Genomic DNA, 127,225 nt, shown 5'->3' with positions numbered 1-127,225 from the left:
TGATCCACAGCTGACATTGGAACATCATCTTTCGGCTGTGGCGAGGAGGGCGTTTGCCCAGGTTCGCCTGGTGCACCAGTTGCGGCCCTATTTGGACAGGGAGTCATTGCTCACAGTCGCTCATGCCCTTATCACCTCGAGGTTCGATTACTGCAACGCTCTCTACATGGGGCTACCTTTGAAAAGTGTTCGGAAACTCCAGATCGTGCAGAACGCAGCCGCGAGAGCCATCGTGGGGCTTCCCAGATTCGCCCACGTATCTACAACACTCTGTGGCCTGCATTGGCTGCCGATCAGTTTCCGGTCACAATTCAAAGTGTTGGTCATGACCTTTAAAGCCCTACATGGCATTGGACCAGAATACCTCCGGAACCGCCTGCTACCACACGAATCCCAGCAGCCGATAAGGTCCCACTGGAAGGGCATAAGGGCCCTCTGGAATCAACTCCCCCCGGAGATTAGAATTGCTCCCACCCTCCTTGTCTTCCGTAAACTACTTAAGACCCACCTATCTAATAAATTATTATTAATTGTTATCTCATACCCATCATACATAAAGCGGAAACGACCCAGGGGAATCAATTTCTCCATGCCTGACAGCAGAGGTGGGTTTTAAGGAGTTTGCGAAAGGCAAGGAGGGTGGGGGCAATCCTAATCTCTGGGGGGAGTTGGTTCCAGAGGGCCAGGGCCGCCATAGAGAAGGCTCTTCCCCTGGGGCCCACCAAACGACATTGTTTGGTCGACAGGACCCGGAGAAGGCCAACTCTGTGGGACCTTATCAGCCACTGGGATTCGTGCGGTAGAAGGTGGTTCCGGAGGTATTTTGGTGCAATGCCATGTAGGGCTTTAAAGGTCATAACCAACACTTTGAATTGTGACTGGAAACTGATTGGCAGCCAATGCAGGCCACAGAGTGTTGAAGAAACGTGGGCGAAACGGTTGGCTGACTAAATTCACATATGAACTACACAGAATGACTTAACCAATGATTGATCCTAGCCAGTACTTAAATACAGCCTGCAGATTGTAAGGAACATTCTCTAATGTCCTCCTCCTTTTAAAACAAGTTGCCTGATACAAAGTCCTAGAGTACTCTATTTTATTTATTTAATTTCTATAGCTGCCCATCTTAATCAAGGAATCTGGGCAGCTTGCAGTTCAAATTTCATTTCAGGCTTGCCTGTTACTTCGTCTTCTTGATCTTTCCCAGTATAAACCTATAAGCAGTGATGGGCTACCAAAATTTTCACTACCACACTGTGGGGGTGGCTTATGCATTTTGTTTCAACATCTTTAAGTGCAAATTGGGTGTTCTGGGGTGGAGCTCCATTTTCGCTACCCCACTGCGTTCCCCCCCCATCCAGGCAGTTGCCCACCCCTGATTATCTACTATATAAAGTGTATGTACACACATGCATGCACAGCCCTTCTAAAATTATACACATTCAACCTCATTTACTGTGATAGGAAAAACATACCAGAGCCCAGAAGGGGGGGAAAAGAAAATAAATATCAAAATTTTACTACCAGTATTGCGTACATGACCGTACCCGTAGGAGCCCACCACTGCCTATAAGTCCTCTTTTGAGTCCAGCTCCTGGATATATCTGTGCAGTTTCCCTTCTTGACCTCAACTGGGTACTAAAGTGAAAAGTTATTTCTAAGTTCCAAGAAACAGGCAGGCCCATGACCTAAAGGAACTTCCATCTTTTGATAAATGTTACACCTTTGGCCAAAGCAACTTCATTTGAACTTCTCTTGAAATTAGGATGAGGGCCAGCAACCTACCATCAGGGATAGTTTAATAAACAGATGAGTGGAAATTGAAAAGAAAACAAAGTTATTACTTTTTGGAAATAGGGAAAACAGTGTCCAAAGCTGAGCAGATGCTAAGATCCTATACTGATGGGTGGATTCGGGAATCTGATCAGATCAAAGAGGCCCAGTTTATCACAAGCAAGTGTAGCAAACCACATGTGACTCGACCATCTATTTATTTTATTAATTTTTATTAATTGGACTTATATGCCGCCCCTCTCCGTGGACTCGGGGCGGCTTACAACATTTTGATTAAAAAAGATACCATATATAAAGCATTTATAAGCCAATTAATAGAATAGTTAATTTAAAAATTATCTTAAAACTAATCTCTCCTTATTTCTCCTTAGTTCTAAGTTACTTCTCTCCTTGTTTAGTTTCCACCCATTGCTTCTTCTTCTACTCTCAGGTGCTTTGTAGAATAGGTTGACTCCTTCTTCTTTGTGGCAACCCCTAAGATATATTGGAACACTGCTATCATGTCTCCCTGGTCCTTCTTTTCATTAAACTAGCTATGCCCAGTTCCTGCAGCCGTTCTTTATATGTTTTAGCCTCCAGTCCCCTAAACATATTTGTTGCTCTTTTCTGCACTCTTTCTAGAGTCTCAACATCATTTTTGCATCTTGGCAACCAAAACTGAATGCAGTGTTCCAAGTGTGGCCTTACCAAGGCCTTATAAAGTGGTATTAACACTTCACGTGGTCTTGATTCTATCTCTCTGTTAATGCAGCCTAGAACTGTGTTGGCTCTTTTGGCAGCTGCTGCACACTGCTGGCTCATATTTAATCTCAGAGATCTGTGCTGTTCCAGGCATAAGGCTATCTTTCTCCTCACAGCCACTCCCATGGTGACAAGATACAAACTGCCAACACAATTGTAAAGGGCTTTAAAAAAAAAAAAGACCATCTCCTTGGAGCTGCATTCCTGTGCAACAACAAGCAAGAGGGATTTGAGGCATATATGATCCAGCTCTGTGCCAGCTAACTCAGACAAGCTTGTCAAAACCTTGCAAAAAAAAAAAAATCCAATTCCTAGGAACAACCCAAAGGTAAATTGTGTTTAAGGATGATTGATCGGTGACAAAGTTTGCGAATCAAACCAGGCTGATAATCTGCAAAGAACCTGTGGACAAAGTGAAGAGAATCTTGCAAAAGAGAGGAATTAAAAAATAATAATCTGGAGTTTCGATTTAAAAATAAAAGGTTCTAAACTGTGGAGCTGTGTGAACAGCCAGTAAACAGAACAGAACAGAATATTGTATTGGAAACACAAGGAATTTGTAAATTCTTAGTTTATATACAAACCAAAGGGTAAATATAGTGTAGTGTATGTGCAAACATGCAAGCACCATGTGCATAATGGAGACTTTGTTCTCCTACCATAATGCATTCCTAAGTGTTGGAAACACTTAACACACACTGATGTATGTCTATAACAGCAAGAGGCCAACCTGTGGAGCAGTTTTTCTCAATCTCAGGGACTTTAAGATGTGTGGGCTTCAACACTAGCCTAGAATAGAATAACAGAGTTGGAAGGGACTTTGAAGTTTTTCTAATCCAGTGTTTCCCAACCTTGGCAACTTGAAGATATTTGGACTTCAACTCCCAGACTTCAACTCGCGAATGCTGGCTGGGGAATTCTGGGAGTTGAAGTCCAAATATCTTCACGTTGCCAAGGTTGGGAAACACTGTTCTAATCCAACCCCCTCCTTAGGCATGAAATGTTATCTCTTCTTAAAATCTTCCAATGTTGGAGCATTGACAACTTCTGGAGGCAAGCTGTTCCACTGATTAATTGTTCTCACTATTAGGAATTTCTCCTTAGTTCTAGGTTCTTCTCTCCTTGATTAGCTTCCATCCATTGATTCTTGCTAGTTTGCTCTTTAGGGCAGAACAAAAAGCCATGGATGAAAACTAATCGGAGAGAAACCCAACCTAGAACTAAGGAGAAATTTCCTGACAGAACAATTAAACGGTCGAATGGCTTGCCTCCAGAAGCTGTGAGTGCTCCGACACTGGAGGCTTTTAAGAAGAGACCTGACAACCATTTGTCTGAAATTATATTGGATTTCCTGCTTGATAATATGCAAAACAAAAGATTGGCCGAGAACAGGGTTAGGCAAAGTTGGCTCTTCTATGACATGTGGACTTCAACTCCCAGAATTCCTGGGCTAGCATAATTAGCTCAGGAATTCTGGGAGTTGAGGACCACAAGTCATAGAAGAGCCAACTTTGCCTATCCCTAGCCTAAAAGACTTTATGGCCCCTCCAACTATGTTATTCTGTTCATCTCTCTTTGTGCTGTCTTGGCTAGCTCACATGTATTGCCTTGAACTTGTAAATAAGAAGATAAAAACCAAAGGCACCAATAAATCCCTACATGATTGCTAGTTGTGAAAGAAGCAAACAAACATACTAACATTCGATCAAGCTTTAGAACTCGAGGGTGGCCGTGGGCTTGGTCTCCCCCCCCTCTCTCTACCCTGTGGGGCTGAGAGGGGAGTATTTCAAGCTAAGTATATATTTGACCACAAACAATACAGAATTTGGGAGCAGTTCCTGCAATAGCTGCCAAGAGAGCGATCTACGTGGCTGAGCAGTTCTGGGAATAATAATTTTGTAAGATTTAGGAGAAAAAAGAACCCAGAACCCTTTCTGGGTTCACAGAGGTCAAAATGCCTCCACAAGCCAAAATCTCGGAATTTGCTGCCCGCTGGGTTACTAGTTTCTTCTTTAGAAGTTGCCCTAACCCAATATTTGCGCTGCGTTTCCATGAATCATGACTTAACCACATCTGCTAGGTTCAAATGTGATGAGTTAATGTGAATGTTTGCACAAGGCTTGGAAGCACAAATTAAAGGTAAGTTTGCAGAAATATAGATGGGGAGGCCAGTAATGGACTCCTGCCCCACGGTGAGGGGATGCAGTGGGGGTACTAAGTTTATGCACTATTTATTGAAAACTTAATAGTTTTTTATTGTCCTTCCTTCTCTAGTACCTTAGTATGATCCTTAATCACTTTTAAAATAGGAAATAATTTAATAGTATGTTTTTACCCATAAATGCTTTAATCATTTTAATCATTATCTAGAACTGAACTTTTATAGCAATTAAAGAAAATTGAGCTACTTGCCTAATCTGTTATCATACAGAACCTTGTGGGTACAATACAAAATCTTAAAATGTTACTGTGCTCCGCAACAAATAATGCTGTCTATCATTTGTCCTTTTTGTGGTTATTCAAATAATGTGAATCAACCGAAAAAGAGTCCAAGCGCCTATTTGAAGGCTTATTTTGGTCGGTAAGCCACTCCCACCCAGTCGCATGACATTTAAGCCACTTTCCGGTCACATGATTGTCAAGCCACTCCTACCCGGTCAGATGGCCATCAAGCCACACCCACAAGTTACCTACACAGCGTGGCAGTAAAAAGTTGGGCAGCCCATCACTGAGGGAGGCGATCAAAATTAACCACGTTCTTCATACAGGAATCTGAATTAAAGCATCTCCCACAGGTGACTGTCCAGCCTGTGCTTGGACACATCTTACCTTTAAATATATCTTATTTTAAATATATATATAAAAAAGCTAAAAAAAAAACATTTGACACATACAGAATATAGTTGTCGGCTATAAATAAATTAACTGCCTTGAAATGGTCCTGGGTTGGGCCTAGAGGCAAAAAGGAGCTGTGACGTTCCTTCAAATATACCAGGGTGATCCGACATAAAAAAACATATAGCCCCTCCCTGGTACACAGCTGGAAGGGATCTGATCTGTTAGCTCAACTGCTAATTCTCTGCCTTACAAGGCAGAGTCCACCGGATCAAATCCCAGTAAGGAAGGGTGTGGCTAGCTGATGAGGCCAGAACAAGGCCCAAATGGGACCATCCTAGTCTCCCTTAATTTTAAAATTCCAGCTAAAAAAACATGTGATACATACAGAATATAGTTGTCGGCTATGAATAAATTAACTGCCTTGAAATGGTCCTGGGTTGGGCCTAGAGGCAAAAATGAGCTGTGACGTTCCTTCAATATACCAGGGTGATCCGACATAAAAAAACATGTATGTATGTATGTATGTATGTATGTATGTATGTATGTATGTATGTATGTATGTATGTATATTTCCAGGCATTCAGTTTGAAGGTGTTTCCAGCAAATTTATTCATTGTTCAGACTCTTGAACTCTAGAAAAACAGAGAAGAAGTTTTGTTCTTCTGTGAAACAGTATTTTGAATGTCCACTGCCCTTCGTTTGTTTCAAGGTCCAGCATTTTCCAGATTCTTCCACCTCTGTACCATTTTCTATACCTTCTCTGAACTTGTTCCAGAATGCCTGATGCCTTCCTTAATGCCTAGAACTGGACACACCTATTCAAGGTGATTAATGATCCCCTGGAGAGAAGAATGATCCAAGTTATCTTCTTGTGGCTTGGCTATTAGTGTCCCCTGTACCCAACCAGCGGGTTTAAATCTGCCTTGCTCTGTCTGGATGAAACTGAATTAGATGTGAAACTGGAAGAATTGCCTCTGCCTGTATCAATGGGGTTAAAAAGATTCTCTTTGCTGTGACTGGGGTGCTGATATCCAACCATGTTGCACAAGACTGCCAATGAAGTGTGTTTTCTGATTCCTTAGAATTTATTTATTTATTAGAGTTGAAAGGAACCATGCAGGTCATCAAGTCCAACCCCCTGCTCAAGCAGGAAATCCTACAGCACCCCAGCCAGATGGCAGTCTAATCTCCTCTGAAAATGTCTAAAGTTGGGGAATACACAACCTCCGCTGGCAGGCCGTTCCACTGGTTGATCACTTTGACCATCAGGAAGTTCTTCCTTATTTCCAGGTTGAATCTCTCCTTGATCAGCTTCCAACCGTTGTTCCTCGTCTGGCCCTCTGGTGCCCTGGAAAATAGAGTGACCCCCTCCTCTCTGTGGCAAACCTTCAAGTACCTATAGACTGCTATCATTTCCCCCCTAGCCCTTCTTTTCTCTAGGCTATCCATGCTCAGTTCCAGCAATCTCTCTTCATAAGTCTTGGTTTCTACTCCCTTGATCATTTTGGTTGCTCTTTTCTGCACCTTCTCCAGAGTTTCTATGTTTCTTTTGAAGCGTGGTGACCAGAACTGAATGCAGTACTCCAGATGTGGTCTGACCAGGGCATTATAGAGTGGTATTAATACCTCTCTGGTCTTGGACTGTATCCCTCTGTTGATACAGCTTAGGATTGTGTTGGCCTTTTTAACCGCTGCTGCACATTGCTGGCTCATATTTAGTTGATTATCCACCAAAACTCCAAGATCCCTTTCACAGTCACTACTGCTAAGTAGGGTTCCTCCCAGACTGTATATGTGTCTAGGGTTTTTTTACCTATTGTAGGTGAAGGACTTTACTCTTCTCAAAGTTGAACATCATTTTGTTACTGTAGTTTGGGCCCACAGCATTTTGAGCCTATCCTCTAGAACAGTAGTTCTCAACCTTTCTAATGCCCCAACCCCTTAATACAGTTCCTCATCTTGTGGTGACCCCCAACTATAAGTTTAGTGCCAATTCTTCCAACAGATCTTTAAGCTGATTGGCAAGAGGTCAGAGGGACAACCCCCGTAAACGCCTGATTGGTTGGATTGTAAAAATATGTTCCGAGATGCCAGAATAGAAGCTTTAGTTGCTAACACCATTTGCCTTTTCTCGTGGTCTTAGGCGACCCCTGTGAAATGGTTGTTCGACCCCCAAAGGGGTCCCGACCCCAAGGTTGAGAACCACTGCTCTAGAGTGTTGGCTATCCCCGCCAGCTTGGTGTCGTCTGCAAATTTGATTAGTCTCCCCTCTATTCCCTCATCTAGGTCATTGATGAAATGTTGAAGAGCACAGGGCCCAGGACAGAACCCTGTGGTACCCCACTGCCTACCTTCTTCCATGTGGATTTGGAGCCGTTGAGGACAACTCGTTGGGTGCGGTTGGTCAGCCAACTGTTTATCCATCTGCATGTGTTGTAGTCTACCCTGTTTTTTTTTCTAATTTGTGGATTAGGAGATTGTGATCTACTTTATCAAAAGCTTTGCTGAAGTCCAAGTATATGAGGTCAACTATGTTGCTTTGGTCTACTCATTTGGTTATGGTGTTGAAAGATCTGCATATAGCAAGGCCAGAACGTATCGATCACCTGGATGGCATGAATTGAACATCCAGTTATGAGGCCACTGCTGTATCTCTGTAGCTTTGTACACTGCCCCCCAAAAAGGGGGAACACTCAAATAACACATCCTAGATCTGAATGAATGAAATATTCTCATTGAATACTTTGTTTTGTACAAAATTGAATGTGCTGACATGTGAAATTTAATGTCAATCAGTATTCCTTCCTAAGTGGAAAGTTTAATTTCACATAACTTTGATTTACTTGGAGTTATATTCTGTTGTTTAAGTGTTCCCTTTATTTTTTTGAGCAGTATATATAAGTGGATTGTGTGTGTGTGTTTACTCCTCTTTGTCATGTTCTCATCATGTGCTACATAATAATAAATAATAATAAGCATCACACAACAAAATGGAATTATTGCAAGAATGCCTCGGCTTTAACTGGGACATATTGTGCTAAGAAGTTCTTAGGAATTAGGAGGGTGCCATGACTTATCTTAACAAATCTTAGGCACACCTTCTTCTAGATTGTTATCTGCAAAATTCCCAGGAGAAAGGGAAAAGCTTCCTACATTTGTCTAAATGTATAGCAGGAAGGCCCGTGAATAGCACAAACCTTGTGATTCCATAAACCAGCTTGATTTCCAAACTCGCAAGTGCTCTCATTTTTATTTTTATTGTTTTCAGCAGGCAAGGGGAAAAAAACCTTGAGATCGTATGGCAAATGTTTTTCAGATGCTAGAAAGGAAGTCGGTGACAATTCTTTCCTCTGATACCATAAACCCTGTTGTCTGTATTTTCCATTTTAGTTTTTTTTTTTAACTTCTCCTTTCAGCTGTAGCACAAACATCCTGTTTTCCAAACTTTGTCCATTTCCTTCACTTCGGGGCACTGCAGAGAAATCCAGCTTTTCCAGCTGGTGAAGTGAGGTAGCTGATTTGGGCAGCTGGCTTTGCTGATCCCCAAAGGGCAGCCAGTATTATTCAAGTTATTACAATATACCAGCTTTCTTTTTTTCCACTGCTGGAAAATACATTTTGGGGAGCCTTCTCCTTTCCAATAATCTGGGGACTATTTCATAAGCAGGGAGGGCATTTTAGCGTTATCTGGTTACATAATAACTCATCTTTTTTAAAATTGTTTTTTAATATTGGATTTGTATCTCATGTTGTGAGCCGCTTTGAGTCCTCAGAGAGGGGCGGCATACAAATCTAATAAACTATGATTATTATGATTATTATGATTATTATGATTATTATGGTTATTATGGTTATTATGGTTATTATGGTTATTATGGTTATGGTTATTATGGTTATTATGGTTATTATGGTTATTATGGTTATTATGGTTATTATGGTTATTATGGTGATGATTATTATTACTATTATTATTATCTAGTTCTGAATCAGAAGTATGTCTGAGAATGGCCAGTTGAATGAAGCTGCACCATTAATGTAATGTAATTTAATTTTTTTCTGAGAATTTTGTTTATTATTTTTCTCCATACAAACTTCTTTTTCATATTATAATAAAAACAGTATCAAACTAGTACATTCTTTATAGTTAATCTCCCCCCCCCAAAAAAAGTTATTAGTTCCAAAATAATTATTTTCGGTGTCAATCTATCCCCCCCAACCTTGACCTCTAATTTTGTCATCTACATATCTAATTTTCGTCTACTTGAATTCAAGCTTAATTTCTTTTAAATCTACTCCTCCTTCTTATGTATTCTCCAAAACCCTTACAGAGAAAAAGACTTTATCAACTACAAATAATAAAAAAGAGAAATTATAGTTTTAAAAAGGGAAAGAAAAGAACAAAGGAAAAAAAAAGAAAAAAAAGAAAAAAAGAAAACGCTAAATAAACAAAAAGAAAATCAAACTCTATTATTATACCAGTATTATAACAATATAAAGATTAACCAAACCATTATTTAAATCTTCAGTTAATAACCATCTTAATATAATCATATTTCATTTCAAATCCTATTGAAACGAATTATTGTTAATCCAATAATCAAAATATAGGAGAAGCCGTCTCGCCGCGGTGCTGACCATGCCCCTCTCCCCTAATTTAATTTAATTTAATCGACTTCTATGCCGCCCAATCCCGTAGGACTCAGGGCAGATTACAACAATAAAAAACAATACAATACAATAACACAATGATAAAAAAAGTACTTGATGTTTTCTTCTGCCTGATCTTCGTTGCACTTTTCTGGAAAGAGTGCAGAAAAGAGCAATGAAGGAGACTGGATGTCAAACATGAAGAACGGTTGCAGGAATTGGGTTAGTCCAGTGTAGAGAAAAGAACGATATGATCGTAATGTTCCAATATCTGATGAGCTGCCACAGAGAAGAGGGGAACAATCTATTTTCCAAAGCACCTGAACACAGAACAAGAAGCAATGGGTGGAAATTTACCAAGGAGACAACCAAGGAGAATTAAGGAGAAACAGTAAGAATAATTGATCAGTGGAACAACTTGCCTCCAGAACTTGTGGGCACTGTTCCCCGCCCCTCTCGCAACCCCTTCGCTGGGAGCGCTTTCGTCCCAGACTTCCAGCAAGGGGGCTGCAGTAGAGGTAGGGCAGGCGTTCCCGAAGCGCTCGGAGAAAGCGCTCTCACAGCCCCCTTGCCATCAGTGCCTCCGTTCCGGAGCTCCGCCTCACAGCTGATCACCCTGCCGCCGCCCCACGGCTACTGCCCAATGCCGCTGAAAAAAGAGAAAGGGGGGGAGAGAGAGATAGCAAGAGAGAGAAGAGAAAGAAAGCAATAGAGAGAGAGAAAGAAAACAAGAGAGAAAGAGAGAAAGAGATGAAAGGGGGGAGAGAGATAGCAAGAGAGAGAAGAGAAAGCAAGCAAGAGAGATAGAAAGAAAAAGTGAGAGAGAAAGAAAGCAATTGAGAGAGAGATAGAGAAAGAAAACGAGAGAGAGAGAGAGAGAAAGAGAGAGAGAGAGAGAGAAAGAGGGGGAGAGAGAAAGAGAGAGAAATGACTCTTGATTTAAAGCATATGGTAAAAAGCACCCAAATAATAACAGAGAAAAAAAACCCCAGCCGTTTGTGTGTGTGTGTGTGCGCGCGAACTCTTGAACCATTTCCAATAGCTCACCTGTTATTGGAAATGGTTCAAGAGTTCACACACACACACACACACACACACACAAGGGGGGAGGAGACAGGGATGGAAAAAGAGAAGATAGTAATAAAATAGATTTTGGTTTTGTTTTATTATTAATTTCCTTTAATAAAAAAAAGAAGGGATTTTTTTTCTTATTTATTTATTTATTTATTCTTCTATGCCGCCCAGTCCCAAAGGGACTGTCACTAAGACACTCTACCTTTCCGCCCACACCAAAAAAAAATTAGAGGGAACATTGCTTGTGGGTGCTGGGGGCGTTTAAGAAGAGACTGGACATCCGGTTGTCTGGAATAATGTAGGGTAGTGATTGCAAAACGTTTTCTGGTTGTGTACCAAATGTTTGTGGGTGGGTGTGGCGGCCACGATATGGCACGTGTGTGGCGGCACCCACAATGCAATGCCTGCCTCATCTGCACATGCACCCATCACTACCCTGCATATCAGGCAGGCAGCAGAGAGGCAGAGCTGCTCCTTTTTAAGTAGAAAAGACATCTCCAAAGTACCTAAAACAATGAAAAAAATACTAAAACAACTAATGAAGAGGTGCGCACGGACTCCTACCTTCTAGCGGAAAGCCTCCACAGAGCTCAGCTGGAAGAGAGCGAAAGGATTTCTAGTGGAAAGCATCCACAGGGCTCAGCTAAGAGGAAAGCCTTCTGATCCTTCAGCTATCCTGATCAAAGGGTAATCGGGGACTATTGAGACATTGTGCGGGATGGCTAGAGACCATTTGGATACAGCTTTGCCATCAGCCTCAAGGGGACTGTTCAAAACTGCTTAAAATTTCAAAGTGCTGGCTGTGAAGGAAGAGGAGGGGGGTACTGTACATTTGAAAGCCATTGTTCTTGTCTGTTTCAGCTATTTACCTCTTTCTTAAATTTACAAACTGCTTAAGTGAAGTTGTTAAGTATCACCATGACAACCAGGTCATAAAGAGACCTAGAGAGCAGGAAGCCATAAACCCAGGCAGGGTATTGTTTAAAAGCCAAGATTTTTCCTTTGCTAAGTACAAACTATGTTGGGATTCCCACAGTAATCCCCAAAGCCTGCAAGCCCATTCTCAACTGAACCCAGAAATAAGGAAATAGCCTTAATTAACCTGGATTCAACTGGTAACTCAAAGACTTTTCTGAAGCACTAACCCACTCCCCCAACATCCTGGAGACGGCCGCTGTTACAGAACAACACAAAACATCCCAACACCATATCTTCAGATCTGCAAAGCATTTCCCAAACCACACCTCCCCCTTCTGATTACATCAAAGAAGCCTAACTTCTCAAACATCCTCAAGCATCTGGAAAACATCACACTTCCTACTCCATCCCATCGCCTCTCCCTTCATACAGTGAATCTCAAAGCAGATATGCCAATCAAAAAGAATATACAACAACAAGCAACAATTGATAATCACAACTATCAATGCTTTAAATGCAATGACATTATCAATGATCATGATGGTTTCATAAAATGCAAAACTTGCAATCAGTCTGCACGCTACAACTGCCTCAATATTTCTAAACATATTGCCACCATTCTAAAAGCAAACACTTCATTTCTTTATATGTGCTCATCCTGCACCCCCAAGTTAAATATACTCAGCAGTTTGTCTGATGAGATTAACACCTTAAAAGAAGCCATCAAAACCCAACAAGCATTCACAGAAAGTATTGAATGAAGACTTTCATCCATGGAGAAAAATATCCAAACACTGATTAATCCAAATCCCCCCCAAAAGTACCACTCACCACTTCACCACCCCAACCTCAACCGCTTCCAATACTCCAAAAACCCACTAAATCTACCACTGATATCTCTACCCTAGTCAAGGATGCCATGGAACGTGACCAAAAACACCAGAATGCTATCCTCTTTGGTCTTGAAGAAAGCCATGAATCAGATATAACAAAAATAAGAAACATCATCCACCTCCATCTCTCACATGCATAAACAATTGCCCAAGAAGACATTTTGGAAGTTACCAGAATTGGACCTGAGCACAAGTATAATGATGGCTCAATAGCCCCCCGCTTCTGCAAAGTGGTATGCAAAAATGAACAAATAAAACAGCAATTCATCAAGACCATTAATCACACTGCAAGAAATAACAAGTCTTTCAACAAATTCAGATCCAGACCAGATCTTTCTCTCCTCCAATGTATTAGCTCTTGCAAACTACGGACAGAACTCAAGAGACGCTATGAACTTGGTGAAACAAACCTTTACATAGATTACCACACGGAATGCATCAAACACAAAACCCATAATCCTCCCTACATATTCTGGTCTAACTTCTTCCAACCTACCATCTCACAACATCAAACTGACACCTGCCAGACCACCTTCCCACAACAACAAATGGACATCCCTACCACCTCAAACAAAGAATAGGAAAGCGTGCCCCTTACTTCCTCTAACCACCCCAAAACCAATCCCCAACACAAGACCAATCTCAAATGTAAACTATTAAATGCTAGAAATTTAGTCAACAAGGTGTCTGAATTCCTCCTTCTACTTGACACCTCCAATGTTGATATAATTTTTATATGCGAAACATGGCTAAATGCTTCCTACCCAGACTCCATTATCACATCAAAAACTACCATGTTTTCCGCTCAGACCGTGAATCCCGCAGGAGGTGGAGTAGCTATATTCTACAAAAAATCTCTGAACCTAAAAATCCTCAAAGTTGCACAGGATTTATCGGTACCTGAAACTATTGTCTGTGATTTATACCTAAATACCACAGTTCGCTTCTTACTCTGCTACAGAGCCCTGGACTATGACATTGAACATGCTAACAAATTATCCACATTACTAACGTGGGCAACCAACTGCCATACCCTGTTATCTTCCTCAGAGACCTCAACCTACCACACATTAACTGGTCCTTAAATGAATGCAGCACAGAACCCATCCATTCTACTATATATAATACCGTCACCTATCTGGGACTCGACCAACTAGTAACTAACAATACCAGACTTGATAACTGTCTCGATCTCATCTTCTGCAACAGCAAAGGTGCAATATATGGCTTATGAATAACAGAACCATTTTCCAACAGCGACCACAGCATGATAAACTCCAGTCTCAACCTAAGCCACAGTATGATCCACCAAAATAATACAAAACCAAAATTCAATTTTAAAAAAGTGAACTACGAACTCATTGAAGCCCACCTCTCAACATTAAACTAGAAAACTCCATTCTCTGAATGCTACACTACTGATGACCTCTACAACAAATTCCTACTCAAAATGAAAATTATCATCAGACTTCACGTACCTCTAACATGTACCATAAACAAAAAATACCCCTCCCCATCTCAATAAGAAAATTACAAACAAGAAAAAAATCTCTCTGCAGGAAAAACAAAAAAGGACAAGTTTCCAACTTCAAAAGCCGATATGAAATTATTTACAATCAAATAAAAGCAGAATGCCTTAACTACTACAGCAAACAAGAGGAAAACCTCCTACTCACCAAATATAATAGAGCTTTCTACAACTTTGTCAACAATAAACTCAAAGACTCTAGACCTATCCCACCTCTCAAAGAACCCAAAAACAAAGAATACCATGATGATTCAGCCAAAGCCAACCTCCTCAACTCTTTCTTTGGCTCTGTCTTTGTTAACAGCAATGACTCATCCCCCAGTTTCATCAACCGCACCTCAAACTCCCTCAATGACCTAACCCAAGTAGAATTCACTGAAGACCGAGTTGAAAAAGCATTATGTGACCTTAAACCTTCTCTATCAGTCGGACCAGATGGTCTATGTGCTTACTTCCTAAAAAAGCTCTCTTCTGCCATAGCTGAACCACTAAGCATAATTTTCGAAAAATCCTTCAGAACCAGCACACTTTCTAAGCTATGGTTGAAAGCAATGGTCATCCCCATCTTCAAAAAAGGAGACCCCTCTCTTGTCGATAACTACAGACCAATTTCACTACGCTGCGTCCCATGCAAAGTCATGGAATCAATTATAAACAAATCAATTACTCTCCATCTAGAAACTAGTAATTTGCTCTCTAACAAACAATTTGGTTTAAAAAAAAAACTATCCTGCAGCCTGCAGCTCCTCCACTGCAAAAATATATGGACAACTCATCTAGATCAAGGGAAATCCATAGATGCAATTTATATCGACTTCTGCAAAGCCTATGATTCAGTGGTCCACGACAAACTACTCTTAAAACTCAAATCCTATGGCATCTCAGGATCCCTCCATAGCTGGATTACAGCATTCCTGTCAAACAGACAACAAGTGGTCAAAATAGGAAGCACCATATCCACCCCCGTCCCAGTTCCCCAAGGTAGTGTACTGGGACCAATGCTCTTCATTCTCTACATCAATGACCTTTGCGATTACTTCACAAGCAACTGTGTCCTCTTCGCCGACGATGTAAAACTCTTCAACACCACCGATAACACAACTACTCTCCAAAAACACCTGAACTCTGTTTCTGAGTGGTCTAACACATGACAACTCCAAATCTTAACTAGCAAATGCTCTGTCCTACACATTGGGAAGAAGAATCTGAACTCCAAATACGAACTGAATAATCAAATTATTACAGATAATCCCCACTCGGTTAAAGACCTCGGTATACCAATAACAAAAGATTTAAGTGCCAAAGCCCACTGCAACAACATAGCCAAGAAGGCTTCAAGAGTTGTAAACCTAATCCTACGTAGCTTCTGCTTTGGCAATCTTATACTACATATAGAGCTTACAAAACTTTTGCCAGACCCATCCTCAAATACAGCTCATCCGTTTGGAACCCGTATCACATCTCAGACATTAACACCCTTGAAAATGTCCAAAGATACTTCACCAGAAGAGCCCTTCACTCCTCCACTCGAAATAGAATACCCTATGAGACTAAACTTTCAATCCTGGGCCTAAAAAGACTAGAACTAAGACGCCTTAAACAAGATCTAAGTATTGCCCACAAGATCATATGCTGCAACGTCCTGCCTGTCGGCGACTACTTCACCTTCAACCACAACAACACAAGAGCACACAACAGATTTAAACTTAATAGTAAGTGCTCCAAACTTGACTGTAAAAAATATGACTTCAGTAACCGAGTTGTCGAAGTGTGGAAGTCATTACTGGATTCCATAGTGTCATCCCCAAACCCCCAACACTTTATCCTTAGATTATCTTGACTGTAAAAAATATGACTTCAGTAACCGAGTTGTCGAAGTGTGGAAGTCATTACTGGATTCCATAGTGTCATCCCCAAACCCCCAACACTTTACCCTTAGATTATCTACGGTTGGCCTATCCATATTCCTAAAACGTCATTCCTAAGAGGTTAGTAAGGGGCGAGTACAAGTGCACTAGAGTGCCTTCCATCCCCTGTCCGATTACTCTCCTATATTTCTTCTATTCCTATATCTCTTCTTCTATTCTTTCATTGATATGTTCTATTACTATTTCTTCTTTTCTATTCTTTCTTAGATATATTTTGTTTTGAGTATCTCCTCTATAACCTTCATCCTGTATTTTTCTATGTGTGTGTGTGTATGTATGTGTATGTGTGTGTTTGTATATGTGTATGTGTGTGTGTGTGTGTGTGTGTGTGTGTGTATATATATATATATATATATATATATATATATATGACGGATTTGGTATATTCGGGTTTCTTCCCGTGTAGGATTTGGAAATTTCTGGCGACGTTTCGACGAGGTCTCACTCGTCATCTTCAGGCTGGTGTTTCTGTCCTTCTTCTCAGGCGAACACAGTGAGACGAGTGAGACCTCGTCAAAACGTCGCCAGAAATTTCCAAATCCTACACGGGAAGAAACCCGAATGGGTTTTGCCCCGTGTAATATTTTGAGTGTCTATGCGACGTTTCCGTGAAATCACATTCACCATAATCAGGCTGAAGTTTTAAGCTTCGTGCTGCTGTAAATATGGAATATATATCCACTAAAACCCTTATTGTGTATTGGACTGACTAACTAACTAACTAACTAACTAACTAACTAACTAACTAACTAACTAACTAACTAACTAACTAACTAACTAACTAAATAAATAAATAAATAAATAAATAAATAAATAAATATGCACACAGGATGCCCCCTGAGCATACATGCATAAGTTGACCAGATATTAATATTCTTAAAGCGGGAAACCATTGATGGAGGGTGTGTGTGTGTGTGCTCTTGATTCTTGAGCCATCCAGAGCGAATAAAGCGCTTCCTTTATCTCGGTGGTGGGAACAGTCCATTCCCTCTCCCAGCGTCCAGAGAAAGGAAGTGCTTTATTTGCTCTGGATGGCTCAGAGTGAACCCTTTCTCTTGGCGGTGGGAGAAACATCCTCCTCCATGAAAAAGAAGCGCTTTATTCACTCTGAGCCATCCAGAGTGAATAAAGTGCTTCCTTTCTCTTGGTGATGGGGGACGTTCCCTGGTTTGTCATGCGTTCTTTCTAAAAATCAGGACTTTTTAAAACGCCATGGGACAAATTGTTAAAAAACCAGGACTGCCCTGCCAAAAGCGGGACACCTGGTCACTTTATATGCATGACTGTCTTCTATGCATGTGCACATGACTGCCTTGAGTGGGTAAACACTGGGGTTGTTCAGTAGGTCAGCTACGTACAGAGACCTGTTCAGGGAAACCTAGATGGGGCAAGTCCTGCCTAATTCGGCTGTGTTTTTTGCTTTTGCAGATCAACTCCCTGCAAGCGGTACAGGCAGCAGCTCAAGAGCTGCTGACATTTGTGCACAGCTTACTTGGAGCTTCCCCCAGCCCTCCCCAGTCCAGCCAGGTGGGGGCAGACTTGCCAAGACTTTCCTGGAAATGGGAACGCCCGCGGCAATAGGAAACAATCAAAGGGGCACCAGGGCCCTAATTTGGCAGGTGGGGAAAAAGCAGCTGGGAGTACCGCAGGAGTACGGCAGGGGCCAAACTGCAGGCAGAGCAGTCGAGAATGCAGTGCAGGGGGGCCATCCTCCAACATAACCCAACCTGGCTCTTCAGGTGAGGCTCCCAACACCCTCCCTGCCTCCACCAGCCTCTATTTTTAGCAATCCAATTCGGCTGTGGCGAGGGGGGGGGTGTTTGCCCAGGTTCGCCTGGTGCACCAGTTGCGGCCCTCTTTGGACCGGGTGTCATTGCTCACAGTCACTCATGCCCTCATCACCTCTAAGCTCGACTACTGTAATGCTCTTTACATGGGGCTACCTTTGAAGAGTGTTCGGAAACTTCAGATCGTGCAGAATGCAGCTGCGAGAGCAATCATGGGCTTTCCCAGATATGCCCATGCCACACCAACACTCCGCAGTCTGCATTGGTTGCCGATCAGTTTCCGGTCACAATTCAAAGTGTTGGTTATGACCTATAAAGCCCTCCATGGCACCGGACCAAATTATCTCCGGGACCGCCTTCTGCCGCACGAATCCCAGCGACCAGTTAGGTCCCACAGAGTTGGCCTTCTCCGGGTCCCGTCAACTAAACAATGGCATTTGGCGGGGGCCAGGGGAAGAGCCTTCTCTGTGGCGGCCCCGACCCTCTGGAACCAATCCCCCCCGGAGATTAGAATTGCCCCCACCCTCCTCGCCTTTCGTAAGCTCCTTAAAAACCACCTCTGCCATCAGGCATGGGGGAACTGAGATACTCTTTCCCTCTAGGCCTTTACAATTTATGCATGGTATGTTTGTTTGTATGTATGATTGGTTTTAAAATAAGGGTTTTTTAGTTGTTCTAGTATTGGATTTACATGCTGTTTTTTATTATTGTTGTTAGCCGCCCTGAGTCTATGGAGAGGGGCGGCATACAAATCCAATAAATAAATCCAATAAATAAATAAATCCTGGAGGCAGCCAGCGATGAGACTGGAGGCTCCACCCCAACTGGCGGCTTCTCTGGCCCTGTGGATGCTAGGGAAAATTTCTCCTAGAACTTAGGAGACGTTTCCTGGCAATGAGTGCCATTATCAAACAGATTGCCTTCAGAATTTGTGGGTGCTCCATTTCAGGAGACTTTCAAGAAGAGACTGCACAGCCATTTTCTGTTGTGCCCACTCTTAGGAAGAAGTAAACATTTCATGCCCCCCCTTCCCCAACTCTTCACCAGGACAATTATTTGCAATATTTGGCACATTTTCGCTGGAAAAACTCAAGCGGCTTATCAGTGCGATTGGGGTGTAATGTGTTTAAGTGACGCCTTAATTTATTTGGCTTCATGTTGTCCGCTGCCAACATTTTTAGACACAGTAAACATACTGATCTTTCCTTGTTTCGCACCGTAGTCACAGTGAAGCCAAGCGCTTCATAGGGTTCATCCTATTTCCCCGTCTTAGCTTTCAGGAGACCTACATTTGTCACATTATCTCCGTCTCTCTCCTCCTTTCTTTGCATCCTTGTTAAATATTTTTCCACGGTGTCTCTTAAGGGTTGCACTTCTCTTACTCTGTGCTATGTGCTGTTGTTTGGTCTAAAAAACCGTACCCCCCTGTGATAAAAAAGGGGACACGTGCCCCCTCTGGCATCGCTCTGTGCCCCCTTAGGGGGGCCCACCCCACTATTTGAGAAACACTAGTGCAGGATCTCCTCCTTGAGCAGGGAGTTGGATTAGAGAAGTTGCAAGGTCCTTCCAACCCAACACACGATTCTATGTTCTATCTCCTCTTACAATTTGGGAGCCTCTGAAGGACCTGGTCAGAGAATCCATTTTTATGGAGCTTTGGGGAAAGAACTCTCAGGACACCAAGACCAGGATGGGAAGACCTAGACACACTCTTTCCCTGGCTGTATAGTTTCCCCACTTTGTTTACAACTACTGAGACATTTGATGTGTCTTGGTCCACTCGACCGAAGGGAACATTCATATCCTGACAATTAGTGTTGGCTTGACCACAAAGGTTAACAAATATCAAGCGGGCTGCTAGTAAGACATAATAACCCAATAAATGAGAGTCGCCTTTGACTGGGGATCAAGTAAGATATCTCAATGGTGAAATGTTGCAATAGGTGTGGTCACATGTTTTTTTCTCCTCTCCACTCATGCGGGCACCTTGGAAATCCTTGATATTTTGGCATGACTAGTTTGAATAGCCTATGAGGAACATCTGGGCTTTTTTTTTTGCAAAATTGGGGGGGGAAATGGCCTTCTGACTTACTAGTTTAGATTAAACACAATACTCCAGTTTCTAGACCATATGAATTCAGGCTGTTGGTAACTTACCAACTCTTCCTTGGGTTGAAGCTGTAATGTAAAAGAATGCAGCAGTATTTCCTGCATCTATTTACTTAGAAAGAATTTCACAGAACCTGTTGGCTCTTTCTTTCAGAAAATATACAGAACATGTGTCCATGCCTAAAATGCAGGCTTTAAAAAGATTCCCAACTCAATGCCTACGGAAGATGTCCCAAAGATGCTTTTTCAAGAGGCAACTGGACTTTCTGGTGGGGGGGGAAAAAGTCTAGTTGCTTCTTGAAAAAGTTTCCCAACTCAAGAATAGGTGATCAGCCAAAGAAGATGTCATACCATCCATTGCAGGAAGAGCTTCTCTCCATACAATCTAGTGGGGAAAGTACCCCAACCATTTGTGGGCTCACACAACATTATTTTAAACCCAGTGCAACCAGAACTTCAACTTTACTTTCAAAAGTATGAGAACTAGGAAATTATAAGTAGCCAAATTCCATGTTTCATATACTATTTTGTTTATGCTCAATAAGTTAATGTTGCCCCAGACTTTTCTACAGGTAATCTTCAATTTATGACGATTGAACCCTAAATTTCCATTGCTAAGCAAGACAGTTGTTAAATCGGTTTTGCCCCATTTTACAACCATTGCCAGTTAGTAAGTATGAGATTCACATGTATATATACATGGTATGCTTGTATGTATGATTGGTTCTTTAAATTGGGGTTTTTTAAGATTATTTTTAATATTAGATTTGTTTACAATGTCTTTTTTATGGTTGTTAGCCACCCCGAATCTTCGGAGAGGGGCGGCATACAAATCTAATAAAGAAATAAAGAAACAAACAAACAAACAAATGTAAATAAAGGGGTGAGTCATAGGAACAGTTCAGCATCTTTATTGTCTATTAGTTGGAACTAATACAGGCTGCCAGCAGGCTAAAGGGAAGCCACTTTTAAGGGCTTCCCTGAAGCCGGCTAAGTCATTGACAGCAGCTTATTTCTCCCACCAATAGATTAGCCGAATCAGTGGTGGTTATGCAAATCAACACTATGTATGTCCATACATAGCACCCCTCTCCTCTTAGTTTCTGGAGTATCGGTCTGTTTGTTTTGAAATGTTTTGAATTCTTTCCCTTCTTCCTCCTGTGGCCATCCCCTCAGTACCCAGTTCATGACTTTAGTCTTGTCTCTCACTGTGTGTTCTGCGATGTCCCGAGATGTGACATGGCTGGTCCAGTCAATGTCTACCAGTAATATTTCGGCCATAGGAGCAGGGGTCCTCCACCAATCCAGGGGCTGGGCAGTGACTTAGGACATCTGTATGCCCTATGCTCTTTCCTGGTCTGTGTTTAAGTGTGTAACTATAGCCAGACAAGAATGTAGACCAACAGGTCAACCGAGGTGACATGTATAAGCAGATCTAATAGCGATTTGTAATCTGCAATAAGTTCAAATTTGCGGCCGTATAGGTGTTCATGGAAGCACTTGATGCTGGCCATTGCTGCAACCACTTCCTTGTCCAGTTGGCTGAAATCTTTAAATTTGATGGGGACCTCTGCCCCGTCGAGCAAATAAATAGGATTGCCCTGGAAATCATTTAGTCTTATGTTCTTTAGTTTTAGTTATTGCCTTGTGATGGTGAGGATGAGATGCTTCAGGGTTCCCCAGGCCATGATAGTAAATGTTGAGCTGGTATCCAGTTCCATGTTGCATGGAAGTCCCTGTATTGTTACGGTCATATGCAACTTTTTCCCTTGTTCAGCGTCGAAAGGGCCCACAGTGTGGTATAATCCCCTGGTATTTTGGTAATTAAAATCATCCCTTTACCTGCCCCGTTGTCCCCCAGATGGGTCTGTCTTTGTCTCCTGGGTCCCATGGATGAGGTTGGGTTTATACAAGCCTCAGAAATGTGACCCTGCTTTTGGCAATGGTGGCAAATAGCATCTTTAATTTTTCAGGCTGCCCTAGTGTGGCCTCCTAGGCAGCCAGAACAACAGGGTTGCCCTTGGTCAAAACCTCTGATGCTCACTCTCCTTTCTTGGGAGTTAAAGTCCAGATATCTTCAAGTTGCCAAGGTTGGGAAACACTGCCCTAGAGGCTCTCTGGGAGAAAAAAAAGCCCTCCTAGAGCCTCTGTGCAAACCAAAAATCAGCTGGCCGGCACACACATGCCTCTTGGAGTTGAGCTAGGGCAACAGCTCACGTGCCAGCAGATATGGCTCTACGTGCCACCTGAGGCACCCGTGCCATAGGTTCACCATCACTGCTCTAGAATGCTGCAATTTCTCCTTTTCAAAGCCACCCCAGTAATTTACGTAAGTAAAAGATTAAAAATGCAGGGCTTATTTTGAAAACAGTTCCTTCCACTCACCCATCCCCAGAGAGGCCAATGCACAAAAACATCATTTTTGCATACTGTATTTAATTGACTGCTCCTGACCAGCAGATGGCAGCAAAATAGCACGTAATCACTGCATTGCAAAAAGGGAAAAAAATCCAAACAAAAGACAGCTTTCCAGACCTCGGGCCTAAAAATAAAAAAAGAAGGAAGGGGGAAGGGAGAATATTTTTAAACCAGATTTAAGTGAAAATAGATGAGAACGGACAAAGCACCGCCTGCTTATGATGGGAGAGCTGACAGGTCAGAATGTCCAGGCGGGGTGTGTGTGTGTGTGTGTGTGTGTGTGTGTGAGAGAGAGAGAGAGAGATGTGACTGCCCACAAGGTGGCCTTCCTGGGGAAAATCTTCTCACTGATAAGGTGCCGGCCTCATCTCCATTTTCATTTGGGTTTAGGTGGATCTCAACCCCGAAGAGAAAAGTGAAGAATCAAGGCAAGGTCTTTGGTAGAAAGAAATCACTGCTGATGTTTTTAATCTTCTGAGAAAATGTGCTATTTAAATGAGGTGTTGTTGTTTTTTTAAAGATGTCTATTCAAGATTAGACAACATAGGGGTTAGAAATGCAGAGGATGGCATTAGGGTCCCTAACATTCAATAGGAGTTTGCCAGATTATGATGCTTTAGAAATATACCACTTTGGGGAACTGGAATAATCAAATAATTAGGGTGCAAGACTGAAAGAACATCTCTCTCTCTTTCTCTCTCATTTATCATCCATCTACAGTATTTACCATCTATTGATCTATCTATCTATCTATCTATCTATCTATCTATCTATCTATCTATCTATCTATCTATCTATCTCCCTCCTTCTATTTATCATCTGTCATTTTGGTACCTCTCTCTTTCTCTCTCTCATCTATCTGTCTGTCTGTCTGTCTGCCTGCCTGCCTGCCTGCCTGCCTGCCTGCCTGCCTGCCTGCCTGCCTGCCTGCCTGCCTGCCTATCTTATCTATCTATCTATCTATCTATCTATCTATCTATCTATCTATCTATCTATCTATCTATCTATCTATCTATCTATCTATCTATCTATCTCCCTCCTTCTATTTATCATCTGTCATTTTGGTACCTCTCTCTTTCTCTCTCTCATCTATCTGCCTGCCTGCCTGCCTGCCTGCCTGCCTGCCTGCCTGCCTGCCTATCTATCTATCTATCTATCTATCTATCTATCTATCTATCTATCTATCTATCTATCTATCTATCTATCTCCCTCCTTCTATTTATCATCTGTCATTTTGGTACCTCTCTCTTTCTCTCTCTCATCTATCTATCTCTCTGCCTGCCTGCCTGCCTGCCTGCCTGCCTGCCTGCCTATCTATCTATCTATCTATCTATCTATCTATCTATCTATCTATCTATCTATCTATCTATCTATCTATCTGCCTACCTACCTACCTACCTACCTATCATCTCTGTGTGTCTATCTAATATCTCTGTCTTTCATCTCTGTCTGTCTGTCTTCTTTCTGAAGCATACATTACCAGATTTTTTTCCCTAACATGAAAACTTGTTCCTTGCAGGTTTGGGGTAGGATCCAGGGGAGAGGTGGAAAGCTCGATCAGCCATGGAGATGGAGTGTCTAGATGGGTCTCTCTTGGACTTCATCTCCATCTAGGTTAACCTCATGTTTCCCATGACACAGCTGACCAATGTAGTTAGTTTTAACCCTATGTACAATTCGAGCTTTTTAGGCCTACATTTAATTCCTTATTGATTGTCAATGTAGTTAGTTTTAATCCTGTGTATGATTGTGGCTATTTAGGCCCAAATCTAATTCTTTATGGGTTAGCTGAACCAATTTTGCCACTTGTACATTAAATAACTCAGTGAAACACATCATGGAAACAAGACTCTAAGAATCATCAATGAAGCCATCTGAAAAACATGGAAGTTAAACAGATTCCAAAATCTTTCTGTAACTTTATTGAAGTCTGTAAAGGGGGGGGGGGGCTTTCCACCAATCCTTATATATGTTTAATTTACCAACTTTTTAAATGCTTTCTCTTCCAGATAACTGCAAACAGTTTCCAAGTTGTTTGCTGTTGAAATGCAATTCAGTTCTCCTTTAAAAAAAAAAAAAAACCTTAGGAAGTCAGGAAATACTGTGCAAAAAATACAGCTGTTTGCTGCAAAGAGACTGCCTCCAAAACTAAGTATGCCAGAAAAGCCACCCCGAGTCTACAGAGAGGGGCGGCATACAAATCTAATTAATAATAATAATAATAATAATAATAATAATAATAATAATAATAATCTGCATGGGTGGATGGGGATGGGGAAGGAATGCATGCAAAGTGTGTGAATTTTAGTTCATAAGAGAAGCCACATGAAAATAATTTCTGAATTATATTAAAAAGAAGCCATAGCGAAAAGGTGATTGACAGCTGGAACTGTCTGCACAGTACAAAATTGGAAATGTAAGAAGACGGATCGAGGCAAAGAGATTTGACTTCCTCCTTGCCTTCTCTCTCAGCACGACCCCTCTGCCATGTATGCCAGCTAACAATGTAATTGTGGAAAATTGTGGATTACTGTGCAATTTATTTACAAGGGAAAAGTGTCGCTTTTCAGCTTTCAGTGTGTTATGTGTCTCTTTGAAGCCTAAAGTTCTTGCTTGAGGAATATTAAAGTGAGGAATGAAATTGGCAGCTTTGCAAGTATAAAGGCAAGAGAACAGGTCATCAAGCAACTAAGGAGATAAAGGCCAACGTTCAAATCTCCCGCAGATGGCAAGGCATTGCCTAGGCCTCATCCAGCTGTTACAAACATCTGAAATAAGATCAGAATAACAAGCTTTCCCGTTCACAATCCAGGATTATCTGCCCCACCCGATTAGTGAACAATCCGATTAGATTCCTAATCGCTCTAGCGTCCGTCAACTCTGGCAATTCTGCTACAAGAGGGCTCTAATGGGAATTCACTGAGTTGTGCTATCTGTGACACTCCTTATGTTAGTCAAAAAGTAACTGGGTTTACATCAAGTCATGGTTGCCTTCCAGATGCAGGGTAGATCTCTCGTCATATGGCCTTCCCGCTTGTCTGAAATGAAGGGAAGCTGCATTTTGTGTGGTGTGGATGTGAAGAAAGAGCAGCCTTTGCAATTCAAGGAGGAATGAGGTTCTTGTGCCTGAGGATGCTTGGATCAAGGGAAGAATGTGTGAATGCTAGAATCGGGGAATGGAAGATCACTAAAGCAAGGAAACAATTAAGAAAACCGCCAAGGAACGCAGTTCCATTTCAGAAATGTTTTAGCCCCCTTTAGATTTGCTATTTTTGTTTGTTTTCCTGTGGCAGAAAAGGAAAGTTAACAATCTGTTGTTCTACCCATATCCACCAACACACATAGATGTTTTTAAGTTTTTATTTTATTTTAATTGAAATATGCACATATTCTCCTCCCACATCCCCAACATATTAAGAAACAAAAGCAGAAAATACATCTCATGGTTAATTTAGGACTAAAGCCTGAAATACTTGTGAGGAAGATAATTTGTAGATAGAATGAACTTTTCAAACATCCATAAAGGTTGCCTTCTGTGAACATTTAGATTAAAATTCCTTCCAAAATATACACAACACACTTATAAAATCAGTTTGGACTCTGTGCTTTAACAAATATAAAACACCCAAATGGTTAAGTGGCCAAGATCCTGCAAAGGTTGTCTACATACTTACATCCATTTATTTAGCAGGCATTCAATGAAAAAAAATGACTTACAAGTGGTCCTCCACTTGCGACCATCGTTGCATCTCCACGGTCACGTGATAAGTACAGTACTCAGGAGCTTGGCAGCCAGCATGTAATTATGATGTCTTCAGCCATTTACAAAGTTTCCTAGCCAGCTTCCGAATAGAGGAAGCTGGATTCACTTAACAGCCATGTGATTCACTTAATAACTGCAACAATTCGCTCAACAACCATGGCAAAAAAGATCATAAAATCAGTTGTGATTCACTTAAACAACCATTTTATTTAGCAGTGGAAATTCTGGTCCCAGTTGTGGTTGTGAATCACAAACCATGGTGGTACAGTGGTTCGAATGCAATGCTAAAGGCTAGCTGATTTCCGGCTGCAGTTCAGGTCTTACTGGCTCAAAGTTGACTCAGCCTTCCAACCTTCTGAGGTTGCTAAAATGAGGACCCAGATTGTTGGGGGCAATATGCTCACACTGTCAATGGCTTAGAGAGGGCTGTAAAAGCCTGTGAAGCAGTATATAAATCTAAGCACTATTGTGATTACCAGTATTACAACGTATGTTAACTATCATATAGAAAACATGGAACTATAAAGACTTGGAATGCCTTAGGAAATCAGTACCATGGACAGCAACCACCAGAGACTATTGTATTTATGTAGCAAAATTTAGGGACCAGGAATGGCAGAAAACAGAATTTTAGAGGTATTAGGATGATGTGCATATAAGCCCCCGTCCCACCCCATTGGGGCAATTCATCCTTAGCTATTGTTTATGAATTTGCTAGTTGTGATCCATAACTGATATGTAACAAATATGAGATTTTTTTAAAAAAAAGAGAGTAAACACTTTTGATTAGATTAAAAGTAGACTCTCCTTTGAGTCAATCTCAACACTGACCATGCAATATTACAATACTATTATATTCTAAAAGGCGACAAAGATGACAAATGGTCTGGAGACTTAAAACTAGGTTGGAAGGGAACCAGGTATGTCTAGCCTAACAAAGAGAAGGATTAGGGGGACTTGGGGGGACTTTCAGGACTTGAAGAGCTGTCACAGAGAAGAGGGGGCATAGGATAAGAAGCAATGGATAGATGTTCCTTAAATGGAGATCCAACTCAGAATGAAGGAAACATTTCTGGACAGTTAGAACAATTAATGAAACATCTTGCTTCCCAGACTTATGGTTGCTCCATCACAGATTTTCAAGAAAATATTGGGACAACCATTTGTCTGGGATGGTGTAAGTTCTGTTGTCTTGGGAATTGGAGGGATTGGAGTAGAAGACCTCCAAGATCCCTTCTAGCCCTATGATTATGTTTCTTCTTAGAACATTATAGAGGTAATTCCTGTCTTGGGCTGCTTTGTTAAGCCCAGACTAGTTTACAACTATGGGATCTAGGATTTCCCATCCAAGTGTTAAATAGATTCAACTTAGGTTTATTTTTCAAGATCAAGCAAGGAAGTTTTAAAGCCAGCAATCAGTTCACTTTTTTGTCCCCCTCAAATGCATTGGTTAAAAAGGGGGATATTTTAAGGATTCAGTCATGCTGAATTTCAACATCTGTCATAATCTTAGAAATCCAGTTACCATTCTGCTAAGTAGAAAGCCAGTGAATGAGAAAGAAGAGGCGAAAAGTAGAAGATTGGTAGGGAAAAAGGATGTTATTTAGTTATGGTATCAAACACCAACACACGCACAAACTTGAAATAAGAGATGAAGTGTGAGTTGCAGAGAGTTCTTGATTAATGACCACAATTGAGCCCTGATTAGGGTCATAAATCATGACAGTCATTAAACAGGTCGCCACCTAACTTCATCTAATTTCACAACTTTTTTTGCAGTGGTTGTTAACCAAATGCCATGGTTGTTGAATGAACTCTGGAGTCATTAAATGAGCCCATTTTCACCAATGGACATTTTGCTAGAAACTAGAAATAAACAGCAGAAATGGGTAAAACACTTTGAAAGTCAGTCACATGAATGCAGATTGCTAAACACAGCTATAAATGCAAGCTGATTGCTAAGCACACAAATGTTCATCACTTGACCACAAGGATGTGTATGCAGCCTTAGAAACGTCTAAAAGAGTTCATAGGTAACTCTGGGGAGGTGCATCATAACTTTGAACAGTCATGACTCACCAGTTACCACTCAATAATGAGGATAATGTACTCCAGAAATAACTCTTACTTCTAAGCCAGACATCATAATGAAAATGGCTAGTGTGTCAAGACCTTGTCTGGAGGATATCCTGGTGTTTGATGATGGGACAGGAGAATAATTTTTTTCCCATAAAGAAGACCTCTGAGTTCCTTCTAATAGCTTTTCCCTAAAGGAAGTCTCTATGACAGTGATGGCGAACCTTTTTTCCCTTGGGTGTCGAAAGAGTGTATGTGTGTGCTATTGCACATGCGCGAGTGTCCACACCCATAATTCAATCCCTGGGGAGGGTGAAAACTGCTTCCCCCATCTCCCCAGAGGCCCTCTGAAGGCCAGAAAAGTCCTATTTCCCAACTTCTGGTGGGCCCTGTAGGCTTGTGTTTTGCCTTCCCCAGGCTCCAAAGGCTTCCCTGGCGCCGTAAAAATGCCCTCCCCTCTCCCTTGGAGGCTCTCTGGAAGCCAAAAACGCTCTCCCGGAGCCTCTGTGCGAGCCAAAAATCAGCTGGCCGGGACACATATGCATGTTGGAGCTGAGGTAGGGCAACGGCTCATGTGCCAGCCGATATGGCTCCATGTGCCACCTGTGGTACCCATGCCATAGGTTCACCATCACTGCTCTTTGAGATTCCTCAGTGACTTTTCCTGGGACAAGGGATAATTTTCTTTCTGGCTAAAATCAAATCCTTATGTTGTTCTACTTTTTCATGTCAAAGTTTTCCATAGCATTTGAAAAGGATACCAGGCATCTCACCAACTCTCCAGGCTCCATTTGTACTTCAATCTTTCTTCCTCCATCCTGATGTTCTTTCTTCTCTTCACTGCACATGCTCCTGAGAAACTCCCACTAAGTTGCAGCATCCAAAACAGAGGCCACTTCTTTGCATCACAGAAGTGCCCAGTACAAACATCAACCAATTCTGTCCCATGGTCTGCTTTGGCTCGGGAGTCCTTGCCCTTTATGTTCCTTTTTTTATTGCTGCTGAAACTCCAGTTACATTACAGAATTTGGGTATTTGCCTGACCCCTTCATTCAATTGATTATATCCAAAGTTATCTTTATGAAAAATAGCAAAAAATAAAATATTATCATGCCTGTAAGAGAAAACTGTAAGACACTTGCAAAAACAGCCCAATCTGATAGTTTTCTTCAAATTGGTGCCCTCCAGATGTGTTGAATTTTGTCAAATAAAACCAAAACATCTGGCAGTCATTCACTCGAGAGCTGAAAGGTTGAATTCAAGCTTACTGTGTCTAATTTTCACATATTTAGCTTCCACTACCACCCCTTTTAAAATCAAATTGTTTAAAACCTGGAACACTTTGTTTAAAGTTCCAAACAATTCACTTTTAAAAGGAGATATCTCTGTCATTTAGAGATGGTTACAAAGGAAGGTGAAAAATTCTCCTACACCCAATTTACAAGTGGAGACCGCTCAATCTGCTTGAGCTAAGTTATTCAAGCAGTGCTAGGGAAAGTCCACCAAAGATGGGTACAAATCACTTTTTATATACTCATATAATAAATGCTGGCCAATAATGATGCAAAATCGTAATAGGGATGACCATCATAATAGGATTTAATTTTTTTTGTTTATAGATAAGGAGAATAATAAGGTTGAGGTTGATACAGATCAGTTTTTGCGGTTAATTACATTATGTTTTCCATTTAATAATACTTTGCTGATTTCAAAGGCACGTTGTGAGGCAACATTTGCAAATGCCTAAGCAAGAATCGTAATTGAGCTAAAGGGGTTTGTTAGGTTGACACACTTGCTTCAAGCAGATTGAGCCCAATCTGATAGTTTTCTTCAAATTGGTGCCCTCCAGATGTTGAATTTTGTCAAATAAAACCAAAACATCTGGTGGTTATTCACTTGAGAGCTGAAAGGTTGAATTCAAGCTTACTGTGTCTAATTTTCACATATTTATCTTCCACTACCACCTCTTTTAAAATCAAATTGTTTGAAACCTGGAACACCTTGTTTAGAGTTCCAAACAATTCACTTTTAAAATGAGATATCCCTCACAACCTCAGCAGAACCTCAGCAGATCTCTCAATTTGTGATAGTTTGAAGCTCAGAATACTTTCAAACTGATTGAAACAGCCCAGAGAAGTTCACAAAAAATGGCAGTGAACCCAAACAGGGTGATTTTGAAAGATTTTGCACAAGCCTGCAAGGAGGATTTGGGAACCCATTTAAGGAAGGACTTAGCACTCAGGTTCATTTATCTTGCTGTTTCTGAGGATAAAAGAAGCGGGAGACTAAAGAAAAAGAAAAGAAAAGCTGAAATTTCCTTTAGGGGTTGAGAATTTCTTGACCCTGCTCTTTAAATGCCCCCATAGGAAAAGGAATTGCTGGTTCCACTCTTTATAAAGATAGCGAAACACGTTAAAGGTGAAAAAGTTGTTAATTTACCCCACTGTAGAGGAGAAGGAGATGAGGGTGAGAAATTCTCCTATCTCTTCCTGTTTTCCCAGATTTCAAGCGAGATGGTCAAACCTCAGCAATAAACATTCAATTATGTTAATTAATTATGTTCTTTCCTTAGAAAGAAGAGAGGGAGGACACGCGCAAGAGAGAGGGAAGAGAGAAAAATACAGAGATGGTTGGTTCAACACACACACACAGAGACAAAAGGTGATACCTTTTTATTAGACCAACTTGTGTTGGCGAGAGAGCGTGCAAGCCATCGAGCATTTGGAAAGATTTAGCATTTAGTCACTGGCTTTAACTAAGCACATTTGGACAGACATTGAAAAAATAAATCCAGAAACGAAGAGTTAACTTTCGGAAAGGAAAAAATGGAACAGACCTTTTCTTAAAAAATAATAATAATAATAATAAATACTTTTTTTAAAAAAAAATGAAGAAATTAATAAATTGCTATACAAACAAATTCAGAAAGAAAAATTTTCCCCAGGCAGGGGAAAAACACTCAGACCTTCCGAAATCAGCCAGTTAAAGCGCATTCAGAACAAAACGAACACAAGTGTTTTTTTTTCCCCACAAAGAACAGGGGGCAGGAGGAGAAAGGAGGAAGAAATCACCCGTTACACACAGCAGCTGGTATTTACACACGGAGGAAGGGAAGGAACTAAAGAATGAAAGGGGGGCGGGAATCTTGAAAAAGAGGAGGGGGTGGGGGAAGGGGAGGAGGAAGAACTAAAGATATGAGGTGGGAAAATGTTTCCTTTACATATTTGGCCCCCGAGTGCTGCTAAGATTCATGTGGCAATCTAACTTGGATTAAATTCAGCATTGATCCTTCTACCACATGCCAACCTCACTTTGACTCAGGCAAAGGTGCGCTGGACAGAGAGAAATTCTGTGCTCACGTGGAATAGTACCACTACCACGTGATTGACATTCACTGGCACCAGCACACATTTACCTGGTTAGATCTCTTTAAAAATCTGCGTTTTGAACATGGATGTTCTTCTGTTTATTGCAAAAACGCTTACCTTTTAAGGCTAGGTCAGTCCTGTTTAAAAACTTGAATTTTCTTTCTTTCTGCCTCAGATGCACATTGCAAATAGAAGGCTTTTCCTTCCAACCACAGAGACGTTTTTCAAATTTAAACCTTGCAAAGGGAAACTGGATTCTCTAATGGGGACCTTTGAGCATGATCCATGCCACTTCAAACTGCATTCCCCAGGATTCTTTGCATAGAAAGCAAGAAGCCAATGTAAAGGATGTAGGAATTTGTGCTTAAGCAAAACATGAAAACAACAACAGCAACAACATTATTCTATCTAGAAAATGGGGCAAACTGAAGATCTAGTGAGCTTGAAATGCCCAGAGGATTCTGTCCTTGAAAGATGCATGGATTACAAGAGACAGTTAATGTTTTAAAAACTACCAGGGAAGTCTTTTAAAACTCATGATGTACAGGAGATTCCCCACTGCAGGTTTTTTGTCATTTAAAAATATGAAGCCGTTTGAGGGAATGTGGCAGATCTCTCTTCTGGTTCAGATTATTTGCCTGTCCAGGATATACTGATACATTCTTCGTATAATAGTGGGATAATTTATGTTCTTATACTATTTGTATACTACAAATATGAGGGGTGCAGGTTTTTTTGAGTATATCCATTGCTAGATGAATTGGCAGGTGCCTTGCCCAAAAACTCTTTATGTTATTATGCTGCCTCCATACATATCAACGAGATCCAAGCTAAACAATACACATTTCTTTCCTTCGCTTTCTCTGGAATCCTTTAGCTAAACTGGTTTCTAAACAAGGCTGACTCTGGCCAAGCGCTTTTGCAAAGGGTCTTGCCAAGAGTGTTAAACCCAGATTCCCCTTTTCAAGTTAAATATCCCCACAAATCTCTGCGCACTCGAGGGCCTCAAGCCCTTCTGTTTCTTAAAAGCATCACGAGAGGAAAAGAGGGAGGAAGGGACAGAAAATATTTTAACTAGGAGATGAATATATATTTCTCTTTTTAAAAAATAAATAAAATCCCCCTTTTCTTTGGATTGAGGGAGGTCTTCTGGATGCAAAAATGAGAAGAAAAAAGAATGCAAGAAGGCATACACTTTTTTTTCCTGGTCTAGAGTGAATCATACTTAGATTACAATAAATGGAACTATTTTAAGATTTTGTTTTTTAACCAATTCCAACTCTGTGTTTTTAAATATATTTTAGAGACAGCTGGAATTTCACTATAATTCCTGATTTTGGAAATATGCTCTTTGACCACAATTGCCTGCTTTAAAGTTTCATGACATTCCTAAAATCAAGGAAGCAACTATCTATTCACATGTTACAAGAGATGTATATTAGGGTTTTCATCTCTGTTAAGTGTATGAGTTTTATACTGCATTGGATTATGTTGTCCATAAATATTTACATTAAATTTTTTTGGGGGGGGGAGTTTTTAAAGCTGTTGTCCCATCACTTGGGGCATTAATTTTAGTTGGCCACAATGGATTAATAAATTACATGTTATATCTTACGTTACATCCATTACCCCATAATGTTTCTCAACCCTGGCCACTTTAAGACATGTGGACTTCAAGCAAAGCTGGCTGGGGAATTCTGAGAATTGATGTCCACATCACTTAAAAGTTACCCAGCTTGAGAACCTTTGCTTTACCCTATCCCTGTCTGGTTTTTCTGGGTTAATTCTTCTGTAGATGAAGCTTTTTCTGTGTGGTGTTATCCACTTTTCTTGGCTGGGAGAAGTGTGTTCCAAAGTTAAAGCTGAATCATAGCTTGTGTCAGAGAGAGTGACAATGTTGCCCTAGTTCCACAAAAGGGCTAAGGGCTGACCTCTTTAAAAAGCGACAATTTGAGATGTCTAGACAGCATTTCCAGTAGGTGCAAGGCAGAATGATCAAGATTAACTCCAGGACCATGTTTGCTAGGGGGAATTCTTGGATGCTGGAGGCAAAATTGGGTGTCTTTACAAAAGGGAGACTTCCAACAAATGCTCCCGGGCAGGACTGGCAAAAAGGAACATTAACGAAAGATTATGTAGGCTGGACAATTGCCAGAGGAACATACTCTCTCACTCCTGAGTTGGAAACATGAAAGTTTATCTTTAGAGTGGATGTAAGAAACTCCTGTGATTATTTTAGGCAGAGGGTAGTAACAGGGTACCCATCACTTTTTTTAAAGCTTCTTTTCAGAGTTTTGTCAGAGAATCTCAAATTGGATAATGCGGGAGAGAAGGACAGCAATTATGTCAGACCAAAATTATTCTGTTACACATCTGCAGTTACGCAAGAGAAACCATGCCTCTAGTAGTTTTATTCCAGCTTAAATATCACAACTGTTTTCTTTTCACTGCCTCCTGGAAAGTCATAGCCTTTGCCACATGCAATAAAGCTTAAAGTTTCCCTTCATATTGATGGGACAAATTCATGAAGGACTGGGGAGCTGTATTATGTATCGGTGCACAGCATCTTCAAGGAAATGCTTAAATAACTGTTTCAGAAAGTCAGCCAGTGCTTACTCCATGTAGAGCCACTCTCTTGACCATTTCATAGAATGTCAGCACAAATATGGACTGTTTCCTGTGGAACACCTTGTTCCCAGTTGGTGAATCAGTTCCTATTGGCAAGATCAATAGATCTCATTAAATCAGAGAGTGGGAATTTTTCTCAGGCCCCGGGGCTACTACATTTAATATTTTTGAGGTGCTTAGGGACGGGAATGTATAGGGCAATTAGCAAGGTTTTTGGTCAGTTTAGGGAATATCTTGGTTTTTTTCCAATTCTGTTAAGTCTAACAGGATTACAGTAGAGTTTCTGTGCATTTTCTGTTAAAGAAGGATGGGAAATTGCACTAAACAATTTTCAGCAATATTTTCAGAAGAACTTCAGAATGCAATTGAAACTACATGTGACTCTAATGCTCCAGATAGTTCATCCTAGTACTAAGCCCGATATTCAACATTTTAAAGGGGGGGGGGAGTTTGTCTCCCGAGAGGAAAATCTCCAGAGAAGAAGGAGATGCAGAGTGGCTTCATCTACAGAAAGTGTCCTGCTAATTTTTGACATGTGCAAAACATATGCTAAGGGTAAAGTCACTTTTAAATTAACAAAGTTCCCTAAGAGTACTTTTGCTTTATTAAACTCCCTTGATCCAAAACTAAAAGCTATCATTATGTGATTTTTAGATAAGGAGGAACAAGAAAGAGAACTCTATTGATAAAATAATTATATATTCTGTCCATTTCTGTTACATGATAAGATGAAAAAAAGAGTTTGTTCCCCCTTTTTGTTTGATTTTTGTCTTCTTAATATTGTAAACCTGAGCCCAAAATGATAATAATAATAATAACTGAACGGGAATGGAAAAGTAAGGGAAAAGAAAGATTTTTTTAAAAAACAATGATATTTTATAAAGAAAATTTTGTGAAAAGTTGTTGTTTTAGCAAATACGCCACAGACTACAATAAACCGCCTACATTGAAACAATACACAGATCAATACCCAAAATGGAGAGTCGAGGGGATTTCAACATGTTTGTAGGATTTGTCGTTCGTCTTTGCGATGCAGTTAACTTTTTTCCCCCCCAGAACAGTTGCTTTTGTTGGCTTGTGTGTGATATTGGATACGTTTTTGTAAAAAAGATCAAAAAATCTAAGTTTTTTTTTGTTCTTTCTTTTCTGGAGTTTGATCTCTTATGCAGAGATGACGGAATGAAGACTATAAAAAAGAAAAATAAGGAAGGTATGTACATATATACACACACAAAATTAAAACAAACCACAAAGCTGAATGGTCCCGAAGTCATTGCTGCAGTTACCCCCCTCCAAGACGTCCCTAAAGTTAATACAAAACAATTAATAAAACAAAAAGACTTCACAGCAAATGGAAAGATGGATCTGAAGCTACGGATATCTCCTGAAAGTGTCTAAGGCATCATTTAAAAATAACGCTTTCCAAAACAATGTGGAAATAGTCAGTTCACATATGGTAACCTTTGAGAAGAAGTCATATCTTGACTATGTCTCTTGCTGTCCAGCTAGACATGGATAAGCCCACCCCATGAACCGTGCATTTCTCTTGGTTGAGGGTAATTACAGGTCATATTTTAAGAAAGTGTGAATGTGTGTGTGTATACATGAGCTAAATTATATCACAGGTGCGTGTGTGCTTCCTTAATTATATCTATGTGTGTGTGTTTGAATGCAAACACACACACACATATGCTCAAATAAAGATGAATGGCATGTTACTCACCTTAATAGAGCACTCTGGTGTGTTCAATCTGTACACTACTACATACATCTTAATATAGCGATATAGTGTAAATTCAGGTCCTGAATTTACAACAGCGTATATGTGTCCCAACAGACTGGTTTATTTCTAAAACAGACCAACTTTAAAATTAAGTTTTTGTAATTTATAACTAAATCACCTTGGAAACCATTGCTGTATTAAGTGTTCGAGTCTCGCCTTCTTCTCATAATTGTGAAAGGCAGAAACAGGGCCCTAAATGCCCATTGCATTTTACTAGTCTGCTGCAGATCAAACTCGTGCGTATGCCAGTATATAAATAAGCATTATCTTGCAGTTCTCCAAAATATAACATAGATAAATATAGGTCTATCAATTGACACCAAAGACCAGTTGTCCAACTGCGGATTCATTAAAACAGAAAAGCAATGGGAATTTTTCCGAAGGAAAAACCAGAAAAGAGGGTGGGTCTTTGGACCTTCCAACCCAGTTGGAAAAAAGAGTGAGAGGCACCCCAGTCCATCTGTCCCAGCAGCTATTCAGTTAGACCTGTCTCACACTCTCAGAACCAACGAGCTAGTTACACATGCATACAAAGACACGGAGTTAGATTGCATAATAGTTAGGCACATTAAAAGCTACACATAGGCATCAACGGGACCACATATGCGAGTAGGCATACTGACTCATGCCAACAACACAGAACAGACATTTGCCATACAGTGTACTCTGATCCTATTTCCCCAGGGTTTATAGGGATTCACATTTTAAACTTGGCTATGAATTTGACAGATAACTTTATTACGTATCCGACTGATTTTGTAAACCAGTGTTTTTGAAACCTGGGCACTTTAAGAAGTGTGGACTTCAACTCCCAGAATTCCCCATTGGCTGGGAGTTGAAATCCGCACTTCTTAAAGTGCCCATGTTTGAAAAAACACTGGACTCATGACGGGTGGCAATGTACCACTTTGGTTGCAAAGGGAGAGCTGACTGAATGCATGCTTGCATTTAGCGTTATCTTCCAGGAGGTGTTCTGTTCACACATACTATTAATGTGAATGAAGTCTGTAAAACAGGATCCCCAGTTCTGAAGTCTGATCCCCTGCTTCTAATCTAAAGCAGCATAATTTAGTGAGAGGTATGGCACATGAGCCCAAAGATTTGGGTAATGGTTCTCTAAGCAGTCATTCAAAGAGGGGGTTGGTTCTGTGGAGGGCCATCTTAATCTGACTTTCCATTAGGTGAAATAATTCAACACACAGACTTGCATTCACACCTGAAAACTCTGAGCACGGTAGTATATGATAGAGGATTTAACTGGCAAGTAGGCAGCCACCTTTCTTCATAATGGTGATTCAATCCAGATTATAAACAGCTTTCCTTCTAAAGTCTGTTTTCAACACAATGGTTAATATTACAGGTGCATGATATCCAGGTGTCTTAGAATACATTTATTACATTGTAGTATTTTCTAATAACCCCGGGGTAATTTAAGACAGAATAGAGGGGGAGTGAAATCCCCCCTTCTTCTTCTTTAAAACATTTTTTTATGTAAAGTCCCCTTACTTTCACACCTATACACTTTATTCTGGCTTGTTTTCAATAGGTTTCATTGCCAATTACACATGATCCTTAAAACGGCGTCCCAAACACTTTTTGGAAGAGATTGCTGATTCTTTTGTGCCAAATTCATTCAGGTCTAGGGATCGGATCCATGTCCAGAGGGAAAGCCTGGCACCCAAAGAGATCTGTGATTTATGAAAGGATTCCTGCAGAGAAACTGTTTCAGTGGCTTTTTAAAAAGCTCTTCCTATACAGGGAAGGATAATTAACAAGGATAAGGTAAATGGTTTGGGGGTCTTCCAAACCAAAATTAGGGAGTAGCTTTTCTGCAATTCCAGCTGCAATGAATTAATTTTGCTCTAGGATGAAGGGGACAAAATGCATTTGCAAACATGCCATGTGCAAAGCCAGCAGCAGAGATAGAAAAGAACTACAAACTTGCCTATCGCTTGAAAGAAACTTTACCTGTGTGTTTATGTATTCATACCTATGTCGCCACCAGTTCATTTATATATATGAGCACTTATACACACCCACACTGAATATATGTAGCCTACATATATTCCTTATCACATATGTAGAACATGCAAGCGGGCACACATACACATGCCTTCACTGATTTTGCAAAGTCAGAATTAAAGATGGAAGCAGAAATAGCAAATGGAGAGTTTTGGAGTAGAGAATGTCAGAAACCACACACGAGAAAAGGGTGAGTTATGTAAACATATGCTTAGGGCAACAACAGTGGAAAACGTTTGGAATAGATTTGGAACTGCCACATTTCAAGGATGGGTTTCAAGATGGGAAGAGCAAAGTTTAACTGCAATAGAATTGGAGAAGGATAATCCATATGGAATAGCTGGCCAGAGGCCTCCAAATTTGGCAATTTTAAGGCTTGTGGATTTCAATTCCTAAACTCCTCAGCCAGCCATGCTTGGAGACCCATTCTCTAAGATTTCATTCTGCTCTCTTAACTACTGTGGAATCACAGCTTGCTAAAGGAAGGTGACTTTCCGTACATAAGAGGGTTTTCTGCAGGTCTTCCTTGCTAGTTCATCACCAGCTTTGATTTTGGATTTGAATGCTTTCATTTTTTCTTTTTTCATACTAATGAATGGAATCCTGCATTATCCATAGCTAAAATTTGGGGGGGCCTGTAGCGTCAGTCTTCTATCTATATAGGAAATGTTTGAGAGGTATCTAGGAAATGAAGTGTCTCAAGTGAAGTGGTCCAAAAAGGATTAGGGAACCAACCTTTCCCTGGGCTCTGTGTGTCAATTTAAGGCTCATTTTGAGAAGAACCAACTGCCTCATGCAGTTGCCTGCTCTCCAAGCAAGCTTCTCCAAGCAAGAGACTATGCAAAAGGAAAGACATCCAGTGAAAATGGAATTGCTTTTGACTTAGCTGGGTTATGTTTGATTACTGTTGAAAAATTCCTCAAACAAACCACATTCTGAGCTAGGAACGTCTTAATGTGTTATTTAAAAATGACTTAATGGGCACTTTGTTACCAAGCTTCAAAGTAGTTGTCCACAGGGTCTCTGTATGTTTTAATTGTCTCAGTTTTTCTCTGCCTAATCAACCTTATACTAAAAATAAGTAATTTCAGCCTCATCTCTGCTATGAGTTTATTTAGACAGCCAACACTGAAGTTCTGTAGAATTACCTACCCATCAAGAAAACTTGTCCAGAACAGTAATTCACGCTAAGTCTTCCTCCTTCTTCGCTACACTCCAAGAAAACTTCACAAAGGTAAGAAAACAACATGCATTGGAATTGCCCTACAAGATCCTAAAGAAACGGTATATTCTGTACAGACACATGTGCAAGCTGCTATGATTGTGCTAGCGTGATTGTTTTGTTGCTACATAGAAATTTCAAAATGATAATTCCGCAACACATCCACTGCTTATATTAAACAATAGCTGGTGGTGACCTGGAGATACTGCATTAAAAATACCGACACTCCTTACATTTCAATCTGGAAATGACCAATATTTAAGTCACCCCTAAAACAGTTTAAGACTGACTGTCCGTGTGTATAAAGAGAGGAATGAGCATGCTCCTTGAAATAACTGCATAGTTATACTGACGTTAAGGTTGCTGGCAGATCTGTATCGCGCCTTGTATGACCAAGATATGACAAATATCTCTTTTCACTAAATGTTATAAAGGGGCATAATAAATTACTGCAAAATACCTTTGAACAGTAGGAAGGGGCTTCATTTCCTACCACTGCAGACTACTCAGCAAGGGTTAGTCATGTTCCCTTTGATTGCTTTCTTCTTTCATAGTACATTCACTCTATACAGCCTAACTCAATAAGCAGCCTTCAAGCCATATTGAACTTCAGCATCTCGTAACCCCATGCAGTGTAGTCCAGACTTGGATATTCTGGGAAATACAGAGTGTTTGGAGAGCACCGGGTTGGGGAAGGTCACCTTAGGATACTCAACTAGAGAGTCTCCATATTGAGCAACTTTAAGACTTGTGGACTTGAACTCCCAGAATTCCCCAGCCAGCCATGCTTAAAGTTGCCAAGTTTGGAGACTCCTTATCTAGTAATAGAGGGAGGTTTCTTGTGGGGCACTCTGTTAAAGTACAGTGGTTCCTTTGGATAAACATACCGAAATCTGTTTTTTGTTTTGGGTGAAGCCCAATGGCATAGCATAATTAGCAATATGTTGGTTAATACGTGGAGTTAATGTATGTGTTTGTTTTGTGCAGTGTGCTTTGAGGTGCATATGGACTTGCAATCAAATGTGGATGGGCTTTGGGATATGTTCCTGCATCAGCTACATTTTGTAGGAGCACAAGAAGGTGGTCCAAGACCTCCTTTTTCTAGCTGGAAGTCAGAACTTATTTTCATGAAGGAAAACCAAGCAAGGGCTCACATTTTTCACAGGCAGCAAAATCCCGTGGCACAATCCACTCCCAAACTGGTGGCCTCAGGTCAGGAGAAGGCTGCCCTAAGGCAGCTTGCATAGAAAGAGCTGCTCTGTAGAGCTCATGATGCTCCGTCCATGAAAAAGGAACATGGAGGGAAGGCTACACAGGTGGAGATGGGTGGAGAGTAGGCACAACAGATTTTAAACCTGTGATGATAAGCACGCATATTTGGAATTAAAAGCCAACTCTGACATTTAGTTGATTCAAGGGGCAAAACACTTTATGGACTGTACCAATTTGGGAAGGGAATGTGAGATAGTGGATTGAAGAAGAAAAATTCCACAGGAAACTAGCATATGAGACGAGAGGAAGACTAACAACCTTGAAGAAAACAGCTTTCTTTCTTTCTTTCTTTCTTTCTTTCCTTCTCTTTCTTTCTCCTTCCTTCTTTCCTTTCCTTTTTTCTTTCTTCTGGGCTTCCTTTCCTTCCTTTCCCTCTTTTTATCCCTTCTTCCTTCCTTCCTTCCTTCCTTCCTTCCTTCTCTCCTTCCTTCCTCTGCCTGCCTGATGCAAACAAGCATTCCTTCTTTTCCATCTTGGAAAGTAGAAGTGTTAACATTTACCTCATTTGGGTGGATATAAAGACTGTCAACGCGCGCGCGCACACACACAAACACACACACACAAATGGGGTCTTACCAGCACTCAGGCTATCAGGAATGGTTCCTAATGGTGCCAACTTAGTTGTCATAATGTATGAAGCAGCACCTTCTAGATGATCTATTGGGACCTATCTACAAGAGGTGGAATCAATGGATCACTCCTCTACATTTGTGGCCATCATATTTTGCTGTGAAAAAAATAGAGGCTGCAGGCCTTCCTCTGTATCTCGGTTTATGAAAGAACAAATAGCCATCAAACTGTCAAGTTTAGTGAATTATCAGAAAACAAAGAGTTTTCCTAAACTATTTGTTGATTTCTGACATTAGAACCCCAAGAGGCCTGACCTACTTCTCAGTTACTCTGGAATTAATGGTAGCCTCGAAAATACCACACAATGTAGGGCCTCTAGAGAATTAATTGCTCCAACTAGGAGCAAATTAGCTGAAGGCAAAACCTATATTTCTTAATGTGCAAATAAGTTTAGAAAATCTTTTTTTTTTTTAGAAAACCCCAAAACATAAAGTTGTAAGTTGTTCCTGCACTTGTCATATTTCTGAAGTTGTATAATAGCCTGGAGCTACTTTTTTTGGTCCTTAAGAAACCAAACTGGATCTGAAGTTAGTCAGGTGGTTGGCCTTGGCATATACATTTTTACAACACTATTAAAGGCAGAGAGTCCAGTTTGAACTCAATTGGGTCTATTCAAGAGGGCAGAAGGCATCCAACCTTCCTGTGAGGTTCATAAGAATCTTCACACTTGGTGTTTGAAATAAGAAATAGTTTCATCCTAAAGTAATAGGAAGCCCAGGTCATAATTTCTTTTGGCAATCTAACAATCTCAATTACCCTAAATGCCAATTCCACCTCCTCCTCCCAGTCCTAATCTAACTTAGTTCACCCCATCCTTCTATTGGTGTTAACAAAAACATGCACACCGGGCCAACCTAAGTGAGTGACATCACATCTGGTTTGGATCTATATTAAAGGCTGGGTTTGGATTTGATTTCTATTTAATTTCTTACATTGTCAGATAGCAGTGAAACAAATTATTTCTTGGCCCCTAGGTGCAAAGGCTGGAACAAGGACTATACGGCCTTGTAGCACTATTCTGAACTAGCAAAAATTCAGAATTTTATACCACTATGTCCATAGTTTGACTGGGTTCGATATGACCACTGTCTCTGAACGCTTAAATATATGAGTCGCTAGCACTCTGGATAAGATTATAAGTCATGCGATCGCTATCCTGGGGACTTGGTCCTGAACTGCTGAAATTTCCATTCCTTCTATCACAATAAACCACATGGATGCAGTATTGCTTAACGGTACCAGGTTAAGATGGACAAGTAGTCATCTACCTTGTTTTCCCCAAAATAAGACATCCCCTGATAATAAGCCCAATCAGGCTTTTAAGTACATAGCAATAAGGCCCAGCACTTATTTCAAGATTCAAAAAAATATAAGTCAGGGTCTTATTTTCAGGGAAATACCGTATCTGCTAAACCTTGCCAATGGTGCTAAAGCTCGTTCTTTGGGGAAAACGGGACTGTGTCAGTGCACCCAAAGTTTCCCATAGTTGCATTCCACCTTGTGTATCATGGGAGCCATTGCTGAGAGTGCCTGGGAAATTGAGTCACAAGAGTTCTCAAGGATGATGGCATCCCTTGATATCCGAGGGACTGAGTTGGTCCCTTCTGTGTGACATCAGGCTTGGTTAGCCCGGGAGCTAATGCAGATTTCTACCAACGGAAGAAGTTGAGGCTGGTTATACTAGGGCAGCAAAATCTGCCCAGGGAGGAGGGTGTAGCAGCTGAATAGATCATGCCCTGAGAACTGACTTAATATTTTTTCCAGGTACCTACGAATGAAAACGTTGACATTTCTGAAAAGTCTGAATTTAAAACCAAAACCAAAACACCTTCTTGGAAACCATGTGCTATGTTGCCCTAAGGAATGCCAGCACACAGCTTTTCCCTTTTCATTTATGGGAAGAGGAAAGATCAGCATTAGTTGATATGGATAAACCTTTCTTTTCTGGGGATCTGAGAAATTTGCTACTGCTACGTGACGTCAAATGATAGGGGTGGGTGGGGGGGAATGTACCAGTTGTGGCCCTAAGCTAGTGCTTGATATACCAGTGTGAGTACGAAATAATTTTGCCTTTTTCTCCTACCTCTCTGTATTGTAAATGATGGCCTGACAAAGATGAATGCTTGATTCATGGCTATGCTCTCTCCCATGCCACGCAGGAAAAACAGACCATGAGCCATTCCTTCCCACAGGGTTAACCGCTGAGATGAAAGGGGGGAAATGTCTGTGGGGCAGGCAGGAATCACACAGTTTGGATCATGGTGCCGTGGGAAGGACAGCGTGACAACAAGGCCCCCGGATGAGGCCCAGAATACCTGAATATTCTGGGTGGTACCCTGGTGCCCAGCAAATGAGTAAAAATGGATGAAAATGGCTGAACAACAAACTTAGATTTGCTGACCCAATAAAGTTGTTTTTATCTATAGGTAGCTGGAACATGTGCTGTTATATCCACTGCATGTACAATTTTTAAATTATTATATTATTATTAATATTTTTTTTTGCTTTAATTTACAACCCAAGAGTTCCCCCAATGGAGGAGGCCAGTACTATACCAAGAACCACACAACAAATTATAATCATTATTTTCTTCTACATTACCCAAGAAAATCCAAGGAGCAAGACAGAGAAAGAGAACAGAAGAGGGGAGGGGGAGAGAAAGAGAGAGAAAGGGTGGGGGGGAGACAAAGAAGTATTAGTAATGCTTGGGATAAAATCTATAAAGATTGACCATCAAAAGGTGTCATGCTAATATGACAGACACCATTTGAAGCCTAGAGGTTGGCACATAAAAGTAACCTGATAAACCATAGGAAGAAAACACTTTCATTTGAGCAGATTCCTGCCTTGTACTTTATCAACTACAATCTGTGATTTTAAAATGGCTCAGTAAGCAAAGAACAGACCAACTCATTTCCCTTCTCTTGCCTTGCCTTGCTTAGTGATCTGGTGGTCTGCAGAACAATTCATTCTCAATATATAAAATGTTAATATTTCTCCCCGCATGTATTCCATACCAAGGTCCACTGGATTACCATCCAAGCCTCCTTGCTTTTCATATTATTCCTTTTCCCTCCCACTTCCTTGTCCTTCTTTGATCTCATGTTCTTTCCTTAACTTTTTAGCCCTCCCATCTGTCTTATCTCCACATCACATCTTCATAAGTAAAGTACTGTCCCCCTTTCCAACTATCCAAATTCCCAAATTCCTTGCTTCTTCCGATAACCAGCACACGTAACTCACCCTTCGAGCCTTGCTCTGGTATTTTACAGCTTTCTTGGTGTCAGAGACGGCTCTTTCCACATAATCCACAGAGTGCTCAACATTGTACTCGATGCGGTCAATCATTTCACCCTGAAACAAGGGGAAAAGGAGTCAAGGAAGGACCAGTATGTGCCCAGTTTTGGGTGAGTTGATATTCTCAACAAGTGTAGGAACAGCCTGCAAAACATTAGCTGAAGGACTCTAAGGCTAAAGACCAGTGTTCAAGCCATCCCTCAGCTTGACAGCCAACTGGGAATCTGAATCTACGGAAGGCCAATCCTTTCTGTAAGGTTTTATTTATTTATTTATTGAATAAATAATGTAATTTGTAGATCACTGTAATTTAGGGATGTCCCAAAGGTGCTCTTTCCAAAAGGAAATTGGGCTTTCTTGTTTTTTTCTTTGAAAATTTATTTATTTATTTGTTTGTTTGTTTATTAGATTTCTATGCCGCCCTTCTCGAGGCACCCTTAAAATGTTTCGTTTCACATTCATGAAGCTTCTTAGTTCTACCACCTTTGGGACTATCATGATCTGGATGATTGAGAATCTCCACAGACATTGTAATTCATGGTGTTCATCAATTTTGCTGGTTTAGTGGGCTTTTTTCATATATGTAATATTATATTATATATATATCTGTCATCTGCACCTCTATAACTGTCTGGTTTGGTGCTGCAACCCAACAGGATCGACACAGACTTCAGAGGATAATCAGAACTGCAGAAAAAACAATTGCTGCAAACCTGCCTTCCATTGAGGACCTGTATACTGCACAAGTCAAAAAGAGGGTGGGGAAAATATTTACTGACCCCTCACATCCTGGACACAAATTGTTTCAACTCCTACCCTCAAAACGTCACTACAGAGCACTGCACACCCAGACAACTAGACACAAGAACAGTTTTTTTCCGAACGCCATCACTCTACTAAACAAATAATTCCCTCAACACTGTCAGACTTTCTACTAAATCTGCACTTCTATTCTACTAGTTTTTCTCATCATTCCTATCACCCATTTCCTCCCATGTTGACTGTATGACTGTAACTTGTTGCTTATATCCTAATATTTTTATTAATATTGCTTCTTCATTGCTTATTTGACCCCTGTGACAATCATTAAGTGTTGTACCACATGATTCTTGACAAATGTATATTTTATTTTATGTACGCTGAGAGCATATGCACCAAGACAAATTCCTTGTGTGTCCAATCACACTTGGCCAATAAAAATTCTATTCTATTCTATTTGCGCCCAACAAGACACGGGGATTTTGTGCTCAAACATTTCTCTCTCCCACTCGCTGCCTCCCTCCTTCCCTCTCTCTTTACTAAGTTTTCTCTCTCTCCCTCCCTCTCTCTCTTTCCCTTTTTTCCTTCTCAGCACTGACTAGTTGCAGACCCCCCTCTCTCATCAAAGAATTGAGGGAAGGGGTTGTGTATATGTTTGAGTGTGCGGGGGAGAAAGAGGAGCATTGCTTCCAGGAAGGCTTGAATTCTGGAAAGCGATGTTGATGATTATGACTCCAAACCACAATCCCACAGTGCAATTTTTCAGCACCGGTTTTGGCTGACAGCAGCGGTGGAGGAGAGATGACTGCAGTCCCCAGTGACTCGGTTTTCATTCTTTCTCTCATCACGTGTGTGAGGAATCTGCAAATGAATGTTGTCCTGCCTATTTCTTAATAATCTTCCAATCTATTCTCTGTCATTCTGCCCACCAGAGGCATCTTATTCCGTCATCTATAATGCTTACTGCTCACTAGCTTACTGTGTGGTGTGTGTGTGTGTAGTTCTACAAACTGACAAATGCTTTGCAAATCTGCTAATAAAATCCCTTGCATACAGATAATAAAATTTTGGTCCTATAAGGATCAGGAATTTTTGCAAGCTTCCCCTGTTTAGAAGTGGCCACAGAAGAATGGTTGGTCAATGTATCAATCCCTCATGTACAGATTTGAAATACAGGCAGTCCTCAACTTACCATTTATTTAGCGACTGTTCAAAGTTATAATAACTGCACTGATTTATGACTGTTTTGCACATTTACAACTCTTGTAGCATCCCCATGGTCACGTGATCAAAACTAGTGTGCTTGGCAATTGGTATTTATTTATGACACTTGTACTGGGTCTTATAATCCACCATTTATAATCTTCTGATCGGCTTCAGACAATCAAAGTCAACAGGGGGAGCCAGATTTGCCTGACGATTGCATAATTTGTTGAAAACAACTGCAGTGATTCACTTGACAAATGTGGCAAAAATGTCATAAAATAAGGCACACCTCACATAACAATTGCCTTATTTAGCAACAAGAATTTTGGGTTCAATTGCAGTCATAAATCAAGGGTCACCTGTATGTATCTACACTCCTGCCACAGCCTAGCAAAAACATACCATTTAAAATATGAGAACGAATTAAATTGCAAAAAGACAAAGTAAAATAAAACAATAGCAAAGGAAAAATCCAAATCAACAAGAACAATATTTTAAAAGGATTAAAATGATTTTCAAAATGTAGTAGTAAATGTAGCCTGTTACTTACCATAAACTAATTTTTAAACTTAGCATTGAGTAACTTTAAAGAACCTTAGCTCTTTAAAACATAAAAATGTAAACATTATCATTTTGGATTTTGGCCTGCTGGAAACAAAAGTCATTGGTAGGTCACACTAATGAAAAAAACCCATCCACCATTTGCCCACACCTGCCTTCCAAGACGAGGCATTAGCCTTGGAAACAGATATCGGTGCAATGCAGGAGATACCTGGCTACAATATCGTGCAGGATTCTAAAGGAATAGTCTGGTATTAGGAGACCTGTATGAGCAAATAATTATTGGAGTGTTATCTGGTATAATCTCTTCTTCTTCCCACTCCCACCCACCCATCCCAATTTTCACCAGTCTTTGAACAAACTGAGAAGTCCAGGTGATCTTGAACGATAACCTGACATTGCCATCCAGATCTTTCTACTTTTGCCTTCCATACCTGACTCTCAACCAACATAGCCATGTCCACAAACATGTCATGGAGCTCCCGAATGCTGGTTTCCAGTTTGATGATCTCGTTATGCCGGGTTTCAATCTCGTTCAGGGCCTGCTTCGTCATTTGTGAGTCCATTTTGATCTGGAAAACAAAATCCACATGTGTCGTGTGTTGATTAGAACAGTGATTTTCAACCTTTTTTGAGCCGCGGCACATTTTTTACATTTACAAAACCATGGGGCACATTGAGGGGGGGGGGGCGGCTAAAAAAAGTTTGGACAAAAAAATTCTGTCTTCCTCCCTTTCGCTCTATTTCTCTGTCCCTCTTTCTCTCCCTTTTTTCTTTCGCTCTCCATCCCTCTTTCTTTCTCTCTTCCTTCTTTCCTCTTTTCTGCTCTTTCTCTCTCCCTCCCTACTTCCCTCTATGTCTTTCTCTCTCTCTCTTGCTCTCTCTTGCTTTCTCTCTCTTGCTCTCTCTTGCTTTCTTTCTCTCTTGTTCTCTCTCTCTCTCTTGCTTTCTTTCTCTCTTGCTTTCTTTCTCTCTCTCTCTTTCTTTCTTTCTCTCTTGTTTTCTTTCTCTCTCTCTCTTGCTCTTTCTTTCTCTTTCTCTTGTTTTCTTTCTCTCTCTGAGCTTCGCGGCACACCTGACCATGTCTCGCGGCACACTAGTGTGCCACGGCACACTGGTTGAAAAACACTGGATTAGAATACAAGAGAGAATCTAGAAATGAGTAACAATCCAACAATTGTTCCTGCCTACTCTCCTCTCTATCTGCCGTTCCTTTGGTTAGTCAATCAGAACAATGAAAGCTGAAATGGACACCAGTATGGATTGGGGGAGGAGGAGGAGGAGGATATTTCTGTTCCGCCCTCTTCCTTCTCCCACCTCACTCCAAATCCCCCTCGCTTCCTTGGATTCTGGCCACTGGATTCCAACTACCAAATTAGTTGGAGAAATGTGGTCAAAGAAAAGGTTTCTTTCCATCCCTCCAACACTAAAACCAGGGCTCATTCAAGGAGAATGAGTGAACAGAGCTGACAAGAAAAAGCACTTCTTGCACAGCATGTCATTTGCCTGTAGGAGTCATTACCACAAGATGTGGTGAAAGTCGCAAATTTAGGAGGCTTTCGAAGAAGACTGGGTAAAAGATCAGTCAATGCTGTTGGTCTTGGAGATTTAACCCTAGCCCTGTCTTAGGGACACAATGGCTCCGGATTGCAGGACGGGAAGAATGGGAGAGAACATGACTCCTTCTTCTGATTGTAAGGATCTTTGGTTGGCTAACAGAAGAAACAAAATACTGGGCTATGATGGGCTTTAACCTGATCCATTCTTACATCTTTCTTTCTTTCTTTCTTTCTTTCTTTCTTTCTTTCTTTCTTTCTTTCTTTCTTGGATTTGTATGCCTACCCCTCTCCATAGACTCGGGGCGGCTAACAACAGTAATAGAGAAAGCATAATCCAATATTAATAGAGTAATAGTAATAGAGAAAGCAACAATCCAATATTAAAACAGTTAAAAACCCTTATTATAAAACCAAACATACATACAGACATAACATGCATAAAATTGTAAAGGCCTAGTGGGAAAGGGTATCTCAGTTCCCCCATGCCTGGTGGCAGAGGTGGGTTTTAAGAAGCTTACGAAAGGTAAGGAGGGTGGGGGCAATTCTAATCTCTGGGGGGAGTTGGTTCCAGAGGGCCGGGGCCGCCACAGAGAAGGCTCTTCCCCTGGATCCCGCCAAGCGATATTGTTTATTTGACGGACCCGGAGAAGACCCACTCTGTGGGACCTAACTGGTCGCTGGGATTCGTGCAGCAGAAGGCGGTCCCTGAGATAATCTGGTCTGGTGCCATGAAGGGCTTTATACGTCATAACCAACACTTTGAATTGTGATCCTTATTCATAGTGTCAACACATTCTTTGAGAGCTTGCTACTGCAGCCACCTTTCAACCATGGGGAAATCCATCTTTAAAATGCTCAACAACTCTCTGCATGCATTTTACTACTAAACCCAAGGAAACCAACTGAGGCCCCAGATACATACATCGTCGGTGAAAATCGCCAACTTTCCACTCTCTAGCATGTCTTCTAACTCTTCATTGGTCGTTGTCCTGCCAGCTGCAAGAAGGAAAAACATCGCCATGAGGAACAACTGCATTGTGTGACATAGCACTGTCTCATATAGCTTCCGGGCTGATTCCCAAACTGCCTTGGCTTCATCTCTGGTTAAGGAAGAAATGCCTGAATTTGTCTTTCATCCTGCTTGTTTCTAAACCTTAAAATCCTCATCCTAAAAGGGAGCTTCCCATCAATAGTACACGGGGAAACTATGCTGCTATGAATTGGCAAGGGGACCAGATCTCATTTGCACCACCTTCTCCTAGTTTGTTCTGCCTCACTCGGAAGATTTTACAGGATGGACTCACTTTGTCCTTTTCAATTTATTCAATTTTTTCCGAACACCATCACTCTACTAAACAAATAATTCCCTCAACACTGTCAGACTTTCTACTAAATCTGCACTTCTATTCTACTAGTTTTTCTCATCATTCCTTTCACCCATTTCCTCCCATGTTGACTGTATGACTGTAACGTGTTGTTTATATCCTAAGATTTTTTATTAATATTGCTTCTTCATTGCTTATTTGACCCCTATGACAATCATTAAGTGTTGTACCATATGATTCTTGACAAATGTATATTTTATTTTATGTACGCTGAGAGCATATGCACCAAGACAAATTCCTTGTGTGTCCAATCACACTTGGCCAATAAAAATTCTATTCTATTCTATTCTATTCTATTCTATTCTATTGTCCTTTCCTTTAGATTCCACCAACTGCAGGGATTGGAAGGAGGCATTTTTGGATGCTGTCCACCTTCTTTGGAGCAGCATTTCTTCTGAGCTCTAGATAGATAGCACCTAATCTGCTGGGTTTCAAAAGACCATCAACATTGCAAACATTTCATTACCTAACAAGTAGGTAACATCTCAGTGCTGCTAGTCTGTGTAGAGTCTGATTCCTGTTTGTTTATTTTTATGTATTTATATTTCATGCTTCTAAAGTGCCCATCTTATTGATTCATTGATTGATTGATTTGATTTGTATGCCGCCCCTCTCCAAAGACTCGGGGCGGCTCATAGGATACAATATAAAAATAGTGAATACAAAACAAATCTAATTAATTATAAAAAAAACCTACATAAGCTAAAAAACCAGTATATTAAAATCAATCAAACAATTCAATCGCAGCCATACCATCACATTTATTGGCCAGGGGGTCTAGATCTAATTGCCCCAAGCCTGGTGGCATAAGTGAGTCTTGAGACTCTTGCGAAAGGCGAGGAGGGTGGGGGCAGTGCAAATCTCTGGAGGGGGCTGATTCCGGAAGGCTGGGGGCCCCACAGAGAAGGCTTTTTTCCTAGGCCCCACCAGGTGACATTGTCTGGTTGACGGGACCTCAAGGAGGCCGACTCTGTGGGATCTAACTGGCCACTGGGATTCATACATCTTCCTCAAAGGGGGCCTCACTCGCATTGATGGTGTCCATAGTTGGGTAGTGAAATGTCTGCAAGGAAAAAACCAAGCTCAGAGAGACCAAGGAAGCTACAGTTCAGCTCTGAGCTACAAATATTCTCTTCTATAAGTTTCAGTCTGCCCTTATATATGTGCTTGTTTGTTTGTTTGTTCACGTCAAAAGCAGAAACATTCGTGTGTTGCTCTCATCCTTCTTACAACTAATGTCACAAAGGTTTCCCCCTTCCCTTCCAATCTTCATTATCCATCTCTTCTGGGGGAATGAATTTGATATTTTACCATCTAAGAAGAAAATGAGGGATGTGCTTGTTGTTGTTTTTTTAAGACATATCATTAGGGCCCTCTCCCACTCCCCCCCTTTTTTAGCCAAACATTTAGAAAGATAAACAGACATACTTATCTCCAGCTGTCTCTGGATACGATCTTTGCATCGATCTCGATATTTAGACTGAGTTGTGTTGTATTCTGTCATCACCTCCACAAACTTGCGAGATAGAGTTGAATGCTAGGGAAGAAAATGAGATGGTTACATAGAGATAGATAGATAGATAGATAGATAGATAGATAGATGGATGGATGGATGGATGGATGGATGGATGGATGGATGGATGGATGGATGGAGATAGATAATAATAATAATAATAATAATAATAATAATAATAATAATAATAATAATGTGCCACCAGGGTCTGTTCTGGGTCCTATTCTTTTTAATATGTTTGTGAGTGAAATAGGGGGAGGTTTGGTAGGGAAGGTTTGCCTATTTGCTGATGACTCTAAAGTGTGCAATAGGGTTGATATTCCTGGAGGGGTCTGTAATATGGTAAATGATTTAGCTTTACTAGATAAATGGTCAAAGCAATGGAAACTGCAGTTTAATGTTTCCAAATGTAAAATAATGCACTTGGGGAAAAGGAATCCTCAATCTGAGTATTGCATTGGCAGTTCTGTGTTAGCAAAAACTTCAGAAGAGAAGGATTTAGGGGTAGTGATTTCTGACAGTCTCAAAATGGGTGAGCAGTATGGTCGGGCAGTAGGAAAAGCAAGTAGGATGCTTGGCTGCATAGCTAGAGGTATAACAAGCAGGAACATGGAGATTGTGATCCCCTTATATAGAGCGCTGGTGAGACCACATTTGGAATACTGTGTTCAGTTCTGGAGACCTCACCTACAAAAAGATATTGACAAAATTGAACGGGTCCAAAGACGGGCTACAAAATTGGTGGAAGGTCTTAAGCATAAAACGTATCAGGAAAGACTTAATGAACTCAATCTGTATAGTCTGGAGGACAGAAGGAAAAGGGGGGACATGATCGAAACATTTAAATGTGTTAAAGGGTTAAATAAGGTTCAGGAGGGAAGTGTTTTTAATAGGAAAGTGAACACAAGAACAAGGGGACACAATCTGAAGTTAGTTGGGGGAAAGATCAAAGGCAACATGAGAAAATATTATTTCACTGAAAGAGTAGTAGATCCTTGGAACAAACTTCCAGCAGACGTGGTTGGTAAATCCACAGTAACTGAATTTAAACATGCCTGGGATAAACATATATCCATCCTAATATAAAATACAGAAAATAGTATAAGGGCAGACTAGATGGACCATGAGGTCTTTTTCTGCTGTCAGTCTTCTATGTTTCTATGTTTATAATAATAATAATAATAATAATAATAATAATAATAATAATAATAATAATTTTATTAGATTTGTATGCCGCCCCTCTCTGAGGACTTGGAGCGGCTCACAACAGCAACAATAATACAATATAATACAAATCCAATATTAAAAAAACTAAATTAAAACCCATTACAGTACTACTAAAAAGCAATCAATTCTACACAATCACACCACTCTCAAATTCTAAAGTCAGAAGAGTTGGGGAGAGAGTTAATCTCCCCGTGCCTGGCGGCATAAATGGGTCTTCAACATCTTGTGGAAGGCAAGGAGGGTGGGGGCAATTCGACTCTATGTGGGGAGTTGATTCCAGAGAGCCAGGGCCACCACAGAGAAGGCTCTTCCCCTAGATTTAGTCAACGGGACCTGGAGAAGGCCAACTCTGTGGGACCTAATTGGCCTTAATGTGTCCAAGCATGACAGCAAGATATGTTTTAGACTCTTTCGGCAAGCAAGGTGGGTGGGGGCAGTGTGAATCTCCAGGGGGAGCTGATTCCAGAGGGCTGGGCCCCCCACAGAGAAGGCTCTTCCCCTAGGTCGATGGGACGCTAACTCTGTGGGACCCCACCGGTCACTGGGATTTGTGTGGCAGAAGGCGGTCTCGGAGATAGTCTGGTCCTAGGGTTTTATAGGTCATAACCAACACTTTGAACTATGTCCGGAAACCGATCGGCAGCCAATGCAGTCCGCGGAGTGATGACGAAATAGGGGCATGCCTTGGAAGGCCCATAACCACTCGTGCGGCTGCATTTTGGACGATTTGAAGTTTCCGAACACTCTTCAAAGGTGTAGAGAGCATTGCAGTAGTCGAACCTCGAGGTGATAAGGGCATGAGTGACCATGAGCAAAGACTCCCTGTCCAAATAGGGCCGCAACTAATGTACCAGGTGAACCTGGGCAAATGCCCCCCTCACCATAGCCGAAAGATGGCGGTCTAAAGTCAGCTGTGGATTGAGGAGGACGCCCAAGTTGCAGACCATCTCTGAGGAGTCAATAATTTCCCCCCCAGGGGTAATGGATGAACAGATGGACGTGTCCTTGGGAGGCAGTACCCACAGCCACTCCATTTTGTCTGGATTGAGCTTGAGCCTGTTGGCACCCATCCAGACCTTGACAGCCTCCAGACACCGGCACATCACTTCCACTGCTTCACTGAGTGGACACAGGATGGAGATGTACAGTTGAGTGTCATCAGTGTACTGGTGGTAACTCATCCCGTGCCCTTGGATGATCTCTTCCAGCGGTTTCATGTAGATATTAAACAGCAGGAGGGAGAGGACTGACCCCTGAGGAACCCCACAAGGTAGGGACCTAGGAGTCGACCTCTGACCCCCTGCTAATACCGACTGCGACCGACCAGAGAGGTAGGAGGAGAACCACCGTAGAACGGTGCCCCCCACTCCCAGCCCCTCCAGTCGGTGCAGAAGGATACCATGATAGATGGTATCGAAAGCCGCTGAGAGATCAAGAAGCACCAGGATAAAGGATAAACCCCTGTCTCGGTCCTGCCAGAGATCATCCATCAATTCGACCAAAGCAGTTTCCGTACTGTAACCGGGCCTGAGTCCTGACTGCCGAGGGCCTAGATATTCGGCTTCTTCCAAGGACTGCTGGAGTTGGAGCGACACCACCTTCTTACCAACCTTCCCCATAAAGGGAAGGTTGGAGACAGGACGATAGTTGTTAAATATGGCCGGGTCCAGAAAAGGCTTCTTGAGGAGGGGGCACACAAGTGCCTCCTTGTACAGAGCCGGAAAGGACCCCTCCCTCAAAGAAGCGTTGGTAATCTCCTGGACCCAGCTCCATGTCACCTCCCTGCTGGCCGAGACCAGCCAGGAGGGACATGGATCCAACAAGCAGGTGGCGGAACTCACAGCTCCAATGGCCTTATCCACTTCATCAGGTGTCACCAGGTCAAACTCACTCCAAACAGATGGACTAAGACAGGCCCCTGTCACCTCGACTGATTCGTTGTCAGTCGACTCTGCATTCCAATTGGAGTCAAGACCAGTCCGGATCTGAGTGCTCCCCAACTGCAAGTGCTCCCCAACTGCCCCCTAGTTAAGGAGGGAGCGAGTCACCCTAAACAGGGCAGCCGGTGGGATTCCGCAGATGCAATCATGCCGATATTGTATGCACGTCTTGTCGACCTGATCGACACTTTGTAAATCTTAATATGAGCTTTTATAAGTGTTTGGTCAGATTCGGATCTAGTTTTCCTCTAACACTTCTCTAGACTTGTGGTAATAGGCCACAACACACAGTTGTAGTTGATTGATGGAGAGTGCAAGCTCCTGCATGAGGCAATCTATGTTATGATTGGTTGCTGAGTGAGAGGGGGAGTTTCCCTTTTTCCCGCCTTTTTTCTTTGGCGTGCTCTGTATGCCGTTCTGTGATTTACTTCATGATCTTAGTCTGTACCTAACTACATTCTCTGCTGTAAATATAAGTGCTAAATATATGTTTTTATATAAAACCAAACATTTGTGTCAGCATCTCCGACTTCATTTGAATGTCAACTGCGCAAATTCTCTGACATAAAGAGATTGGCTAAAACAGCTAATTTGGATCTGTTGTTGCCGAGGATCCTAATAACATGACTACATTTTAATTATTAATAATGCAGCTGATAAACCGCATCGTAACTTGGGATTTGCATGCTGAAAAACCCCCCGTTGTTTCTCAAAGGCAGCTGCTGTTTTAGATAAGACATTCTCTAAAGTGTGGAACAGCACTGTGCACCTTTAAAGAATATGCCCTGGGAGCATTATTCAAAATCAAGGAAATTTAGAATAGTAAAATAATCAGATGGAAAAATATATAAATCTTTATTGACTGAGAAAAGTCATTTGTCAAGGGCAAATAACCAGGAGCATTTATTAAGTTCCATCCACAGAAGGGTTTATGACTGCTACCTCTACACAAGGATCTGGTCAACTAAAGGTCAAAATTAAATTGGCAGTAGAATTCACAGGGACCAGTCTCTTGTGACAACGCAATGACTCCAAACTAAAGACATGTTTAACTCTGTCTTCCAGCTCTGCTTGCTCTTCTCCTACATCATTTACCGCCTCGAGTCTACGGAAAGGGGCGGCATACAAATCTAATAAATAAATAAAATAAATAAATCATCAGCTTCAAGAATTAATTCTGGCTGTTTATTGGGTGGAAGCTCTAATCGGGTCATGAGTTGAATAGGAAAAGATGGCAAAGGAATGTCACACCAGTCCTTTCTAACATAGGATACCCAACTTATGTTGGCTAGAGGATCACATTTGATTCACCCAGCATGGCAAGAGCCATACATAGCAGGCTAGCTATGGATTTAAGGATTGTAAAGGGTCAGGGACACTCTTTTTACAGTATGGGCATCCTTGTGGATTTTAACTGCCAAAATATGTCTGAAGTGGGTAGGGGGAGTCCTGCTTGAGTGGGGGGCTGGACTAGATAACCTATAAGGTCCCTTCTAACTCTAGTAATCTATATCTGTATCTAATTCTTAAGATAGCATAGCTACCTGGGGAATTCTGGGAGTTGAAGTCCACAGTACTTAAAGTTGCCAAGGATGGATATCTCTGCTTTATACTATACAGTGTTCCCTCACTTTTCGCGGGGGATGCGTTCCGAGACCACCCGCGAAAGTCGAATTTCCGCGAAGTAGAGATGTGGAAGTAAATACACTATTTTTGGCTATGAACAGTATCACAAGCCTTCCCTTAACACTTTGAACCCCCAAATTGCAATTTTCCATTCCCTTAGCAACCATTCAGATTATTACTCACCATGTTTATTTATTAAAGTTTATTTTAAAAAATATTTATTAAAGGCAGACAAAAGTTTGGCGATGACATATGACGCCATTGGGTGGGAAAAACCATGGTATAGGGAAAAAAACTGCGAAGTATTTTTTAATTAATATTTTTGAAAAACCGTGGTATAGACTTTTCGCGAAGTTCGAACCCGCGAAAATCGAGGGAACACTGTACTTCTATTTTCTCTATTGTGCAATCACTATCTCATTTCAATCTTTAAAAAAAAATTCGGTCCCATTTGGAAGTTGTTTCAAAAGAAAAATAAAAGCACACATAATTGCTAAATTCCAGTTAAGAAACTAGCACAAGCAAGATTATGGGAAAAGCAAAAAAAACATTGGAAAATGAAGGAAACAACACAAAGGGAAGAAGTAGCTATTGGATGAGATCCAAGGCAGAATACCTGTGTTTTCCGGATTCTCAAGTCAGCAGAGGATCGGTTCTGCACTTCTTCCTGCTCAATTCCCTGCTCAATCGCTGGAGAAAGAAAATAGGTGAAGAATCATAGCTGCAGTATAGAAATGAAAAACCAGTGAATTAGTGCAACGGACATCTGAATTGTTGTCCTTAATGGTGAGCTGGTGAGCTACAAATGAAGTCACTCAAACTAGATATCAGCCCCACTAATACACAGGGACTGCAACACTGGGGGGCGAGGGGGATCTTGTGAAACAGTTAGAAGAGATGCTAGCTAGAGAATAGTCAGATAACATAGATTGTGTTCTGTCTGGGTTTCCCCCAGACGTCAACACCAACTAAAAAGAGTATCCAGACACGCTGGTAAAAAGCAAAGTCATTTTATGTCTTTGAAAACAAACACAGATAACAAAAACTGTTCTTACAAACTGGAATGCTATGAAGCTTCACAGAAGAGTCACGACGGCCAGACAATACAACAGGCTTCTTGCTGGCACACACACCACTGTAGATAATAAAACCCACGCCTCCCCCAAGTTTTCAGCCTTCGAGGCCACAAGCCAGAATCAGAGATGCCAAGGATCGAAGCAAGAACACAGTACTCCCAAAAGATAACTCTCCACAATACAGGAAGGGCGGGCCTGCCTTTTCAACCTTTCTGAGGAGATCCACACCCAAACCCAGCTGTTGCCTATTAGGGATGGAAATACCTGGCTAATTGTCCCCTTCTTTGTGCTGCCCTTCTCTGCCTCATATCTATGATGGCTTGTGCGTTCTCATCTAATGACTCCAGGCTACTCGCTGGGGAGAGCTCCCCCCCGGGGGTCTCAGGCTGTTCTCCCTCCTCCTCGTCCTGACATTCCTCTTCCCCGTCTGCCTGGTCCTCCTCCTCCTCCTGTTCCTCGTCCTCCCCCTCTGAGCATGGAGCCGGCAGAGTTCCAGCCGTTCCCTGAGGAGCCTCAGACTGAATCACAACAGATTGTAACTGAAAAATGGACAGATTTTGTTAATGAAACTTTACAGTATAGTAAAATTAGTTTATCTGGTTGTTTTCTGTCTGGTCTGCCTGGTAAGACTGACATCAATTAGCAAGTCTGAAAGTACGATTCCCCCATGGTTTTCTTTACAACCTGAAAAGCTAGGGAAGGTTTCTTCTTTTGCCCTACCTATTATGCAGCTGAGGGCTATGCTGTCCCTTATCTGACCATTTGTTAGGCAGCATCTTCTTCCCCTGTCTCCCAAGGTCTTTTCCACCTTGCAGTACACCATGTAATCAACTCCATATGATGTCCAAAACTACTTTTATTGAGTTTGTCTAGAATAACAGAACCTTGCAAGTTTGATTGTATTCCTCTTTATAGTTCATTGAATTGGAGAAGTATCTTGCGTGAGTTACTTCTGGATGTTATCTGGATGTTTTAAATCTAAAAAGGCTTTAGCCTGCTTTGCTTAGGTAACAGAGTCTGCATATCTCTGTCAAGGTCATCTTCCTTACTGTGCACACTAGGGCATCTTCCTGCAGTTTACTGTGTTTCCACCTATCTGATCCCTTCATGAACAGAGGCATGAAATTTTCTAGGTCAAGACAGAAACAAACAATTAGAACCATGGTTAACTTCCAACTAAGAATATTTATTGCTCAAGGCTATATACAAGAATCTAGTCAACTAATGGTCAGCACTAAGTTAGCAATAGATAAGAAGCCATTGAATTTGGGTGAAGGGAATGGACTTGAAGAGTTTGTGGGCACATTAGGATTCTGGGCTGCATCCTCTCTTGACTCCACCTCTGCCTCTCCTTCTCCTACATTACCTGAGGGTCAATCATCCTTTGCTGCGATAATATAACTGAAACTTTGCAAACTATCAGTATGTTGCAGCAATTAGAATTAATTAATTAACATTTATTAAATAATTTATTAAACTTGCTCTTAAATTTATTTTAAACTTTGTCATTAAACTTGTCCCAAGGATGCTCTCAACCATCAAAGAAATTGCAAACAAATCTTTAAAACATAAAACATAAAATGTAAAGATAAAGGGTGCAGGATCTTTCTCTTCCTTGCCAAAGGCCTGGATGAAAGATGCTGGACTTTGACCATAAAAAATTCACATTCAAATGCAAATAAGCTTTGGACTGACTTTGGAACAGTCATCACATTTCAGAACAACCTTCCACAATTGTTGTGGGAATAAAAATCAGAGGAAAGAGTTATCCTGAGCTCTTGGAGGAAAAGCAATATAGAAACCTAACAAACTAATTAATTGGACAAGTATGTGTGTGAGAGAAAGTAAAATGTGTACAGGCAGTACTTTTGATTACAATGGCAATACAGACTAGAATTTCCATCATTAAGTGAAGCAATTGTAAAACACATCACATGCCCACTTCAGTTAGCGACAGCAATCCCAACAGTCCAATTGCTGTCACAACCCCGGGACTGCATGGGAGTAGGTAGGTATGGCAAGCAGGCTGGCAGAAAACTATAAATGAGCATGGAGGTGACATAGGCAGGTGTTCTGGGCAGGTGTGTAGGAACTGCAGGCAGGTGCTCGGGGGCACAGACAGGTGAGTGGCTGCTGCAAGTGCCACAGGCAAGTGCTGTGGAGTGCAAATGGGTACATGGTGCTATGGGCAGATGCTATGAAGTGTGGACAGGTATGCAGGTGCCCCAGGGAAGCCCTGTGGAGCACAGGTGGGTGAGTACGAGAAGGTTGAATTCAGCTCCTTTGACTTTACTAACAGATCAGTGTAGGGTTTTTTTCCACAATAATTCAAAATAGGAATAAAAGTGGCTGACTTTAAAAGGTGATTTTAAGACTCACCTTTATGTTGTTCAATCATGCATTTCACTGAAAGCTCAACAAAGATACATTTTACGCTAACAAACAGAAAACAAGAAGCAGCTGCCTCTTCAGCCCTTACCTTTTAATTTGGAGCGCACCTTGTTGGCCGTCTTCTTGATGTCAGCTGTGAGGTCCTCCAACTCCTGCTTAGTTTCTGCAAGATGAATAATAATAATAAGAGGACGCCGAAGCTTAAAAACCAAAGAAAACTATGCTGGGTCAGGTCAAGAATAACTCTAATCCAGCAATCTGCACTCCACAGGGATCAATCAGGTGCAATCAACTCACAAACCTAATACAGAGAGGCACCCTTGACCCTCCCCAAAAGTTGGTATTTAAGGTATGCTGCCTATGGTGCTGGAGGTAATAAGCAGGCATCAAGACAAGTGCCTTCTAAAATAACCTCCTTTTAAAAGCAACTGCATTGGTGACCATTGTTATATTTCATGGCAGACCCAATAGGTAGTCTTTGGCTAATGATGGTCATTGGGATCAGAATTTCCACTGCTAACACACTATAAACTCCAAATTCATGTAATGGCATCATTATGTGAGAGCAATCCTACCAGTCCCAACTGCCTGTTAAGTAAGGTTTGCAGGTTGTTAAATGAGGGCCTCCTAGCAGCTTCTAGATTCCAATAATCAAAGTCAATGAGAAAGTTGGCAGAAACACGCAAGTTTCAGGCCACTCACAACGAGACCCATGGGCAGATAAGTGGTAGGGGAGCACAGGGATATGCAAGGGGCTGTTGCAACAAAGCACAAGGACAAGGCTTGGGGTGGGTGGGGAGACTTACCAGAGTGATTTGTAATCTTCCTGCTAGCTCCCCCATTGCTTTGCTTGTGGTACGGTCACTAATATTGTTTGCGTGACCCTGGTATTCTGTAATTGTCAGTAGTGTAACTGGGTGCTAAGCATCTGGTTCATGATTGTATGACTGCTGGGTTGCTAGCACAGCTAGAACTTTGAGAAGAATGTGTGACGGTTCAGAGAGGGCCAATAAATAATTGTAGGTCAGGGTTGAAATGAGAGATCCTTGAGGCTCTCCGAGTTTGCTTGTTTTCTTGAAGATGTTTCATCACCCCAACTAGCCCTGATGATGCTACCTAATTAGGGTAATGAAATGTCTGCAAGAAAATAAGCAAACTCAGAGAGCATCAAGGATCTCTCATTTTAATCCCGAACTAGAACTATTCTCCTTTGTTAGTTCTTAGGTCTGCCTTTTTTACAAATTCTAAATTTGCAGCCTGAAATCACTGTGAGTGACACCATTGCTAGCCTTGTGAAAAGAGGAGAAAAAGCTTTCTACACCACCACCACCCAGTAAAACCGCTCCGGGTCTTCGGAGAGGGGCGGCATACAAGTCTAATAAATAACAACAACAATAATAAGAATGCAGCTGCGAGAGCAATCATGGGCTTCCCTAGGTATGCCCATGTTACACCAACACTCCGCAGTCTGCATCGGTTGCCGATCAGTTTCTGGTCACAATTCAAAGTGTTGGTTATGACCTATAAAGCCCTTCATGGCATCGGGCCAGAATATCTCCGGGACTGCCTTCTGCCGCACGAATCCCAGCGACCGATTAGGTCCCACAGAGTTGGCCTTCTCCGGGTCCCGTCAACTAAACAATGCTGTTTGGTAGGACCCAGGGGAAGAGCCTTCTCTGTGGTGGCCCCGACCCTCTGGAACCAGCTCCCCCCAGAGATTAGAACTGTCCCCACCCTCCTCGCCTTTCGTAAACTCCTTAAAACCCACCTCTGCCGTCAGGCATGGGGGAACTGAAACATCTCCCCCGGGCCTATACAGTTATGTATGGTATGCTTGTATGTATGTTTGCTTTTAATAATGGGGTTTTTAGTGTTTCTTTTAAATTATTAGATTTGTTATATATTGTTTATTATTGCTGTGAGCCGCCCTGAGTCTACGGAGAGGGGCGGCATACAAATCTAATAAATAAGTAAGTAAGTAAGTAAGTAAATAAATAAAATAAAATAAAATAAAATAAAATGAAATGAAATGAAATGAAATGAAATGAAATGAAATGAAATGAAATGAAATGAAATGAAATAAAATAAAATAATAAAGGACAGCCATTTGCAGCCCTACTGGAATGCTTGCGAGAGGAGGGCGCATTTGTGCGCCCACTCTTCAATTTTCTGCACATGCGCAGAGTCATGGGCCGAAGCCATCCCATTCGGGAGCCACCAGCTGAGCTGTGAGGAGCAGCAGCTGAGTTTCCAGCTGCTGTATGAGGAGGGAGAAGAGGAGCAGGAGGAGCAGCCACCTCCGGAAGTCAAGGAGGGCAACTCTAGGACCAGTCCCACTCCATGGAAAGGGCGGAGAGAGATCGTACCGGCCTGGAGGAGAAGAAACTTCCTGCTTCCCCAGGCACCCCCTGGCACCCGAGCCCCCCCTTCATTCCTCTTGCTGCCACTACTACAACGCCAGCAAATGTGAAAACGCAGGGCTGGGGAACTCTGCCAAAGTGGAGAAGTTGGCGCTGCTGTCCTCAGGCAACTCGGATGCGGAGGCAACAGATGGAGAAGCAGGCCCCCTCGGCTGCCAGCTCAGCCCAACCTGGTGGCCACCTCACCACAGCCCAGTCTGCTGCTCTGGCCGAATTCACAGTGAGTGATAACGAGGATGAGCCTGCTAGCCATAACGTGGGCTGCTAGCCGGATCACTAAATTGGGCTTGCGGGTGGTAGTGGGGCCAGCGCAATTTTGGTTCTGCAGCTGTGGAGGTAGCAAAATTGTGGAAGGAGCTGCAGGTGTGCCCATGTTTGGCCTTATAGAAGCAAAAAAACCCTCACTGAAATTCTGGTGCACCTGCGGTTCTGTGCGCAATTTTGCTACCTCCACAGCTGCAAAAGCAAAATCGCACGGGCCCCACTAGCACTCGCGAGCCGCCATGGCAAACCCAATTCAGTGTTCCGGCTAGCAGCCCACCCCTGGCTCCCAGCTGGGATGAACCACCACCACCACCGCGCGGGACCCAGCTCCGTGCCTGCCGGCTGGCTGTAACAACAGCAGCAGCAGAAGCACGCCGGTTAGTCCTACCCAGGAGCCACCAGTGGTAAGAAATCACCAGTAAAAAGAGCAGCTCATCAGGGAGATGATGTCGCTCCCACTTCGCCCATTTGCCAGGAAGGAGAGCAGCTCATCGAGGAGACTCTGGCAAGCAGGTGAAATGGGAGTGACGTCGTCTCCCCGATGAGCTTCTCTCCTTCCTAGGTAGGGCAGTGAGATTCAGCTGCTGCACATGCGCAGAAGCCAAATCTTGCATGCACACACGTGCACCACCAGCGGTGACAAAGCTGCATGCGCAGCTTCATTTCTGCCGGTGGAACGGCATTCCATGCCGTCCCCCTTGCTGCCCAACCCTGCCCCCCCTCATATTCTGCATGATGTGATACTCCTCCATCATGTCTCACCTTACCCTCTGCTTACGTTCTGAACACTGCAGACTTTCCTTGAACAGAAGCTGTTCTAACTCTCTAACCCCACTGACTGTCTTTTGCGGCAACATTTCCAGCAACTTGGACAGATGGTTGAAATGATGACCTTACACATGCAGGTCCCTTCCTCCAACCTCCCACGGGACCTGGCGAGAGAGCACTGGGCATCTCCAGTGTGTATTTATTTATTCATTTATTTATTCAATTTTTATGTCGCCCTTCTCCTTAGACTCAGGGCGGCTTACAACATGTTAGCAATAGCACTTCTTAACAGAGCTAGGCTATTGCCCCCACAGTCTGGGTCCTCATTTTACCCACCTCGGAAGGATGGAAGGCTGAGTCAACCTTGAGCCGGTGATGAGATTTGAACCGCTGACCTTCAGATCTATAGTCAGCTTCAGCGGCCTGCAGTACAGCACTCTACCTGCTGCGCCACCCCGGCTCTTGCTATGTATGAACGGCTGAGGACATATATGCAAGGGCCGCTAAAGAGGCTTTCACTCACTTTCATCTGGGTTAGGGGCAGCCAGGATGGCACTGTGCTGTTTCTTCACCAGCTCCACATCGTCTGAGAGCTTTTCAATGCAGCCACGGATTTCCTCCACCTGGATAACAAACAGAGAAGCATGCATCAATTCTCACTCCTATGGCTTGCTTTAAACCTCAGGAATTAGGGTAGGCGGAGATTTTCAGAGTTGCCACCAGAGTGACCAGTTCTCCTGGGGGGTTTTAAGAATCAGTTCCTGGGTTCATACTATTTAGCAGTGGCTGGTTCAATAAACATTTGCTTGGGTTCACAAAGGAGTCAAAAACAGAAATAATGAGATTTATGATAGCTGCAGCTGCAAAAATCCGTAAGATAAGCGCAAGTAGATTACAGAAAGTCCTTGGCTTATGGCCACAATTGTGGGACCAGAAGAAATTCCATTGGGAAACAAAGCAGTGGTTAAGTGAGTCCTGCCCAATTTTAGAAACTTTTTTGCCACAATTATTAAGTGAATCACATGGTTGTTAAGCAAATTCTGCTTTCACCGCTGACTTTGCCTTTCAGAAGCCAACTGGGAAGGTCACAAATGGCCCTTATATGATCCTGGGATGCTGAAAGACTTGTAAATACATATTGGTTGCCAAATACCCGACTTTTGATCATATGACCATGGGGATGCTGTAAAGGTCATATTTATTTATTATTAATTAAACTTCTATGCCACCCTTCTCAACCAACTGAAGGGGGCGTGTACCCTGAGTATTTATGTATGTATGTATGTATGTATGTATGTATGTATGTATGTATGTATGTATTTATTTATTTATTTATTTATTTATTTATTTATTAGATTTGTATGCTGCCCCTCTCCATAGACTCGGGGCGGCTAACAACAATAATGAAACAACATATAACAAATATAATATTTAAAATAATTAAAAGACCCTTATTTAAAAACCGGAATGTATACACAAACATACCATGCATAAATTGTATAGGCCTAGGGGAAAGGGAATATCTCAATTCCCCCATGCCTGAGGGTGGGGGCAATTTTGATCTCTGGGGGGAGTTGGTTCCAGAGAGTCGGGGCCGCTACAGAGAAGGCTCTTCCCCTGGGTCCCGCCAAACAACATTGTTTAGTTGACGGGACCTGGAGAAGGCCAACTCTGTGGGACCTAAGGGGCCGCTGGGATTCGTGCGTCAGAAGGCGGTCCCGGAGATATTCTGGTCCGATGCCATAAAGGGCTTTATAGGTCATAACCAACACTTTTAATTGTGACCGGAAACTGATCGGCAACCAATGCAGACTGCGAAGTGTTGGTGTAACATGGGCATATTTAGGGAAGCCCATGATTGTTCTCGCAGCTGCATTCTGCATGATCTGGAGTTTCCGAACACTTTTCAGAGGTAGCCCCATGTAGACAACATTACAGTAGTCATGCCTTGAGGTGATGAGGGCATGGCCCCCTGTGAGCAGTGACCTCCGGTCCAAATAGGGCCGCAACTGGTGCACCAGGCGAACCTGGGCAAACGCCCCTCTCACCACAGCTGAAAGATTTTTCTCTAATGTGAGCTGTGGATCGAGGAGGATGCCCAAGTTGTGGACCCTCTCTGAGGGGGTCAGTGATCCCCCCCCCAGGGTAATGGATGGACAGATGGAATTGTCCTTGGGAGGCAAAACCCACAGCCACTCCGTATTATCAGGGTTGAGTATGTACAAAGACCGGTCATGAGTCACTTTTTCAGCGCCCTTGTAACGTTGAACAATCACTAAATGAATTATTGTTAACTCAAGGATTATCTCTACATTATGGCATAAGGGAGAGTATGAATTTAGCCAGAGAGCCATCTAATGCTTGAAGCTGACTATACTGTCAGGAGAATGAAAAGACTAAGACAGGCCCAGAACATCCAACTGCAGCTATATACAGTTGGTTTTCTTTATTGCAAGCTACTCAATCCAGAGCTAGCCATGTTGGCTGGGAGTTTGAAAAACTGCAGTCCCAGTACCTCTAAAAAAGCAGCCCCAAGCCTTTTGGGCACCAGGGACCAGTTCTGTGGAGAGGTTTTTCCATAAAACGAAAGGGGCAGGGTTGCATGTGCTACCTCCATCCCATAAATGGGGCTTTGTTTGTTTATCCAGCCCAGTTTCTGGCATGTGGCAAACCAGTGCCATTCCATGGCCCAGAGAGGGTTGGGGACCCTTGCTTTAAAAGGTGTTAGGTTGGGGTGATATATTGTCCACCTTTCTCTGCAGAAGGTCCCATTATTGCAAGTTATCTCCCTGCTTCCTTCAGATGGTGGCCCACCAAGAACAAGATTTCATAATCTCCTCCGATAGGTAAGGAAGAAATGGCAGAAAAGTGCTGCTTCACTGCTCATAAGGAGCCACGCAGGAAACACAACTGGGAGATATTTCTTTTATAGGCAATTATTTAAAATTACTTGGTCAGAGATCATTTTTGTCCACAGAGGACATTCCAATGTATAGACAAAGAAACTATGGTTAGTCCTTGATTTACAACAGTTCATTTAATGACCATTTAAAGTTACACTGGCACTGGAAAATGACTGTCCTAAAGGTGCTTTTTCAAGAGACAATGGAACTTTCTGGTTTTTCTTTGAAGTTGTTTCGTTCTCATCGAAGAAACATCTTCAGGTCTCTCAGAGAAAAGTCTTCAAGGAAAAACAAAGAAATCTCAGTTGCCATTTGAAAAAGTACCTTTGGGACAACCATGACCTGGATGACTGAGATTCTTCATAGACCTTTAGCAATGACTTATGACCTCTTTTCACACCTATGACTATTGCAACATCCCATGTTTACCTGATCAAAATTTGGACACTTGGCAAGTGTCATGTATTTATGAGCATCCCAGGCTCATGTGATCCCCTATTGCGACCTTCTAACAAGCAAAGACAATGGGGAAGCCAAATTCACTTTATAACTGTGTTATTAATTTAACAACTGCAGTGATTCACTTAGCCACAGTGGCAAGAAAGGTCATGAAATAGGGCAAAAATCACTTAATAACTTTTTCTCTTAGCAATAGAAATTTTGAGCTCAGTTGGGATTACGAAGTCAAGGACTGTCTATGGTTGTGGAAGCTGTTTGGATCATTTGTAAAAACATACACACACTGTTAGTACAGGGTACATGTGTGTTAGGGTTTGCCATTGTAAACTGCATATTATAAACTGTACCAAACTTGTACTGTCACTTTAAATGCTACAGTTGCTACTGTAAAACTGTACTGTCACTTAAAGGGTTAATGTGCACTCAAAGAGTTAACATTTAATTGCAGAGTAAATGTTCAAGGCTATGTGGTCATTGAAGCTATAAAAGCTCATGATCGTGCCTGGACACTTCCTTGTTACTTTATATCTGCCTGAGATGGGGGAGTCATGTCCAAGCTCTGTGCTTGTAGAAGCTGCGTGCTTTATCTGTATTGTATAAGCTCTGTGCTTTATCTATATATTTTAGCTTTGTGCTTGTTATCTATATTCTGTATTGTTCTGTATTTGCTAAGTGCATATTTTGGATTGTTTATATTTTGTTTATATGTAAATAATACTTATTTAATTAAGTCTGTGTCTTGGCTTTATCACACATCCACGCTCTATTAAAATTCTCTGCTCGGTATTGTCGAAGATTTCATAGCATAGCTAACCGAAACAAGCCAACACACACAATCTCTTCTTTGGCTTAGTGCAGTGTTTCTCAAATAGTGGGGTGTGCCCCCTGGTGGGGCGCAGAACGATGCCAGGGTGGCGCGTGTGACCCTGGGGAACATGTATGATCCCTCTCAATCAATCCCCCCAGACAGGGAGTGTTTTCCCAGTTGCATGCTGCTCCGAGTCCGGAAGAGAAGGCGGCCAGGTGAGGCGGCTATGTAGGTTCTTGTTGTTCTTGGTGGGCACCAAGGTAGCCATGAACAGCACTGCTGGACAAAAAGGAGCATCCTCTGCAGCTGGGCAAAAGCTTCGAACAGCATCCTAAAGCCTCATTCATACTATTCGCTGTGAGTGCCCGGCAGAGGCAGCGCTTATGGGCCAGGCCAGTGACCCCAAAACATTGGCTTGATTAAGCTGGCCTGGACTCATGTCAAAAGAGGACCCTAACCATGGTAGCCTATACCTGTCTAACTGAAAACATGCTCCGCTGAGTTCAGTGTGATGTACTCTCAGATTAATTGAGTAGAGCAGCTTTTCCCAGCCAATAGTTTGCTTGCAATTTATAATAAATAATAAATATTAACACTAAAGTTTGGATTGGGTCCCAGATCTGAGAATTTAGAGGAGCGTGAAATGCTTGCTCTTTCCAGGGGTGTGTATGTAACAGAAAATAATTGAGAAGCACTGGGTTAGTGGAAGAGATGAGAAGGAGTGTATACATTCCCCCAGCGCATGCTGGGAATGCAAGGGCCCTTTTACTACCTAAGGAGCTCTCCTTAAGCTGAGTGAGCCATTTGCCTTGGCACAAGAAAACCCCTATGCCTCCTTCAAAAGAACAGCAAGCAGCAGGACCCTGGGGAAACCAAAACCAGGAAGGCTTAAGCAAGCTGGCTGCTGATGTCATCAAAAAGCGACATCCAGTGGAGGGAGGCAGATATACATTTAGAATTGGGATTATTAAAAATAGATTCTAGGGCATGGTTCTTATTCTCAGTGCGGTCATAAATACATACTGAGAGGAAGGTTTATTGGTGAAAGATGCTTACTCTTGCTACTGGTGCGGTAGCAGACTGCACACTGGTAGTGGCCACCAGATTGCGCAATTTGTGCACAACCACTCCAATGGCAGTCCTGCGGGTGCCACCATCTTTGTGCGCATGTGCAGAAGCAAAATCTTGCCAGAGGACGCACACACGAAAGAGATTTTGCCAATTTTTTGCTTCTGGGCATACACAGAAGCAAAAAATCACTGAAACTTCTCATGCGCATGTCCCCTTGCAAGATTTCAGTGCGTTTTTGCTTCCTGTGCATGTGCAGACGCAAAAGCACACTGGGGACGCATGCGCATAGTGTGGGCATACACACAACACAACCAAGGCTGTGCGTGCAGCCCACCGGTAGCAGCGATAGCAGCAATCAGCCCCTGCTGTGGGTGCCGCAAAGATTTGAGCTCCAGTTCAATAGTGGGCTTTTCTCAGGAGCTCCGTCAGGTTTAAAACCAGTAAAATGGGGGGAAAGTAGTGTTTTCTATTATTCCACATCAAGATTAGACTAAAAAGAGAACTTTTCCAAGAGAGGGTTGTGTTCCTGAGTATCTCTGTAGAAACATCTGAACAAAATATTGGGTTTTGTTTAAGCACCGGTAGTATAGTGTTCCCTCGATTTTCGCGGGTTCAAACTCCGCGAAAAGTCTATACCACGGTTTTTCAAAAATGTTAATTAAAAAATACTTCATGGGTTTTTCCCCTATAACATGGTTTTCCCCACCTGATGACGTCATATGTCATTTCCAAACTTTTGTTTGCCTTTAATAAATATTTTTTTAAATAAACTTTAATAAATAAACATGGTGAGTAATAATCTAAATGGTTGCTAAGGGAATGGGAAATTGCAATTTAGGGGTTTAAAGTGTTAAGGGAAGGCTTGTGATACTATTCATAGCCAAAAATAGTGTATTTACTTCCGCATCTCTACTTTGCGGAAATTCGACTTTCGTGGGCGGTCTCGGAACGCATCCCCCGCGAAAATCGAGGGAACACTGTACTTTACTTACAACTGTTCATTTAGTGACTGTTCAAAGTTACAAACAAAGTTCAAAGTTACAACAGCACTGAAAAAAGTGATTTAGGGATGTTTTTCATCCATACGACCCTTGCGGCATCCCAATGGCCATGCAATCCAAGTTCAGATGATTGACAACTGACTCATATTTAGGATGGCTGCAGTGTCCCTGGTCATGTGCCCATCTTTTACGACTCTCAGAGAAGCAAAATCAATGGGGAAGCCAGATTCACTTACTAACTGCATTGTTACTAATCTAACAACTGCAATGATGCACTCACCCACTGTGGCAAGAAAAGTTGTAAAAGGTTGCAAAATTCTCGCTAACAAATGTCTCACTTAGTAATTGGAATTTGGGGCTCAATTGTGATTGTAACTTGAGGATTAACTGTATTTCTCTTTCTATTCCATTTGGAAAGAAGGGGGACTATTGAACTGGGAAAGGGGTTATTGTGAAGGTTGCATTCCCTTACAACTAATATTCTGGTGAGATGGATCCATATCAGAGATGGGTTGCTCCTGATTTGGACCAGTTCCCCTTTGCCAAACCGGGAGCAATCATTAGCTACACCCCTGAACCAGCTCTAATGGCAGCGCCTAGGCCACCGCCATCTTGTTTTTGTTTCTTTGCGTGCGTAGTAGCTGTTTTTTGCTTCTGTGTGGTGCAGGAGGAAGCAAACCAGCGGTGAGGTAAATTAGATCCATATCCATTATTAACTTCTCCTTTCCTATGTATTCCAGTACGTCATTTCATCCATACAATTCTCTTCATATTTGAAGAAACTCAGACACAAAACCAGAGGCTGTAAACTCAAAGGTCCTTTTTTTCCAAAAGGCTAATGGACTTTGGGTTTTTTTCCCCTCTTTCACTTCTCATTCAAGACGTTTCTTCAGTTCAGAAGCTTCTTGAATGAGAAGTAGAATGGTTTCAAAGGAAAATTTAAAAAAAACAAGAAAGTCCAGCTTCGTTTTGGAAAAAGCGCAACGTTGGATAATTGACAATCTCCATAGACACATAAATGTATAAATGCAAAAGAGAGAGAAGGGGAGTAGTGGTGGTGGTGGTGAAGGGGAGGGATGTGATGGTTGGGGGGGTAGATACCTGTCCATATTTTTCACCTGTCAGTGAAATTCAAATTCTTGTCTTAGGAGATTCTCAGTCATCCAGGTCATGATTGTACAAAAAGTGTTTTTTTCAAAAGTCACCTGGACTTTTTTTTTTCTTGACATTTCACTTCTCATCCAAGAAGTTTCTTCAGTTCTGACAAGGAATATAAATCCTTCCATCCTCCACCATTCTGTCAGAACTGAAGAAGCTTCTTGGATGAGATGAGAAGGGAAACATCTCCAAAGAAAAACAAAATTCAGTTGCCTTTTGCAAAAGCATCTTTGGGACCTTGAAAGTATTGAAAAGCTCAACATGGATTATTCTATTAGAGAGCGGCAGTAACCTTAACGCATCACTAGAGGGTAGTGTGCAAAGGGACTTGAACCATGTTTGTGAGTTGATTTTAAGAAGCCCTGTCCAAGGTCCTGAAATATTCTGCTTTGGCTCATAAACCGCTTAGCATTCTTTCAACTGAATCATTACATCAACACTGATGGGGTTTCCTTCCATGGTGCATTTGACACGTTAGTGGATCCAATCAGCATTTGATACGTCAGCCTAACATGAGGAACGTATGAGACTGAGAGGCATGTTTGCCTAAATCCAGGTCAACAAGCCGCTGTTCCTATGATGTAATTTCAAAGAGCAAAATTTATCCAGACTATAAGACTCCAGAATGTAATCATAGATGTCCTTTGGGAACAGAGCCAGACATGCATACACCAATTTCACAATTCCTATCCCTGCATTTCTCCATCTCTAGCACCTGTACATTATGGAGGCTGCACAGTAGCATTAAAAGATGCTTTTGCATATTAAATACCTGCCATTTGAGGACAGGCTGGCTTAATGTGTGTGAGGGAAAGGTGTCTTGAGAAATGAAAGAAATGCAGGGAGGACTGAGATACTCTCACCTATAATTTCCCCATTTATTTCCCCATCTTTAATTGAGTCTCCATCAGTATGGGAGGTTGTTTTTTTTTTTAATTTAAAAGAATGCAAAAGTTTATCTGGATTTAAAGACACAGCTTGCTTCCATCCAATAAACATGCTGGAAAATGTATTTCCTAGCTTTCCAGTCTGAAAATTGAACCATTCCTGAGATAATGAAAGAAAACTCTTCCACCTGCATCCTAATTAACTTGTGAACCCAAGAAGAAAAGTCCTCTGCTGCTAGAATCAGGGAGACTTCATGCTTTGGAGTGTTCTTTAGAAACTGAACCAAATATGGACCTGCCAGGTCTCTGCAATGCATTGCACTGCCAGAACCCAGTTAGCAGAATAAAATTCATTTCACTTATTCGCTGTCGCAAGCTACAAATACCAAATTTGATTTTTAGAGTCAAACGTTATTGATTCAGACAGCTGTAGCTTCCACTTTCCACGAGGCTAGTTTCTTTACTTTGTGAGTTTGGAATTATGGCAGAAAGTTATTCTGGTCGTAAGTTGAGGCATGACCTTTTTTTAACCTTTTTTTTTTTTTGGTGATAGTTAAGCAAATGTCACGGTGCCTAAGCAAATAGATTTTCCAGAGACTGGAAACTGTCCAAACACCCACCCACCCCATTACAAATCATGGCTATATGACCATGAGGTGCTAAAATCTCTTTGAAGGTGGGCCAGTGGTCAAATGCCTCAAATAGAATCATGTAATTGGGAAAGGGGTACAACAATTGTAACTTCAAAACAAAGTCATAAGTAGTTCTGGAGTTGTGTGTTGTAACTGTGACTGGCTATTAAGTGACTGGTCATAAGCTGAAGACTGCCTTTACGCAGATAGGTTGAAAAATATATGACTAAAGCCAGGTTTCATTTTAGAAGCCATAAGTGTGTGTGTGAACATGTATGAGGCAGGCCTCCATATTCACCAGTCTGTGATGAAAACCAAATAAATAATAAATTAGCAGCCTGTAAAGATCAAATGAGATCTGCAACAATCAACTAAAATTCTGTAACAGTGGCCACTAGTAGCCCTTGTTTGAAAGGCTTCCAGAACATCTATATTCAAAAGTTACCTGCATCTGAACAGGAAAGTTCATTCTACTAAAACTTAAAATTCCAATCTGATCAAATGTTTTCTTTTGTCTATTGCTTTCTTGAGATATAAATTTAATATACATTTGTGACTCTAAATTGAATTATCTTCTTTCTTTGATAACTAGTAATTATAAAAGAGAGAGCAGAAAGGCAGGCAAATAGATATTCTCACTGAAATATTAATTATTGTTAGAAAAAGGCATTTCTGACAAATTTGTTAAATATAAACAATATGCCCATTGTGAATATATTGACTCAGTTCTTACAATCAGAATATCTTTTTTTGCAAAAAAAAACCCACTTCAATGCTAACTTTCATCTTACCTGCTCAAAGAATTCATCCATGAAGTGGTCTCGATCCACATGTACCACTTCTTCCTCATCATCACTGTCTTTGGCCTATTCAAAAAACAGAATTGATACAGATTAGATTATAATTGAGCTCTGCTTATAAGAAACAGGGATCCTTGCTCTGTTGCTTGCTTCAAACATTAGTACAGTGGTACCTCATCTTACGAACGCCTCTTCTAACGAACTTTTCAAGATACGAACCCGGTGTTTAAGATTTTTTTGCCTCTTCTTCCGAACTATTTTCACCTTACGAACCCAAGCAGCTGCTGCTGGGATGAAGGGGTTTCTTTTTTTCCCCTTTCTTGAAGAAAGAAAAGGGAGGGGCAGCTTGGAGGAGTAAAGATTTTGCATGCTTGCAAGGGCACTGAAACGGTGTCTTTTGAAGAAAGAAAAGGGAGGGGCAGCTTGGAGGAGTAAAGATTTTGCATGCTTGCAAGGGCACTGAAACGGTGTCTTTTTAAGAAAGAAAAGGGAGGGGCAGCTTGGAGGAGTAAAGATTTTGCATGCTTGCAAAGGTACTGAAATGGTGTCTTTTTAAGAAAGAAAAGGGAGGGGCGCCCCACTTGCCTTTCTTCCTTCCCACTCACCCTTTAGCCTAGCCTTGCTTCTTCCACCCGCCCCTTTTAGCTGCTCCTCTCCGCCCTCTGTTCGCCTCCCTTCTAAAGTTTGGGATTTTCCTGAAGGATTTGCAGGCATTATTTGCTTTTACATTGATTCCTATGGGAAACATTGTTTCATCTTACGAACTTTTCACCTTACGAACCTCCTCCTGGAACCAATTAAGTTCATATGATGAGGTACCACTGTACAGTGATCCCCCGTTTATTGCGTCCCCGACCATTGCGAACAGGGTACTTCGCGATTTTTCAACCCGGAAGTCAAAATACCATCTACGCATGCGTGCCCTTTTTTTTTTCTATGGGCACGCATGCGTAGATGGCAACTGGGAGATCAGCTGCTGGACGGCTTCCCTGTGTCTTCCCCCTCTTGCTGGCATCAGCGAGGAGTTTCCCCACCGCCCACGCAAACTCCTCGCTGCCGCTCGCCCGCCCTTCGCCTGCCCACGCCGTTCGCTCCCCCTCATGCTGGCGGGAGGGCGAGAAGCCCTCCCCAGCACCCGCTCGCCCGCCCTTCGCCGCTCGCCCGCCCTTCGCCCTGGCGGAGAAATTCCAGCCCCCATCTGGTCCCGCCCGATCCTCCTCCCTGAGGCAGCTCGCCCTCCCATGGCCGCTTCCTCCACCCTCCATCGCAAGCCCTCGCCACCGCAGCCAACACGCGCTGCGATCTTCAAGCCCGGCTCCTTTCGGCCCAGCATCCCGGGCCAAGCAGCTGCCTTCCGTGACTGAGCCTGGCTGGCCCGGAAGATCGTAGCGCGCGTTGGCTGCAGCGGCGAGCGAAGCCAAGCCGGCAGCAATGTCGCCGCCGCTGCAGCCAATGCGCGCTACGATCTTCCGGGCCAGCCAGGCTCAGTCACGGAAGGCAGTCGCTTGGCCCGGGATGCTGGGCCGAGAGGAGCCGGGCTTGATCCGCTGAGCCTGGCTGGCCCGGAAGATCGTAGCGCGCGTTGGCTGCAGCGGTGGCGACATTGCTGCCGGCTTGGCTTCGCTCGCTCGCCGCTGAGGAGCCGAAGATTGGGGGGCGGCGCGGTGAGCGAAGCCAAGCCGGCAGCAATGTCGCCACCGCTGCAGCCAACGCGCGCTACGATCTTCCGGGCCAGCCAGGCTCAGTCACGGAAGGCAGTCGCTTGGCCCGGGATGCTGGGCCGAGAGGAGCCGGGCTTGATCCGCTGAGCCTGGCTGGCCCGGAAGATCGTAGCGCGCGTTGGCTGCAGCGGTGGCGACATTGCTGCCGGCTTGGCTTCGCTCGCTCGCCGCTGAGGAGCCGAAGATTGGGGGGCGGCGCGGCGAGCGAAGCCAAGCCAGCAGCAATGTCGCCACCGCTGCAGCCAACGCGCGCTACGATCTTCCGGGCCAGCCAGGCTCAGTCACGGAAGGCAGTCGCTTGGCCTGGGATGCTGGGCCGAGAGGAGCCGGGCTTGATCCGCTGAGCCTGGCTGGCCCGGAAGATCGTAGCGCGCGTCGGCTGCAGCGGTGGCGACATTGCCGCCGGCTTGGCTTCGCTCGCTCGCCGCTGAGGAGCCGAAGATTGGGGGGCGGCGCGGCGAGCGAAGCCAAGCCGGCAGCAATGTCGCTGCCGCTGCAGCCAACGCGCGCTATGATCTTCCGGGCCAGCCAGGCTCAGTCACGGAAGGCAGCCGCTTGGCCCGGTATGCTGGGCCGAGAGGAGCCGGGCTTGATCCGCTGAGCCTGGCTGGCCCGGAAGATCGTAGCGCGCGTTGGCTGCAGCGGCGGCGACATTGCTGCCGGCTTGGCTTCGCTCGCTCGCTCACCGCTGAGGAGCCGAAGATTGGGGGCGGCGCGGCTCTTTTAAAACATCGTCGCCGACATGGGGGCTTGCTAGCACCCCCCCAAACCCGGGTTGGGGGTTCGGGGGGGTGCTAGCGAGCCCCCCATGTCTGCGGCGATGTTTTAAAATAGCCGCGCCGCCCCCCAATCTTCGGCTCCTCGCTAGCGCTGCGGAAGTTTAAAACACCATCTGCACATGCGCAGATGGTGTTTTTACTTCCGCAGCGCTACTTCGCGAAAACCCGCTCGTTGCGGGGGGTCCTGGAACGGAACCCTCGCAACGAGCGGGGGATCACTGTATATATATAGTGGTAGTGTAAATGTTAGGAAATGAAATGCCATTTCTTGGGAGTAACAAGTAAAATCCCAATTTTTCAAGACAGAAATACAGAGGAAGAATATTTAAAACTTTGGATCAAATTAGAATATTGTCCTCCCTGGTGGCTTAACAGTGTTTGCAAAAGTTGGCAGATTTCAGTTGTTTTCTCCATGTTCCCTGAAAGGAATTAAATCTTAGTGCCATGTGTGAAGAATTTCTGGCTATTATTTCCAATTTTCTGCTTTCCTTTTCTTTAACGCATTTTAACACTTAACCCATAGACACCAGTTCTAGAATCTGCTGATTTATCTAAATTTAATCAGCATCTTCATGTTCACTTTAAGGTTCTTTACATATACAAAAATAATGATCGCCCACACCAAAAATCCCAACACAATAGAATTAACAATGCTATGCAAGAAGAAATATTGTGAGAATATTTACTTATTTTGTCTACGTATTGGCAGCATACATAGATATAACACTGTTTATATACATGATATGGGTTCTAATAAGAGGGAAACATTAGGACAGGGATGGTAGGCATGCTGGTGCATTTATGCACGCCCCCTATAATGGGTTATTTTAATATTTTTCCATTGTTGCATAAATCTCATGAAATTTGGGGCATAGTTGGGGTTTTTTTAATTCTTTCAAGAAAATGATAGTGCCCACACATCATGTGAAATCACACTAAAATGTGACCTGAAATATTATAATTAGTTTTTGCCCCCACATAGCTAAGGCACCCAACCGAAAGACCTAATTTCTGAAAACAAGCATTTTCATGCTTCTTAACAAAAGCTTGTAATGTGAAATCTGCCATATTTTAACAGCAGAAACCCAAGACAATCCAGACTCCAGTTGGATGCATTAATATGATTGGCAGAGCAAAACCTAGGAAAACAGCCAGGAAATCAAAGCACATCCAACTACACAGGCAGATGGGAATGTACTATATATCCAATAAAAATATATTTCCAGACAAACTTTGCAATGAGAAAGATAGAGACTCTGGAAGCAGCTAGTCATATTTACAAAACAGGATAGAGATTCATTCATGCTAAAACATCCAAAAAATCAGGGAAGAGAGGTTGTTATTATTTGATGTTTTGGGTGCATATTAGTCACAGCTTATTTATGTCTTCCTTTTAATGACAACATGCAGCATAATATTAAGCATAATAATAAATTCACCATCATGTTGAGCTTAAATTGGAGGAAGTGATGCTGAAGAAATTGGCTATCGCTTTCTTAGAGAAATGCTTCTGAATTCCCCACTCTAGCCTGCATCCCTGGGATCCCCCAATGGTCTGCCATCCAGGTCCTCACAAAATTTGACCCTGTCCTGTGTTTCCAGAATCATTTGCTGTCACAAGAATAAATGCAGTAACTGTCAGGTGCAAGAATCAGGACCATCAGTTAGATTGCAGCATAGAAGATTTACTCCAGCCTACACATAAGAATCTGGTTAACAAAAGTTTGAAGCTAAATTGGCACCAGATAAAGGTCAATGGAATTGGCACCAGATAAAGGTCAATGGAGGATTGAACTTGGAGTGCTTGTGGAAATGCAACAACTCCAAGCTGATGATATGTTTAACTCTGTCATCCCCAACACTGCCTGCTTTTCTCCTACAGCAACCAACACTCCACAGTCTGCATTGGTTGCTGATCAGTTTCCGGTCACAATTCAAAGTGTTGGTTATGATATATAAAGCCCTTCATGGCATCGGACCAGAATATCTCCGGGACCGCCTTCTGCCGCACAAATCGCAGCGACCGATTAGGTCCCACAGAGTTGGCCTTCTCCGGGTCCCGTAGACGAAATAATGTCGTCTGGTGGGACCCAGAGGAAGATCCTTCTCTGTGGTGGCCCCACCCTCTGGAATCAACTCTCCCTGGAGATCAGGACTGCCCCCATCCACCTTGCCTTTCGCAAACTCCTTAAAACCCACCTCTGCCATCAGGCATGGGGAAATTGATTCCCCTGGGCCGTTCCGTTTTATGCATGGTTTGTCTGGGATGTATCACTGTTTTTATATTAAAGATTTTAAACTGTTTTTTAATCATTGGATTTGTACTGTGTTTTGTTGTTGTGAGCCACTCCAAGTCTCCGGAGAGGAGTGGCATACAAATCTAATTAATAATAATAATAATAATAATAATAATAATAATAATAATAATAACCATCAATACAAGACTGTAACTGACTATGTACAAAACTTAATGTATTTGAGCTTAGATATTAAATTCTTCATTACCTCCCAAACATATATATACACATACACCACTGGGTAGACTTAACCCCTGGCAATTTACGATCTAGAAAATTAAGGGAGAATTAGCAGATCTGTTCATAGATGGGACAGGAGACCAGCCTGCTGGAAGCAGCAAAAATTTGTAGCTTAGCTGCTAAAAGGGGGGAAAATCATCCTTCCATCATTCTAACCTTTAAAGCTTCATTTATCTTCTAGGAAAGAGTTGGGGAAAAGCCATAACAGTCCTCCTGTCTGCCTCTATTTTTCCAGCCTGAGACTGAATTCATAAGACATATGAAATCCACCACTTCACTTATAGTTCACCAAAACCTGTACATTGATTGACATTTTAATGAATTTAAAACAAGAGGATGTTACTGTACAGGTGTGTGACTGGAGAATCATATTATATGTGTTTCACTGCAAAAGGCACATTGATGGGGGTCAAGATGGTGATGCCAAAACGATGGGATGAAAGCCCCATTTCTTCACTTGTGCCCACCTGTTGGGATTACAATATTAAGAACTCTGTCTAGGAATCCCAAAATGTTTAACCCTAAAATATCATAAAGCTGCTGGGTTGAAGAAATTCTCTTTGAAGGGTTTGTTCTAGATATAGCCACCAAAGTTGAAAATTCACAGCCCTCTGGATTTTTATAGAGTGGCAACCAGCAGAGCAGCCATCACCCTTTAATACAATATAGAATGGAGGAAGAAAGGGGGTGAAAAGGATTATTCAGCATTTACAGGGAGTTTTTGACTTACAATAGCTTGTTTAGTGACCATTCAAAGTTACAATGGTACTGACAAAGTAACTTATGAAATTTTTAATACTTACAACCATTGGAGCATCCCCATGGTCTTGTGATCAAAATTCAGACAGTTGGAAACTGAACTCACAAGTATGACTGCTGTAGTGTCATGGGATCATGGGATCCCCTTTTTTGCAAAATCTTCTGACAAGCAAAGTTATTGGGGAAGCCAGATTGACTTAACAACCATGTTATTAACTTAACAACTACAGTGATTCACTTAATAAACTATGGAAAGAAAGGTCAGAAAACAGGACGAGACTCACCTAACAAATATCTCGCCTAGCAATGGAAATTTTGAGCTTCGTTGTGATCTTAAGTCAAGGACTAACTGTATTTATTCTCTAATCAAGAATATATATCAATGGTTCTCAACCTGGGGGTCAGGGAGCCCTTTGGGGGTCGAATGGCCATTTCACAGGGGTCGCCTAAGACCAAGGGAAAAGACAAATCTCCCATGGTGTTAGGAACTAAAGCTTGTATTCTGGCACCCTGGAGCATATTTTTACAATCCGACCAATCAGGCGTTTACAGTGGGAGTGTCCCTCTGACCTTCTTGCCAATCAACCTAAAGTTCTGTTTGGAGAATTGGCGCTAAACTTATGGTTGGGGGTCCCCACTACATGAGGAACTGCATTAAAAGCTTGTGACATTAGAAAGATTGAGAACCTTTATAGGCTGAATTTATAGGTGACATTAGAAAGGTTGAGAACCTATATAGGCTGAATTTGTCATCCTCCTCCCCAAAAAAATGTAAAATAAAAATCATCCTAGGTGATAGCCACATTTTCCATTAACCAGCATTTTCTCCTTGTCCACTAGTGCTTGGCACTAAAAAAACAATTAGAATTGTTACAGACCCTTTGGGGAAAATAACCGACAAGGAACCTTGAAAGTAACTGCGATGGGCAGCAACTAGATATTGCTGTATGACAAATGCCTTTCATTTTCTGTTTGCTTTAGCAGCCTTATTTTATTTTTATTTCTTTTATTCTGTCTCCCAGCATTGTCTCGTAGAGCCTAGGAAAGCCACCTTCTTGCCGCATCCTATGCCAACAAGCCCCACCTCACCCAACTATTACTAAGTCTTGATCCCCTTCATTTGCATATGATAATTCTATCGCAAACCTATTGGCTCTTTCAAATTATTTCTCCACCAGACTGTATGGTTGGCTGTCTCATTCACGATTGGCCGTTCTCCAAATTTCTTTGAATTAGCTCTTCACATTACTTTTGGCTGGTTACGGTAATTAAGCTATCTTAAGTCTGAATTCCTGACATCCTCTTAGTCCCAAGTTATTGGTTGCTTCGCTGGCTAGTTTGCATCATGGCCAAGACAGACCAAGGTCATCTTGTGGAACAGATGGGTGACCCTATCATACAAACAGACCATCCATCTCTGACAATGGCCATCAGAAGCAGCTGAGGAGGGGGCACTTATGAGTCTATCTATCTGCTGTCAATCAATTGGTGAATGTTGGCAGTCTTAAGAGTTTGAGAACACTCTGCTCATGATGCTATCTCGCTCCGGTTTCAAGAATTCAAGGAATGCTGCTAAGAAAAGCTACCGGAATGACCAAACGGAATCTGATTATATTCCAAAAGGCATTTCTGCCAGGAACGATAGGCGTGAGGTCTTCCCTTCGAGGATGAGATGCAATTTGCTGATGATGCAGAGAAGGGAGGTTTCAATACTGTATATCTTTCGTTTAAGGATCAAGCTCTGGGTGCTAACTGCAGATAATAGAAATAGATTTGAATCCCTCTTTGCATCCCACTTCCCAGCAGTATTTCCCATCAGGCTACTCAAGCGTTCCTCGGATAGTCTAGAGGGGGCAAAGACCCACTCATCTGGAATCATTGTGTAGGGGGAAATGCTTCTCTGGATGTGAGTGGTTTCAGACATAGATGGGAATCGATCTGAGTCAATTAGGTTACTAAAAGAATGCACAAGCACACACTAAGCACGTGGGTATAACTGATAATGTGGAATGGAGTTTTCCTCCAAGACATCCTTGCAGACTTGATCTGTGCTTTTCGCCTCCCCCTCTCCCCCCAGACATCCTTTGCAAACTCTCACGCATAATAAAAGTCCACCCTGCCTTATTTCCATGCGTGGCTGCTCCTGCAGTTTGTCCTTCCCGATGTGATTGACTTCTTCCAATTTCCCTTCTTTGCATGACTCAAAACCTCACACCACCTTATTCCTCCAAGAGTGACTGGCTATCTAGCCTATCCGATTCTCTCCATACGGAGTGACTAAGCTCTTTTCTAGCCAATAAGAGGATGCTAGTAGAAGTCGGGTACAAGATTGGTAGCAATGCTCACTAGATGGAGTGGGGTGGGGTGAGGGAGGGGGTAATTACATAATTTATGATTGCCCATTTTTTTTTGTGCCTCTCCTCCTGCCTGAATAAGAGCAGGGAAGAAAGAAATTCAGAATGAAAAACTTTGACTCCCTCTAGCTAATTCACTGTGGGGGAAATGAAGCTGCCAACAGTAGTTATCCTGCAGATTGCCTATTGATATGGTCACTCAAGAGTCAGCATGGCACATAATTAATAAAACCTCAAAGTTATGGACTTGGAACAGAAAATGTCACAGAGAGGGACAGAACTTGTGGGAGATAGAGTTAAAAATACAATCTGTCTGGCAAGGAAAGGAATGATTGGGGCTAAAAAAAAACCCTCAAAAACAGAAGGTTGTATAGTCAGCATTCCAATTCAGGAACCTGTGTGTGTGTGTGTGTGTGTGCACGCACGCTGGGTCTCGCTACCCCAAATTTTGCAGAAGAGAGAAGAGAAGGTTAAGAGGAAAGAGATAATCTGACGCCAGCCTTCCCATGCTTCCTTTATATAAGTATGGGCTGGTTTGTTAAAAGGTAGAATGGCTGAACGCCAGGATCCAGGGGTCCTAGCTGAAGCTGTAGGAAATGGGACTTGAGCCCAGGAAAACCAACGAGGAGAAAAGGCATCTTGATGCCCTCCTAAAGAGTTGCAGCAGCAATAGATGAATTGGAATCTGGAGAGATTATTACAATTAGCATTAATCTTGCACATGGCAGGCAGAGAGCACAGACTACAGGCAACCGCCGTAGTTGGTATTCCCCATCTTCTATTCTCCTCCTCTAGCTGAAGAAAATCAGTGACAAAATAACAGGCTAAAAAAAGATGCTGCTATTCAAATGCTGAGCCAGTGACTTTAATGGCCTATGCACAGCTCCTTCCCATCTCCGCCCTGACTCTCTAGCTTCATCAGCTCTCACAAACCCGTCTGATTGCCGAAGATGAAAAGCAAGGCCGATCTCTTCATCCTGCCTGACCTGTTCCTCATTTACAATCATGATAGTCTCTACTTGGTGTTCTGTCTGGGTCCCCCCAGACGCCAACACCAACCAAAAAGAATAGCCAGACACACTGGTAAAAAGCAAAGGCAGTTTATATAATTCAAAGCAAACACAGGTAACAAAAACTGTTCTTACAGACAGGAACACTATGAAGCTTCACAGAGGTTTCACGAAGGCCAGGCAATAAAACAGGATTCTTGCTGGCAAAACCAACGCTGGAGATAATAAAACCCACGGCTCCCCCAAGTCTTCCAGACTTCTAGGCCACAAGCCAAGATCAGAGACGCCGAGAATCGAAGCAAGGTCACAGGACTCCCAGTTGATAACTCTCCACAAGACTGTAAGGGCGGGCCTGCCTTTTCAACCCTGCTGAGGAGAACCACACCCAAACCCAGCTGTTGCCAATTCAGGGATGGAAATACCTTTCTAATTGGCCCCGTCTTTGAGCTGCTCGTCGCTGCCTCATGTCTATTATAGCCTGTGCGTCTTCATCCAATGAATCCAGGCTACTAGCTGGGGAGAGCCCCCCTCCCCGGGGGGTCTCAGGCTGCTCTCCCTCCTCCTCTTCCTGACGTTCCTCTCCCCCGTCTGCCTGGTCCTCCCCCTCCTGTTCACTGTCCTCCTCCTCTGGGCATGGATCCGGCAGAGATCCAGCCGGTCCCTGAGGAGCCTCAGGCTGAATCACAACACTTGGCGTCTGCAAAATATGTGGAAGCTCGGAAAGGTAGGACTTGACTTTCCCAGATGGTACTATAGGTGGTAGAGGACTGTAAAAGAAGTCAGTCACATCAAAAACTATTTCCCACAACTGATTTAGATCCTTGTTGGCAATGTCAACACCCAGCTTGCATATCCAAATAAAAGTCTAGTATCATTTCATTTCTGAAAAGCTGACTGTTTGTTGAACACATTGCATGGTCATGGTGAGGCAATTCTAACTTTGACGTTCTCACACACCACTCAGCTCACAATATTAAAAAACGAATTCCCCAGCCCAATCCCTAGGCTTCTACATAGACCAGTGTTTTTCAACCAGTGTGCCGCGAGACATGGTCAGGTGTGCCACGAAGCTCAGAGAGAAAGAAAGCAAGAGAGAGAGAGAAAGCAAGAGAGAAAGAAAGCAAGAGAGAGAGAGAGAAAGAAAGCAAGAGAGAGAAAGAAAGCAAGAGAAAGAGGGAGGGAAGGAGAGAGAGAAAGACATAGAGGGAGGGAGGGAGGGAGAAAGAGAGCAAAAAAGAGAGGAAGGAAGAAAGAGAAAGAAAGAGGGATGGAGAGAGAGAAAGAAAGAGGAAGGAAGGGAGAGAAAGAGGGAGGGAGAAAGAAATAGAGTGAAGGGGAGGAAGAGAGAGAGAGAGATCTTTTTTGTCCAAACTTTTTTTAGCCGCCCCCCACCCCCACTCAATGTGCCCCAGGGTTTCGTAAATGTAAAAAATGTCCTGCGACTCAAAAAAGGTTGAAAATCACTGACATAGACCATGTAAACAAGTTATCCTTTTTATGGGAACCACATGCCTTCTTCTTCATACCTGCTAAGGCATCCTTGAAAAGCTTCCAGCCTCTCCCAAGCTTCAGTGGAACTGTAGTAGTTTAGTTTCTCCAACTAACTCATTCGTAATACTCACCAATCCCCCACCTTTACAGTAATGGTAAGTTGAAGTGAAGAAGCATTTAGCTGCCAATGTTTCACCCTTGCCAGGCAAAAGCAACACACACTTAGAAACCAAAAGTCAAAATAACTGCATTAAACCAATGACATGACATTGAGGCAGTGGTGTGATCTTGGTAACTAATACAGGAAATAGTATAAGGGCTGACTAGATGGACCATGGGGTCTTATTCTGCTGTCAGTCTTCTATGTTTCTAATGTAGAACAGAAAGAAGAAAAGTAGGATGAGTGTTGAATGCAAAGAGATGGGAAGGTGGAAATATATTCCTGTGAGGAAAGTGAAAAGAGTTTGCTTCCCTATCACAGAAACTGATTCGTTTTCCATTTGTGGAACTTCTAGGGGAAATGTCTATGGAGATTTTTAGTCCTCCAGGTCCCAAAGGACCTTTTTCCCCCCAAAAGGCAACTGGACTTTTAGGTTTTTCTCTGAAGACATTTTGCTTCTCATTCAAGAAGCTTCTTCAGTTCTGACTGGATGATGGGAAATGGAAGGAGTTATATTCTTTGCAGACAGTTGGTCATCCAAATAATGCAAATGACCAGCTTGTCTGCAAAGCATCTAACTCCTTCCATTTCCCCAATCCAGTCAGAACTGAAGAAGCTTCTTGGATGAGAAGTGAAATGTCTTCAAAGAAAAAAACAAGAAATTCCAGTTGCCTCTTGAAAAAGTACCTTGGGGACCTCTTCTAGAGTAGAATTTCTCAATCTTGGCCATTTTAAGATGTGTGGATGTTAACTCCCAAAATTCTCCAGCCAGAGTCCTCCACACATCTTACAGTTTCGGAGACTGAGAAACTCTTTTGAGATACCTTTCACTGATTCCTTGAAGGTAAATCAGCTCAGAACAAAGGGCCTTCAGAACTTCAGTCCCTGCGGTGATCCACCTCTCATTAAATCATCACTTCAAGATCATAAAAAATAAACAATGAGCAAGCCAAAGTGCTTTCAGCAATGGAAAACCCAACTGGCACTCCTTAGCAGTTGGTAAACTAACACTAAATTAAACAATTGTCAATTTATCAGTGTTTGATGCTGTCCCAAACAGGAAGGTTGAAACAAATAACACACAGGTTCGATGCTTTGGAGAAATGGTTATCCTTGATGCCAGAATGCACCTTGGAATGTGTGGCTAAAAAGTCAAGTCATGTTATTCATTTGTAGTGGTTTTGAAATGCTTTTCTAAAAAATGCTATGCTTTTCTGAAATGTATAGGATGTTTTGGCCCCCAGAGTCAAGTTGTTTGGGTTGGGCAGTTTTATAAATCTACTACATTAATAAATAAATAAGTGGGATGAGATTTCGGTTCAGCAAACAAGGCCTAGACAATCTATATCTCTTTTTAAACAAAATGTTTTTAAATGAGAAAGCACATGATAATCTTTCCCTAGGTTTCTTTTAAGAATATTTCAAAAATAAGAGCGTGGATGGATATAAAAATAGCCATGTTGGTGCTCAAAAAATCTTTTTCTTCCTCTCTATCTAAAATGGCTGTATGCATGCATGCATGCATGCATGCATGCATGCATGTATGTAGGCATGCATGCATGTTCCAGCATAACTCTAAAATGCCTTGAGCAATTTCAACCAAAGTTGGTACACATATGATTTACTATCTGGTGACAAATACTGTGGGGGGTAAGACACCCTTAACATCCCTAGGGGTGGGCTTTTGGAACAACAATCATGTTCCGTACACTGGGCTTAGCTGAAAAGGCCTAGGCCTCCCTTACACAGTAGGCCTATGAAGGGTGCTAGATTAGGCCTGTACAGAGGCCTTTGATTGAGTGTGGTATGGCCCAAGCAGATCACCCACCCCACCTCATTGTGATGGGCCAATCTCACAAGGAACAGCTTTGGCCTGTGTTCCCAGGATCGTCCTTCGCCCCATCTCAAGCCTAGACCTCCCTCACGCATTAAGCGAAGGGAGCCTTTTATTAGGCCAGTACAGAGGCCTTTCATTGAGTGCACCATGGCCTAAGCGGATCATTCACTCCCACCTCACAGCTTCAGCCCGTGTACCCAGGACCCGCCCCAACTCGTGTGAATGATGGGACCACCCCAATCCGGGCAAAACAGGTATGGAGAAGACCCGGCCTATTTCAGCAGGGGTGGTGGAGGCATAACATGGGCCATCTCAGGGATTTATGTTCCAGTCCCAGGCCCAGTTTGAGGAAATGATAAAATAGGTGGTGGCAGAGGCAGGTGGGTGGTGCTTCTAAATCCACCAGCTGTTCCACATGTTCCGTAAATGGATTTGAACAAGATCTTTATACTTTTAAAACTCTGTAAATAAAATTGCTTTGATTTGACACTCTAGATACAATTCACTCCTTTTCCCATCTAATACAAGATTGGGGTAAATAAATACCCGGGCAACTCCTGATAATTAGCTAGTATCATATAAAATGGATCTTCTCCGGGTCCCGTCAACTAAAGAATGTCGCTTGGCGGGACCCAGGGGAAGAGCCTTCTCTGTGGCGGCCCAGGCCCTCTGGAACCAACTCCCCCCAAATATTAGAATTGCCCCCACCCTCCTTGCCTTTCGTAAGCTGCTTAAAACCCACCTCTGCCATCAGGCATGGGGGAATTGAAACCCTCTTCCCCCTAGGCCTTTACAATTCTATGCATGGTATGTATGTATGTATGTATGTTTGGGTTTTTTTATATTAATGGATTTTTAATTGTTTCTAACATCAGACTACTACTTTACACTGCTTTATTGTTGCTGTTAGCCGCCCCGAGTCTCCGGAGAGGGGCAGCATACAATCCAATAAATAAATAAATAAAATAAATAAATAAAATGCACGAAATTAATCTATATGGTTGGGCTCGTATTACACACTTTTAAGTAGGTTATTTTCTATATTTGCACCATAAATTGTACCCTAAACTAACCAACAACCAATTTTGGGCAATACTCCAATGGGGTCTCTAAAATTGGGAACTTTAAGACTTGAGGAATTGGAGGAGTTAAAGTTTCTAAGTTTGGAGACCCCTGCTCTAAAGCCCAAAAGAAAACAACAGTCAAACTTAGCATATCAGAGAAATCAGCTGTTTGGTTTTTAATCAACCTGCTTAAACATGTTATATGAACTTAGACCATATGGGCATAGATAAATTTGACAAGGCTGAATTTTTCAGAGAAGAGCTGACTCACATCTGCCGGGTTTTGCCTGTAGGATGCAGCTGTAAGGGTTCTCCTCATACATTATTCATGGAGACAATGGTGAGTCCCCAAAAGACGGTTCTTTCATGTACAGAGCATTCTCCCTAAAAGAACCCTTGAAATTCCCCAGCGACCCCAACCCATACAATGCTTCTAGTCTCACAGGCAAAGAGTCTGCCAAGCAAGAGATGCCAAAAGGTTCTTCTAACGAGAGAAAGGGTGAAAGCAGCAGCTGAAACCAGAAGGAAAGTGTTCTTCTTCCTTTGCAAGACATGGATGATGGAGACACAGAATATTCTTCAAGTAATTTCTAATGAAAAGAAGGCCTACGGGTGACATGAAAGCAGCGTTCCAAAATTTGAGGAGTCGTGGGGGTCAACCCACTTTCCAAGCACCAAAAGGCAAGACAATTGACTGCGAGAGGAAACTTGGAGTCTTGGTGGACAACCAACTAAATATGAGCCAGCAATGTGCAGCAGCAGCAAAAAAAAAAAGGTGATGTGATCCTAAATTGCATTAATAAAGGGATACAATCTAGGACTAGGGAGGTACTAATTCCACTCTATAAAGTCTTAATTAGACCACATCTTGAGTACTGCATCCAATTTTGGTCACCATACTACAAAAAAGACTTTGAGACGCTAGAGAAAGTGCAGAGGAGAGTAACCAGGATGATTAGGGGACTGGAAACTATAACATACAAAAGTGGTTGCAGGAACTGGGCATGGCCAGTCTAGCAAAGAGAAGGACCAGGGCAGATATGATAGCAGTGTTCCAATTTCTTAGAGGCTGCCACAGTGAAGAAGGGGTCAGGCTATTTTTCAAGGCACCAAAAGACCAGACAAACAATAATGGATGGAAGCTGACCAAGGAGAGATCCAATCTGGAAATAAGGAGGAAACTTTCTGATGGTGAGAATGATCAATCAGTAGAATAGTTTGTCTGTGGAAGCTGTGAGAGCTCCAACACTTGAAACTTTCAAAGGGAGATTGAACTGCCATTTGTCCGAAATGGTGTAGGGACTCCTGCTTGAGCAGGGGGTTGGACTAGATGACCTACAAGCAGGGGTGGGCAACAGGCAGGACGGGGTGGAACACAGTCCCACCGGCGGAAATGAAGCTGTGTGCCCAGCTCCAGCTGACTATCCTCCCCCATCCTCCTCCTCCTTGGAAAGCAGCAGGGAGACCAGCACCATCAGGAGTCCTCCCCCCTCTTTTCTCAACAGGTGATGGGCACCCATTCACCTAGCTACCCAGCCTGAGGCAGGGGGCAACCCAGTAAGGAGAGCGCAGGAAATGCGAAGCAAATTGTCATTCCAAAAAGCGACACTGGTGAGGTTGTAAGTCGAGGACTTAACAGTTCACTTGAACGATGATGATCATTCAAGCCACTCCCATCTGGTCACATGGCCGGCAAGCCACTCCTACCCAGTCACATGACCATCAAGTCACACCCCCAAAATAAGCCATACCCACAGTGTGGCAGTAAAAAAATTGGCTGCCAATTACTGCCTACAAGGTCCCTTCCAACTCTAATGATCTGTAATCTGTAAAGAAACAGATGGAAACTAACTAAGAAGATAAGCAAACTAGGAGAAAATTCCTAACGGTGAGAGCCAATCAACCAATGGAATAGCTTGCGTTCAGAATTTATGGTTGCTCCATCACTAGAGGCTTTCAAAAAGAGATTGGGCATCCACTTGTCTGAAGTAGTATAGGGTCTCCTGCATGAGCAGGAAGGTTGGACTAGAAGGCCTCCAAGATCCCTCCAACTGTGATATTCTATGTTCTATCATCTCTTCAGGCAGAAAAAGAAGAGGAAGGATAACTAGCAGCAAGATATGAGATGGGCGGCCTATAAATTAGATACACGGATGGATGGATGGATGGATGGATGGATGGATGGATGGATGGATGGATGGGCAGGCAGGTGGGCGGGCGGGCGGGCAGGCAGGCCTCATTTATAGCAGCAATGGGGACACTTCAAGTCAGGCATTCTCAGAAGGATTCTTCAAAAGATACTGCACCAAAAATCACATCAATAATAAAAATCTCAACTCATTAATTACCCAAAAACTGCATTAAATGTAACAGGGCATGTGTTATAATGATATTTTAAATTATCCTACGGTAGATTCATAGGAAGAATCTGACATAGGTAGTCCTCAACTTACAGCCATTGGAAGTTAGAATGACACTGAATAAAAATGACATATGACCATTTTAAACATTTTCCTCAGGCTGGTATCTTTGGAGGGGCTAGATTCCAGCATTCATGTTAGTGGAAGAGTGATTGGATGGGAGCGTAAGAAGACTTGGGGGGGTGGATTCCCTTGTTCTTTGCAGAAAGGACATCCATTGTACCTCCACTACCCATGTATTAAGGGACTTCCATCGCAAAGTTGCTTTTTAAAAGGCCAAACAGCCCACCTCACACTGAATGTTCAGTGTCACAATCACAGCAAGAGGGAACTCTTAAAAGGGAGAGACAGATAGTCCTCGACTTACAACAATTTGTTTAGTGACCATTTGAAGTTACAGTGGCACTGGAAAAAAACAACTTATGACCACTGTAGCATCCCCATGGCCACGTGATCAAAATTTGGATGATTGGCGACTGGCATGTCTTTATGACTATTGCAATGTCTTGGGACCATGTGATCAGATTTTGTGTCCTTTTGACAAGCAAAGTCAATGGAGTCAATAAAATCCGTAAGGAGTTGGACAGCCTACAAATCCCATTAATAAAATGGGGAAACAAGATTCACAAACAACTATGGCAAGAAAGGTTATAAAGCGGGGGGAAACTCACTTAACAACTGTCTTGCTTAGTAACGAAAATGTTGGGCTCACTAAGTCATCATAAGCCGAAAATCCCTGTACTTAAAAGACCACAATTCTCTCGGAATTATCTGAAAGATTGTGTAAATAAAAACAATGTCAACCCTAATCCATTTTGATATACCTTTTCCTGAGTATCTCCTATAACAGTAGTGGGCTGTGACCCGTTCAGAACTGGGCCACGGAAGCATTGGGCACACCTGCACAAGCATAATTTCACTGTGCAAATAGTGCACAGCTGTTTGTACAAATGGTGGGCAAGCACACACATGTTCACATGGAACCATTCCCTCTTTCCCTTTCCCCGCCCCCAAATCTGCAAAGCCAGAAAGGTTGTGAAACACTGGCCTATAACAATAAGAAGTATTTTTATTTTCGGGGAGTGCAGAATCTGATTTGATGGTCAGCAAACTGCACTTTGAGGGACAGGCGGACATGATGCTAAGGTAGGTTAATGCTTCCCTTCTTGTGTCTTCCACTAAATAGGGCTGTGGCTAGAACGGAAACAGTGCATTATATAAAAGAACCTGTGCATTTTGCCTTGTTTCAAAACAACTGCATAACAAAAATTGGACAGAGCACATGGAAGGAACAATGGGGGGGGGGGATCTTGTAATTATTAAGATGGTAAACGCTTGGGTGTTCGCAGTGTTCGGATTTTTTAAAAAAGAAAATTAATTTGAATTTGAACATCTATTAGGGTTCCCCAGAATTTATAGATTTGATCTGAAAAGAATGTACTCTGCACATGGTTAGAGCATTCAGATGCTAGGAAATATCCACCATTCAGCAAGTGGGGCTGGTTTGGAAAATGCCTCCAGTATAGACAAAGGTAGGCTGCGGTGGATGGGGAAAACTGATCGTTTCTCACCTTCCTGCTTGCAGCTTAATTATTAGGGTCGCCATTGTGCTGCCCTTTGGTTGACAATATAAACAAAATATGCCCCCAAGTTGTGTGAATGCGAATCAATGAAAGGTTTAGCGCAGAGAGACTTTGAACCTGTGAGCTTCCTCAACTCATTTCCTGGATGGAAACAGCACTGGGGACAAGACTGCCTTGAAATCTGCAAGATACTTTATTATCTCTTTCCAGCATAACTCCACATCAGCACCAAACAAAGCTGTTCAGGAAAGAGAGAGAGAGAGAGAGAGAGAAAGGCTTGCAAAAGCACATTATGATATCCTACGATGATTAATTATTGCAGATGATAATTCTGGTGTTGCATGACAGAGGCTAACTACTGAGAAATGGCTTCGGAGATACATCTTGGTTTAAATTCTCAGGTCTGCACAGGAGAAATGTGGACTTCTGAAAGCCAGCCAGCCAGCCAGCGCCCCGTCACCTCTCACCCCACTATAGTCCAGCCCTCCTGCCTGCAGACCATAAACCACCTGAGATGACATGACTTATAGCTTTTGTTGGAAATTGAAAGAGAGAGAGAGGGAGGGGGAGAGAAGAGAGAGAAACATTGCAAGCCCACGTCTGTCTCTACCACTCAAAGCCTGTTCCTGCATTGCAGCTGTTTGGGGAAGGAATGCAGATATTGAGAAAAGGAAGACTCCCCACACAGACACGGTCTCTCCAGACCTTGAGAAGGACCCCAAATGTAATTACCTCAAACTTGTGGCTAAGTGGGAAGGGGGGGGAGAGATGCTTTTTGGCGAAATCAGCCGACAAAAAATTGTGAGAATCAAAGGAGAAGAATTCAGACAAAGCCCTCGGGAGGTTTAGGGATGAGGGAAGGGACTTAACGGCGAAAGACGCAGCAAGAGATACTGATCAGAGTATTGGCAGGTAGCTCCTACTGAAAAACAGGTGTAGGTAATGAGTAGCAAACCAGATGGAAAGGACGTGAGGAAGGAAGGAAAGAAAACAGGAGGAACAAGAGTCTGGGGACTACAAACCTCCCTGCCTTTAACCGAACGTGGGTAAATTTAACTTCTGAATAAGCATCTGACTTCTGAATAAACATACACAGATGCCTCCTCATCAAAATATTGCAGCATGCAACATTCCATCCCATTATTTTTTTAATTTTATTAATTTATTTTATTTATTAATAACTTTATCTATATCTATCACACAGTGTGTGTAATATATTTTTGCTGATAACGAAAAGGAAGGGAGACTAGTATAGATCTATTTTAAGCTATTTTGCTCTCATCAGCTAGCCATGCCCTTATATAATTACATATATAATTTTATATATATATAAAGTACAGAGAAATAGAAATGGGTAATGAATTAGGGGAAGACAAAAAGGAAAAGAGGGGGAATGTAAGGTACTAAAGGGGGGGGAAAGGCATTGACGTCCAACTCCCTTTAGCTCGTCCATACAACATAAAAACACTCCAACCACAACTTTTTGCTTTTACGCATTAGTATGTAACAGTGATGGTGAACCTATTTTGGTTTGCATGCCAAAAGGGTGTGTGTGCATGTGCAACACACGCACGCATGCACACCCATTCCCTCCCCCCTGCACGCACACCATTCCCACACTGCCCCTGAGCATGCACACTATCCCCCTCTGTCCCCGACCGCGCGCATGCGCAGAGGCCTCAGTGAAAAAATGACCAGAAGGGCAAACCGGAAGTTTTTATTATTATTTATTATTATTTATTAGATTTGTATGCCACCCCTCTCTGAAAAATGGACTTCCGGTTTGGCCATTGTGCTGGTTTTGGCCCTCTGGGGCTTCAGGAAGCTTCTCTGAAGGCTCCTGAGGCCAAAAATCAGCTGGGTAGTGTGTCCATGCTCACTGGAGCTGACGTAGGGCAAGGCCCGTGTGCCATAGGTTCAGCATCACGGGTATATAACTAGCCATTTCTATCATGACAAGCATAGTTCCCTCTAAGCTGAGCAGTGAGCAATCGCTCACTTAAAAATCATCATCAACTCAGAGTTTTCCAAACCTGCCCAGAAGCCGAGAGGGAAATTTTATTATTATTTCTGTGCCGCCCAGTCCCGAAGGGACTGCCGCTCAGACACCATACTTTTCTGCTCACCCCAAAATTTTTTTAGAGAGAACACTGATGACAAGTCTAATTGACAAAACCAAAGTCAGAGTTTAATTCTTTTTCTCCCTCACAAGCACAGAAACCAGAAATGATGTCCAAATGAAAAATATACTTAAATATGCTCTCCTCTTTGAATAAAATCAATTTAAACACTCTGCCCCCATTCTGTAATGCCCCAACCTAATACTTCCTGGTTTCTCAGTCAATTCTCAACAGCTGGATTTCATAGAGGGATTTTAGGCAGGGGGAAACAGAGGCCCACAGTAGTAAGGGTCCCTCCACTCCACCCACCCGCAAAGTTGATGTACTTTTTAAAATCTTGCGATGCTTCTCCCTAGGTATGCTGAGTGGAGGATGCTGTTTGGATACAGAAGGAACAAGAGGTTGTTCTTAGTATACAGACAGGAAGGCGGGCTGTACTCTATGTAGGTAGCCAGGTGGGTGGTTATTTGGATATTTAATTAAAACATTTAATCATTTGCACTTCAGCCAAAAGGAATATTTACTCCTTTAAGGACAGACAGTGCAAATGAAAATATTTCTTGTGGCTCCGATTGGTTTTTCTTTTTTCCCCCAATAGAAATTGCACAATGCCAAGTTATGGCAGGCTGATAAAAGACAAAGCTAATTGTCTATTGGTATTTGACAAATCTATTTACATGCATTGTTGGGGTTTTTTCTTCCTCTTCCTTTTGCTTAAATAAAAATAATTGGCACCTCACACCTGTATTAATCCAGAAACTGCAATTTGCACTTTTGTTCAATAAAAATCATGTCTGTGGTGTCACTCATCGTTTTGATGAATAAATCCAATTTGAAGAAATAGAAACCAATCGGCAGATTGCCACCAACTTGTATGACCACAAACCCAATATTATTGCCAGCTTAGGCAAAAGTTACAACTTGTTGAGAGAAAAAATACTGTTTTCAGAGCTTGCAACTGAATTTATTTATTTATTTATTTATTTATTTATTAATTATTTATTATTTAGATTTTTATGCCGCCCCTCTCCGCAGACTCGGGGCGGCTCACAGCACGACACAACAATTCATAACAAATCCAAATATAATTTAAAATATTTAAAAAGAACCCCATTTTGCTAACAAACACACCCACAAACATACCATACATAAATTGTACATGCCCGGGGGAGGTGTTTCAGTTCCCCCATGCCTGGCGACAAAGGTGGGTTTTAAGGAGTTTACGGAAGGCAGGGAGAGTAGGGGCAGTTCTAATCTCTGGGGGGAGTTGGTTCCAGAGGGTCGGGGCCGCCACAGAGAAGGCTCTTCCCCTGGGGCCCGCCAACCGACATTGTTTAGTTGACGGGACCCGGAGAAAGCCCACTCCTTTCTACAGCTAAGACACTCTAAAAAGGTGAGGCCCTTAAATCATAGGTTGATCAATTAAAATTGGCAGTCATTGATGAATGAATTGAGAGTAAGCTTTGATCAAGTAAACTTTGAGCTTATTAATAATCTGCCAATTAAATCAATTGCAACTCAGTCCTTGAGATTTACATAGAAAAATTACATTATATCTAATTTAGATATAATATGATTGTAAACATATGTTGCTATCCAGAGCATAGAAAAAAAATCAAAGCAGTAAGGCTAAATCAAAAAATATGAAGAGATCTGGCCCATACAATCGCCAAGAGTTGGACTCGATTGAATGGTTATCATCCTCATCATGTGTTACTATACACAAACAGATGTTTATAGAATAGATCTTTATATACAGTAAATCTTTATATAGCAAAATGGAACTCTACATTTCTTCAAGTTCTACTCATCATATTTTTCTGTGAAAGGCCATTGGGGGAAGAATGCCTATTCCAATACTTTAAAATATCTATATCTATCTATAGTTATAGCGGTGTGGTGGCTTAAAGCAGCTGCCAAAAAAGCCACCCCAGTTCTAGGCTGCATTAACAGAGGGATAAAATCAAGATCATGTGAAGTGTTAATACCACTTCATAAGACCTTGATAAGGCCACACTTGGAATACCGCATTCAGTTTTGGTTGCTACGATGCAAAAAGGATGTTGAGACTCTACAAAAAGTGCAGAGAAGAGTGACAAAGACGATTAGGGGTCTGGAGGCTAAAACATATGAAGAATGGTTGCAGGAACTGGGCATGGCTAGTTTAATGAAAAGAAGGACCAGGGGAGACATGATAGTAGTGTCCCAGTATCTCAGGAGTTGCCACAAAGAAGGAGTCAGGCTGTTCTCCAAAGCTCCTGAGGGTAGAACAAGAAGCAATGGGTGGAAACTAAACAAGGGGAGAAGTGACTTAGAACTAAGGATAAATTTCCTGACAGTCAGAATAGTTAATCAGTGGAACAGCATGCCAACAGAAGTTGTGAATGCTCCAAAACTGGAAGTTTTTAAGCAGATGTTGTAGGGTTTCCTGCCTAGAAGACCTTCAAGGTCCCTTCCAACTCTGTTGTTGTTATTATTATTATTAAAGGTAAAGACTCTCACCTCCCACTTGGAAGGTTGAGAGTTCAGTCCTAGGCAGTGACAGATGCTTCTCTATCAGGGAACAAAGAGAAAATATCTGCTGCGAACTCTGCATAGGTGTCAGGAAGGGCATCCAGCCAACAAATGCTCAGCTCTATTCAGTTGATCTGATCCCACCCTAAAGCAAGGGATCACGCGGTTGTAAAAAGAAAAGAAAAAAAGCTATACTCTATGGGTCAGTCGCTATATATTTATATACAAATTATCTACTTTCCCTTCCAATAAAAACTTTCAGTAAAAAAAATATGAGAATATGAACTTAAGCTACCACCAAAGAATGTCTGGAAAGCAAAGAGCTATTAAAGGGGCATTTGGTGGACCAAAGAAAAAGGAAGAGAATCAGCTTTCAAATTAAAGAGACATCTGGATAGAGGAGCATGTGTGAACATCCTGGCAGACTTTAGCACTATTATTTTGCCATTTAGAGCATGTGAAGGCTTTAACTGATTTGTATTCGTTACCTAATATACTGTACGCCTTCCTTTCACTGCATATTTGAGGCTCAGCATAAACGGATATGGTAAAAAAATTGTTGGAATTACACTGGCCTTTTGGAACTGACATCATTCAGAAACCCCAAAGTTCGGTCCATGCTCTCTTGTGTTAACAGGACAGCAGGGGTTACATACCTAAGTAGACCTGGGAGATCTCTGGCTATTCCAGTGAGACATTGGTGAGTTAGATGACTCAAAACACAACCAGACAATAAAAATAATCTGAACATTTCTATAACCTTGCTTAGTCTTAGTCACTTGTAGTAGTCACTGATGGGCCATTATGCTATTGAAAGAGCCATGCTGGAACATATGACTCATATCCCACCTGAATGTAGCAGGAGGCTGCAATCAGCTTGAGGCTGAAAGTAAAGTCTTTGTAAGGTGGGCCTGGAGTTGAGCATTTGGGAGTTGTTTGGGCAAACTTACTAGAAAGCATCCAGATACGGACTGTAGAGAAGGTTTTATAAGGATGTTGATGGGGTCTTCTTCTAAAGCCTATCCATCCATCCATGCATCCATCCGTCCATTCATTGATTTATCCACAGAAAGGCACTAATTCAGCATATAATAACAATAACAAGAGGAAGAGGAAGAAGAAGAAGAAGTTGTTTTTAAGCAGATGCTGGATAACATATGTAGGGTTTCCTGCCTAAGCAGGGGTTGGACTAGAAGACCTCCAAGGTCCTTCCAACTCTGTTGTTATTATTAACAGAGTTGGAAGAGACCTTGGAGGTCTTCTAGTCCAACCCCCTGCTTAGGCAGGAAACCCTACACTATTTCAGACAGATAGTTATCCAATATCTGCTTAAAAACTTCCAGTGTTGGAGCATTAACACCTTCTGGAGGCAAGCTGTTCCACTGATCAACTGTCAGGAAATTTCTCCTTAGTTTTAAATTACTTCTCTCCTTGTTTACTTTCTACCCTTTTCTATCCTCAGGTGCTTTGGAGAATACTTTGACTCGGTGAAGGGCTACCAAATTTTTTACTACCACACTCTGGGCTTGGCTTATGCAGGACACCCTATATTTTCTTTCAAAAATTTCAGTGCAAATTGTGTGCTCTGGGGTGGAGCTCCATTTTCGCTACCCCACTGTGTTTCCCACACACACACACACACACATCTGGGAAGCAGCCAACCCCTGGTTTGACTCCTCCTTCTTTATGGCAACCCCTGAGATACTGGAACACTGCTATCATACCTCCCCTTGGTCCTTCTTTTCCTTAAATTAGCCATGCCCAGTTCCTGCAACCATTCTTCATATGTTTTAGCTTCCAGTCCCCTTATAATCACTGTCACTCCTCTGCACTTTTTCTAGAGTCTCAATATCCCTTTTGCATATCGTGGAGCCATCCTGTCATTCAGAGTGGTAGAAAAACAAACAAATGTGTAGGAGAGCATTCGTCATCCTGTTTCCTATACTGCAGGTATGGTGAAACTTGCCTTCTGTAATGGCTATAATAGGAATTATAGGCATTGATGCCCAAAATGGAGTTCCAGAACTTCACCTGATTGCAGAAGGCTCTTGGAAGTTGGCATCACCACCTTAATTCCAGACACATTAGGCATAAAGCCTAGCCCTGAAATCATCCTTTCCTTTTCACAATCATCGTGTATTGGTTCAGTCTCTGAAACTGCACAATAGGCAACACGCAAACAAACCTAAACAGAGAGAAGTTGGCAATAAATAACCAGCTTGCAATTGAAACAATTTTAGAATTGTTAAGACACCCAGAGACACTTGGTTGAGTTGGGCAGCTATAGAAATAAAACAGAACAGAATAGAACAGAACAGAACAGAATGCAGTGCAATGCAATACAAAAATAAAATAAATAAAATAAAATAATAAAGCAAATAAAAAAATGGGAGGGAAAAGAGAGCACCAAGATCTACTATTTAGATAGGCTCCAGATAAAGAAGGATCTTGACAGACTTGAACACTGGGCCCTATCTAACAGAATGAAATTCAATGTAGAGAAAAATACGTTTTTACATTTAGGCAAGAAAAATGAAGAATAAAGGTGAATATATGTGTGCGAGAATAATGTTGAAGAGTCCAATCTGGGTCGATCACAGGGACCAGAGGTTCTGTCTTCCCAGCTTTTGGACTCGTACTGGAGCCCATCTTCATGGAACTTGTGAAGACGGGCTCTAGCACGAGTCCAAAAGCTGGGAAGACAGAACATCTGGTCCTTTTGATCGACCCAGATTGGATCCTGCAACAAAAATCAAATGCACAAGTAGAGAATAGGTGCAGTCTGACTCAACAGCAGTAATTGCAAGAGGGATCTTGAGAGTCCTAGCGGATAATCACTTAAATTTGAGCTGTCAGTGTGCTTGGAGCTGCCAAAAAAGCTAATGCAATCCCAGGCTGCATTAATAGAGGGATATGTGACATGTTAATGCCACTTCATAATGCCTTGGTAACGCCATACTTTGAATACTGCATCTAGTTTAGGTTGCCATGATATAAAAAAGATGTTGAGGCTCTAGAAAGAGTGCAGAGAAGAGCAATAAAGATGATTAAGGGACTGGAGGATAAAACATGAAAAACGGTTGCATAAATTAGGTATGTGTAGTTTAATGATAGGAAGGACCAGGGGTGACATGATAGCAGTGTTCCTATATCCCAGGGGCTGCCACAAAAAAGAGTGAGTCAAACTATTCTCCAAAGCATCAGAAAGCAGGACAATAAAGCAATGGATAGATACTAATCAATGAGGGAATCAACCTAGAATCAATAATAAATTTCCTGACAGTTAGTTTCCTGATAGAACAATTAATTAGCAGAATAACTTGCTTCCAGAACACTGGACATTTTAAAGAAGAAATTGTTCAACAATTTGGCTGAACTGGTATAGGGTTTACTGCTTCAATGGGAGATTGGAGTACAAGATATCCCTCCCAGCCTTATTCTGTTATTTCTTGACAGAGTTGAGTGGAGTTGCTACTCCCCAACCTCAAAATCTTTAGAAAACTTATTTTAACTCTTTGCTACTATCTAATGGTTGTTTGGATGCTTCCATCCAGACCTGGTGGTCCTATGATCAATATTATTATTATTATTATTATTATTATTATTATTATTATTATTATTATTATTATTGATTAAATTTGTATGCCGCCCTTCTCCAAAGACTCGGGGCGGCTATGCCAACAACATTAAGGAAAATAATAATCAGGCCAATCACTATAGAAATAATAAAACTACTTTTTGTCCTGAAACTTTTTTCTAAAATGAACAGGAAGCAATACATTTTGAATCTCCCAAGGAAGGGAGAAAAATGGATGTTTTCTTTGTGGAGTATAAGAAAATAAAATATTTCCCACTTACTATTCCCTTAACAGGATCGTAACAGAAAAACGAGTAGTTGCATGCATGGTGTCCCTAACAGTTGACATGCTGGGTGGTTCATGAAACTTGTCATAATAAATGTGTTAATTTATAAGGTGCTACAAGTCTCTGCAAAAATTTTTTTATCATATTCACAGATTCCAACAAAAATGGTCACCATGTTCAAGTGGAAACAACAGATAGTGATGAATTTATATTAAGACAAAGCCTTGCTTATATTTGTTAAAGCAAAAGAATAAAGAATAAAGTCTTCATAAAAGAGCTAGTTTGCAGATTTTGCAAAATGCATTCAAAGATTGAGTTGCTTGGCAGTAAATATTAAACCTGGTAATGTTAATCTTTATTTTCTGTATCAAAACATGTGTGCAATCCCACCTCAATCTGTTCATCTATAGTTCTATTTATTGTGCACATCCAGAAAATGGACTGATTTTAAGTTTTTTTAAAAAATCAGCTTTTATTATGTTTAAGTAGAAAATATACCTCCTACCTTTCTTTTCCTATTTTCTTCACAACAGCAATCCTGTCAGGTAGCTTGGGCTGAAAAGGAGTGACTGGTCATTCAGCCAGCTCCCAAGCCTAGAGCAGAGCTAGAATTCCCTATCTCCTGGTTTATAATCTAATACAGGAAGGCAACTAATGTGCAAGTGTCCTGCTGTGAATACAAGCATCAATCACTCTGCTGGCCCAGATTTATGCATTTATAATGGACAATTCAAATAATTTTTGGCGGGATATTTGCCATGCTCCTTTCCATTTGTTTTCTTCTAACTCCAACAATGGATCATTAGCCATGGTAACAAGCTGCAAAATCTGGAGCAAGCAAGAAGCCGAGGTGGCGCAGTGGGTAGAGTGCAGTACTGCAGGCCACTAAGGCTGACTGCTAGATCTGCAGGTCAGCGGTTCAAATCTCATCACCGGCTCAAGGTTGACTCAGCCTTCCATCCTTCCGAGGGGGGTAAAATGAGGACCTGGATTATGGGATCAATATGGTGGCTCTGTTAAAAAGTGCTATAACTAACATGTTGTAAAATGCCCTGAGTCTAAGGCAGCGGTCCCCAAACTACGGCCCGCGGGCCACATGCAGCCCACTGAGGCCATTTATTCGGCCTGCCGGTGAGTGACAAGAGCACAGGGAAAAGAGAGAGAGAAAGAAAGAAAAGGGAAAGAGAGGGAGCGAAGGAGAAGTGGAGAGGAATGAAGGAGGGAAGGAAGGAAGGAGAAATGGAGGGAACAAGGAAGAAAAGGAAGGAAGGAAGAATGAAATGAATGGAGGGACAGAGGAAAGAAGGACTGTTTTGGGGGGGGTGTAATTTTTTTTAATTTTTCTCTCAACATACATTCAAACAACACAGTGTACCATCTAATTTTCCATGAATAAAATGCAGTATTTTGTTAGTAACTAATATCAATCATCAAAAAAGTTGCAAAAGTTTTTTTTTCTAATTTTGTCATCCAGTTGCATTCATTTTCTTTTAATTAAATTTTCTTCTTAATGTTCCTTCAAAAAGTGCAACACCAATTTTATTTCTAACTTATTAACCATTATGCCAAAGTGCTTCCTTCTTTCTTTATACATTTTTCATAAGCCAAGAAAACCTTGTATCGCCAATCAAATGTCAACAAAAGAAAATTAAAAAGAAAACATAAACATATATGAATTTCAGACCTTCTCCCCCCTCTAAATAGTATGTTCCCATTTTGTTTTTTAGTTTAGGTGCAGTGTGCATAGGAATTTGTTCATAGTTATTTTTTATAGTCCGGCCCTCCAACAGTCCGAGGGACAGTGAACTGGCCCCCTGTGTAAAAAGTTTGGGGACCCTGGTCTAAGGCATAAAAAAATTGAATAAATGTTTTTTGGCAGAAGAAGACATGCATTCATTCTGTAGATTTAACCTCATAGACACATTTCAGCAAATGGATTTAATACTTACCCTCTCTCTCCACGGAGCTCTGCCTCAAGGGGAGGTGCTAGGGATCCATAATAAGGATCCCCAGCACCAAATTACAATTCCCAGGTTCTGCGTGTGAGCGCACACGTCTGTGTGTTATCGGGGAAGAAATTGGAAGAGCTAAGACAATTAGTTGCTAATTAATGAATTAGACTTAATAGTGTTTAGATAGGATGCTCTTTATTTAAATCCATATCTCTATCAAGCAATCTATCCGAATCATATCAGCATCTGTAGATAAGTGGATGTGCCTCAAAATTAGGCGTAATTTCTTTTCAACTCGATCTGGGAGTCACAATTCTAGCCATCAGGCCAGGTACACAAAAGGCAACAACAGCCACTCAGCAGAGAGCAAGGTGAGTGACATGCTGACTGTGCCATTCCTTCTTTCGATCCCTATTTCACATTTCTTGGGGTTCGTTCCAGCGGTGGGTTGCTCCTGGTTTGGACTGGTTCTTAGAACTGATAGTGGCAGGAGACTTCATCTTTCTGCCCGGGATGCTTCTGCACATGTGCAGAATGTTGTGCGTGCAAGCGCTTGAACTGGTATCAAACTACCAGTCTGCATTGGCTGCCGATCAGTTTCCGGTCACAATTCAAAGTGTTGGTTATGACCTATAAAGCCCTTCATGGCACCGGACCAGAATACCTCCGGGACCGCCTCCTGCCGCACGAATCCCAGCGACCGGTTAGGTCCCACACAGTTGGCCTTCTCCGGGTCCCGTCGACTAAACAATGTCGTCTGGCGGGACCCAGGGGAAGAGCCTTCTCTTTGGGGGCCCCGACCCTCTTGAACCAGCTCCCCCGAGATTAGGATTGCCCCCACCCTCCCTGCCTTTCGTAAACTCCTTAAGACCCACCTTTGCCGTCAGGCATGGGGGAACTAAAACACCTCCCCCTTGCCCATGTTGTTTGGTTGATTGATTGACTGTGTGCCTGTTTTTTATATATACTGTTTTTATGAGATTATTAATTTAAATTGTAACTAGATGGGTGGGCATTGGATTTGGTATTATGTACTGTACTGTTTTTTATTATTGTTGTGAGCCGCCCCGAGTTTGCGGAGAGGGGCGGCATATAAATCCAATAAACCTAAACCTAAACCTAAACCTACCGTATTTTTGGAGTATAAGACGCACCTTTTTCCTCCCTAAAAGAGGCTTAAAATTCAGGTGTGTCTTATGTTCTGAATGTAGCTTTTTTTAAAAGCTACACACACACACCCAGCTCTAACTAGTTGCTAATGATCTTCCCAGCTCTTACCTTCCAGATTTTTTCATCGTTACTCTATGCGGAGAATGCCAAGCCCTAAGTCTTTGCAGGGTTTTTTTCATTGCTCTAGCTTGCTCCAAATAAGTTTCTTTCCAGCCCTAACCAGATGCTAACAATGTTCCCAGCTCTTACCCACTTGCAAGTTCTTTCATTGTTACTCTCTGTGAAGAATGTTTTCCAAACCCTTTCTTTGTAGGGGTTTTTTCAATTGCTCTACTTGCTCCAAATAAGTTTCTTTCCACCCCTAAGCAGGTGCTAACAATGTTCCCGGCTCTTACAAGCTCTTTCATTGTTACTCTTTGCAAATAATGTTTTTCAAACCCTAAGTCTTTGCAGGTTTTTTTTTTCATTGCTCTACTTGCTCCGATTGTTTCTTTCCAGCCCTAACCAGGTGCTAATGATTATCCCAGCTCTTACTAGCTTGCAAGCTCCTTCATTGTTACTCTTTCCAAATAAGGTGTTTTAAAGCCCTAACCAGGGGATAAAATAATGTGCTGAAGCTGACCAAGCTAAGGACACTAGCCAGATGAATATCTGATAAGCAGATTCTTTTCCCTTTTTTCCTCCCCAAAAACTAAGGTGTGTCTTATACTCCGGTGCATCTTATACTCTGAAAAATACAGTAATTCAGAACCTACTCCTGGTTCATTCTCCACTCCAATTCCATTCTCATACCTAGAGTCGCGTGGTCTAATGTAACTGGGCTCAGATCGTATACCTTCTGTGTTTATTAGAATTTCAGAGAACAAGCTGCAGCTCAGACATAGCAACGTTATTCTGCAGAAAAGTTGCCGGTCCAACCCCTGTGGCTATCGATTAGAAACTTGTCCTAGACAACAAAGGCCTACGACAACCTTGGGAGAGAGAGCTCAATAATCTGACTTGATATATAAAATATCTCTGTCTGTGGTTGCTCTCGGTTCCAGTTCATTAATTTTTAGGCTGCAGGAAACATTTTCGGAAAACCGAGGGCAAGGGTTACAACAGCTTATTACATTAGGTCACCCCATTTCTCCGTTATCTCGAGAAACAGATTAGAAACAGGTCCCTCTGCAAAAACCGAGATCCTTCAAAATATGCAAGGTAGGAAAGACCATTTTATATAATTCTGCCTCTCTCCAGCTAGCTCTATTGTCCAGAACGTACAGTGGCTAAGCTATCATGATTATATAAAATCTATCTGCTTCTACAGCATAACAGCTACAGCTCAGACCGTCAACTAAAATATCTTTTCCCCCCCCTCCATATACAGACAGACAGCCCCCGAGCATGGGGGGCCCTTTCCAGATTTGTCCATGTATGGCACATCTGCTGATTTATCTCTGCCTTCAACAACCCCAACACACAAAATTCAAAATTCTCTTTTGGGGCATCTTAATTCTAAATACATCTTGACATCCTCCAATCCGTGACAAGACGGGTGCCAGTGAGTAAGCTCGGTTCAGACACCCTAGGCCCGTGAGGAGGCCACGGGGAAGATCTCAACCGCACATCCTTGCTCCGTGGCACGGTTCCTTTCAAACAGCCTGGCAAAGGAGAACGTCCACACCAAGGCAATTTGAAGATTTTAATCAATGGAGCAAAGAGGCTGCTGTGCAGGGTTGGTGGGTGGGAGAAGATCCACATCAAAGGTCAAGCTTTCTCCGGCAAAATAAAACAATTGCATTTTAAGAACATTTGCTCCGCATATTATTTTCAAAGCTAATTGGAGAAGAACAAGAAAGGCAGGGGAGGTGAAGGGGTGTGGTGGGAGGACATATATTGTAAACCAGGGCTAGAAAGGACAAATGCCCAAGATTACAGAGGCAAGGACAGGATTTATTTATTTTTTGTGCCAAGTTCCTAAAAATGTCAGGGTTGTGCAGGGCAGGGGGCATTGAGGAAAAATAGCAGCAGACAGACATTTAAGCACAGAGGATAATAATAATAATAATAATAATAATAATAATAATAATAATAATAATAATAAATGCCATTATAATATTGTTTTTATCGTTGTTGTGAGCCGCCCCAAGTCTTCGGAGAGGGGCGACATACAAATCTAATAAATTGAATTGAATTGAATAATAATAATCATAATAATAATAATAATAATAATAATGACAACGATGACGACAACAACAACAACAACAAGAGAGTTGGAAGGGACCCTGGAGGTCTTCTAGTCCAACCCTCTGCTTAGGCAGGAAACCCTACCTACCAGGATTGTTTTAGACCAGGCGTATACAAAAGAAGTGGGTTCCTCCCAGTTTGAACTTGTTCGCCTGAACTGGTAACAATCCGCTAATGTCACAATGATGTCACCGAATCGGATCAATCGATGAAGGTCCATGAGGGTCGCCCTCTTTTTTAAAGAAATTTAATTTGGGGGTGATTTTTTTCAAGGCTTTTTTCCTTCTGCACATGCGCAGAAGTCGAAAACATCTTGTCTTTGGCCTTTTTTAAAAAAAAAATCTGATTTTTTTTGCTACTGCAGATGCTTGTAACACAAGATAAGTTAGAACCCAACCCTTTGTGTGCAACCTTGGCAACGTTAAGACTCGTGGACTTCAACCCCCAGAATTCCCCAGCCAACCATGTTGGCTGGGGAATTCTGGGAGTGAAAGTCCACAAATCTTAAAAGTTGCCAAGGTTGCACACCCTGATTTCGACTATCACAACCCATGCATAATTACAAGATGAGGTTCTCTGGCCTGATTGTTGGTGGTAGCTTTCCCACCCAACCCACCCCCTCTATATTGTATCCACAACATACCACAACATACTACAGTGTTCCCTCGATTTTCGCGGGTTCGAACTTCGCAAAAAGTCTATACCACTGTTTTTCAAAAATATTAATTAAAAAATATTTTGCTGTTTTTTTTCCTATACCACAGTTTTTCTTGCCCGATGACGTCATATGTCATCACAAAACTTTCATCTGCCTTTAATAAATATTTTTTTAAAAATAAACTTTAATAAATAAACATGGTGAGTAATAATCTAAATGGTTGCTAAGGGAATGGAAAACTGCAATTTAGGGGTTTAAAGTGCTAAGGGAAGACTTGTGATACTGTTCATAGCCAAAAATAGTGTATTTACTACCGCATCTCTACTTTGCGGAAATTCGACTTTCGCAGGCGGTCTCGGAACGCATCCCCCGCGGAAATCGAGGGAACACTGTACTTACTTCCTCACATTGTTGTGTACAGAAACTAGACAATATCTGGATAATTCCATACAAAAAGCCACTCAGGAACCAATGTGCTCGATGGCAGTTGTTCCCATCTATGAAGGAATGTTATCCTGTGGGACCCATAAGCTTCCACCTGCCTCTGGAACAACACTGTTGTTGAAATTAAATCCTGCCGCCCTTCAATACCTGATTCATTTCTTGGATTCTGTGCCAGGATTTTACCTCTGCCCATGATTGTGTATCGAGTAGGACATATTGACTTGACTGTGTTAATTTGTTGTTTTAATTTATCCCTCCCCTCCTCTCCCAACGGGTTATTTTTATTCTTGTTGGAATTGTTTGCAATAATGTTTTTAATCCTTGCGAGCCTCCCCAAGTCACAGTATTGAAGTGGAAGTTGCCAACAAATAAACAAACAAGTTCTTGATTGAAAGGCTGAAGCACAGAGTGGGGGAGGGGGGTAGTGGGGTGGTGGGTGGGTGGGGGAATAAGGACATTTCTCTATTCCTTCCTTCCTTCCTTCTTTCTGATATTCATCTTGGGTGCCTGTGCCTCCTTCGTAAGGGTGGGAAGCGGGCGGAGAGAAGAGGAGCAATTATATCTGAAATGCCACCATGGTCGCCTCGCTCTTCTAACTTCCTCCATTGAACGACAGCCAAAGCTTCGCATCTTCAAAAAAAGGTATTTTATTTTTAAGAGAGTGGGGAGTGAGAAGTAATCCTACACATACACAGCCTCTGTCTCTTTGAAACCAGTTTGGAAGGACTAGCTGTCAAAGCAGAGGAACCATAACGTGAAACAGGTTTGATCAGCGGTGGGTTCTTCCTTTCTTCACTGTTGATTCACTACACAGGGGTGCAAGCACAATGCTAAAAAAACCCAGCTTCTGCACATACACAGAAGCAAAAAACAAGACGGTGTCGCCTATGGACCATCAAGAGCAGACCTGGGCAAGGGGCGCCCCGCCTGCTGTCTGTGACCAGTGGACGGAGGTCGGGGTCCACTCCAGTGCAAGGATGAAAGAGCTCACCGCATCTGCTAGGACTCCTCCGGTTCCTGCTTTCCTGATGAATCATGAGGAAAGCAGTAACCAGAGGAGTCCTGGCAGATGTGGTGAGCTCTTTCATCCTTGCATTGGAGCGGACCCCGACCTCCTACCGAGAGCGGCTGAGCCCAGAAACCACGCAAACACTCCAGCGCAGTGACTGTGGTGCACCGTGTTGCCATAAAGCAAACAATTAGCGGTCTGTAGAATGGGTCTGGGTGTTTAGGTCAGGCCAGGGTCTGGGTCTTTACAGTATTGGGTAGAACTGAGTTAATTATATTAGTCCGGCCCTCTAAAACCATCCCAATTTCTCATGCAGCCCCATGGCAAAATTAATTGCCCATCCCTGACCAAGAGAAACAGTTTAGGGGCATGGCAGGTCTGGATCACTGCTGATTGTAGCTACCCAGGCTGCCAAGTTACTACCGGTTCCATAGAAGGAACCGGTAGTAACCAGGAGGAACCCATCTCTGGACTTGATCCAATGCTATCCACTAAAATGGGAAAGAGGGGGTGTTATGTAAGGTGGTGATATACTGTACAGTAGTCCCTCACCTATCGCTGGTGTTACGTTCCAGACCTGGCCGCAATAGGTGAAATCCGCGATGGGGAATTTATCGACTGATAGTACTTATTTAAGTATTTATATTGTAATTGTTTGGTAAGTTTTCATTGTTTTAAGTGTTTATAAACCCTTCCCACACAGTATTTATTTTAGATACAGTATTTAAATACAGTATTTACAATTTTAGATTTATTTATTTTTTTGAAAAACCTGCCGATCGAGTTCGGCGGGCTGTTTAAATCTGCCGATCGACTTCCTCAGAAACCCGCGATGAAGTGAAGCCGCAGTAGGTGAAGCACGGTATAGCGAGGGACTACTGTATACCCTTTTCTTAAAATGTGGTTTAACATATCTTGAAGGGCTTGGGGATGCCAATGTACAATACAGTATAGTATATACTCTCTCTCTCTCTCTCTCTCTCTCTCTCTCTGTATTTTCAACAGAAAAGACATATAACCCTTCCTTAATACAAAGCTCAAGGGATTAGATACTGTAGCCTAGAGGTTAATTCTCTTCCTTACAAGGCAAAGGCTGCAAGTTCAAATCCCAGTGAGGATATGGCTAGCTGATGAGGCCAGAACAAGGCCGAAATAGATCTATCTTAATCTCCCTTAATTTTCAAATTCAGCAAAAGCATGTGACATATATATGTGTGTGTGTACTGTACAGTAGATTGCTCAACAGTAGTAACTGTGAGAGGGATCTTGGAGTCCTAGTAGACAACCATTTAAATATGAGCCAGCAGTGTGTAGCAGCTGCCAAAAAAGCCAACACACTTCTAGGCTGTATTAACAGAGGGACAGAATCAAGATCATGTGAGGTGTTAATATCACTTTATAAGGCCTTGGTAAGGCCACACTTGGAATACTGCATCCAGTTTTGGTCACCATGATGCAAAAAGGATATTGAGACTCTAGAAAGAGTGCAGAGAAGAGCAACAAAGATAATTAGGAGACTGGAGGCTAAAACAAATGAAGAATGGTTGCAGGAACTGGGTATGGCTAGTTTAATGAAAAGAAGAACCGGCAGGACATGATAGCAGTCTTCCAGTATCTCAGGATTGCCACAAAGAGGAGGGAGTCAACCTATTCTCCAGAGCACCTGAGGGTAGAACAAGAAGCAATGGATGGAAACTAAACAAGGAGAGAAGTAACTTAGAACTAAGGAGAAATTTTCCGACAGTCAGAACAGTTAATCGGTGGAACAGCTTGCCTCCAAAAGTTGTGAATGCCACAACATTGGAAGTTTTTTAAGCAGAGGTTGGATAACCATCTGTCTGAAGTGATATAGGGTTTCCTGCCTAAGCATGGGGTTGGACTAGAAGACCTTCAAGGTCCCTTCCAACTCTGTTGTTGTTATTGTTAACATTGCTGAAGGATGGAAAGATGTCACCTTAAAAAGATCTAAAAGGATAGTGGAGGGACTCAGGATGAAAGAAAGAAGGAAACAAAAATAACCTCCTATGGCATTGGAGGAGCTATGCAAGCCAAGTTTTCCATGAAGGAATATATTCAATTGAACCACCTGCATACATTATGCAAATGTCCTTCACAGCATAATTTATTCAGCCAGCCAAGAGCTCATGCCAGCTGTCCAAGTCTGTTGTTTGAGATTCTTTTACTTCTCTGTCGGTGGTTCCTTGTTGGCCACCAAACAGTAGACGCGTTGGTGAGCTAAATGACCTCGCTGGAAGAGCAGGATTAATTCATCTAGCTTGCTTTTTTGAGTGATAAATAAATAAATTAGCAAGATAAATTAGCAAAACTATGACACTGAAACTCAATGGTATAAACCAAATGTCTTCAAACTTGGCAACTTTAAGACTTGTGGACTTCAACTCCACAAGGCTATGCCGGCTAGAGAATTCTGGGAGCTGAGGTCCACAAGTCCTAAAGTTGCTAAGTTTGAAACCCCTGGCAGTTCATAAGGCCCTGGGATCTATTAAAAAGGGGGTTGGGCTGTCAATTGGCTGACCAGCCCTGGAATAAAAAATGTTCAGTAAAATGAAGGAATATTTTTTTTAAAAACCCATCTCAGACAAAAACTACAGTGCAGTCTTATTTTAACCTTACAATTCATCACCCTTTGCTCAGGACACATAATTTCTCTGACAGTTGGCAGATTCCTTATTTGGAGTCCCCCACTTCCTTGAGTACAACATGGCCCTACACAGAGTTTACACTCAGCATGACACATGACATTTGCTTACAAAACAGAGTGCCATTATCTGAATCAAGCCTGAATCAAGTTTGGAAGAATTGTTGATATGGAGTTAAAAAGACAGGTGGCTAGAGAGATCAGAAGATGTTTTCTAAATATCTAGAAATTCCATTTGCCAAATGTAGGGGGTGCGGTGAGGGGATTCTAAGACTGGCCACCAGTGTTTTGCTGCAAAACCAGGGAGTGCTAGGGCATCTAAGCAACTAAACACAACCTCTAGCGTGGTTGATATTGTCAATTTTTAGTATGCATTGTTAGTCTTTCAGGAATCACTAAGCTTTAATTGCTTTTCCATGAGCAAGAATTCAGGGGACATTCAAACATTCACAGAAATGGAGAAAGATGACAGTGAATCACATACAGTGGTACCTCTACCTAAGAACACCTCTACTTACGAACGTTTCCAGATAAGAACTGGTTGTTCAAGGTTTTTTGCCTCTTCTCAAGAACCATTTTCCACATACAAGCCCGAGCCTCCGAAACTGTAACCAGAAAAGGTGGGGAGAAGCCTCCGTGGGGCCTCTCTGGGAATCTCCTGGGAGGAAACAGGGCATCCACCCACCCTGTGGTTTCCCCAACCGCACACATAGAATAGAATAGAATAGAATAGAATAGAATAGAATAGAATAGAATAGAATAGAATAGAATTTTATTGGCCAAGTGTGCTTGGACAAACAAGGAATTTGTCTTGGTGCATATGCTCTCAGCGTACATAAAATAAAATATACATTTGTCAAGAATCATGTGGTACGACACTTAATGATTGTCATAGGGGTCAAATAAGCAATGAAGAAGCAATATTAATAAAAATTATTTGCTTTTACATTGATTCCTATGGGAAAAATTGCTTCTTACAAACTTTTCTACTTAAGAACCTGGTCATGGAATGAATTAAGTTCGTAAGAGGTACCACTGTATTTTCTTTATCTATCTGTCTGTCTGTCTGTCTGTCTGTCTGTCTGTCTGTCTGTCTGTCTCTCTCTCTCTCTCTCTACCTACCTATCATCTATCTATCTATCTATCTATCTATCTATCTATCTATCTATCTATCTATCTATCTATCTATCTATCTATCTGCTTCCAGATAATACTGGAAGCTCAAGTTAAAATTATATACTTCCCCCTGGAAAAGCTTGACTGCTTCGTAGTTAAGCAAATCTCATGATAATCCAAAGTGGGTTGCTGAACCGAGATTCTGAAATGTATTTACAAAGGCGGTGGGTTTATTAAGAGAGGAGATAACTCCTTAGAGAGAGGAAAAAATATCGGTGTTCACCAACGAAGACTGGCTTGGTTCTAAGCACAACCAAAGACTGTTGCGTGCATTTAGGTAGAGTGAAAGAAAGAAAATAGGGCTATAAATAGCCATAACCATGAAGCTGCTACTTCTCCCCCAAATAACTTTCTTCTTGCCCTTATTTGGATCGCATCCTTGCTTATATTCTTCATTTCTGCATGTGACACCGGGCACAGCTTTCGGCATTTGCAAAAATATACACACGTTTGTGAAGTAAAGATACTCCCCCGCCCCACCTTACGGTGGACTGAGGCAAGTGTTAAACTTTAAGGTGGCTCTTTTAGATACCCTTAGACAGTGATGGTGAACCTATGGCATGGGTGCCGTAGGTAGCACACGGAGCCATATCTGCTAGCACGTAAAGTGTTGCCCTAGCTCAACTCCAATGTGCATGTGTGTGCTGGCCAGGTGATTTTTTGCTCACACAGAGGCTCTGGGAGGGCATTTTTGGCTTCCAGAGTCTCTGGGGCAGTGATGGCAAACCTACGGCACGGGTGCCACAAGTGCCATGCAGAGCCATATCTGTTGGCACTTAAGCTGTTGCCCTAGCTTAGCTGCAGTGTGCACATGTGTGCCGGCCAGATGATTTTTGACTCGCACAGAGCTTCTAAAAGGGTGATTTTGGCTTCCAGAGAGCCTCCAGGGGGATGGGGAAGCCTTTGGAGCCTGGGGAGGACGAAACACAAGCCTACTGGGTCAGAAGTTGGGAAACAGGCCATTTCCAGCCTCCAGAGGACCTCTGGGGGGGGGGAGCTGTTTTTGCCCTCCCCAGACATTGAATTATGGATGTGGGCACTCATGCATACACGATAGCACCAACCCACACTCTTTTGGCACCCGAGGGAAAAAAAGGTTCACCATCACTCCCCTTGGGGGATGGGGGAGGGCGTTTGTACCCTCCATCAGCTCCAGGGAAGTCTTTGGAGCCTGGGGAGGGCGAAACATGAACCTACTGGACCCACCAGGAGTTGAAAAACAGGCCATTTCTGGCTTCCAGAGGGCCTCCAGGGGATGGAGGGAAGGGTTTTTTGCCCTCCCCAGGTATTGAATTATAGGTGTGGGCACTCGTGCATGTGCGATAGCACACCCACACATTATTTTGGTAAAAAAGGTTCGCCATCACTTCCCTAAGATCAAGTCCACTGTGTGGCCAGTGGCTCTGTGAATGAAAGATTATTAGATTTGTGTTAGGTTGTGGCATTCTGCTTTAAGGGCAAAGGGTTAGAAGCCACGAATTTTCCAAAACAATGCCAGAGATGGAATTCGGCATATTACCAAGGATGATAGCAAAGTCACGGCGGCAATGTGACATTGGCCCACAGATCAGTGACACAGAGACTTCCCAGCAAAGTCCTGTGTAATAAATAACCATTTATGGCTTACAGTCAAATAATTCTTCCTGGGCAAGGGGGGAGGGATTTTCTTTGCTTAGTTTATAGTTCGACAAAGGCCTGGTGACAATGCTTCTCATGAAGGGCTCTGCCATTCCTCAAGCAGGGATGGCCAGATGGCAAGCTGCAGGCCACATCCCCCTGCTCTCCAATCACCCTGGTAACTCTTCCCAGATTTTTGAGCCAAGCATGATCAAACATTTGTGCACTATTGCACGAAAGGCACATGATGCAGCAATCTTGCTGAAAGCCAGTGACTCAAAATCGGATCAAACACTTTTGACGATTAGCATTCTCAGGTCTGCAGAGGCAGGCTAACTTTTATCCTGGGCAACAGGTGACCTATAAAGGCTGGGGATTCATGAAAAGCGTTCCCGAGAAGCTGCTTTTAACAGGGTAGGAGTTACACCACTGGATCTCTCCCCACCCCAGCTGTTTTTTTCTCTCTCTCTCTCCCCCAACCACAAACAGCAGTGGTTTCGCAGAATCGGAAGTAAATGACTCTTTCCCTTTTAAACTAGCCAAATTCTGAAAGGGCGAGTCTTGAATCGGGCACTGTCTGGACCAAAAGCAATCAAGTGTTTGTTTGTTTTACACAACTAAGATAACTGGCCACTTCAGAACAGCGCTGAAAAATTCCCACAAACACACTAGTGTGTTTCTGGCCGGCCCCACCTTGCACCAATTCTGGTTTAAATAAACATTTGGTGGTAACAAAAGCCAGGCAAAAATGTTAAAATCAGATGTGAATCCTGTTAGAAATGATATCCACAGTTCGGGTTCTTTTAGTGCAGGTAATCCTTGATTTACAACACTTGGTTTTTAGTGCCAAGATCATGTGATCCCCTTTTGACAAGCAGAGTTAGCATGGAAGCCAGATTCACTTAACAACTGTGTTACTAACTGCAGGGATTCACTTAACGATTGAGCAGGGCAAAATTCACTTAACAAATGTCTCACTTAACAGCAGAAACATTGGACTCAATCATGGGCATAAGTCGAGGACTGCCTCCATTGATTTTCCCCAAAGGACAAACTCTTCCTGTTTTTAATCTTTCTAATTTTAGTTTTTTTTCTTTTATTTTTGCTAACTATACTGCTCAAACAAATAAAGGGAACACTCAAATAACACATCCTAGATCTGAATGAATGAAATATTCTCATTGAATACTTTGTTCTCCACAAAGTTGAATGTGCACAACAGCATGTGAAATTGATTGTCAATCAGTGTTGCTTCCTAAGTGGACAGCTTGATTTCACAGAAGTTTGATTTACTTGGAGTTATATTCTGTTGTTTAAGTGTTTCCTTTATTTTATTTTTTTGAGCAGTGTACGCTGCCTCCCTCCAATTCTTATTTTTCATTTATCACCACTATCGTTCCATCATCTTGGTTTTTATCTAGTATTCTACCATTAGTTATCCTGTTGGTCAAAAAAACCCAAAACCAAACCCACATAGACCAAAGTCAAATTCTTCCATTTTCCAAGAGAGAGCCACTAAGATTAGAAACTTCACTCCATTTTAACTAAAAACTGTGTTATGTAAAACAGACCTTAAAATGGCTTTTCAGAACAGGATAACTTCTCATAAAGTTTTTGCCCACTAACGATAATTACATTAATCACATTTCAGGTGGTGATGAATACAAATATTTCCAGGCTTCTACCCATGATTGTGCCAAAAGAAACAAGGAAAAGAAAGGAAGATAGGAGAGCACAAAGCTCACATAGCTTGATTCACCTAATGTTGAATTATAATCTATAATGTCACAACCAACAGCCTAGCACAGTGATGGTGAACCTTTTTTGGTTTGCACACCAAAAAGATGTGTGTGCATGTGCTGGCACACACGCCAGTGGCCACACCCATTCCCTCCCCCCAATGAATGTGCACCCCCTTGTGCTGCCCCTGCCCATGCACACAACCCCCCCCTGCACGCACGCATGTGCACATGCCTCACTGAAGATGGGGATGTTGAAAAAACGGGCAAACCGGAAGTTCAGAAAAACAGACTTCCAGTTTGCCTGTTGTGCTGGTTTTCCACTCTAGAGCCTTCAGGGAAGCTTCCTGAAGCCCCAGAGTGTGAAAAACATCCCAAAGGGCAAACCAGAAGTTCGGAAAATAGACTTCCGGTTTCCACATTAGGATATCTTTTACACTCTGGAGCCTTCAGGGAAGCTTCCTGAAGCCTCAGAGTGCGATAAACAGCCCAACAGGCAAACCAGAAGTTTGGAAAGTGGGCTTCCGGTTTGCCCATTGGGCTGTTTTTTGCACTCTGAGGCTTCAAGGAAGCTTCCATGAAGCCTCCAGATGGCAAAACGGCCTTCCCCAAAGCCGAAAATAAGCTGTCTAGCATGCATGCTGGAGCTGACATAGGGCAATGCCTCACATGCACTCCAATGTGGTTCCATGTGCCACCTGCCTAGAATTTGTTGACTTAATCTCAGGAAAGCCACTGGGCTGGAAGTCACCTATGGTGAGTAAAAATTCCATTTGTACGTAATCCGCAATTTACAATTCATTTAGTGACTGTTCAAAGTTACGTTACAATGGCACTGGGGAAAAAATAACTTATGACCGTTTTCACACTTACGACCTTTGTAGCATCCCCACAATCAAATGTCATCAAAATTCAAACATGTAGCAACTGGCTCATGCTTACGACTATTGCAGTGTCCCAAGGACACATGATCCCCTTTTGTGACCGTCTCACGAGCAATATCAACCGGGAAGCCAGATTCACTGAACGACCATGTTGCTAATTTGCAGGAGTTCACTTAACAACTGTGGCAAGAAATATTGTAAAATGGGGCAAAACTCACTTCAACAAATGTCCCACTTAACCACGTAAATTTTGGGGCCCGTCATGGTCGTAAGACGAGGGCTACCCGTATTCATTTTATAAACATGAGTACTTAGGATTTCAGGCTAGGTGTATTTCTAAAATTGCTAATTAATTGTATTTTGATGGGGGATCTAGGAAGTAGACATTCGCCTGAGGTGGTAATGCATTTTGTGAAATGCGTTGCACAGTTCTGATGGATTAAAGAGAATTGAACAAGATTTAATTGAGGAGGAGGCTTCTGAGGCCTACAAACCGGGCAGATATGCTAAAGGAGACAACACTTCTCTGCTTTTCCTCTTTTCATCTTTCATCTTGAGACTCTTCATCCCTTAAGAATTAGGAAAGTATCCCACAATAAAGAGACAGAAAACTTTGTAACTCATCCATATGTTTTTCTTTCTTTCTTTCTTTCTTTCTTTCTTTCTTTCTTTCTTTCTTTTTCTTTCCTTTTTTCTCTTCTATTTTCTTTTTCTTCTTTATTTTCATTTCTTTTTCTTTTTTCCTTTCTCTTTTCTTTATTAAGTTCTTTCTTCTTTCTTTCTTTCTCTCTCTTTCCTTCTTCCCTTTCTTTTTTCTTTTTCCTTCTTTCTTTTTCCTTTTTTCCTTTCTTTTTCTTTCTTTCTTTCATTCTTCTTTCTTTCTCTTTTTTCTCTTTCTTTCTTTTTTCTTTTTCCTTTTTGTACAATCTCCCTCTTTATACCAATAACAAGATTCTTGATGCAGGAACCTTTGATCAGACATTTTGATTTGCTTTCCCTACCCAGTGAGGAATATACATAGCCTCAACAGGTAGCCCTTCATCTCCTGTCTTCATACAGCCCATCCCGTGGCCATCATTAAGAGAAATCATTCCACTAGGCATATCCCTAGGACATCCTGAATTACCCTTTAAAGCAACTGGCTCTTCGTTATTTCCTCCCTCTTCAAAGGAACTCAGAATCGGAGCAAGCATATCATTGTTCCCTTAGAAAAACCTGTTTTGCTAATTGGGTTTCAATCTCTCTTAAAGATGCAGGGTTGGGGTTTTTTCGGTATACAGTGATCCCTCGATTTTCGCGATCTTGATCTTCGCGAAACGCTATATCGCGATTTTTCAAAAAATATTAATTAAAAATATTTTCCCACCCGATGACATCACTCTCTTCCTTTCTCATCTTTCTTTCTCTCTCTCTTTCTCTATCTTGCTTCTTCCTCTTTCACACTCTCTTCCTCCCTCTCTCATCTCTTTCTTTCCTTCTCTCTCTTTCTCTATCTCTCCCCCTCTTGCTCTCGAGCGGCGCGTGGGCGGCGGGGAAGACCCAGGGAAGGTTCCTTCGGCCGCCCAGCAGCTGATCTGCTCGGCAGCGCCGCAGCAGCGAGGAGCCGAAGATCCGGGTTTCCCCTTTGCGTGGGCGGCGGGGAAACCCCGATCTTCGGCTCCTCGCTGCTGCGGCGCTGCCGAGCAGATCAGCTGCTGGGCGGCCGAAGGAACCTTCCCTGGGTCTTCCCCGCCGCCCACGCAAAGGGGAAACCCTGATCTTCGGCTCCTCGCTGCTGCGGCGCTGCTGAGCAGATCAGCTGCTGGGCGGCGGAAGGAACCTTCCCTGGGTCTTCCCAGGTGCGGAAGTAAAAACACCATCTGCGCATGCGCGACCGTGGAAAAAAAGGGCACGCATGCACAGATGGTGTTTTTACTTCTGCACCACTATATTGCGAAAAATCGATTATCGTAAGGGGTCTTGGAACGGAACCCTCGCGATAATCGAGGGATCACTGTAATCCTAATGCATTTATTGAGGGTTAACAAGGCAAACTCTGAAAGGATGCAATAATAGGAACTGGTGTTAGGTAAATTTGCACCCAACTCTATTGTCCACTCCACCCCACCTCGGGTGTGTACTTTTAAACCACTCTAAACATGGCACACAGTGTGAACATGTTTACCTCCTATATGCATTCCTGTATTATTTTATGAAAAAAGAAACTGGACCTCCAGAGAACTATGCCACTTGACTGATCCCAAACTAGCTACATGTTCAGTACCTGCAATTAAGCTTCTTGCTCCTGAAAAATGCAGTGCAAATAAAAATTCCCCAGCGCCTCTACTCTCGAGGAATGACTGATGATGGGCTTGTTTTGAATTATTGCATTTCGGATCTAAGTTACAGACGTTTCATTAAAATGTCTGTCTCATGCTCGGAGTGATGGATGAACCGCGAGAATGAGGGAGACAAAGAGTTTGTCTTCCTATCTCCCCATCTTAATGGTGTGTTACCATATTTGATATAGTAACGATCGCTGCTTCCGAGACACCCATGGTCCATCCGCAATTTATTCGTTACATTTAAAAATTAAACACTTGTTTTACCCACAATTTATTTTCCAAAGCACCAAGAGGCAAGACAAGAGACAATGGATGGAAACTAATCAAGGATAGAAGCAACCTGGAATTAAAGGAGAAATTTCCTAACACAAAGGACAATTAACCAGTAGAACAGCTTTGCCTTCAGAAACTGTAGGAGCTTTAACACTGGAAGTTTTTAAAGAAGAGACCGAACAGGCACTTGTCTGAAAGGTTATAGATTCTCCTGCTTGATTCGGATATTGGAATGCAAGACCGCGAAAGTCCCTTCCTGTTCTCTTCTGATTGATCTAAAACTCGTGGTCAATTAGAAAGATGGCTGCAATTTTAACTACAGTGTTCCCTCGATTTTTGTGGGGGATGCGTTCCGAGACTGCCCGCGAAAGTCAAATTTCCGTGAAGTAGAGATGCGGAAGTAAATACACTATTTTTGGCTATGAACAGTATCACAAGCCTTTCCTTAACACTTTAAACCCCTAAACTGCAATTTCTCATTCCCTTAGCAACCATTTAGATTATTACTCACCATGTTTATTTATTAAACTTTATTAAAAAAAATATTTATTAAAGGCGGACGAAAATTTGGCAATGACGTATGACGTCATTGGGTGGGAAAAACTGTGGTATAGGGGGGAAAAACCACAAAGTATTTTTTAATTAATACTTTTGAAAAACCGTGGTATAGTCGTTTCGCGAAGTTTGAACCCGCGAAAATCGAGGGACCACTGTATTTCTTCTTTTGGGTGCCACTATCTTTTATTCCGCACTCCCCTTGCTTTCTCCGTCATTCTTATGGCTTTTTCAAGCTACCTATTCTAAACGTTTGGAACCATTAAGTATGCTATGAAACCAGGGGTGGGTTCCAACTTACCTCGCTGTTGGTTCGCTCTCTCCCATGCTGTGTGGGCACCTGTGCATGCGCAGTAACAACCCCCCCCCCAAAATTAAAATAAACAAAGCAAAAAAAAGATGGCGACCGCACACACAGTGCCAGAACTCGGCTTCTGCGCATGCTCAGAAGGGGAAAAAATTTAAAAATTTAAGAATGAAAGTAAAATTATTTTTTTTAAAAATAGAAAAAAAAGATGGCAGTGCCCACGGACTGGAACCAACCGAACCAGGTTGATGATGTCATCATTATGTCATCAGTGGGTTGCTACCACTTCGAGCAAACCGGTCCAAACCGGGAAGAACCTAACCTTGTATAAAACAGAAGAGAGGATGGACCTGGATTGCTCATTAGCAGCTGCAGTTGGTGTCCAAGTAAGTCAGATGCCGTGCATCCAAACTTATGCACTTAGTCGTGCATGAGTGCACCAGCATGCCTTCCGTCCCCTCCCCTAATGTTTCTTTTTTTTTCCCCTACTAGTACCATTCATATGAATATTATTATATCTAATGTTTCCTCCTATTTTTCCTTGTTACTATTATCATGTATAATAAATATTGTTATATCTTTACATACCTCCAATAGGTACTGTACTTGACAAAACAAACAAACAAATAAATAAAATTAAAATAAATAAAATGAAATAAATATCACCAGGGTTTCTTTAAAAAAAAAAGTCTACCACCATGTTAATGGCTGGAGATGGCCATCTGGAGGTCATATTTCTCCTATCTAAATCAGTGCTGGCTATCTGTTTGCTCCTGAGCTCAGTTCTCAATGTTAAGTCTGTTCCTTAAGGCCTCCGGCGGCTTCTTCTCTTTTGTGTCCAAGAAAATAACTTCCTTTAACCTCTGAGATCTTGCCCTGAGCGTTCCTGTCAAAGGAGATTTGGAAGGTGCTGGGAACACAGCCTTGCCGGCAGCCCCATCGACTTTGTGGCCTCCTGAGAAATCTCACATGAGCTTTTGCAAGGTGAAACCCCCAACCCTCTTTCGTTAGTTTGGTCTAAAGTATCGACATAGATCTGTGTTTATTACAGATGCTGGGACAACAGCGGTGGGGTTTTTTTGTTGTTGTTTAACTGAGCCTGAGATGTTAATATTTGACAGTTGCTATGAGCAAGGAGGAGCTTTCTCAACCACGAGAGGAGAACAGTATGCATCGAACATGACAATAAAGCCCCACAACCATTTATGAAGAAAAACACATACGTTATTCGACTTCAACTCCACCTTCGCCCACCTGTCTTCTTCTCACGCCCTTCACAGTTTTCCCCATTGCCCAAACCCATCCAGTGGGCCTCCTCCCTCCACATTGCCTTCTCTGGGCTTTGTGACACCAACACCCCAACCACCTTCAAATCCTTCCTGAAGACCCTTAACCAAATATATATATATATACAGTATATCTCATCTTCTTCTCCACCTGCCACCTGATTCTCCACCACACCACAGCCATGCGGCTTGCAATTCAGGTTCCAAATGCAGCTGTCCCAGGTGTGTTCATTCAGGGCAGATGGTGAACCTCGGGGAGAAGGTCTTAGGAACATTGTTAGGCCTTAAGAAACAGCCTGGGCCCAGTGGTGAAATCTACTTACCTTCCCTACCAATTCCGGAAGCGCACGCTTTGTGCATGCGCTAAGGGTTAAAAAGAAAAAAGAAAGTGGCGGCATCTGGGTGGGTGGGTGGGCGGAGCCTCACGCTGCTGTCACTACCTGTTCTCTGGAGCCCCTGATGGCCGCCACTATTAGTACGCCCACACCAGGCCGAACCATTAGCATTTCACCCCTGTTTGGGCCCAGAGACCTGCACATGGTGTTCTGTTTGAGGGAATCGGTGGCAGAGGAAGTCACTTCTGGGGTTGCTGGAAGGTAGGAAGGGAGATCAGAGCCAAGGAGACATGTCTGATCCACCGCAAGTACACCTATGAAAACAAACCTGTGGCTGCCCCATGACTGTGGGTTTACTTTTCCTAAGAGACACACTTGGAGCCCAAAGCTGAGTGTCTTTCAGAGGCGTTTAAGAGCCCTTGTCTTGCTACTTTCTGGCACCACAACAAAGTCAGGTTAGATTTTAGAGGCCAGGAAGTGTGTGTGTGTGGGGGGGGGGGTTGTTTCAAGGAAAGGAGAACTTTGGAGACCCAGCTAATTTCTTCTGTTTGGAACATTATCCTGTCGTGAAGATCCGAAGAGCAGAGTTGCGATGCGGGGGGAACTCTAGGAAGGATCTTTCTGGTGGGTCTCAGACATTCAGACTTCTACAAGCTCAAACTCTCTGACTGGTTGGAGCAGGGGGGTGGGGAGTGGGGTATGGACCTCCCATGCCCCCTGCAATGCCCGTGCCCCACCGCCACACGATCTGGGGAGACTGCGTCCTCTTGTGGGCCGATACACACACTGTGAACCACCTCTCTCCCACTCCCCACCTCTCCTGTCTCTGTGTATTTTGGCATACTTTCTCTCCCACCGCATTTGACTGCCAACACTATTAACACCAAGTGCTGGAGAGTGGTAGTGGTGGGGGGTTGGAGTAGAAGGGAGACAGATACACAGAGAGAGAGAGAAAGAGAGAGAGAGAGAGTCACACACATACTCATGCACACAAGCCTTTGGCTCCTGCAGCAAAACCCATCTCCTCCATCATCACCTCCCCACTGCACAACGCACAATGCACCAACGATAAAGCAAACCTCCCATTTCCTCTCGCCCAGCCAGAAGGCTAGGCGGGAACGCTGGGATCTATTCTTCGCTGGCTGGCAAAGGCAGAGAGAGGGAGACACACACACACACACATATTTCAGGGAATGGTGGCGGGGTGGGGGGTTAGGGAGGGCAGCTTTTCTCTTCCTTTGCGAGCTACCCAAAGCTGAATGTGAAGTGGGCCACCCCACATTAACAGCATCCACCCCCCCTGGAAGAGATTCCTAGAAATGGAGCCTTTTACAAGCACATCAATATATATACTGTATATATATATTTATAATCTAAATAGAATAAAGAAGCGGGATAAAGGAGAGGGAGGAGCCGTACATAATATATATATGTGTGTATGTGTGTGTTCTCCACTCTCCACGCACACATACACCCATTAGTCACCAGGATCCTTTTATTGTTGCAGCATCTGCCCTGAATCAATCCTTCCTTCCTTCCTTCCTTCCTTCCTTCCTCCCTCCCTTCCCTTCCCTTCCTTCCCTTCCTTCCTTCCCTCCCTTCCCTTCCTCCCTCCCTCCCTCCCTCCCTCTCTTCCTCTCTTTTCTATTCCTTTTGCCTCCATTGTTTAAAACAAGAACACAAGAAATGCGCGAGGGAAAGAGTGCCTCTGCAGAAGAGAAGAGCATGTGGCATGGTGATTATTGAACATCTCTTTTCGGTGTCTGTCTGCCTGCACATAGGGATGTGTGCGCCTCCCTCTGCTTCACCCATGAGATTAGCACAAATTTAGACCCGGGGAAGGTGGTGGTGGGGGGAAATGAAAAGTAAAAAAGGGAACAAAGTGGAGGAAAGATTTCGGAGAGGGGCGGCATACAAATCTAATAAATAATAATAATAATAATTTTCACCCACCAGTGTGGGTAAAGGGGAAAAAAATAACCTCATGCCACAGGAGTTGCAGATGAATTGTTTTGCAATTCAGTCTCTCTCTCTCTCCCTCTCCCTTCCTCTCTCCCTCTCCCTCTCCCTCTCTCCCTCCCTCCCTTTTTCAAACCTTAACTCAGTGGGACAACCTCCCCAGTCTGCAAGGATCGCCCTTACTCCCCAAACACAAAACAAAATAATGCTCACACTATTTGGCAGAGGCTTTGTCTTGCTAATTATCTTTTAGAGGGGATAGGTAGATTTGGGGGGGGGGGAATAGGTAGATATTTAAAAGCAAAGAGGTGCTAATGAAAGCATGGGGGGGGGAGAACATGAGATCTTAAATTTCCTGCAAACAGATCTGCAAAACGTTCATTCTCTCTTCTTCGCACACATTCCCCCAGAAAAAAAGTATATATTCTTTCAAAGCACAAAAGGAAAAGAAAAAACCCAGAGACAATTAAACTGAGCTCAAAGAGATTGGAATATATCACTACTCAAAAGGTCTCAATTTGGGGGTGCAGCAGATGATGGAGAGGGTGTTTTTTGACGTTCAGGGGTGGGGAAATTCTGCTTTGCTTTTTTACCCCAGATTGCTGACCACCTCATTGGGAGATCAAAGGAAGAGAGTGGATTCTTCTCAGTCACCCTGACCATAAGGTTTCCTTTCCTTTCTTCCCCTTTCCCTTCCTTCCTTCTTTCCTTTCCTTTCTTTCTTCTTCACTTCTTTCCTTTCCTTCTTTCCTTCCTTTCCTCCTTCTTTCCTTTCCTTTTTTCCTTTTCTTCTTCTCTTTCCTTTCCTTCTTTCCTTTCCCCCTTCTTTCCTTTCCTTCTTTCCTTTCACCCTTCTTTCCTTTCCTTCTTTCCTTTCCTCCTTCTTTCCTTTCCTTTTTTCTTTCCCCCCTTCTTTCCTTTCTTCCTTCTTTCCTTTCCTCCTTTCCTTTTCTTTCCTTTCCTCCATTCCTTTCCTCCTTCTGTCCTTTCCCCCTTTCCTTCTTCTTTCCCTTCCTTCTTTCCTTTCCCCCTTCTTTCCTTTCCTTCTTCTTTCCTTTCCTCCTTCTTTCTTTTCCTCCTTCTTTCCTTTCCTTCCCCTCTTTCCTTTCCTTCTTCCAACTTCAGGCTGTGTGACTTTAAAACCCAGACTGCAACGTCTTTAGAGGAATCACTCTATCCGTTCCCTCACTGCTGGAGGCAGGAGAGAGAGAGAGAGAGAATCAAGCCAACCATTTGCTGGCTATCTTCTTCTGCCTTAAATGCAAGCTGCAATTCTCTGGCAGCCAACCTGAAAATAGGTGATCAGGTGGTGGGAGGAAGCGGGCTAAGCCAGCAAGAGGAAGAAGTGTGTGTGTGTGGAGGGGAGGGGGGGTTCGTTCGCGTAGACGAGGCTTGTCTCACAATCTGACGGCAGGGCTGTCCTTTCCGATGTATCGACCGCCACGCTAGTCTCGGGAAATGGCACGGGAGAGATCAGGACAGAGACCAGCCGCTTCGAAAGACTTTCTTTCAAGAAGCTCACCTATCACTGCCAATTGGATTCAACCTTCAGCCCTTGGGGTGGGGGGGGGGGAGCAGGAGGCAAGGAGGAGGATGGGGGAGGAGCAGAGGATGTCTCCAGCCTTCTCCCCAGCAAGATGATGGAGGATGGGGAGTGGGGAGGGGGGGAGAGAGAGAGAGAAAGTTATTTTCCTCCCCCAGACTTGGGGAAGGGGTGGTTTTTAAGGGTGCCTTGCTTCTCTTCCACACCCCTCCTCTTGGGAAGAGGAGAGAGAGAGAGAGAGGGAGAGAGGGAGAGAGAGAGAGAGAGATGGCATGACCTATAAAAAAAATTAGCTGTATACCCTTGTACTGCCTCCCCCTCCAACCGTCCCCTCCTCCCCGCAAGACATTTATAGGTTTAAAGTGGCAGTTTCCCAAAAGAGCTACTTCGCCCCTCTGACTTCCGAGAAAGACATCAGATCTGCAGAAGAGATTTTTTTTCCCCGTAGAACATATATATAAGATAGATAGATATGTGTGTAACATTTTTTTTTTTGCTGATCATGAAAAGGAAGGGAAGACTAGTATAGATCTAATTCCAAGCTTTTTAGCTCTCATCAGCTAGCCATACCTTACCTGGAGATTCGAACCTGGGGGGGGGGGCTGCCTGTAAGGCAGTAGCTTTCACCTCTAGACCACAGGTTCTCGGCTGCCTAGAAGATGATTCTCCCCCCTTCCTCCCCAGGCCCGTGTCTTTCCCCTCCCCACCCCTTCCGCTGGGAATCTGTCTTCTGCTTCTCTTGTAACCCCCCCACCCACCCCCCACCCCGTAGCATTCCGTTTCTCCTTTCCCTTCATCCTAGCGGTCTCTTCTCGGGGGAAATCCTCAACTCTTAGAGAAGGTTCAATAGGAGGATTCTTTGGGGGGGGCATTGGGGGAAGGGGACGAGAGAGATCTCTTGGAAGCTGTTACTAGCACCCCCTCCCCACGAGGGGAAGGGGGGAGAAGAGCCAGACAAGCCCCCCACCCCCGCTCCCGCTCCCACTGGGCTTGAGGTAGGGGAGGAAAATGGAATTGCATCTTACACTTCTCAACTCCTGAGTGCGGTCCTTCATTGCGATTCCTGGGGGTGCTCAGCGGGATGCTCTTCTTCTTCTTTCCCCCCACGCTCTCTGGTGGCACCGGCAGACAGACAGACAGACAGACGCGGGCGGCTGGGGGAGAAGGACCCCTCTTCTTTTGAGGCGGAGGGGGAGAAGGGAAGAGGGGAGGGTCGCTCGCGGTGGATGGATCAACGGAGCTTCCCGGCTCAGCCAAGCTGGGAGAAGAACGGCGCTCTAAGGATGAAGGAAGGTTGGTGCTGATGCAGCAAGGCAGGGTGGGAGAATGCAGGAAAGAGAGAGGGAGGGAGGGAGGGAGAGGGGGAGAGAGAGAGAGAGAGAAAGGCAGGGAGGGAGGGGGAGCAGAGCGGAGAGGCTGAGCATGCTCCCTCCCACTCAAGGGGCCATGGGAGTTGTAGTCTTATTGCCACAGAAGTGAGTGGGGGGTGGGGGAGAGGCATCGTAAGCTGCGTTTTGCTTTGCTTTCTCACGATTTCAAGAATCACCCCACCCTCCCTCTACTTCGCTTTGGAGAAGATGTCTTGAACGGCTTCAGCCAAGATTGACGGTCAATTTCCAGGTTGCAGAATCAATTTGGCAGGGAGAAACCCCTTTGAGAAGCACAATAGGGAAAGTAATTTAAACGATGTCTATAAATATTAGTAAGGGGGGGAGAGAAGCAGCAAGAATTGGTTACTCTCACTTTAACCAGTTCCAAAAGGTACAGTGACTTGGGGGCAACTAGTGACAATCTTAAGTGACCCAAAAGTTTTAATTTAAATAATGGTACTTGAGTTCAAGGCGTTAACACAGTTTTGAAAATAGACCTGCAATTGTCTAGTCCACACACACACAAAAAGGAGCAATGTTTTTTCCTATTCTTCTACAAAGTGGCTGATTCTGATGCATATGATTCTGGAGAAAAACCTTATCAGGGAAAGAACAATTTTGCAGGATGGATCATCACCCACTGAGAATTCTGACGCTGGAATCAGGAAGGTGGGGAGGCCTTGCTAGCATGCTATCAATAGAAACATAGAAGATTGATGGCAGAAAAAGACCTCATGGTCCATCTAGTCTGCCCTTATACTATTTCCTGTATTTTATCTAAGGATGGATATATGTTTATCCCAGGCACGTTTAAATTCAGTTACTGTGGATTTACCAACCAAGGCTGCTGGAAATTTGTTCCAAACATCTACTACTCTTTCAGTAAAATAATATATTCTCACGTTGCTTCTGATCTTTCCCCCAACTAACCTCAGATTGTGCCCCCTTGTTCTTGTGTTCACTTTCCTATTAAAAACACTTCCGTCCTGAACCTTATTTAAGCCTTTCACATATTTAAAGGTTTTGATCATGTCCCCACTTTACCTCCTGTCCTCCAGACTATACAGATTGAGTTCATTCAGTCTTTCCTGATTAGTTTTATGCTTAAGACTTTCCACCATTTTTGTAGCCCGTCTTTGGCCCCGTTCAATTTTATCAATAACAAATTTATTTATACCAATATCAATACCAGCACAGAATAACAAGAAATGTAACCCTACTTCTCTAAAATGCCTTGGTAAGGCCACACTTGGAATATTGCATCCCAGTTTTTGTAGCCGCAATCTAAAAAAGATGCCGAGACTTTAGAAAGAGTGCAAAGAAAAGCAACAATGATTAGGAGACTGGAGGCTAAAACATATGAAGAACGGCTGCAGGATTTGGGTATGTCTAGTCTGATGAAAAGAAGGGCATCATAGCCATAGTTCCCTCTAAGCTGAGCAGTGAGCAATCGCTCACTTAAAAATCAACATCAACTCAGAGTTTTCCAAACCTGCCCAGAAGCCGAGAGGGAAAGAGTGAGAGGGAAGGAGAGAGAGAGGAAGAGAGGAAGAGAGAGAAACAGATAGAAAAAAGAGAGGAAGGAAAAGAGAAATAAAAAGAATGGGAGTAAGGAAGAGAGAAAGAAAATCAAAATCTAGTTTGAAACTAGCTCAACTATTTAAGTGGCATTTTGATATTGATAAGAGTTGCCCTATTATGAGCTCACTGTTATAGACACACAATATTTATTTATTTATTTATTATTTATTTATTTATTTAATTATTAATTATTTATTTATTTATTTATTTATTTATTTATTTATTTATTATTTCTGTGCCGCCCAGTCCCGAAGGGACTGCCGCTCAGACACTATAGTTTTCCGCCCCCCCCCCAAAGAATTAGAGGGAACACCGATCATAGCCGTGTTCCAATGTTCAAGGGGCTGCTGCCACCAAGAAGAGTGGGTCTACCTATTCTCCAAAGCACCCAAAGGCAGGACAACAAACAATAGATGGAAACTAATCGGGGAAAGAACCCACCTAGAACTAAGAAGAAAGGTCTTGGCAGTTAGAATAATTATTCAGTGGAAATACTTGCCTCCAGAAGTTGTGAATACTCCAACACTGCATGATGTCCTCCTCGATCCACAGCTCACATTAGAGAAACATCTTTCAGCTGTGGCGAGGGGGGCGTTTGCCCAGGTTCGCCTGGCGCACCAGTTGCGGCCCTATCTGGACCGGGAGTCACTGCTCACAGTCACTCATGCCCTCATCACCTCGAGGTTCGACTACTGTAATGCTCTCTACATGGGGCTACCTTTGAAAAGTGTTTGGAAACTTCAGATCGTGCAGAATGCAGCTGCGAGAGCAGTCATGGGCTTCCCCAGG

The 127,225-nt window shown here is 42.6% G+C and overlaps 1 protein-coding gene across 2 annotated transcripts; it reads right to left on the bottom strand.

Annotated features, from left to right (window-relative positions):
* Positions 1 to 35,541: 35,541 nt before the first annotated feature.
* STX1B (syntaxin 1B) lies at positions 35,542 to 124,773 on the bottom strand. 2 transcript variants are annotated; one of them, XM_070729693.1, is made up of 10 exons: positions 124,511 to 124,773; positions 73,145 to 73,219; positions 63,958 to 64,057; positions 60,071 to 60,145; positions 57,132 to 57,205; positions 51,638 to 51,746; positions 49,747 to 49,820; positions 47,700 to 47,837; positions 44,686 to 44,796; positions 35,542 to 35,699 (listed from the first exon to the last, which is right to left on the bottom strand). In XM_070729693.1, exons 1-10 carry the CDS (start codon positions 124,538 to 124,540, stop codon positions 35,634 to 35,636), a joined length of 852 nt encoding a protein of 283 aa, XP_070585794.1. In that variant the 5' UTR covers positions 124,541 to 124,773; the 3' UTR covers positions 35,542 to 35,633. The 2 variants fall into 2 exon arrangements, with proteins under 2 accessions (XP_070585794.1, XP_070585793.1); XM_070729692.1 differs by lacking the exon at positions 35,542 to 35,699 and adding an exon at positions 43,947 to 44,034.
* Between the last annotated feature and the right edge of the window lie 2,452 nt (positions 124,774 to 127,225).

This window comes from Erythrolamprus reginae, chromosome Z, assembly GCF_031021105.1.
Source record: "Erythrolamprus reginae isolate rEryReg1 chromosome Z, rEryReg1.hap1, whole genome shotgun sequence".
Taxonomy (NCBI): Eukaryota; Metazoa; Chordata; class Lepidosauria; order Squamata; family Dipsadidae; genus Erythrolamprus; species Erythrolamprus reginae.
This window is presented reverse-complemented; position numbering and strand designations above follow the sequence as displayed.

What these genes read in the sequence shown, in the direction of transcription:
- STX1B (XM_070729692.1), bottom strand. Translation starts at nt 124,540, where the DNA reads ATGAAGGACCGCACTCAGGAGTTGAGAAGT. An exon ending in TGGATGAATTCTTTGAGCAG is followed by an intron (nt 64,058 to 73,144) that starts GTAAGATGAAAG and finishes TTTGTTATCCAG; the next exon opens with GTGGAGGAAATCCGTGGCTG. An exon ending in TGCCCCTAACCCAGATGAAA is followed by an intron (nt 60,146 to 63,957) that starts GTGAGTGAAAGC and finishes TTCATCTTGCAG; the next exon opens with AAACTAAGCAGGAGTTGGAG.